This window comes from Bubalus bubalis, chromosome 12 (assembly GCF_019923935.1).
Source record: "Bubalus bubalis isolate 160015118507 breed Murrah chromosome 12, NDDB_SH_1, whole genome shotgun sequence".
NCBI classification, from domain to species: Eukaryota; Metazoa; Chordata; class Mammalia; order Artiodactyla; family Bovidae; genus Bubalus; species Bubalus bubalis.
The window spans coordinates 2237781-2355160 of record NC_059168.1 but is presented as its reverse complement, the minus strand read 5'-3'; the positions used below and the strand labels follow the sequence as shown (position 1 = coordinate 2355160).

Genomic DNA, 117380 nt, shown 5'->3' with positions numbered 1-117380 from the left:
TGGTGTGCAAAACTCAGCTCTGCTGTCTCCAAGAGTGAAAGTCCTGGGGCCCCTCCCCCACCCCTCATGGCCAGAGCCGTGCTGGAGCCATTTCCCCTTTCCTATTTTTCACTCCTCACCCAGATTCTGCTTCCTCAAACTGAATGCCAAACAGCCGTAGTTTAGGTGAGGAATAATAGTGTTGTCAGTTGGCTACCTGTACCAGCAATCTTTCAGCTTAAATTTGCCCAGATCTTCCAGCCTGCAGCCAGCTCATATCATAATGTACATAATGTACTTCCTGATATAAACCACCAAGTCACTGGTGTTCAACATGTAGCTGAAATGGCTCTGAGCAAATGCCTTTTTCTATGTGGAATGAAATTCCTGACCTAAAGACTGAACGAAGAACCAACAATTTCTATCTTCCAGAATTCCCAGACAAAAACATACCACCTTTTATCTTAAAATTAGTATAGTGCTTTTTGCTTTTCAAAACTCTGTAAACCCTACATCTTGATTTATTCCCAAGACTATGCTGGAAGGTGGTAGGATGGGTACTTTCTTTTAGCCTCTGCCACTTACGAGCTATGTTACTGGGAGAAGTTGTATCCTCTTAAAAAAAAAAATGTACTTGGCTGTGGCACTTGGGTTCTTCGTTGTGGCATGCACGATCTTTAGTTGTGGCATGTGAACTCTTAGGCACAGCACGTGGGATCTAGTTGCCTGACAAGGGATCGAACCTAGGCCCCCTGCATTGAGAGCATTGGGTCTTAACCACTGGACCACCAGGAAAGTCCCTGTGTATTCCTTCTGAGTCTCAGCTTCCTCCTAGGTAAGACGAGGGGTTAAAGCACCCACTTCACGGGGTTATAGTGTGAGGATTAAATGAATTACCAGATGTGTCTGGGCCATTGGCAATGCTCAATGAACACTAAGTATTCCCATTACTATAACTGCTGTTGTATCCTGGGTACTAGCCAGATATTGTTTGAGAATAAAACTTAGCTTCCTAAATATCTGGAAGTTTCCCCTTTTATTGTAGAAATATTCCCAGAGCACAACAGCTCTGTTCTTCTCATTACTACTTGTTTTTCCTATACTCTTTTTTACACACTCTGCCACACCCAAGCTTTGCTGACTCTTCCCTTTGTCTTCTGCCCACTCGTAACTTCACATTTTCTTCCTTGTTTCCTCCTAGACTAGAAACCACCCAGTCCTAGATCCACCTTCTTTCTACCTGACAGACATAAGCCTTATGGGGTTTATATATATTGCTTGTAGACATTAAGACCTTTCAATGTGGCTGAATATTTTGGTGTGGGCATCCTGAAAGTATATAACTTAGGTGTTCCTTGAGATTCTGAATTATTCTTTCCTGGCTACTGGCCACGCTGATGGGAAACCACAGGGCAGACTGGCTCAACATACACTGAGAAACACCAGGAGGCCCTGGATGAAAGAAACAGGCTGATCTGCTGTGTGTTAACTGCACCAGATTCCAGTTGATACAGAAAATAGTCTCCTTTATTGACTTGGAAGTAAAACATCAGCAAATTACTTTCTAAACAAAAGCATATAGATGTTTTTAAAACACCAGAATCCCACCAGCAGAGAATCAGCATCACTGCATCTGACCTTGAAAGCAGCACCTGGCCGATACCTACAGACAACGTCAGAACCTAGCAGCTATTGTGCAGCAGTGGGGGCCCTAAATATTGGCTGGCATCAGCATCTGGGACCCTTGTCATTTATTCTTGTGGAAGGGAGGATGTGGATTCTATAACCAAAGCCTCTGTGGCCAGCATCTAACCCCACCCCGAGCTCCCCCCACCCAAGGTCAAGGTAAACGTGGGGCCCGGTTCTCCCGGCAGTGCTGGTGTGTTGGCTAGGAATAGCACTGGTATTTCCAAAACAACCACACCCACAGCTAGAGTCTCACATTTCTTAATGCTCCTCCCCAGGATACCCAGGGTTTTGAAAGACGGGGAAATATACCAATCACATCTCCAGAATCATGGCTTTGTTTGAGCTGATCAGCTTCACAGCCCCTTCCTGTCCAGCCCTGGCAATGGGCCTGGATTGCAATGACCCCGCTTTGCAAACCCAAAAACATAGTTCAAATAATACCTTGTCATCTTTGAAGAGAGAATACAAAGGCATTACCAGACTGAAAAGAAGCATAGCTACATGTGGTAGCTAAACCTTCTTTCCATTTAACAAATAAGTGACTCCCCTCAGAAACAGTAATTGTTCATCTCCAAGCCTCCCAAGAGACTGTCCTCCTTAAGGGTTTTTTGATGTTTCCAGGCCCGAAGTTGGCTATCGGATGTTGGCAATGTCATTAACTTTAGAATACACATCATCTCAATTATGGGACAGGCCATTGTCGACTTAATATTTGTTTGTGAATCAATGCTAATAAGTTATTTGGGTAGCATTGGAGTTTTTCTCAGATGCATAAAACAGCTATATTATATTTCACATAACATGAAGAAAGGGCTAAATGAAGAAAATGGCAAATAAACATCTTCAAATAATGAAGGTCTGAAAACTCTGATCCTAAAATAACGAGAAGCTGCCGTAACAGTATTTGGGATAAAATGGGGTGCTACCAGCTTGGCTGTGAATTGGGCTGAGTTCAGTAAGGAAGCCAGTTTACAAGGTTTGTGTGTGGAGTCATTCACACACACACAGAATAAGCTGGAATAGAGGTATTCTCTGGTTCTTTCACTTCCAGTGTTGCTACACACCCCAACTTCACAGGTCCCCTCCAGATCTCAATTCTTTAGCAGCAAGGCAATCCCATAACATCCATTTCCCTGGGCCTTCTTTGGGTCATGATGAAAGTTAAGTCAGGAGAAGAAAACTTCAAAGACCCACCCTAGATTAGCCCCTGCAGGCTGGACCCCTCCTCATAACCGCTTCATGTATACCTAAGTGTCTTAATCTATCATAACCCCCTCCTGGCAAGGTGAAGGTCACACATACTGCTGATGTGTCTGAGAAATAAAACTCTTTTTGCTGCCTGAGGAATCAGAAATACCGTCTCCCCCTTTTTAATGGCCTGTATACAAGTCAACGTGCCCCGGCCAGCGAGGAACAGGGCAGAGCTTTCACCTGGGCCAGAAGGTTGTGGAACTCTTCCACCGCCTGTGAATGTGCCATGGGGTTTAGCACCAGGTGTTGGAAGAGATTGACGGGCTCAGCATTCCGAAATGTCTTGGGAATCGGGATGGTCAGGGGCAGGAAGGTGTTACCGATGAGGAAGTGATGGAGAGACCTCTGCTGGAGGCCTCGGCCCAGGAACCAGAGGATGTCCTGGAGTCGCTGGGAGAGCATGTCGTGTTGCCAGTCTGTGAGGGGGAGCCGCAGTAACAGGTGCATGAGGGCTGTCTTGAAGTGGTAAGAGGTGAGGATGGGGCGGGACGCTCCCTGGGGTAAACTCTGAAGGTCCCGGAGACTCAAAATGATCTGGAGGCACTTGAGGTGACAGGTGTTCTCGGGAGCAAAACGCCCGACCAGCTTTAGGAACAGGTGCTCACAGGCTGCAAAGGACTCGGGCCAGTCCACACTGGTGACCTGTTCCTGGTCGGGGGCCTGACTCACCAGGTAGACCAAGGTGTCTTCCCGTTGCACCCCCAGGACCAGGCGGATGGAGAGGAAGCGGCCTGAGCGGTAGTCCAGCCTGAGCTTGCAACAGGTGGTGGACGGTGGCAAGCTGAGCTTGAAGTCATACTTGTGGGCCACAAGGGCCCAGGCATTGCCCACCATGTTCCGGAACCATTGTACAGTCTTGTACACGTCCAGGTGGGAGCCGGTGCAGAGCGCCGCCTTGATGGAGCTGTTAGACTTACCCACGAGGGCCGAGTGGTCCCTGTGGTGGTGCACCAGGCACAGCACGTCCCCCAGCAGCTTCTCGCGCTTGCACACGCATCCTGACTCCACCAGCACGCAGCCACAGCGGCGGCCGAGGGCCGGATCCCTCATCTCCAGCACGAACATTGTGCCCTGTGGGGGGATGACGGGCACCAGGATGTCAAACTTCTGGGTCTCATGAAGGGTTCCCCATTTCTCGAAAGCCGCCCCGATGCCCAGGCAGTCCTCCAGCTGTGGGTGAGCCTCCCGGCGGCTGAGCACCCGACAGGCCTCGATGAGGTCATCCACAAAGCTCTCCACAAACTCGCAGGTGCAGGGCAGGTCCCGGGTGACGTTCTGGACGTGGTGTTTGTGGAAGGACTCCAGGGCCTCCCTGGAGGGGAAGTCAGTGAGCCAGTTGTAGGAGGTGATGGGCACCACTCGGACCTCCTCCTCATCGTCGTCGCTGCTGGAATCAAAGGCTGGCTCGTGCTGCATGTTCTGTCGCAGGAGCTCAAAAATGAGAAAAATGCAAAAGAGGCCAGCATTCCACAGATTTCCTAGCATCCAGCCCAGGGGGCCCTCCTGGCCGTCCACCTGGAACGGCCACCCCCTGTCCTTCTTCCCCAGCACTAGCTGGTCACCGGAGGTGTCCCCTCTCCAGAAGTTCTCTGCCTTCTGCTTCTCCTCTGCTGCTCGCTTCCTCTCTTCAAACTCCAGCTCCAACTGGCGCATCTCCTCGCTCATCCGCTTTTCCAGCTGCCGGCTTCTGGCTAGCGTGTCCAAGTCCATCCGGTCACTGACCAGCAAGGGGTGGTGGACAACGTACATCACTGCCAAGAACAGAAGGCTTATCACAGCCATGGAGGCCCCTGCATCTGGAGAAGTAGGAGGGTGGGAGTCAGTGGTGCTCTTCAGGATGCCTCTGCTCTCCAGCGCACACTCCCCGGAGTACCGGAACCCCAAGTCCTGGAGGCCAGCTACTCAAGAGGAACAGAAAGCTCACAGAGCTGGGGCTAGGCAGAGCAAGGGCGGTGAGCCCGGGAGGAGTCTGGGGGGGGAAAGGGGAGCAACCAGATGTGCCACCCAGTCTCAACTGCTTTCCTTCCACATGGTGTGGGTGGTGTTTAAGGTTTCCAGAATGTGGACCACAGAACTGTCTGCGTTCCTGAGGAGGAGGGGGAGGGGGACCCTTGGGCCAGGGTGGCCTCACCCGACTCATCAGTCCACTGTGGGCACCAGGTGTGCCCCGCTGATCCCAGAGGCTCCCTTCCACAGGTCTGCCTGAGCAACACCTTTCCTCCTCTTGCCCCAGGTCAGCCCCAGGCCCGGCTGTAGCACCCCACTTCCTCTGTGACTTCACAATCTTCATTCGGCACACCCTGTGTCATCAGACCACTCAGCCTCTCCTCTTCCCCAGTGCCCGGTAGACCAACCCCCAGTGGGAGCCAAGGAGACACAGCGCCACCAGTCACCTCTCCAGCCCTGCCCTTGTGCTCTCTCAGATCCTTAGGGGGCTGCGGGATGCCCCATTGGTGAGCCAGGCCCAAAGGCAGGCGCAGCTACATCTCTCAGCCCAGGAAACTTCCTGAAGAACCAGAAGCCCCAGGCCTCCTAAGAGCCCACAGTGGTGGATTCCTCTGGCTCTCCATCCACCGCAGTGGCCTAAAGCTTCCTGGATCTTGAATCCACCCCACCTGTTCACAAGCTATAGGCCTTACCGAGATCATGAAGGACTACAACGTGTGGGCCCTGAAGCCAGGTGGTGGGCTCTCCTCCCTTTGGAACTTGTCCTTGCTTAGTCTCACCGCCCTCTCCAGGAGCCCTGTTAACATTTACAAGGTACCTGGGGTCTGGATCAAAGTCGTACACCACCACCCACACCCCTTCCCCGCCCCGGGCCGCCATTCATAACTTCCCCAAATTCCACGCCCAGAGATCTGAACTCTCATCCGTCTATTTTTTCCAAGCCAACTCACGGTTTCTCCAGGGACCCGGGGCCAGGTTACTCACAGTCGGTGTTAGCACGGATACGGTCTTAAAGAGCCCGCGCGGCCTGACGGTCCCCGCCCTCTTCCCCGCGCGGCGGGGGCTCCGGGTTCCTCGCCGAGTCCGCCCGCAGGAGTGGTCCCGCTGCCCTCTCCCGGGGAGCGCATCGTGTTCGCCCGAGTGTCCGATCGCCCGTGGGCCGCAGGCCTCGAGACCCCAGCGTGCCCCGGGCGGCTCCGAGGGCGCCAGCCCGACTAGGCGCTCCCGCCGTCCAGGCTCCGCCCAGCCCCGCCCAGCCCCGCCCACCCAGTGCCTGGCCGCCCAGCGACCTCGCGGCGGGAGTGGGGCCCAGGGATCCTCCTCTCCGTCGAAACCGGAGCTTTGTGTCCGCCGCCTCCGCTCCTCAGGCCCTGCGGAGGGGCTGTGGCCCCAGACTCGCTGCTGAGGGGCACTCACGTCTTGGCCAGTCAGCCTCCCTAAGGTGGCGCTAGGGGGCACTGCAGGGCCGGCTGTCAACTCCACTCAGCGGGGTTCAATGGAGAATATACTTAATGGGAATTTAGAATATGCTTACAGTAAGGATGATGGTGGCATAACCAAGAAAGGTGGGCGGGTCTGGCATTTCCACTTGCGGCTGGCTCTGCGCAAAATGGTAGCTACCAACCTGGGTCCTTGAACTCTAATCAATAGAAATTGATGAGGGCAGATGAGAAATTTATGCAAGGCTGTATTGGGACTTCTGCTGCAGCAGGAGAGAGAAAAGTAACAGGTTCCCTTACTCCTTCCATGGGGGTGGGGGGTAGCGGCGCGGGTGGCGGCAAGCTGGTTCTTTAAATGGATGAGGGCAGGGGCAGGTCCAGGGCTCTGGGGAGAGTGGTGGCCTGGTGGTCTGCCATCCCCTTGGTGGCAGCATGTGCAGGAATCATGCCCAGGACACTGCACTTGCTGGGGAACCTCGGAAGTGGCAGCTGGGTTGTTGGTCTTTTTGTGTCTTGCTGTTTGTAATTTGTCCCAACTGCAACATGCAGGTAGTTATTTTCAGTCGCTTACAGTTTCTTCATATTCTGTTGCCAGAGGAGATGCTGATGCAAGTACTGCAGCAAGGGGTCCCAGCTCCTAGCCTGAGTCAGTACAGCACCTGAGGTTTGTTGTCAACATCCTTAATATGCCTCACTTCCGGCCAACACCCAGACTCGGGTGTCTTTCCACAACTCCTTTCTCTTATCAAAGTAGCTCTCATGAAAGGCCCGGACCTCACCCAAAGACTTGGCTGGAGGCCTTACTCACCACTCACTAGCCACTTGGGAATAAGTATCCTAAATCTACCGGGTAGTTCAGCTGGTGAGATGAGTGGGTGAAAGAGAACTTGACAAAGTGTCAAGACCAGTCGAGCTTATGATTCGCTAAGAAATGCCAATAGAATGCGCATTTTAGAAAGGATCTTGAGGGGCTTTCTGGGTGGTCCAGTGGTTGAGACTCCGCGCTTCCACTGCAGGGGATACAGGTTCAATACCTGGTTGGGGTTAGATCCTGTATGCTTCACAGCGTGGCCAAAATTTTTTTAAAATAAAGAAAAGGATCTTTAGAGACTAAGAAGGAATCTTAGCCTTTCTGTCTTGTGTTGGCTGTCTGAAGAGAAAAGGAAGATTTCATAATCTCTCCATAATTACCAATTGAAATCCTTCTGCTGAAGGATAAATTTCACACCTCCTAGCTAGTGGTTCGGAGAAGGCAATGGCACCCCACTCCAGTACTTTTGCCTAGAAAATCCCATGGACGGAGGAGCCTGGTAGTCTGCAGTCCATGGGGTTGCGAAGAGTCGGACACGACTGAGCAACTTCACTTTCACTTTTCACTTTCACGCACTGGAGAAGGAAATGGCAACCCACTCCAGTGTTCTTGCCTGGAGAATCCCAGGGACGGGGAAGCCTGGCGGGCTGCCGTCTATGGGGTCACACAGAGTCGGACATGACTGAAGCGACTTAGCAGCAGCAGCAGCAGCAGCCAGTGGTTAGGGATGCAGAATGTCCCTATACAGAAGGGATGTCAAACAACTTGGACGGTACTTCCAAAAATACTGACTTATGGTAGAGGGGGAAAGATTCTTCTCACTGGCCATTATTGACGTTCCAAAGTTACTCTTTATAAACTTTCATGATGAAGAATAGACCACAGGCTCCTGCTACTAAGCATCAGTGCAATCAATCAGTGATAATGAAATTATTATTTTAAAACTGATGCCATGACAATGTCAGGGTGAAAAAAAATACATTTCAAAGTGGGCAAAACAATGGGTTTTAAAGTCATGTGTTTAAAGGTGTGTTTTCATGATCAACTAAGGGTTTTTTTTAATAGTTTAATGTATTTTAATAGCAGACTTACAGGAACAGCACAGAAGACAGACAACATGAAAAACATGTACTTGCACGTAGGGCAACTCAGTTAGAAAAGTATAGTGAGTGGTGGAATCTACTATATGATAAAAATGCTACAAACACCACTTAGTTGCAGTCAATAAGAAATTTACTTGTTTTTAAAAAAATCCAAATGCTGGCATTGTCCAGAAAAATTTAACAGGTTTATTTATAATTGTTATAAAGTTGAACTGCTGAAACTTGTTCACTGAAACATTTTGACTTTCATTAATGCTTTATGTCCCCACATTTATATTAAAAATTCACACACAAATGAAAATGGAAAAACTGCCAATACGTGATTTCTGTCCCCTATTTTCCACTTGCAATCATATACTTAGGTACCTTTTGACCCCATGGAAAAAAAAAAAAAATCTAACGTTCAGAACTACCAGTAACAGGAAGAAGATAATTTTTTTTTTTTTGAAGAATGAAATGTTTCCCATCATAGTGGATTCTTAAGCACGTTCTTCACGTATGCGGTGTGCTAGCTGGATGTCTTTTGGCATAATTGTTACACGTTTGGCATGGATAGCACACAGGTTGGTGTCTTCAAAAAGGCCAACCAGATAAGCCTCACTTGCCTCCTGCAAAGCAGCAATAGCTGCACTCTGGAAGCGCAGATCTGTTTTGAAGTCCTGAGCAATTTCCCGCACCAGACGCTGGAAGGGAAGTTTGCAAATCAGAAGTTCAGTGGACTTCTGATAACGTCTAATTTCACGGAGTACCACAGTACCAGGCCTGTACGATGAGGTTTCTTCACCCCTCCCGTAGAGGGCGCACTCTTGCGAGCGGCTTTTGTAGCGGGTTGCTTCCTCGGTGCTTTACCACAGGTCGATTTGCGGGCAGTCCGCTTTGTACGAGCCATGGTATAGAGACCTCCTTACTTACCCCCCTTCTCCTTCGGCTGGAGCTCGGCGAGCTAGAGGCGGCGCTGGCGTTGGAGAGCGACGGCCAGGGTTTGTTTTAAAATAATTGTCAGGTTAGAAGACATTTGTTAATTGATGGTCTGCACAGAAATGAAGTTAGATGTTATACCAAATTAGAGACTCCAAATTAGAGACCTACTAATCCATTTAAGAGCTTCCCTGGTAGCTCAGATGGTAAAGAAGTCCCTGCCAATGCAAGGCATGCATGTTTGATCCCTATTTTTGGGAAGATCCCCTGGAGAAGTGAATAGCAACCCACTCCAGTATTCTTGCCTGGAGAATTCCGTAGATTGCACATCAACAAAAAGCCCTCTAGCGGTGAACACTTCTTGGTCTGATTTCTAGTGATTTTTCTTCTTCAACATGATGAAGTTGATCCAAACCAAGTTGTTCGGACACCTTGTCAGTCACACTACTTGGTGATTGTACACAAATGACACAAGAATAAACTGTAGCAGCAGTTACTCATTTAAAAAATATATAGTAGCTTTCCCCCAAAATAAATTTAATAAATTTATTTTCATCATTAAAAATAAATATGCAGAAAGTACCTAAATAATTTATTCGATTCTGCCTCCTAGCCTGTAAAATCTAAAACTTATTGAAAACTATTATACCGATGAGAACAGTTGCTCAAAGACTTGAAAACATTCGTAGAGAGATCAATAATTAAAAAACAAGGCAAACGATTTTGAGTGGTCTTCCCAGAATTGATGAACCTACAGGTATTATTGATACTGTTCAATTGTTGCTGTTTATTCAAGAAGCCAGAGCAGAGTTTGTAGTTACTGAAGAAGTAGACTTCATGAATATCTTCATGGACCAGCTAGAGGCAAGAATATTTCAAAGTTGAGAAAACACTAATTCAGTACAACATAAAGTAGCATCTGCTAATATGTGTTACATCTGATGGTGGGAAAAATGTTTGTGGAACAGGAAAAGCCTTCGGTGAACAAATTTACAAAACTAGTGAAGAGGTATTTAAAGTCCATGGTTATTCATCCTATTATTCATCAGCAGGTACTTCGTGGAAAATATTTGAATCCATCATGTTTCAGTGATCAACAGTGTCAACGGTGAACTTAGTTTATTCTCATGGACTTAAAAATCATCAGTTCTGCGAATTTTCTTTAGGAATAGAAGCTGAATATACTGACTTGCCCTACCACACAGTAGTTTGCAATTTTTTCAAGATTGGAGCTGAGAGTAACATTTTTCTCTCTGAAACTGTCCTCAACTACTTTGCTCAAACACTGAGTGGCTTTGGAAATTAGTTTTTGCTGCAGACTTGATATTGTTTCGTAGTGAGGTCAACCTAAAATTACAAGGCAAAATGGCATATGTGAAATTTATTCTGTGATAAAGTCATTTCAACAAACTGAATCACAAGTAATAGCAAGCTGCTCAATACACTTCCCATGCTGTCAAAAGATGAAACAAGAAACAGGATGTCCATTCCCACATAAATCTGCAGTAGATATATTTTCTGAATTATTTCTGAACTGCAGTTCCAGCAGTTTGCCAGATAACTGGTGCCAGTGGAAAGAACAGTTCCATATTTCAAAATCCATTTAACTTTGTTTTTAACTTTTAATTGAGGATTTTCCAGGTAATTTCTAATGAGTGATTAATCTGCAGTATAATGACATACTAAAAGTCAAATATTGAGATAAATCTAATTATATAAGAATGCTGCTTCTGCTGCTGCTGCTGCTGCTGCTAAGTCTCTTCAGTCGTGTTTGACTCTGTGTGACCCCATGGACAGCAGCCCACCAGGCTCCTCTGTCCATGGAATTCTCTAGGCAAGAATACTGGAGTGGGTTGCCATTTCCTTCTCCATATAAGAATAAATATGCTCAATTAAAATCATAAGTTATGGATTAATATCAATTAACAATCTTTATCTGTACTGAAAAATATTTTCAAAGAATCACTATGTACAACACAGGGAATATAGCTAATATTTTACAATAACTGTAAATGAAATATTACCTTTAGAACTGTGAATCACTGTGTCATACACCTGAAGCATATAATACTGTACATCAACCACACCTCAACAGAAAAAGAAGCAATATGTAATATTTCATTACAGACCAGCACTTACAGATGAAATTTGCAATCAATTTGGATGATCAGATCAGTTGCTCAGTCATGTCCTACTCTTTGCGACCCCATGAATCACAGCACGCCAGGCCTCCCTGTCTATCACCAACTCCCAGAGTTCACTCACACTCACGTCCATCGAGTCAGTGATGCCATCCAGCCATCTCATCCTCTGTCGTCCCCTTCTCCTCTTGCCCCCAATCCCTCCCAGCATCAGAGTCTTTTCCAATGAGTCAACTCTTCCCATGAGGTGGCCAAATTTGGATGATAGGGAACACTAACTTTGAGCCCCAGCTCACTGACTTGTTTTTTTTTTTTTTTAATTCCATTCTTCCATTCAGTTCAGTCGCTCAGTCATATCTGACTCTTTGCAACCCCATGGACTGCAGCACACCAGGCTTCCCTGTCCATCACCAACTCCTGGAGCTTGCTCAAACTCATGTCCATCGAGTCAGTGATGCTATCTAACTATTTCATCCTCTGTCGTCCCCTTCTCCTCCTGCCTTCAATCTTTCCCAGCATCAGGGTCTTTTCAAATGAGTCAGTTCTTCGCATCAGGTGGCCAAAGTATTGGAGCTTCAACTTCGGCATCAGTCCTTCCCATGAATATTCAGGACTGATTTCCTTTAGGATGGACTTGTTGGATCTCCTTCCAGTCCAAGGGATTCTCAAGAGTCTTCTCCAACACCACAGTTCAAAAGCATCAATTCTTTGGCGCTTAGCCTTCTTCACAGTCCAACTCTCAGATCCATACATGACCACAGGAAAAACCATAGCTTTAACTAGACGGACCTTTGTCGGCAAAGTAATGTCTCTGCTTTTTAATATGCTGTCTAGGTTGGCTTTTCTTCCAAGGAGCAAGCGTCTTTTAATTTCATGGCTGCAGTCACCATCTGCAGTGATTTTGGAATCCAAGAAAATCAAGTCTGTCACTGTTTCCATTGTTTCCCCATCTATTTGCCATGAAGTGATGGGACTGGATGCCATGATCTTAGTTTTTTAAATGTTGAGTTTTAAGTCAGCCTTTTCACTCTCCTCTTTCACTTTCATCAAGAGGCTCTTTAGTTCCTCTTTACTTTCTGCCATAAGGGTGATGTCATCTGCATATCTAAGGTTATTGATATTTCTCCTTGGAATCTTGATACCACCTTATGCTTCATCCAGCTCGGCATTTTGCATGATGTACTCTGCATACAAGTTAAGCAGGGTGACAATATACACCCTTGACATACTCCTTCCTGATTTAGAACCAGTGTGTTGTTCCATGTCCAGTTCTAACTGTTGCTTCTTAACCTGTATACAGGTTTCTCAGGAAGAAGATAAGGTGGTCTGGAATTCCCATCTCTTGAAGAATTTTCCACAGTTTGTTGTGATCCACACAGTCAAAGGCTTTGGTGTAATCAATACAGCAGAAGTAGAGTTTTTTCTGAAACGGTCTTGCTTTTTCTGTGGTCCAACAGATGTTGGCAATTTGATCTCCGATTCCTCTGCTTTTTCTAAATCCAGCTTGAACATCTGGAAGTTCACAGTTCATGTACTGTTGAGTCGTCTCTTAGAGAATTTTGAGCTAGCATGTGTGATGAGTGCAACTGAGTGGTAATTTGAACATTCTTTGGCATTGCCCTTCTTTGGGATTGGAATGAAAACTGACTTTCCAGTCCTGTGGTCACTGCTAAGTTTTCAAAATTTGCTGGCATATTGAGTGCAGCATTTTTACAGCATCATCTTTTAGGATTTGAAATAGCTCAACTAGAATTCCATCACCTCCACTAGCTTTGTTTGTAGTGATGCTTCCTAAGGCCCACTTGACTTCACATTCCAGGATGTCTGGCTCTAGGTGAGTGATCACACCATTGTTGTTATCTGAGTCGTGAAGATCTTTTTCGTACAGTTCTTCTGTGTATTGTTGCCACCTCTTCTTAGTATCTCCTGCTTCTGTTAGGTCCATACCATTTCTGTTCTTTATTGTGCCCATCTTTGCATGAAATGTTCCCTTGGTATCTCTAATTTTCTTGAAGAGATCTCTAGTCTTTCCCATTCTATTGTTTTCCTCTATTTCTTTGCACTGATCACCGAGGAAGGCTTTCTTATCTTTCCTTGCTGTTCTTTGGAACTCTGCATTCAAATGGGTATATCTTTCCTTTTCTCCTTTGCCTTTAGCTTCTCTTCTTTTCTCAGCTATTTCTAAGGCCTCCTCAGACAACCATTTTGCCTTTTTGCATTTCTTTTTCTTGGGGATGGTCTTGATCACTGCTTCCTGCACAATGTTACGAACCTCCATCCATAGTTCTTCAGGTACGCTATCAGATCTAACCCCTTGAATCTATTTGTCACTTCCACTGTATAATCATGGAATAATTCTTCCATTAGTAGACCCATATTACCAAAAAAATTGCACTTGATTATTTTTATTACGAACTTTGTATAAAATTTTGTGGAAATTTATTTTCTCTCTGATTATGTAAGCACTTACATAATATTCTCCATTTTGCCTCTTGGCTACCAACACTAAAACATTTACTATCTGGTCATTTATAGAAAAAGTTAACTCACTTTTGCTTTTAAGCATCAAAATATACACATTTCCCTAGAAATTTTTCAAGTTTTTATCTTTTTGTAAAAATGGTACATGCTTATTATAAAAATATATAGGAAGAATAGAATAAAGAAGCTACCGTCACACCCCCTGACCCAGAGACAAGTGTTAGAGATTTGGGGAGTAACTTCTAGAAGTGATTTTTGCTAATATTTCCAAAAATGTGTCTTTTGGAACACCAGTTGCTCAAGAGGACCCTCAAAAAAGAATGTGTATGTTTCTGGATAATATTTTAACAACTCATAAGTGCAAACCATGATCATTTTGAAAAGCTTAGAAAATATAGAAAAGTTTTAAAAAATCAGTTTTTTTTTTTTTAAATAAGTCCTGAAACTGGTATCAGGGTTCCCAGCGGGATTTGATGGCATCCTCATGCTGGGTAATTGAGAAGAATTTAATAAAGGAACAAAAAGGGTGGGGATTTGGGGAAAGCTGCAAGGGATAACGGGATTCCCAGGTGGCGCTAGTGGTAAAGAACCTGCCTGCCAGTACAGGAAACCTAAGAGACTTGGATTCGATGCCTGGGTCGGGAAGATCCCTGGGAGGAGGGCATGGCAACACACTCAAGTGTTCTTGCCTGGAGAATCCCATGAACAGAAGAGCCTGGCAGGCTACAGTTCATAGGTTCGAACACAGTCATGCACGATTAAAGTGAGCTAGCATGCATGCATGCAAGGGATGGCTATTGTTCCTGAAGCCAGCCCAGCTCTGGGTACGGGTTAGGAGGGTGGGGTGATCTGTTACTAGAACTTGAGAAGGGTAGTTATTTGGAGAAAATCTGATTTTTAAAAAAATGTGGTCTTCAGTTGAGAGGATGAAACTGTACCTCTGGGACCCCATAGGAAAAGAGCTGAGTTCTCTCAAGACTGATTTCTGACTGGCCAAAACCAGTTGGAAGCCAGTGGACAAGGGAGTCTCTGATTTAATCCTTCAGGGCCAGTTCCCCAGGGCACAGAGCAGGGAGAGAAAGGTGAGAGAGGGTGGGCAGGGGAAGACAGAGAAGATGCACGTCACTGCCAAAGGTACCCAAGTTCGTCCCAAACAAGTGCCAGTCTGTGAATTCGCACTGCAACCAGCCACCTCATACAGGCAGATGAAACCACACCCTACACCCTGTAGCTTAAGGTAGAAACAAGATAGAAACAAAATGATGCACCAAGAGCACCAAGCTTATTTTGCAGAGTACCAGCTTCCCAGGTGGCACTAGTGGTAAAGAACCCACCTGCCAACTCAGGTGGATGTAAGAGACCTGGGTTTGATACCTGGGTTGGGAAGATCCCCTGGAGAAGGGCATGGCCACCCACTCCGGTATCCTTGCCTGGAGAATCCCATGGACAGAGTTGCCTGGTGGGCTACGGTCCGTAGGGTCACAAAGAGTTGGACACGACTGAAGTGACTTAGCACACAGAGAAAGCTAAGTAAACAACTTGCTGAGAGCTCCTCCTGACTGAGCATCGTGCAGATGAGTTGAGGGACTAGAGTGACCAATAGTGAACTTTGGCTGCCACAGGCGAAAAATCCACCGTGTGTTACATAGGAACTGCTCCCCGCAAGCTGCACATGCAATCCGTGAAGAGGCTTCAAGGACCTGCATAGAGAACTTTTTTTAAAAGATTTTTGAAAATATGGACCATTTTAAAAGTCTGTATTGAATTTATTACAATATTGTTTCTGTTTTTTATGTTTTGGCTTTTTGGCTATGAGGCACGTGGGATCTGAGCTCCCCGACCAGGGATCCAGCTGTACCCCCTGCATTGGAAGGTGAAATCTTAACCACTCGACCACCAGGGATGTCCCTATAGAGAACTCTTGAAGTTTACATAGAAAGATAAACCTACTTTCCACCAATCATTTGCCAGGCCCCTCCCTTTATAAGTCGCCACTTTCAGAATAAACATCCCAGTCACAAGCCACGGGAGAGACAGATCTGAACTTTGCCTCCCGTCTCCCTGCTTGTTGTTGTTCAGTCACTAAAAGTGTTCAACACTTTGGGACCCCATGGACTACAGAATGCCGTGCTTCCATGTCCTTCACCATCTCCCAGAGTTTGCTGAAACTCATGCCCATTGAGTTGATGATGCTATCTAACCATCTCATCCTCTGTCGCCCTCTTCTTTTGCTTTCAATATTTCCCAGCATTAGGGGCTTTCCCGGTGAGTCAGCTCTTCCCATTAGGTGTCCAAAGTATTGGAGCTTCAGCTTCAGCATCAGTCCTTCCAATGAATATTCAAGGTTGATTTCCTTTAGGATGGACTGGTTTCACTTCCTGCTTGGCTGCCCTGCAATAAAGCCTTTTTCTTTCAGCAAAAAACAAAATTGCCCAAAATGGTATTTGGGCTTTTGTGTGCGGCGGGCAACAAGCCCACTTGCTCTGTTACACAAACACATTTGAATCCACGATGTTTTTTTGCTGTGCTATGCAGTATGTGGGATTTTAGTTCCCTGACCAGGAATTGAAGCCACAGCCCCTAGATCAGAAACACAGAGACTTAACTACTGGACCACCGAGGAAGTCCCTGAATCCATGTTTAAGACCAGATTTGGGTTTACTGCCCTGCTGCTGCTGCCTGGTCACTTCAGTCGTGTCCTGTGGTCTGCAGACTGCCAGGGTCCTCTGTCCATAGGATTCTCTAGGCAAGAATACTAGACTGGGTTGCCATGCACTCCTCCATGGGATCTTCCTGACCCAGGGATCGAACCTGGGTCTTGTACATTGCAGGCAGATTCTTAACCGCTGAGCTACCAGGGAAGCCCACTGTGCTGCTGTTCTTCACTAAAAAGAGTCAGAATTCTTTGGAGGGTGACAGCACAATTTGTCAGGATATCCAAAAAGGTGGGGCAAGGCTAGAACATCTTGCTATCTTTAAAAGTGAGGGAGCCATCAGTAGACGGTCTCAGATGATGTTAGACAAAGTGCCAAGAGGCCACACAAAGACTCCCACAGCTAGAGGAAACAGCAGATTATGCATGAAAAGATAATTATGATCATTGGGATAAGCTCAGCCACAGATCTGTGAAGATTTTTTAAAATGATAAAGTTTTTGTAAAAGGGTCTTGTCATGAACCCATGTATCTGAAATATGTTTACCAAAATTGCTGCTAAGTTGCTTCAGTCGTGTCCGACTCTGTGCGACCCCATAGACGACAGCCCACCAGGCTCCCCTGTCCCTGGGATTCTCCAGGCAAGAACACTGGAGTGGGTTGCCATTTCCTCCTCCAATGCATGAAAGTGAAAAGTGAAAGTGAAGCCGCTCAGTCGTGTCCGACTCTTAGCGGCCCCATGGACTGCAGCCTACCAGACTCCTCTGTCCATGGGATTTTCCAGGCAAGAGTACTGGAGTGGGCTGCCATTGCCTTCTCCGAATTCACTACACAAATCTTATGCTTTGATCATCACACAATACACCTATTAAAAAGATAGAAATATACTGTATATATAAAAAATATAATGTAAATCTATATTAACATGGAAAATAAATCATAAAATATTAAATGGGGTGGTGTGTCTTGGTTGGATGGTGCTCAAAATTAATTTTATAGATGGGAAAACAGTGGAAACAGAGACAGACTTTATTTTGGGGGGCTCCAAAATTACTGCAGATGGTGAATGCAGCCATGAAATTAAAAGACACTTGCTCCTTGGAAGAAAAGTTATGACCAACCTAGACAACAGAGAGACATTACTTTACCGACAAAAGTCCGTCTAGTCAAAGCTATGGTTTTCCCAGTAGTTGTGTATGGATGTGATAGTTGGACTATAAAGAAAGCTGAGCACCGAAGAATTGATGCTTTTGAACTGTGGTGTTGGAGAAGACTCTTGAGAGTCCCTTGGACTGCAAGGAGTTCCAACCAGTCCATCCTAAAGGAGATTAGTCCTGGGTGTTCATTGGAAGGACTGATGCTGAAGCTGAAATTCCAATACTTTGGCCACCTCATGGGAAGAACTGACTCATTGGAAAAGACTCTGATGCTGGGAAAGACTGAAGGCGGGAGCAGAAGGGGACGACAGAGGATGAGATGGCTGGATGGCATCACCCACTGGATGGATTTGAGTTCGAGTAAACTCTGGGAGTTGGTGATGGACAGGGAGGCCTGGTGTGCTGCAGTCCATGGGGCCGCAAAGAGTCGGACATGACTGAGGGACTGAACTGAACTGAAAGAAACAGGTGCTCCCACGCTGGCCTGTGTAACTCTGGGCTTGATTTGTCCGCTTGGTTCCAGAGACTCAGGAAGGGGTTACCTCCTCCAGGTTAGTGTTGGGGGCTCCATGAGCACTCTCCCTTCAGCCCTTCACCGCCAACTGTGGCCCCAGTGGCTCCTGCACCCTCCCAGGAACCATCCCCCCACCTCTACACTCTCTCAGCGGAGTCTGCTCATCAGGACACTGAGGTCACCTCAGGAGAGTATAGGGGCGCACAGTGACTGGGGCGCATGGTTGAGAGAAGCTTGCAGCCCCACCCCCATCCTCCCCGACCCAGGGTGTAGAGTCTGTAAATGAATGTCTGAGACAGTACTTCCCAGAGTTGCACATATGAGCAGAGCACTGTTGCAAGGGGAACATTGTCACTTTCCTGGAATTCCGGCCCACCCCAGCCCCAGCCCACCCATCACCCCCAGCCCAGTATTCTTGCCTGGAGAATTCCGTGGACAGAGGAGCCTGGCGGGCTACAGTCTAAAGGGTCTCAAGAAGTCAGATAAGACGGAGTGCCTAACACTTTGCATGATCCATTCTTCCCCCATGGACGCAGATTGGTGTGGCAGGAGAAAGAGAACAGTACCAAGACTCAGAGCCCTGTCTTGCTGCCTGTTGTCTGAGGCCTGAAAAGTTCTGACCCTCCCAGAGCCCCAGCTTCCTCATGTGATAAACACGATGATAAAACTCCTTTTCTCTTAAGGTTAGTGTGAGTGAAGGAGGAAACAGAACAGGCTGTATCTTGAAAGCAGGACTCCGTCTTGGGCCGGACTGTGGACTTTGAGCTCTATGCCCAGTAACTATGGAAACGACATACCAACTGGAAAACCAGGCCCCTTCAAGGAAGGGCCCCAGGGCTCTCTATCGCCTCAAAGAATACCCTAATTATCTGTGTAACCAAATAGAATCATACATTCTATTATGCTTATTGGGGTATGACCACAAGCCTATTGATAATTGTCCACTGTTAACTACCTAGGCTTAAGGCATATGAATCACGGGTTAACTTTGATTGTATCTTTCTTTTTCCTTTGGTCAGACTAGTTTCAGGGAATCTGGGGAGGTGGGTTTGGCCACATACACCTAGGGTATATAAGGTTTTCATAAAAACTGGTCGGGGTCCTTGACTAAGAGGAGACTCTGCCTTGGCCCCGAAAGTGGAATAAACTGCACTCCACTATCTGCATTGTCCTTCTGAGTGAGTTTGCTTCCCGGAACACGTGGCTACAACATGAGGATTAAATAACCCCATATATTTAGAGCACCTTGCTCAGGGAGTAGCCACCCACCCCTCCTGGGTGTTGTTATCTGTCATCCATATTCACATTACAAAATACGGTACTTAACACAGAAATCTGCACCTTGCTTAGCTGGGTGTGTGTGTGTGTGTGTGTGCGCGCTCGCGCTCAATCCTGTCAGACTCTGTGACTCCACGGATGGCAGCCCGCCAGGCTCCTCTGTCCGTGGAATTTTCCAGGCAATAATACTTGAGTGGGTTGCTATTTCCTTCTCCAGGGGATCTTCCTGACCCAAGGATCAGACCTGAGTCTCTTGCGTCTCCTGCATTGGCAGGTGGATACCTAGAGAAGCCCCACTAAGTTTTGGTGTCACTAATGAAATTCTGGGACTCTTAAGGGCGAAGACTAAAATTAAACTTAATTCTATGCTGGTTTTACAACAGCTGTGTCTTGGAATGAATGAATGGAATAAATGAATGATACATTCATTCATTGTCCCGAGTGTTCCAGCTATGAAGAATAGGAGACTGTTTGGATAGATATCTTTTTGTTTTTATAGGCTTTTTGGAAGTTGGGGATAATTTACAGGAAACATGCCTAGGATCCACACAGAATCCTGACCAGGATGATGTAGAAATTGAGTCTATGGCCAAGAATTAGATAAGCAAATAAACACTTATTTTTTAATTTATTTACTTATCTATTTGGCTGCACTGGATCTTAGGTATGGCTTGTGGGGCATAGTTCCCTGACCAGGGATGAACCCAGGCCTCCTGCATTGGGAGCAAGGAGTCTTAATCACTGAATCACCAGGGAGGTGTCTAAATAAACATTTGGATCTTAAATAAAATACCAGGTTTGGGCTATGGGTGGTACATCAAGGAAACTAAGGCAGAATAATCACGATACAGTAAAACCTTTTTTTTTTCTCAACCAGAAATTTCAAAAAAATCAATTTTTTCAGCAACTGCAAGGTTTTCATCGAACTAACTTCTTGGTATCATGAGCTGGAAGAGTTAGATTGCTCTGGTGACAAACATTTTTCGAAGCTTGCTGTGCAGTCAAAGCCTGTGTGGACAGAGCTGTATGTTGCTGATGCTGCTGAACATGGAGGGAAAGTAAAAATGTGCTGCCTTGTTTCCAATCAGCCCGGAATGCCCTGTAAAGGAGGAGAATCATTAATAGAAGAGCTGCTACTTGTGCATAGAATGCAACTCCTGCTTCACCAGTCTGAATGGCATCTCATCGCACATTGAACAGCAGACTCTTTGCTCTCAGATGTAGCACTTGTACTGCTGGGAGGACAGCAAATAGATGCTGATGATTTAATGGAGATTTCAGAAATATAAGCAGACTCTCCTGATTTCAAGATGCTGAGCACATCTATTGAAATTCTACGCATAATTTCAAGAAGAGCAAACTCAGAAACCATGGTGAATGAGTCACTTCCTGCCTCTCGCCCACCCATGTTCACATGTCAGCTCATAGATGTAGTTCTTATGTGACACCGGATGTCTGCTTGTTCTTTGGTTGAAATGGTCAAATAAGTGAACCCTGGGAAGACACACTGTGATGCAGAAAGTGACCATGCTTTAGCCTGGCGGTATTCAAGGGTTTGGCTGTGAGTGTGAAGAGAGTTCAGCTGAGGGGGTGTCATGACTCAGAAAAGAGTAGTGTTGGGCCATGTTGAGAATATTTTATTTTTTTAACACATCAAGGATAACTTTTATTTAAAAACAGAAATATTTATATGTATGTATATGTTGCAGCCCTTAAGGAAAAATAACAAAGTCCCTTTATTTGAAATTCATTGTAAACAGGTATACAATTTTAAACTATAAATTCATAGTTTTTTTCTTTCTTGTTTAAGTGATGTAAAAACTTTTGTTCTGTTCAAAGGCATCTGTGTCTTGGAATTACAGTGACTTCTCAGTAATTTCTTCACTAGTCTGTCGTTTAGTTCCTGAGTTGTATCTGACTCTTTCTCGACTTCATGGACTGCAGCCTGCCAGGCTCCTCTGTGTGTGGGTTTTCCCAGGCAAGAATACTGGAGTGGGATTGCCATTTCCTTCTCCAGGAAATATTTTAAAATACTTTCTAAAGTTTTAGGTATACAAGCAAGAGATGTAATATACGTTCATTGAAGAAATCTTAGAAAATATTGTTGTTCAGTTGCTCAGTCATTTCTGATTCTTATTCAGTGACACTGATTCTGATTCAGTAACCCCATGGACTGCAGCACGCCAGACCTCCCTGTCCCTCACTCTGTCCTGGAGTTTGCCCAAGTTCATGTCCGTTGCATCAGTGATGCCATCCAGCCATCTCATCCTCTGATGCCCTCTTCTCCTGCCCTCAGTCTTTCCCAGTATTAGGGTCTTTTCCAGTGAGTTCGCATCAGGTGACCAAAATATTGGAGCTTCAGCTTCAGCATCCGTCCCTCCAATGATTATTCAGCGCTTAGAAAATACAGGCAAGCAAAAGGAAGAAAACAAAAGTCACCCGCAACCCTGCTGCCCAAGACAGCTGCTGCCAGCGTCTTGAAGTTGATGTAGGTCTGGAAGATGTTCACACAGAGGCTGATGTGTGGTTAACAGTGCGGACTGTGGGCCCAAGCCCTACTCCTCAGTAATGAGGCATTGATTAAGCTGTTTGGCTACTTTACATCTCAGTTTCCTTATCTGTAAAATGGAGAAAATGATACCACCTTGCTCAAGGTGTTGATAGGGTAGGTGAGTTCATATTTCCAAAGCACTTAGAACAAGTGCTGGCACGTGCCAGCCATATGGTAAAACAACATGCATATTACATAATTTTCTTCTTCTCTTCTTTCTTTAAAACTGAAATAACAGGCACAACTAACCTAAGGTAGAAAAAAAATCAAAGCAGTGATTCCCCCTGGGGACAGACATTGATTAAGAAGGGTATGAGGGAACTTTCTGGTGTAATGAATAATGTTTACACCTGGGGAGGCATGTGACTTGACACAGATATATGAGTTTGTCTAAACTCTGAAAATTCTACACTTTTAAGGTTTATGTATTTCATTATATGTAAATTTTATTTTAGATGAATAAGCACTGGAGGCAAATATTGAATTATTGTTAATGATGTTCATGCTAAAGTATTTAGGGAAGAGTATACTGGTGTGGAGAAGAGGGCAGTAGAGGATAAGATGGCTGGATGGCATCACCGACTCGATGGAAGTGAGTTTGAGTGAACTCCAGGAGTTGGTGATAGAAAGGGAGGCCTGACATGCTACGATTCATGGGGTCGTAAAGAGTCGGACACGACTGAGCGACTGAACTGAACTGAACTGATATTGGTGTGGAGAAGAGGGCAGCAGAGGATGAGATGGTTGGATGGCATCACTGACTCAATGGACATGAATCTGAGCAAACTCTGGGAGACAGTGAAGGACAGGGGAGCTTGGCGTGCTGCAGTCCATGGGGTTGCAAAGAGTTGGACCTGATTTAGTGACTGAACAACAACAATACTGGCGTGTGTAATTTAGTTTGAAATGCATGCATCCAAAAATGAGGTAGATTGATGGATGGATAGAGGGTTGGATAGATGGATAAAAATACAATAAACCAAGTATACTAAAATGTTAATGTTAGAATTGAGGTAGTATTCATCATAAAATTCTTTCAACTTTTGGTATTTTTCACAATAAAAATTTTTATAATAATATATAAAATATGGGGAAAAGAATATATAATACTGTGATACTGTTTAACTTGCTCTTTTTGCTCTAAGATGTATCATGATAGTCCTATATTATTAGTCTTTTCTATAAATATAATCACTATAATATCATATTCTATAGATTAACAAAATTAACTCAACCACTATTACATATTTCAATTAATTCTGAATTCCTTACAAAGCAGTGAGAAGAATTCTTCATGAATGAACTATCATTAATACCCTCAAAGACTTTTGAGAAAACATTTTATCCATAAAACTAGAATAAGACACCCTAAAAAAAATGAGTCCTGGGGAGGCAGGGATAAATTAGGAGTTTGGGATTAACAGATCCACACTAGTATATATAAAACAAATAAAAAGAACCTACTGTATAGCATAGGGAACTATATTCAATATCTTGTAATAACCTATAAAGAATATATATATATGTATATGTGTATATATATGGGGCTTCTCTGGTGGCTCAGTGATCTCAAAATATATTGATTAGAGATCATGCATAAGTAGTAAATTTATAAAGAAAAGCAACCTAGATGCCCATCAGCAGATGAATGGATAAGAAAGCTGTGGTACATATACACAATGGAGTATTACTCAGCCATTAAAAAGAATACATTTGAATCAGTTCTAATGAGTTGGATGAAACTGGAGCCTATTATACAGAGTGAAGTAAGCCAGAAAGAAAAACACCAATACAGTATACTAACGCATATATATGGAATTTAGAAAGATGGTAACAATAACTCTGTGTATGAGACAGCAAAAGAGACACTGATGTATAGATCAGTCTTATGGACTCTGTGGGAGAGGGAGACGGTGGGGAGATTTGGGAGAATGGCATTGAAACATGTATAATATCATGTATGAAACGAGTTGCCAGTCCAGGTTTGATGCACGATACTGGATGCTTGGGGCTGGTGCACTGGGACGACCCAGAGGGAGGGTATGGGGAGGGAGGAGGGAAGAGGGTTCAGGATGGGGAACACAGGTATACCTGTGGCGGACTCATTTCGATATTTGGCAAAACTAATACAATATTGTAAAGTTTAAAAATAAAATAAAAAAAAGAAAAGCAAAAGAATAGCTAACATAAAATTCAGGGAAGTGGTTATTTTCGGTAGGGAGATGGTGGGAGGAACCATTGGAGCCCCCCACGGGGTTTCTGAGGTGCTAGGGTGATGGACACATAGGTGTATGATCTCTTTTCCTGTTTCCTTGGCACGCTGGTCTCAGGCAGCAGTTTGTGTTCCAGGCCTTCCCGAAGCCTGCCCCCAGCTGTGTGTCTGCCTATAAGAAGAGCTTGGTGATCCCCGTCACACGGGCCCAATCGTGGAGGTGCTGTGCCCATGCTTGTTGGCTTGCTAAAAAGCTGGCTGGGGACTGCCCTGGCGGTCCAGTGGTTAGGACTCTGAGCTTCCATTGCAGGGTATGCGGGTTCTATCCCTGGTCAGGGAACTGAGATGCTGCACAGCGAGGTTGAAATAATAATAATAAAAAGCCAGCTGGATACACGGTTGGGAAAACTATGGTGCCTGGGGAAAAAAAGATTAGAACTTGGGACTGCTCTCAACCAGTGGTCTGGGCTGGGGGAGATTAATAGGCAAGAATTGGAGCTGCCAAGTTGAAACCTAAATCAGACTCTAGAGAGAAAAGTGGGCAGGAGTGCAGTGCAGGGTTTTGTTTTGTTTTTTTTTTGCCATAGAAACTGCAGGGGATGGCATGGTCCGGAGTGGGAAGCCTAACGGAGGATCTGCCCAGTATAAGGAGGAGATAAGCTGGTCAAGAAGAGTCTCTCCTCCATCTGTGGCAGGAGCCAGTCCTCAAAATAGCAAATCACCCCCCACCTGGCTTGGGATGGATCCGTCATGGAATCAGTATTGTTCCGAATGCCAAGCCGTGCCTTGACACATGACTGCCTTTGCAGGAGTCTGCATTTACACATAGTTATGATATTATCTCATTTTAAAATGAGCATATGGAAACCTGCAGGCCAGAATGAACTCTCAGTCCCTACAAAGCAGCCACTTGGTGAGCTGGGGCTGTACAGTCAGCCTCACAATGCATTCCGTCACAGCCACCCAACCTACAGCCACGCTGCTAGACACACCAAATGCCGGCAATCCGTTATCTTTGTGAGTGCTAGAATGTGTGGAAGAGCCAACAGCCATTCAGAACCAGGTGCACTGAGGCATTCCCTGACAAACCGGTGATCAGGACTCAGTGTTTTCACTGCAGTGACCCAACTCCAGGATCCCACAAATGGCTCAGGGTGGTGAAAAAAAATAAAGAAAAAACCGAGTCTGCTGTGTCAAAGGGCCATCAGGTTTCATAGGGCCATTTGGGATAAGAAAAGAAGGATATGACAAAGAATGAGACAGTCTTCCTGTGTTTATGTTACAAACTGCCTCCAAATACAGCGTTCCATAGATGCTTTTGAGAAACATTACTTCCTGCACAGTTCCAAGCGCCCAGCAGGCCTATGGAGTAGGTAAAACTACCCCGTTACACAGACAATGCACCTGAGGCCCAGAGTCACTAAGAACTTACCCAAGATTGCACAGCTAGTAAGGGGTGAAGTTTAGATTTGAACCCAGGCAGTCTGACACAAGATTCCATGCTTTAAAAAAAATTTTTTTTTAATTTATTTTTGGCTGCGCCGGTCTCTGCTGCTGTGTGTGGGCTTTAGTTGCAGTGAGCAGGGGGCTTATCTAGTGTTGAGAACAGGCTCTAGGCACCAGGGTCTTCAGCAGTTGCAGCACGCAGGCTCAGTAGTTCGGGCTTGAAGGCTCTAGAGCACAGGCTCAGTAATTGTGATACATGGGCTGAGTTGCCTCCCTGCTAGGATGTGGGATCTTCCGGGACTAGGTATTGAACCTGCGTCCCCTGCATTGCAAGGTGGATTCTTAACCTCTGGGCCACAAGGGAAGCCCAAGACTCCATGCTTTTAATCGCTACAAGTTGCCTCTTGGTTAAAACAAGGGCATTGCCTCTTAAGGTGAAGACTCGGAAGAGAACAAATCTTTCTTAGAAACATACACCAAATGAAAGGGTTAGAAAATCAATTTTGCCTCTACATATCTAAACCATATATTTATATATAATATATATACACATTATATATAAATGTTATGTATAATGTATATACATTATATATAAATATATTACATATATAATGTATATTTATATTTATATATATAAAATCTGTCTGGTTTACTGGTACAGCCCTGGAACCTAGTACAGTGACTGGCACATAGGAGACAATAAATTTTGCTAAATGAAGATGTGAATGAATGAATAAAGTGTGCATTAATGGGTGAATGGGTGTTCTAGGCTGCAGTCCATGGGGTCGCTAGGAGTTAGATACGACTGAGCGACTTCACTTTCACTTTTCACTTTCACGCATTGGAGAAGGAAATGGCAACCCACTCCAGTGTTCTTGCCTGGAGAATCCCAGGGATGGGGGAGCCTGGTGGGCTGCCGTCTATGGGATCGCACAGAGTCGGACACGACTGAAGCGACTTAGCAGCAGCAGCAGCAGGGTGTTCTAGGCAGAGAGGGAGGTATCATTTATTGAGTCTCTTCTCCTTGTAGAAGGGAATCAATAAATAATAAATGTCCTTGGGAATCAATAAATGTCCTTGTAGGACACTGTATTTTCTGGAGTCACTTGATTTAACCTCATTCTAATTCTATAAGGTGTATGTTCAATTCCAGGTCGGGACCCATTTCACCATCCAACATGCAAGTTACCAAAGGGCTTTCGGGTAACCCAGAACTCCTCTTTACCAGCCCCAAGAGTTCAGGGTTCCCTGGACACACCAATCACCTAGTTCCCTGGTGTTTCAATCTCATTTCTAGCATTCCATAATCCCTGCCCATGGTCCCTCCATCAGACACCCTTAGTCTCCTGCTCCACCTCCTGCAATAGCCTCCCAGCCGTACTCCCTGTCTCTGGTCCCCCACCCCGACCCTTCCACTATCCATCCAAGTATCACCTTCCCCATAACTAGCTCTGCGAGGAAAGCCCTCCAGAGCATCTGGAGTGACATGGCCTGGCTTTGAGGCAAGGGAGGCCAGGCAAGTCAGTTATCTTCTCTGGGCCCCAGTTTCTTCCTTGGTATAATGGGGAAAAATCAATATATTTCATAGGACTTTGTGGGAATTAAATGAGATAATGTATGCTAAATGGTACTTTGCAAATGCTTGCCAAATGCATGATAAATAGTATGGTTTCATTTTTGCTTAATCTACATGTTGGTCCTTCTAATCAAACACCTGCTATAAAGTTCCTCCCAAACCAGAAATCTGCTCTGGCTTCCCATTGTCCGCTGCGTGTGGCTAGTTGCTCAGTCGTGTCTGACTCTGTGACTCTTTTGACTGTAGCCCGCCACGCTCCTTTGCTCATGGAATTTTCTGGGTAAGAATACTGGAATGGGATGCCATTTCCTACTCCAGGGGATCTTCCTGACCCAGAGATCAAACCTGCATCTCTTGCATTGGCAGGTGGGTGCTATGCCTCTGAGCCACCTGGGAAGCTCCAAGCATACTGGAGAGGGTTGCCATTTCCTTCTCCAGTGGATCTTGCCAACCCAGGGATTGAATCTATGTCTCTTATGTCTCCTGCATTGGCAAGTGGATTCTTTACCACTATTGCCACCTGGGAAGCCCCACTGTCTCCTAGGAAAAAGCAAAATCTCTTTACAATGGCATTGTTTTTTCAAGAGATTCTAAGTTGTAACAACAACATAAGTCGCTCAGTCATGTCCGACCCCATGGACTATAGCCTGCTAGGCTCCTCTGTCCATGGGGATTCTCCAGGCAAGAATACTGGAGTGGGTAGGTTATCCCTTCTCCAGGGGATGTTCCCAACTCAGTAATCTAACCGGGGTCTCCTGCATTGCAGGGGATTCTTTACTAGAGGAGCTACCAGGGAAGCCCACCCAAATTATGTCACATTGTTGTTCCATTTCTTACATTTGCCCTGCACTCAGCTGAATTCCTCAGTGGCTTAGTAGGTAAAGAATCTGCCTGCAATGCTGGAGACACAGGAGATGCCAGTTCGATCCCTGGGTCAGAAAGATCCCCTGGAGGAGAAAATGACAACCCACTCCAGTATTCTTGCCTGGGAAATCCCATGGACAAAGCCTGCCGAGCTACAGTCCACAGGGTCACAAAGAATCGGACACAACTGAGCAGGCACCCACGCAGCTGAATCGAGCTCTTAACTCTTCTTGGGACTTGCCTCCGTCTTTCTGCCCTTGTGCTGTTGCTTTCTCTGTGTCTCCGTGAAATCCTTCCCACTCCCTGCCTCTACGGAAATCCTGGTGGGCATTTTTACATCACAACGACAAAGCCTCACTCTGACTCCTAAATCAGAAGTGAGCACTGGTTGTCCAGTGCCCCCTTGTGGCACCGACTGCATTCTGCTTTTTATTTGCAGTTCCTCAGGTTTTACTTTTCCTGTAAGACTGGTTCTCAAGGTTTCTAATTGTGTCTCATTTTTCTCTGTGTACCCATAAATGCTCATGGGGTTTAGTGCACATATACACATTTCAGAGGTGACTAAATGAGGTGACAGGTCTTAAGGTGCAGAAATACAGGGCCCAGGGGCCTGAGTAACCCTACGTCTGATTTCAGGCTTAAGAAGTAGTGACTCCTGAAGGTCATCTTGGAAAGAGGCCACACAATGTGACCCACACAAACTGAATGAGGCTAGAGCTGAGCCCAGCTTGCTAACTAATGCCCTCTCAACGGTCTGTGCCTTTCAGAGTGCTTCCAGGTCCTTCAGCGTCCTGGGAATAATTCTGTTTTTAAATGTTTTCAAAAAATCTTTATTTTTCAAATAAATTTAAAATTTATTTTAAATATTTTCAAAAAAAAACTTTCATTCCCTGGTCAGGGAACTAAGATCCCACATGGCACATGTTGTGGCCAAAAAAAAAAAAAAAATGTGCATTAATCACCACAGTTGCATTTTAGAATATTTTTATCACAACAAGAAAATGTGTTCCCATTAGCAGTTTCCCACCATCCATCCTCTCCTTCACCCGACCTGTCTCCCTCACTCCATTCCCACCTCATCGACAACCACTTGTTTATTGGGTTGGCCAAAAAGTTCGTTCAGGAGCCACTCCATGATCCAATATGCAAGTTTCCAAATGGCTGTCTTAGTTGTGGCATGTGGGATCTTTCTTTTTTAGTTGTGGCATTAAAACTCTTAGTGATCCAGTTCCCTGTCCAGGGATCGAACCTGGGCCCACTGCATCAGGAGGGCAGAGTCTTAGCCATTGGACCACCAGGGAAGGCGCTTGTCTGAATTTTAAGGATGACAACATGACACTCACCTAAAGACACAAGGTAGCTCCAAGTCACACAGCTGCTGAGGACCAGACAGTCAGAGGACTGACTGTCCCTGGAGGCCCAGTCAGAGATATCAAAACACAGCCAGGGCTGCAAAGTCCTTGCCCATGGGGGCCAGGCAGCTGACACCAAGGAGTGAGGGATTCAAGAGAAAGAAGACAGGTTCTGTGAGAGACGCATGTGCACCTACTAAGGGTGGCAGCTGCTGCATGTGGGTCCCATGTGGCTGCTATTCTGACTCTTCCCTAGATCCCAGAAATCCACATAGTGCGAACTATTGCAATTTTTAAGTCAGGCACCAATATTGGAGTCAAAATATCTCCATAGGTCCAATTTTGGCCCAGCAGATGGCCATTGAGGATGAATTCCTTAAGCCTCCTTTAATTCATTTTTCAAAAGCAAACAGGCAATTCCTGTCTGGGTACAAGCTCCGCGCTGCCCTGCACACAGTGGGATGGCATCAGGTGTGGGGCAAGCTGAGCAGGTCTACGAAACTAAACGTGATAGCCGCACACTTGAGGCAAGAACTGGAAGGAGCAGGAGACAGTGAGGAGAGGCCCAGAAAAATAACCAAGGGGGAAAAAAAATCTCATCATGGCAAATATCCACCAGGGAAACGAAGAAATGGAGCAGCCTGTGCAGAATGGAGAGGAAGGCCACCCTTTGGGAGGGGGTGAAGGCCACCAGCCAGAAAGAAATCATAGACAGGGACAGGCTTGCAGACTTGCCCCTAATTCCCAGCGTGCGAGCATGCTAAGTCGCGTCCGACTCTTTGTGACCCTATGGACCATAGCCTGCCAGGCTCCTCTGTCCATGGGATTCTCCAGGCAAGAACACTGGAGTGGGTTGCCAGGCTCTCCTCCAGGGGATCTTCCTGACCCAAGGATCAAACCCATGTCCCTTATGTCTCCTGAATTGGCAAGAGGGTTCTTTATCACTAGTGCCATCTGGGCAGCCTGATGGGCCATACCCAATAGGCAGGTCAACAATGGGATGGGTGGAGATGGAGATGATATGGAAGTGTTCATGGAAGAGATGAGAGAAATCAGGAGAAAACTTTGGGAGCTGCAATTCAGGAATTGTCTGCATATCCTTATGGGGGTGCTGTCTAGTCAGCATGACTATCATGATGAATTTTGCCTTATGCCCTGGCTCCTGTCATTTCCATGAGATTATTACTGTGATTCCCACTGTTGTTCTCTTTTTCCTTGCATTTTCCTGATAATGCCTTTACTAATCTGTTTTCTGTGACCCTTATGTAATTTCCATGTGTCAGGTGGGTTTTGTGTTGCCTTGGCACACAATCTAAGTTTCTCTCAACAGTAAAGTTTCACCCATTTGCATGGAAAAATATAAAGTTAATAAAGCAATTGAAAAAAAAAAAAAAAGCAAGCAGGCTGTAAGTAACCATTCAGCTGTTCATCACCATTCCACAGAATTGTTCTTGTTCAGTCTTGAATTGTTCTTATTCAGTCTTGTTCGTGTCTGACTCTTTGTGATCCCAGCATGCCAGGCTTCCCTATCTTTCACTATGTCCCTGAGTTTGTGCAAACTCATGTCCATTGAGTTGGTGATGCCATCCAACCATCTCATCCTGCGTAGTTAACTAACCCTTCTCCTCCTGCCCTCAATCTTTCCCAGCATCAGGGTCTTTTTTACAGACTAGAACTGGTTGACTAGTGGTAGGAGGGCAGAGGTGCCTCTTGCCCCTCTCCGTGGCGGGGGGTGGGGAGTGCTTCATTGTTGGAGAAGAAATTAAGTCACTGTCTTCAACGAGTTGGCCCTGGCGGGCGGGCAGCTACTTTCTTCACTGATGTTCCTGGGGCCTTGGAAAGGGCCCTGCTGCAGAATGTGACAAGCATTTGGGGGCAAAGGGGAGCCGCCTGGGTGCCCAGAACGAGGGTCGCGGAAACATGGGTTCTAGGTGGGGGTAGGTGAGGAACAGAGCTTTGTATCAATTGTTTAATACAGAGGAAAAACCGAAAGGAAGATAACACATACGCACGCACTCGCACACGCACACGCACACACACACGGTTCAGTCTCTTGCAAGGTGCGAGAGTTTCCTCAGCCAGAAATCCGGCTCATTAGCCCCTCCATGCCTCCATAGCTCATAGGACTGTTACCAGAGGAAGAAGGGGTTAGAAAAGCACTTGGGACAGGATAGGGTGCTAAGCAGGCATACATTTCGCTTTGATGTGGGAAGTCTTCGGGAGCCGAAGGCCAGAGCCCAGGGCAGTACGGGCCGTGGTTCCGGAACCATCGTTCGAGGGTACCAGGATTCGCCGGTCCCAAACCGGAGATCACACGCCCGGTCTATTTCCCGACTGCACTTCCGGCGTCCGACCCGGAAGCGGAAGGGAACCCATCGCTCTCCCTCTTTGTCCGCTGCAGTGCGTCTCTCCTGCGTTGTTCCGGCACGGTGGGAGCGGAGGTCGGCGACCGTTCGTAGCGTGTGGTCAGGGGAGCGGAGCTCTGAGACTCTTGAGCAGCCGCGGCCATGGCGGATGTAACCGCCCGTAGCCTGCAGTACGAGTACAAAGCGGTGCGTATGGGCTCGGCGGAGGGCTCTGGGCGGGGGAGTCCGATAGGGAGCTGGAGGCTGAAGAAAGGAGTTTTCAGTCTAAAGGTCTACGCGAGAAGCGCGAAAGCAGAGGAGAAATCAGAACCCGGCGAAGGTGGGGGTACACGGCGATGTGAATAACCCCACTGGTGATTGGGGCTCAGTTCTTAACCGGGATGGGTAAGAGCTCTGTTAAGAGTGTCTGTCCCGGTCCCGTCAGCGCTCTTCCCGCCCCTTCCATGTGTCATCCCCAACGTGCCCGACGCTTCTCCCAGGTGGGAATTATTATGAGCAGTGTTAGAAGCAGTGATTATTATATTGATTTGTTTGCCCTTTGCTCATGCGCGATTATACGATGCGCTTCTCAAGGAAAACATCTTTTTATTCCGACTAGTGATTATCGACACTTGGTCGCTCCGATTCTTTCTTTGTTGTCAGCTGGTATCCCTGTGATATAGGCGTCGAGTCCTGCTTACCTCAGAGCTTCAATAATATTGTGGTCTTTTCAGAACTCGAATCTTGTCCTCCAAGCTGATCGCTCTCTCATTGACCGGACTCGCCGGGATGAACCCACAGGAGAAGTGCTATCCCTGGTTGGGAAGCTGGAGGGTACCCGGATGGGAGATAAGGCTCAACGAACCAAACCACAGATGCAAGAGGAAAGACGAGCTAAGTGAGTATCAAAGGGAAAACATGATTTTTCTTCAGATGCAGAATCCATTTTCCCTTGGTATTTGAGCAGTGGTTTTGCTGAATTGCTTGGTGCAGGATGAGCCATCAGTGGCATTAAGACAACTCAGTGAAGGTAAAAACGTAAGAATTGAGAGATTCTTTGGCCTTAACAAGTGTACCTGAAGTGGGAAACAGCTTTTAGACCCTTTTCCAGCATGTGTATCTCATCCATAGAGAGATCTTAATTTTCTTCATGGTATTATCAAGACTTGGTAAACTCTTGTCACAGTAACTCTTTTCTTCTGTTACTAACTTTCTTCTACTTTTGTTTGCTCTTGCCTGCTTTTTCTTTTGTTGTTATAAACTACCATTCGAGCCTGTTTTGTTTTTGTACCATTCGGTGTTTTGTTTTGCTTTTTAGTTGGTTTTTTTTACTTTGGGGAAGGGTGATATTTTTCCAGACTTTAAAGAATCATTGAACTTTATCTCACGGTTATCCTTCGAACCTGATCATCATCTGTCCCATGATGAAGTTTCAAAAATTCGTAGGTCCAGTTTTGATTAAAGCAGTTATGTTTGAGATGAGTTACATATCATTGGTCCTCCATTTTGCAAGAGTATGACTTCTTTTCCAGGAATCAATGGCAGTAGATTCCTTTGGAGCTTCAGTTGTCTGGCAGAGAAAGGAAGATGTGTCTGAGGGATGAAAACTAGTCAAATCCAATCATATAATGCTGTCATATCAAGTAGAAAGGGTTGTCTTTTTAAATGAACGGGGAGGATGTCTCATAGCATGCAGTGATCTAGTGAGAGGATGACGGGATCCCCTTGCTGTTACTGTGTTCCCACAGAGATACTCCTGCAAGTGACCAAGGCCAAATGGGCATCATTTGCTGAGGCACACATTTGTGGTTTTAAATACTACCTGTGAATCATGAAGCTGAGGAGAGGAGGGTGGGCTTGAGTCTTACATTAACGGGGAAGGTTCTGCCTGTTCAGTGTCATACTGTGTGTTTGTTAGGCGAAGAAAGCGTGATGAGGACCGGCACGACATCAACAAGATGAAGGGCTATACTCTGCTCTCAGAGGGCATCGATGAGATGGTGGGCATCATCTATAAGCCCAAGACCAAGGAGACCCGGGAGACCTATGAAGTGCTGCTCAGTTTCATCCAGGCTGCCCTTGGGGACCAGGTGAGGCAGCCAGAGGGCGAGGCCACATGTTTTTGGAGAGGGAGGAAGTCACAGCTAGGAGGCCCCAGAGGAACCTTGTTTGTGGATTTTTCCTGTGTGGGCCATACCAATATGCAGAAGTGGCTGATGTTTACTTTATGTGAGGTAGCACCTCTTTCAGTCTCGTTGGCTCTGTGACTAGGTGCTATTAATATTCATTTTTTATTTTGCAGGAGAGATGTGAGGCAAAGGATACTTAAGTAACTTTCCCAAGTCATGGAAGTAGTGTTTGGCAGAGCTAGGGTATGAGCCCAGGTAGTCTGTATTCGGAATCTGTGCTCTTAAGATTGTCCGTGATTAGATTAAGGCCCTCTGTGAGTCTCTGAGAGACTCTGGTGAGGTGGTTGCTAGAGGAGGTGAGGAGAAAGAATTACCAAAAGCTCAGCGGGCCAGAGCAAGACTGCCAAGTGCCTCTGTCATCTGGAGGAATGTGGCAGATGGCTGTGCAAGTTCTTTTTTTAAAAAAATTTTTTATTTATTTATATTTTTGCTACATTGTATGGCTTGTGGGATCTTAGTTCCCCAGCCAGGGGTTAAACCCTTTCTCCCTGCAGTGGAAGTGTGGAGTCCCAACCACTCGACCACCAGAAAGTCCCCCTTCTTTTTTGAATGTAATCTTTTTTTGAAACAGAGGGGTCTCCCTTCAATTGTGTGACCCTTGGTGGCATTTTTAAATTAACATGAGTGAAAATAATCAGAACCTGGTATGCAGGCTTTAAGAGACGTATGGCTCTCCACATCCTGTTGTCGTGTAAAGCCCATCAGTGATGTTCTTCATCTTGGTCTCTTCTTTCTAAGTTGTTTTTTTTTTTTTTTTTGCCTCCAGCCACGTGATATTCTTTGTGGGGCAGCAGATGAAGTTCTCGCTGTTTTAAAGAACGAAAAGCTTCGGGACAAGGAAAGGAGAAAGGAGATTGATCTGCTGCTGGGTCAGACAGATGATACCAGATACCATGTGCTAGTAAACTTGGGCAAAAAGATCACAGACTACGGTGGAGACAAGGAGATCCAGAATATGGGTAAGGAGCTCTTGGTGTCCAGACCGTGTTACCTGGCTGCTTGTTGACCCCTCAACATGATCTGCTAGCCTCAGTCATTAAAGCAGCTGAAAGACGCCTTAAAAGGGTCCCATATCCTATTTGCTGTTTTTGGAGGAGTTATGATTGGTGGATACCAGAATCCCTAGATTCCAGCCACCATTTCTTACTCTGAGACCCTTTTATTGTATGGAACGTGGGAGAAAACTTGGCCAGCGCCTGGATGGAGGTGGGGTGCACGTGGTTGAGGAGGCAGAGCGGTTGTGTCCGAAGCTGGCAAGTTGGAGCAAGCCTCATGGTGGCAGCGCAGAAGGCCCTCTTTTGTTGATCATTTGTGAGTCTTTAGACCTTAGGTCTGTCCTGAGGAGAGGCACGTCAGGCAGTTAGGGAGGAAATTAGCTCCCGAGTGCCTCATTTCACTAACTGTTCCTTGTCGTCTTTTTCTAATCCCTCACTGTTTCAGACGACAACATTGATGAGACATATGGTGTGAATGTACAGTTTGAGTCTGATGAGGAGGTAAGTGATAAACAAACCCAGACTAGTCTTTTTTAAATTGTTATGGTGAGGGGACCACTTCTAGTGTAAAGAAGCTACCTGACTTAAGCCAGATAAGTTTTATGGTGTTGTATGGATGTCACATTTGGGCATCAGTAGTATTTTGCTGAGAAATTGTTGTGGTTATCTTTTGATACTGTAAAGCAAATTTTTTTTTTTTTATGTAAAGCAAATTTGAACTTACATTAATTGTATGATAATTGACGATAAACCAAGTGGATCAGCAAGAAGAAAAAAGTACAGTGTATATTTCATTGCGGAATATGCTGTCACGTTTTAGTGCTTTTTCACCTTATTGTGTTAATTTTCTTCTTTTTAGTACTATTGCCAGTTTCAAAAGAATGCACGTTTGCCCAAAAACGCGCCTGTATTTTGTGCATGGTTGTTTGATTAACAGTTGCAGCAGCGACTGAGGTTTACCATCTAACTAGGATTTCTTGAATATAAATAAAAATAGGAACCAGTGGAACACTTGAAAAAAATGTGCAGAGTTGCATTTGAATTCTCAGTGGGCGCGTTTGGCTCCTGATCATTAATGCTGACTTTGCAGTATCATAAACTAGGACAGGAAGAAGGGATTGCACAGGAGAGTCAGAGGAAAGAGCACTGCCTTGGGAGCCAAGAGGGCTGAGTTTTGATCTTGTATCTCAGGGAGGTCATTTTGCTTCAGTGTCTCCATCGATCAGATGAGATGATTGAAACAGAAGACTGCTAAGCCCCCTCGTGCAATAGTTAGTAGGATTTTATGACTTCAAGTAGCAACAAATTGAAAGAACGCTTTGCTGAGAGCATTTATTCAAAGAGTAAATGCTTATTATCAAGGACTTGCTTTTAACATGACCGTGTGCTCAGTACACAGTACAATGTGAGTAAGGACAGTAGTGAGCAGGTGAAGTGTGGTCTGCACACTCCTGGTCACTGCGTGCTTTCCCGTGCGTGCTTCTCTATTATCCGTCCATTAAACGTGCTCTGAAGTGAGGCTGACCCTGCTTCCAGTAAGCTTGGTTTCACCACAGACGCCTTTGCTGTAACCCTGGAGCGCGCTTTTAAGTGAGACACAAAGGGGAGGTTCTTTGGGGATGCCAGGATCAGCTTCAGAAGCGCTGGGCTTGGGGCTCTTTCCACAGGAAGGTGATGAAGACGTGTACGGGGAGGTTCGTGAAGAGGCGTCTGACGACGACATGGAAGGGGATGAGGCCGTGGTGCGCTGCACCCTCTCAGCTAACGTGAGTGCAGGCTCCCCTTGCCCGTTGCAGTGCAGGTGCATTCTGGGTGAAGCACTCTGTCCCGCACCGTGATCCTCTTACTAGTGTTTATTGAGCTACTCTTTTATAGGGTAAGCTGTAATAAATGTGCAGTGTCTTGATTTTCATTAAGATTTCAGTCACTCCCCCCCCCCATGTAAGTGGTTTATTTATTTTAATTGGAAGATACTCGCTTTACAATGTTGTATTCTTTTCTGCTACACAGTAGCATGAATCAGCTATATGTGTACATATGTCCCCTCCCTTGAGCCTTGCTCCCAGCCCGCATCCCGTCCCACCCCCTCTAGGTCATCACAGAGCACAGAGCTGAACTCCCTGTGCTCGACAGCAGCGTCCCACTAGCTGTCTGCTTTACCTGTGTATTGTATGTATGTCGATGCACCCTGCTTCTGAAAGGCATGTGTTGATGAAATCTTGGGTTGGTGTGCTTCTGAATTCAATATAGCAGAGTTCCCCCCCATCCCGTGCTTCCCATCAGAAAGCCCTCAGAAGAGGGTAGGCTGTGAGTAGGCTGCAGAGCTTTGTTGCAGGATGGTGAGAAAGCGCTTGGGGCAGAGGGCAGCAGGGTGAGCCCAGTGCCTGGTTCCTTCGTAGCTTGTGGCCTCAGGGGAACTGATGAGTTCCAAGAAGAAGGATCTGCACCCTCGGGACATTGATGCCTTTTGGCTTCAGCGGCAGCTCAGTCGCTTCTACGATGATGCCATTGTGTCACAGAAGAAGGCAGATGAGGTGTTGGAGATTTTGAAGGTACAGCCAGGATTCCGTTTTTGTGTCCCCTGTAGCTTAGGAGATGGGGCAGTGTGGGAAGCGGGTGGCTGTGGCCTTAATCGTGGTGTTACCTTCTCTCTGCAGACGGCCAGCGACGACCGGGAGTGTGAGAACCAGCTGGTTCTGCTCCTGGGTTTCAACACTTTCGATTTTATCAAGGTGTTGCGGCAGCACAGGATGATGAGTGAGTAGATTGTGGACCCTTCTGTGTGTGTTTCTGTGTGTGAGAGAGAGACATGGAGGTTGTGTTGCTTTCACAGCTCACTTGGTTATTTTTGTTTCTACCCCGAGGTTGAAGGTTGTTTTTGTATCTCATCTTCCCTTTTTTCCTTTTGTTGTTGGCAGTTTTGTACTGTACCTTGCTGGCCAGTGCACAGAGTGAAGCTGAAAAGGAGAGGATCATGGGCAAGATGGAGGCTGACCCAGAGCTGTCCAAGTTCCTCTACCAGCTGCACGAAACGGAGAAGGAGGATCTGATCCGGGTGAGGGCTGGGTTGTTTGTCTCTCCAATTGCTGAGCTAGAGTGTTCGCTTTGGAAAAGAGACACCAGTTAGAAGCTTACAGCATAAAGCCAAATTCCTATTAAGGGAGGCAGTTGAAGAAGTGAAGTGTTTCTCCAGATGCTCTGAGTGTGGTCCTCGGCACAGAGTGGAACCAGCGCCTTCGCGCTGGTGTGGGTGAGGCTGCTGGCCCCCGCTGTCATCACCAGCGCCTGGGCCTTCCTCTTCTCACACAATAAGTCGCGTCTGCTCACAGCACAGGAACACACACGTGTTTACTGAACACAGAACCCACACTCTGCCCCTCAGGGGTAGCCCTTGGTGCTGGGTATTGAATGTTGACTTTTGAGACCTCTAGACTATGTATAGTCCCTTGAAAGTGATTTGATACTGTCATTCTGGTGGTCCCCATGGCAGGTGTCTGAACATAAAGGGCCATCTGTCTGTTTCAGGACTTGTTAGTCAGTAGCTGTGAGTCAAGTTCAGCTAAGGGACTGAAAAGGACAAGAAGCTGGGGTGGTGATGAACTGTTGCTATTGTTTCTGTCTTCCCCACCCCAGGAGGAACGGTCCCGCAGAGAGCGAGTGCGTCAGTCCCGGATGGACACGGACCTGGAAACCATGGATCTGGACCAGGGCGGAGAGGTAGGGACCAGGGTCACGTCCAAGGCCGTGGAGGGTGGAGACTCGTTTGCGCAGCTCGCTCACTTCCTGTGTGTTCTTGTTCTTCACATACTCCCAGGCACTGGCTCCGCGGCAGGTTCTGGACTTGGAGGACCTTGTATTTACCCAGGGGAGCCACTTTATGGCCAACAAACGCTGCCAGCTTCCTGACGGGTCCTTCCGGCGCCAGCGCAAGGGCTACGAAGAGGTGCACGTGCCTGCCCTGAAGCCCAAGCCCTTCGGCTCTGAAGAAGTGAGGGGATTGCTGTTCTCAGTTTTCTGCTCACTTTGCCTCCCTTCTAGTTTGTATTTCAACCCATTCCACGTGGTCTTGTCTTATAGATTTATTCCAGAGGTGGAAGCTGCTGCTGCGTTTCCCATTTTGATTTTGAGCCTAGGGGACAGTATTGGTCTCTCTGGTCTGACTTTCAGAGGAGAGTTACACACAGAGCTTTCCAGGAAGTGTAATCTTGCAAAGCCATGGCCTGCTCAGGGATGTTGCTAACATGATGCACATGGCCTTTCTTTTTTTCTAGCAACTTCTTCCAGTGGAGAAGCTGCCCAAGTATGCCCAGGCTGGCTTTGAGGGCTTCAAAACCCTGAATCGGATCCAGAGTAAGCTCTACCGTGCCGCCCTGGAGACGGATGAAAATCTGCTGCTCTGCGCTCCTACAGTAAGCACTGCCCTACCTGCCTTTTTCTTGTGGAGTGCGGTGTATGTTTTAGGTTCCTCTCCATCCTTACTCCTTAATTCTGTATCCTTTGGCGGAAGAGGTGTTAAATGGTAAGATAAAATTCCCCAGACACACTCTGTTTTGGTGATAAGCCCTTGGAAGTTGGGGCAGTGAGTATACTAGGTACATAGGCCTTCTTGTCCCTATCCCTAGGGTGCCGGGAAGACCAACGTGGCCCTAATGTGTATGCTCCGAGAGATAGGGAAGCACATTAACATGGACGGCACCATCAACGTGGATGACTTCAAGATCATTTACATTGCCCCCATGCGGTCTCTGGTGCAGGAGATGGTGGGCAGTTTTGGAAAGGTAAGAGGGTAGAACTTCCCTCCAGAAGGTGTTGGGTGCAGCTCTCAAAGTCCTGGGGACAGCTCTGGTGCTTCTCTGCTTCTCGCCTTACATTCTCGTTGCATTTCCAGAACACCTCATGTGGTATTTCTTTCTTCCTTCAAAGATGGAGCTTGACCCATATAGAGTGTTTATGAAGTAAGAAAGTCTTGGGTCTATTTTGGGCTTTAACAAGGGTTTACTAATTTTTTTAATCTCCCTTTTAGCCGTTTTCTGCAGTTGGTATCATTTGCATTATTGGAATATTTATGAAGCACTCACATGAGTGCTTGGTAACAGGCCTGATGTTGCTCCAGGTCTGTTTTCTGTAAGCTTCCATTTCCCTCTCTTGTGTGTAGAGCTCCCAGAGAATCTTTATTATTTTACTAATTTTTAGTTTTTGGCCATGCTATGTGGCATGTGGGATTTTAGTTCCCTGACCAGGGTCGAACCTAGTCCCCCTGCAATGGAACCACAGTCTAAACCACGGGTCCACTAGGGAAGTCCAGATTTGTTTTAGAAATAAGCGTTCGTATCACTGATCTCATACACTTGATATTTCTCTGAAGGGCTGATGCCTGCCTCTAACACCCCGCACTCAGACTTCACAGAGACTATGGAGTCTGGCCCCCACCCCACCCCCCAGCATTCTTGCCTGACGTGCCTTTCCTTCACTCAGCGCCTGGCCACATATGGCATCACTGTTGCGGAGCTGACTGGCGACCACCAGCTGTGTAAGGAGGAGATCAGCGCCACCCAGATCATCGTCTGCACCCCCGAGAAGTGGGACATCATTACCCGCAAGGGCGGGGAACGCACCTACACCCAGCTTGTGCGGCTCGTCATCCTGGTGAGCAGGGCACCCTGGTGGGGACGAGGAGGCCGGCCAGCGAGGAGGGCTTGCCGGGCTCTCACGCTGCGTCCTCAGGGCCTGTCCCCCAGTCACTGGCCTTTGTAATGGCGGCTGCTGTCAGCGTTGCTCTTACTGCTAAGTGAGGGTCTGCACTCTCTGGAAGTGGAAACACTTCCCAGGAGGGGCATGGTGTCTGCCGTATCGTTTGTGGCTTTTTATGTCTGAAATATTTTGAAATAAATGTTAACAGACAATTTGGAAAGCTGCTTGCGTATTCCCAGAACTAAAAGGGCTTTATAAGTAATCCCTTCTCAGAGGGAATGAGTAGGAGTCGGGATACGGTGTTCTGAATACTCAGAAGCCCCCAGGGAGGAACGGCAGTCTGAGAGTAGTTTCTTTAGGTTTTCCAGGGAAGCAGAAAGGAGACCTTACATGTTGACTCTCTGGCCTTCAAGAAAGAGTTGGCCAACCCCTGCCTAGAGCCTGCTACTCCAAGTCTTGTTAGAAATACAGAGTCCCTGGCCCCGCTCCCACCTACTGAAGCACAGTCTGCCTTTTAGTAAGGGCTCCGTACGCTTTGAATGCCTGCTGAGCTTTGGGATGCACTGCCTTAGGCTATGTGGGTTTTTTATTTGATCCATCATATTGTTTGCTCTTGGTAAAGATAACTGCCTAGAGGTGAGACTTAATTTGATACAAATTTGGTCTCATCAGAAGCTTCATTTTTAGTAAAGAAATCTATCTTTGAGGTGAGCTAGGAATTCATTTACCCACGTGTCAGATTTCCCTGACCGTAACTCATCGTTCCACTGAACTGGAGCAAAGCAGCTCATGCTCAGCACGTTTGCTGGGATGTTTCACGGTGAATACTGCCTCATCCTTTGAGGGTCCCTGGCTTGGGATCCCTTTTCTTGTCTTCTTCATTTGCAGTAGTAGTTATGTATTTAAAAAACGGGACTGCTCTCAGGAAAGGGGGCCTCATTTCTCTGGTCTCAAAGGTAATTTGCTGCCCTCCCATTCCTTAGGATGAGATCCATCTTCTCCACGATGACAGAGGTCCTGTCCTAGAAGCGTTGGTGGCCAGGGCCATCCGGAACATTGAAATGACCCAGGAGGATGTCCGCCTCATTGGCCTTAGCGCCACCCTCCCCAACTATGAAGATGTGGCTACCTTTCTACGTGTAGATCCTGCCAAGGGCCTCTTCTACTTTGACAACAGGTAAAAGAAGAGACGGGAAGAAGTTTAAGCAGGGTGACCTTCCTGATGTCTTCCTTCTTTGCCAAGGAGCTCTGTTAGATTCGAGTTTCAGAATGGCCCTTGGTTTTGATGTGGTACAAATCCTGAAAGAGGCCTATCACTCCTGGCAGTGAAAAGGACTTTTTATTCAGTGTTTTGTGCCAAAGTCTCATTGATTTGACTGTTCAACTTTTAGCTTCCGCCCAGTGCCTCTAGAACAGACATATGTGGGCATCACGGAGAAGAAAGCCATCAAGCGTTTCCAAATCATGAATGAAATTGTCTATGAGAAAATCATGGAACATGCTGGAAAAAATCAGGTCTGTCATGGTTTCTTGTCACTCCTGACCTCTTTGAATTTTTGACTTACTGATAATTGGGCAGCACTGATAGAGACAAAGAAAGTAACAAAGCAAATCACCAGTACCAGAAATGCAATGGGATAGTACTATAGGACTCGTTACCTTTGCATTTGAAAGGCTGTTAAAGGAATACTGTGAACAGTCCTACACTTACATTTGACAACCTTAAAAGAAGTGAGCTAGTCTCCTAGAAACTACCAGCTAGCAAAACAGCCTTAAAGAAATAGATAAAACATGAAACTGAATCTGTATAAAACGCCCAGAAAAGGAATCCCCATGCACAGATAAGCCGTCTGTCTGTCTAGATCATCAAGGGTTCTTCCATGAGAGATTTGAGTGGCTTACACTAAGAATATTCTAAAAATAAAGATAAAAATGGAAACTTAGTGAACGGGCATCTTGCTGGATAGTGTGATGTAATTTTTTAATTGAACACTGCGTATTTTGTCTCAAAAAGAAGTATAAGGATTTAGAGGAAGGGACAAATCTTGTCTTGGCAAGAAAGACTTGGATGACTTTTATTTCCTGTAAAATGGTGCTAGTTTTCTACTGAGACTTATTTCCTATGTCCGCTTATATAGGCAAGTGCCTGTTACGTGTCTCAACTGTTTAGAATCTCATCAGATACCTGAACACAAATTTTTAATTGAGACTCCTGAATTTTTATCTATGCTATATTTAAACTTGCTATTAAAGACAAAGTGTTAGGAGTTAGTTGGGTTTCCTAGTTACAGGACCCTCATACTTGGTAGGTTTGTTTGCTTAGGGTCTTGAGAGCTCTGTTAGGCTCCAAGCCAGTGTGCGTTCCTACCATCTCCCCTCTTCAAGACCTCAGTTTCTGGCCTGATAACGGTGCAGCCTTGCTTCCTGCTGCCGACTCCCTGGGGCCGGGGGATGGCTCTTGGAGCGGTGTCCCTGGACTGTGGCCGACTGTGGCGTCTCTTCAGGTACTGGTGTTTGTGCACTCCCGGAAGGAGACTGGGAAGACAGCCAGGGCCATCCGGGACATGTGCCTGGAGAAGGACACGCTGGGTCTGTTTCTGAGAGAGGGCTCGGCCTCCACAGAGGTCCTCCGGACAGAAGCTGAGCAGTGCAAGGTGAGGGGGGCAGGCCCGGGTCCCTTGTTCCTCCCTGGTCACTGGCTCCGTCCGCATCAGCTGGGCCGTCCTCCAGCGTTGCCTGCGGTGCTGCTTCACGGGGCAGGGTGTGACTGGCTGTGTCTCTGGACTGGGCGAGGGGCAGTGTCTTGGCTTCCTCTCCGGGAGAGTTCCCTCTGGCAGGCTTGCCTCGTCACCTGTTCTTTCTCTGCTGCCCAGAACCTGGAGCTGAAGGACCTGCTGCCCTATGGCTTTGCTATCCATCACGCGGGCATGACCAGAGTTGACCGGACACTTGTCGAGGATCTCTTCGCTGATAAACACATCCAGGTGAGGGTGGGCAGAGCTCAGGCGGGGAGACTGGAAACGCTGGGCACTGGGCTGCATGCTCATGCCTGGCGCTCTGATGTTTCTGGCCCAGGTGGCCCAGGTCAGAGGGCTATGGTAGGTACAGTCAGTGGAACTTCACACCGCCTCTCTCAGCTCTTCCCATCATACATGAGGGAAGCTGAGGAAGTTTAGGAAAGCGTCTGAGAAGCGCAGCAAAGCCAGGATGTGGGTGACTCCAGATACTGTCACACGAGGCCCCATAAGGTCAGGACTTTGTTCAGTCCTTCTCTCAGGAGAGTGTATTTTTAATTGTCTAGTAACCTTGATTCGGGCTTCCCTGGTGGCTCAGATGGTAAAGAGTCCGCCCACAACGTGGGAGACCTGGGTTCAGTCCCTGGGTTGGGAAGATCCCCTGGAGGAGGGCATGGCAGCCCACTTGAGTATTCTTGCCTGGAGAATCCCATGGACAGAGGAGCCTTGTGGGCTGCAGTTTATGGGGTCACAAAAAATTGGATACGACCGAGTGACCACAACCTTGATTCAGATAGGTCGCATTACTGCCTCTTAAGTGTCTCTAGAGCCTTGAAATGTTGATTCTTGAAGAGATGAGGAACCCAAAGACTCCTTTCCTCTTTATTCTGATGTTTCATTGACAAGTACGGGACCAACCTCTGTCCTGCTAGAAGCCCTGAGGCCAGGTGCTTAGAGAAGTTGAGGATAGGTACCCTTGGTGGCAAGGTCTGTTTTTCTTACTGCCTTGCCTTGGCTCTGTAGGTTTTAGTTTCCACAGCAACCCTGGCTTGGGGTGTGAACCTCCCTGCCCACACCGTCATCATCAAAGGCACCCAGGTGTACAGTCCGGAGAAGGGCCGCTGGACTGAACTAGGAGCGCTGGACATCCTGCAAGTACGGAGCTTCTGAGTTTATTCTTGGTGGGAAAAGCATGCGGTGTATAAGATGCCAGCATAACCCAAAGGTGGCAGGTGGAGGGCGAGGTTCTGTGGTGTAGGAGCCTGGAGTCAGGAACCGGAAGCTCTGAGCCGTGGCCCTCTGGTTGCTGTCTCCTCCCAGATGCTGGGACGAGCGGGCCGGCCGCAGTACGACACCAAGGGCGAAGGCATCCTCATCACCTCGCATGGGGAGCTGCAGTACTACCTGTCGCTGCTCAACCAGCAGCTTCCCATTGAGAGCCAGATGGTGTCCAAGCTGCCCGACATGCTCAACGCCGAGGTCGTGCTGGGGAACGTGCAGAACGCAAAGGTGGGCGGCCTCTGCGCTCAGCGCCCCTGGCCTTTTCCAGAGGGGCCGGGGCACCAGGGGTGCGGTGGTGTGGGCCGTAGGCACTGGGGTCCTCCAGCCCTGAGCGCCACGTCCTCCGTGTGAATGTGCTTTCAGGCGGCTCTGTGACAGTTCCCCCTTGTTGCCAGAATCTCAGTAAGGACTGTGTTCTTAAATAACGGAATATCATGAACATTCATGAGGCAGTGTAAGACATATTTTCATGGTTGGGAATTAATTCTGAAGTCCTCCATGGGAACTTTTCATGTGGACATCAGTTCTGCATGCAGAGACCCATGTTCTGTCTCTGATAGGATGCAGTGAACTGGCTGGGCTACGCCTACCTGTACATCCGAATGCTCCGGTCCCCGACCCTCTATGGCATCTCTCACGATGACCTCAAGGGAGACCCACTGCTGGACCAGCGCCGACTGGATCTGGTTCATACCGCTGCCTTGATGCTGGATAAGAACAACTTGGTCAAGTACGACAAGAAGACGGGCAACTTCCAGGTGAGTGGGCCACGGGAGGGAGGCACAGATCCCCACAAAAGTTGGAGCCCCTGGAGACAGCCTTTCAGACGGCTTTCTTGATTGGAGGCCTGCCTGTCTACTTACCCTTTGCTTGGAAGAGCGGAAAAACAGGCAGTATTGGACTGTGCCCTTTGCACTTAGGAGCTTCTGAAGTGGTGTACAGCCTGGTGGTGCCTCCTTCCTACATCTTGAGCTGTGGTAGCTGATTCTGCTCTCTTTTCTGGGTGGGCATCAGGTCACTGTAGGTCAGCTTATTGGGCCATCATCTTTCTTTAAAAATACATTTATTTGGCGGTGCCAGGTCTTAGCTGCAGCACGCAGGATCTTTGCTCTTCATTGCAGCATGTAGCATCTTTTGAGTTGTGGCATGGGGGATCTTTTAGCTGGAGTATGCAGGATCTAGTTCCCTGACCAGGGATTGAACCTGGTCCCCCTGCATTGGGAGCTCAGTGTCTTAGCCACTGGACCACCAGGGAAATCCCTGTGCCGTCTTTCCTCCCGCACACGAGCCAGGCACTTGTATTGCTGTGAGTTCATTCTGTAGGCATCTCTTGTCCACAGCGAGAGGTTACTGCTTGTTAATGATTGGCCTTGAGTTGAGTCTTCCTTCTTCATAGGTGACAGAACTGGGCCGTATAGCCAGCCACTACTACATCACCAATGACACGGTGCAGACTTACAACCAGCTCCTAAAGCCCACCCTGAGTGAGATCGAGCTCTTCAGAGTCTTCTCGTTGTCTTCAGAGTTCAAGAACATCACTGTGAGAGAGGTGAGTCCACCCAGCACGTGGAAACCGGAAGCTGGTGCTCACCACCGTGTCACCGGGTGGTTCTCTCCTTGATCTCGGGGCTTTTCCTTGACCTGCTTCCTGCTTGTGGCAGGAGGAGAAACTGGAGCTGCAGAAGTTGCTGGAGAGGGTGCCCATCCCCGTCAAGGAGAGCATTGAGGAGCCCAGTGCAAAGGTGAGCCCGGCTCCTCTACTCGGGACAGAGTCAGGTGGTTCTCCTCATCTTCTAAAAGATGAGCCTGGGGCTTGGGCTTGTGCTTGGTAACCTGCTCCCTTCTCCCAGTCTCTGCATCTTTCTCACATCTTCTTTTTGCATAGAATATCAGTTACTCGGTGTCTGTAGATGAAGAGCTTTAGATCTGACCTGGCAAGGAGGCCCGGAGCAGGAATGTTACTCGCCTTGGATGGTTCAGTGATCGCCCTCCTTTTTGCTTTTTGCAGATCAATGTGCTTCTCCAGGCTTTCATCTCGCAGCTGAAGCTGGAGGGCTTTGCGCTGATGGCCGACATGGTCTATGTTACTCAGGTGAGGGTGGGGTAGTACTGCCCGATAGGTTAGGTCCCGTGTGCTGTGCGTGTCTGGTAGAAGGAGGCCGATACCGGCGAGGGAGAAGAATGCTGAGTTGTGCCTCAGCTGGCTTGTTGGCTGCTGTGTGTATGGTGTGGATACTCGGTTTTGCTCATCTTGAGCTCTTGGGAAGGTGAGGCCATTAGAGAGGTCTGGGAGGCTCCACATGTCTGCTTCTCTGCAGAGAAGCACTTCCACTATAACCGCTGGGCTCCTAAATAAACCTAGAAATGGCCAAAGGCTTCATTAGCTACTCTGTCTTTTCCTCAGGGCAAGTCACTAGCACCTTTACACTTGCTGGGATCCTAAATGATAAGTGGGCCAAAAACTGTAAAGTCACACAGAGAACAGTGTGTTAAATGCTGGGCAGTCAGCTCGAGCCCCGTTTCTGTCGTGTCCCCAAGCATCTCTGGGGGACTTGGGTTTTGAGTTGATGTGGCTGATTACATCAGAGCTCAAGGTGATTAAACTGTGTGTAGAGCAGAAGGAATGGCAACCCACTTCAATGTTCTTGCCTGGAGAATCCCAGGGACGGGGGAGCCTGGTGGGCTGCCGTCTCTGGGGTCGCACAGAGTCGGACACAACTGAAGCAACTTACCAGCAGCAGCAGCAGAGCGGCTTCATTAGGTCTGGGGACAGTGGGTACTTAACAGAGGAAATGCTTCCTCTTTCCCCAGTCGGCTGGCCGCTTGATGCGGGCCATCTTTGAAATTGTCCTGAACCGCGGCTGGGCACAGCTTACAGACAAGACCCTGAACCTCTGCAAGATGATCGACAAACGCATGTAAGTCCCCGCGCGCTGGAAGCTGGTCCTGCGTTGGGGTCTGAGGGCCTGGTGGGAAAGCCTTAGAGCACACCCCGATGTGTGATGTGTGCACCAGGGTAGAAGTCGAGACCAAGAAGGTCCCGTTTCCTTCCTGGACAGGTGGCAGTCCATGTGTCCTCTGCGCCAGTTCCGGAAGCTCCCTGAGGAGGTCGTGAAGAAGATTGAGAAGAAGAACTTCCCCTTTGAGCGTCTGTATGACCTGAATCACAATGAGATAGGTGTGTGGGAAGCCATCTTTCCCTCCTCATCTGCACAGCTCAGATGTCTCCCTGTGCCTGCTTCCCTGTTCCTGGCCCCAAGCCCTACGCTCGCGTGTCTTGTCCCATTACTGCTAGGCTCCTTGCCCTTGGTCTCAGAGCTTTGAATCCCCTGGGCCCCACTGAGTGGAGGGAAGAGCCCATGCCTGGAGTGGAACCCGCCCATTTCCCTCAGGGCCGGGTTCGCCAGACGGCCATCAGGCTGGGCTGCAGCTGTGTGCACCCTCGTGTCCTCACAGGCGAGCTCATCCGCATGCCCAAGATGGGGAAGACCATCCACAAGTACGTCCACCTCTTCCCCAAGCTGGAGCTGTCGGTGCATCTACAGCCAATCACGCGCTCCACCCTGAAGGTGGAGCTGACCATCACGCCCGACTTCCAGTGGGACGAGAAGGTCTGGCTGGGAGCGCCAGGGGGCAGGCCTCGGGGCCTGGAGGCGAGAGGGGCGGGAGGGTGAATCCCCCTTGCCCACCTCTCGGCTCATGTTCCCGTCCCTCGTGCTTGGGTGGGCAGGTCCACGGTTCGTCGGAGGCCTTCTGGATTCTTGTGGAAGACGTGGACAGTGAGGTGATCCTTCACCACGAGTACTTCCTGCTCAAGGCTAAGTATGCCCAGGACGAGCACCTCATCACGTTCTTCGTGCCCGTCTTTGAGCCGCTGCCCCCTCAGTACTTCATCCGTGTGGTGTCTGACCGCTGGCTTTGTGAGTGTGCCTGCTCTGTGGGGTCCGTGGGGTCCCCGGGGCCAGGTTCCCCCTGGGGCTCTTAGATGAGATCTGGCCCCTTGTGCTGGGCTGGCCTTAGTTGGGGAGAGTAACAAGCAAGCTGCCTTGGGGTTTCCAGCGTGCTCACAGCCCTTCCCGTTTCTCTCTTGGCAGCTTGTGAGACCCAGCTGCCCGTCTCTTTCCGGCACCTGATCCTGCCAGAGAAGTACCCACCCCCAACCGAGCTGCTAGACCTTCAGCCCTTGCCCGTGTCTGCCCTGAGAAATAGCGCCTTTGAGAGCCTCTACCAGGATAAATTTCCTTTCTTCAACCCCATCCAGACCCAGGGTAGGTGTTTGCGTTTCCAGGCGGGCAGTTCCTCTGGGGACATTTAAAGGTCCCCCGGAGACAGGTAGGTTCTGCAGGAAGAGAGGGAGGGGGCGCCCAGGGGCTTGGCAGGTGTGGGAGCTCAGCGTCAACTGTGGGAGCAGCCAGGGCGTTTTCTGTCCTCAGCCGGCCTTGGTGACTTAGGTTTGCTTCACGTCATTGCACGTCTCCCTGCAGAGGGTTGGTCAAGCAGGTCTTATGGTGCACGGCTGCTTCTCGGGCTTTGGAGATTCCAGTATTGAGCCAGAGTGGGAAGGCTTTGAGGCCGCCTCTGCTTCACTGCTTGAAATGACAGCTGTGTTCCCAGAGCACGCCCCGTGTTCCAGGTTCTCTGGGCTGGGTGCAGCCTGAGTGGTTCCCTCCTCCCACCGGTGCTATGCGTGGTTTCCCTTTGGAGACACTGCTGTCTCGGTCCTGTTCTGTGGGTGAGGAATGGAGGACAAGAGAGGCGCGCCAACGGAGACCCTAGTGAATAGTGGGACTGGGCTTTATCCAGTGTGAGGGCTGGGGTTAGACGTTTAGCTTCACTCTGTATTAGCTGCTGCCCAGAAGGTGTGGGCAGGACTTGGAGGGCCAGAGTAGGGGAGCTGGGCCCCTCTGGTTTGGCACCCTGGTCGCTGAGAAGACCGGCGGAGAAGCGAGGAGGGAGCCCCGGCCTCCTTTGCTCCTGCGTCCTCTGGCAGACCTCCAGGAGCCCTGAGCTCCTTACCGGGGTCTCTCTCCTCGTGCTGGGAGGGGCAGGTGAGAGCGAGAGAAGGCGCAGGCCTGCCTGCAGCGGGGCGCCGTTCCCTCGCCCCTGCTGGCTGCCTCTCTGGACTTGTAGGCAGAGTTTTCCCACATGGCCTCCGTCAAGCCTCCCTCGGGGTCTCACTGCCTCTCTGTCGGTTCTCAGTGTTCAACACCGTGTACAACAGCGATGACAACGTGTTTGTGGGGGCCCCCACGGGCAGCGGGAAGACCATCTGTGCGGAGTTTGCCATCCTGCGGATGCTGCTGCAGAACTCAGAGGGCCGCTGTGTCTACATCACCCCCATGGAGGCCCTCGCCGAACAGGTGCGTCCTGGTTGCGTTTTCCCAGAAGCCGTTCTCATCTCGAGTCCAGATTGAGGTTTTTCAGAGCCCTAAAACTTGCAGAGCCAAGTGGGGCCAGGCTTTACCTGCTGGGGGCCGTTTTCCTCGGTTTGCACTCTAAAGAAAAGCTCTCCTGTCACTTGGTCTAGTCGGTTGAGATCTAAAGGGCGACAGGTCTCTGTGTTCGGCCTCTCAGGTTTTTCTCCAAATGAATGAGTCCTGACGTCTTTCTGCCAGGTGTACATGGACTGGTACGAAAAGTTCCAGGACAGGCTCAGCAAGAAGGTGGTGCTCCTGACGGGGGAGACCAGCACGGACCTGAAGCTCCTGGGCAAAGGCAACATCATCATCAGCACACCCGAGAAGTGGGACATCCTCTCCCGGCGGTGGAAGCAGCGCAAGAACGTGCAGAACATTAACCTCTTTGTGGTGGACGAGGTCCACCTCATCGGGGGCGAGAACGGGGTACGGCTGGCCTCGCCGCACAGAAGCGGGGCTGGGGCCCGCAGTGCAGCCTCGGCCCTGGGCCTTATGTGTAGGCCACAGATGCGGGGCTGCTTCTGCCTGTCCCCTTGTCTCAAAAGGAGGACCTGAGATTTTTTAGTAGGTGTTTTTGAGACCAGCATAGCTTAGTGGAGATTGGCTGGGGAGAGGTGCCCCCAGAGATGGGAGAGCCCTGACCAGAAGGGAGAATTAGGAGATCCTCTTTAGGACGTTGGGCTGCCCACGGAGGCGCACAGGGCTGAGGCCAGAGCACCCAGGCCTGCAATGATCAGTTGCCCCTCTCCGCAGCCCGTCCTGGAGGTCATCTGTTCCCGGATGCGCTACATCTCCTCCCAGATCGAGCGGCCCATCCGCATTGTGGCTCTCAGCTCCTCGCTCTCCAACGCGAAGGACGTGGCCCACTGGCTGGGCTGCAGCGCCACCTCCACCTTCAACTTCCACCCGAACGTGCGCCCCGTGCCCTTGGAGCTGCACATCCAGGTGGGGCCCATGCTTCTGGCTCCCGCGCGGCCCCACCGCCCAGCTTCCCCGGGGTCCTAACCTCCTCTCCCTCCCCGGCCTCAGGGCTTCAACATCAGCCACACGCAGACTCGCCTGCTGTCCATGGCCAAGCCCGTGTACCACGCCATCACCAAGCACTCGCCCAAGAAGCCCGTCATTGTCTTCGTGCCCTCCCGCAAGCAGACGCGCCTCACCGCCATCGACATCCTCACCACGTGCGCAGCCGACATCCAGCGCCAGAGGTGGGCGGCCCGCTGCCGGGTGCCGTGTGTGCGGTGGGGCAGCCGCACCTGGCTGGGTGCTGAGCCAGCACCCCCAGGAGGGGCTTTGGGGGGGTGGCCCTGCTCCGGGCTGAGTCAGCGCTCCTCCCCCCAGGTTCCTGCACTGCACTGAGAAGGACCTGATCCCGTACCTGGAGAAGCTGAGCGACAGCACGCTCAAGGAGACGCTGCTGAACGGAGTCGGCTACCTGCACGAGGGGCTCAGCCCCCTGGAGCGGCGCCTGGTGGAGCAGCTCTTCAGCTCAGGTAGAGAGCAGGCCTTGAGGTGCGGAGTGAGACCCGCTCCAGGTGTCAGCGGGCTGTGGGGTACACTTTCCCGTGTGGGTGATGTTTCTTGGCAGCGGGCACGGCTATCATTTTCATAATACTTCTCATCTTTTATTTGAGCTCAACGTCCTTGAGACGAAGGTGGAACACCCTACTTGGTAGAGGAGAAAGCAGGCAGGCACATTAAGTCCTGCTCTTTTAGAACCTGGGTTTTTAGACCTGGAACTTTGGCCTCTAGACCTAATTTTCCATGGGTACGGACTCAGCAGGGTAGTTGGGCTTTAGAGATGGAGTCCATTCTGTGTGTCTCCCTTGGTGGCTGTGTGTTTTCGTCTCTCGTTGACGTTAGGAGTTTCGTGCAGAGCAGTATTTTGACGGTGCTTGGGGAGCTGCACTGGCAGTGCTCTTGCCAGAATCACTGGTCACTCTGACTCCTGAATCTGCCTGGTTTGGGGCACCTTAGAGCTCAATTTTGCTGCCATGGACTGGCCAGCCTGTGGCTGAGTTGGTGGTAGCATGTTCCAGTCGGCACAGCCTGCCTGTCAGGCAGGAGTGTGAGCCTGACTTTCTCTGGGCTTGGGGGTCTGTTCCAGGGTGACCTCGTTGCCTGCAGGTAGCCCCGCAGCAGAGCAGCAGTGACAGGCAGACCCTCCTGTAGTACCGCCTTAGCCTCTTAGTCCTGAATCCTTGTCTCCGCCCAGCTTTGCACTGAGTTCTGAAGTGTAGAGTAGGGTAAGCCACTGTTTGCCCTGGAGGCAGCAGGTTCTGCCCCCTCGGGGAGCCCTGTGCTCAGTCTGCTCCTCCCCTCTGCCGCTCAGGGGCCATCCAGGTGGTGGTCGCTTCTCGGAGTCTCTGCTGGGGCATGAATGTGGCTGCGCACCTGGTGATCATCATGGACACCCAGTACTACAACGGCAAGATCCACGCGTGAGTCTAGTGTGCTGTGCGTTAATGGGCCCCCCTCTCCTAAGATGAGCGTAAGCTCTGCACATCCAGAAGGTCACTATTGTGAAGAAAAGGTGTTAGGGAAATAAATAGGTGAGATTCCACCTCAGCTAGGGTTTTATTTGTGCAGACTTATTTTTGATGCTTGAACCTGCTTCTAGGTTTGGATTTGAGTGGGGTGGACTTGATGATTCATGAACTGTATGGCTGTGAGGTTTGGGAGCCTGCTTTACATATCAAATGCTTTAATATGGAGTTATCTGGCTATTGCCATTTGGTGGGTTGACTTCCCAGGTGGCACAGTGGTGAAGAATCCACCTGCCAATGCAGGAGACACAGGTTCGATCCTGGGTTGGGAAGATCCCCTGGAAGAGGAAATGTTAGCCCACTCCCGTATTCTTGCCTGGAAAGTTTCATGGACAGAGGGGCCTGGCGGGCTGTAGTCCATGGGGTCGCAAGGAGATAGACATGAGGGAACACACACACACACACATTAGATGGGTTAATACCTTTGGTTCACAGACCCTGAGCAACAAAGTCATGACTCTCACACTTGAAAACTAAACTGATGTATAGATAACCCGTGACGCTAGGGGCTGGGCACACTCGCAGAGGTTTGCTGGGATTTCCTACGTCTCCCTGTGTCTGCATTTTATCCCTCGACCTTCAGGGAGGCAGCGTGCTGAGTTGTCTTTTCCCTCCGTCTCCAGGTACGTGGATTACCCCATCTACGACGTTCTGCAGATGGTGGGCCATGCCAACCGCCCTCTGCAGGATGACGAGGGGCGCTGCGTCATCATGTGCCAGGGCTCCAAGAAGGTCAGCCCCGGCCTCTAGTGCAGGCTTCTGAGCCTGGGTCTCAGAACAGACTCTTTAATCTCTCTCTCCATAGGTGTCTTTACTTACTTTCCTATATTCTCTCTGTCTTTTTTACTTTTCCACATTGCTTTTGTAACAAGCCTTTCTCTGCGTAGAATTTTGTAGCCTTTGATTTTTGCTACTGCTGTTGACTCTGTGTTGAGATCTTAAGCCTCTGGCTGGGTCTGTCTTCCTCATGCCTTGCTCAGCCCGTGGGGCTCGGTGTACCTTCCTCCATGGTAGAAATAACCAGTGATGCCGGGGGAACAGGCATACACACCCAGCTCTGCAGGTCCAGACCCAGCTCGCCTTGTCTGTGCAGCTGCTTTCTTCCGCTTCGCATGAGCCGTGCCTGTTGCCCAGCGGCCCTGTTTGCCCTTGGCCTTTCTTTGTGACTGTACTGTCATTAACATTCTTGCCCATAGGATTTCTTCAAGAAGTTCTTGTATGAGCCTTTGCCGGTGGAGTCTCACCTGGACCACTGTATGCACGACCACTTCAATGCCGAGATCGTCACCAAGACCATCGAGAACAAGCAGGATGCTGTGGACTACCTCACCTGGACCTTCCTGTACCGCCGCATGACGCAGAACCCCAACTACTACAACCTGCAGGGTCGGTGGCGCTGCTGCGCGCAGCATCCTCCGGAGGTTGGCACAGCCCTCGTCCGCTGTCTCCCTGGGGCACCCCTGCTTACCTGTCACCCTCACAGGCATCTCCCATCGTCACCTGTCTGACCACTTGTCGGAGCTCGTGGAGCAGACCCTGAGTGACCTGGAGCAGTCCAAGTGCATCAGCGTCGAGGACGAGATGGACGTGGCGCCCCTGAACCTGGGCATGATCGCCGCCTACTATTACATCAACTACACCACCATTGGTGAGGGCCAGCAGGGCCTGCAGCCACGGGGACGACACGACGAGGCTTCCAGGGCCTCGAGGGACGCGTTGCAGGGTGGAGCTGGGCTAGCCCAGCGGTTAACTCTCTGCTCCTCCTCTGCCTGCTCTGACCCCTCCAATGTCCTTCCTTTCCTCTCTCAGAGCTCTTCAGCATGTCCCTGAACGCCAAGACCAAGGTGCGAGGACTCATCGAGATCATCTCCAACGCGGCCGAGTATGAGAACATCCCCATCCGGCACCACGAGGACAACCTCCTGCGGCAGGTGAGCGCATCTTGGCTTCTGGAGTGCGTCTTCCGAGCCGGGTGAAACTCGGACCCTGTGCCCAGAGCACAGGATCCCACTGGCAGGTCAGGAAAACACCCACTCCCCCGCCCCCGAGCTCCCTCACACACTCCACACACATCTCAAGCCCTACCACCCACAGCCATCGTCTACCCCGCGTGTGGAATGGTTGTGGGCCTGGGGCGGGTGGTGCTTTGGCCCTGAGTGTGGGTCTCAGGCAGGGTCACCCGTTCACCAACCGCTCTTTCTTCCACTTTCCAGCTGGCCCAGAAGGTCCCCCACAAGTTGAATAACCCTAAGTTCAACGACCCGCACGTCAAGACCAACCTGCTTCTGCAGGCCCACCTGTCTCGCATGCAGCTGAGTGCCGAGCTGCAGTCAGATACAGAGGAGATCCTCAGCAAGGTATGGAGGCAGGGCGCCGGGGGCGTGGAGGCCTGAGCGTGGCCTGTGGGGCAGCAGCGCCCAGTCCTGCTTGTGCTCTCCGGTCCCTCTGCAGGCCATCCGGCTCATCCAGGCCTGTGTGGACGTCCTCTCTAGCAACGGGTGGCTCAGCCCCGCCCTGGCGGCCATGGAGCTGGCCCAGATGGCCACCCAAGCCATGTGGTCCAAGGACTCCTACCTGAAACAGCTGCCGCACTTCACCTCCGAGCACATCAAACGTTGCACAGACAAGGTGAGCCGGGCCTGCATCGCAGTGTTGGGTGGCCAAGTCTGGAGGCCGGGTGTCCTGCACTGGGGTTGGTTGTGGGAGGGGAGACGTCTCGTTTGGCTTCTCTGAAGGTGTTACCCAAGAAGGCGCCAGGGAGCCTGACTGTTGTGAGGTGTGTTCTTCGGATGATCTGATAGCATAGGAATAAAAAAGGCCACTCTGTGGAGCCCGTGGACTCTCTCCATTGGCTGGAGTCTGGGCTGAAGTCCCTGGGGAGGGAAGTTTAGAGTACTCAGGGAGTCACCTGGCTGAGGATGAATCACCGGAGCCAGTTTCCTCTGCGGTCGTCTGCTTTCTCCTTCCCTGACCTCTCTGATGCCCGCCCAGGGGGTGGAGAGTGTTTTCGACATCATGGAAATGGAGGACGAAGAGCGCAACGCCTTGCTCCAGCTGTCGGACAGCCAGATTGCGGACGTGGCCCGCTTCTGTAACCGCTACCCCAACATCGAGCTGTCCTACGAGGTGGTGGACAAGGATGCCATCCGCAGGTGAGCCACGCGGGCCGGGTGCGCCGCCCCGGGTCAGCCCCCAGCGGGCACAGCTGTGATGCGCCCCCGGTGTCTCCCCGCAGTGGCGGGCCAGTCGTCGTGCTGGTGCAGCTGGAGCGGGAGGAGGAAGTCACGGGCCCTGTGATCGCGCCTCTCTTCCCGCAGGTATGTGCTGGGACTGGCCTCCTGGGGTCCCCTCGAGGCCCTGCCATTGGCTAGGGTCTGTGCTGCGCGGGCACAGTCGTCAGCGGGGGAGGTCTAGAGCAGTGATGATGTCACAAGGCTGGCGGTTAATTTGGGGGCTGTGAGTGCTTTTTATGGAAGTCTGTAGTTTTTTTGCTTTAAGGCAGTTTAGGTGACTGGCTGCTGAGGGAAGTCCTGGCACGAGGCCTACTTTGGATCCACTCTGCTGGCAGGCTCACCTCATGTTAACATGTTTTTGTCCTCTGACATGTCTGCCTTTTACCTAAAAGGGTCTCTGAGGAACTCAAAGCTGCCAGCCTCAAAGACTAAATGTCTGATAGTGGAGTCTTGATCTAGTGTCAGGCACTAAACAGGAAGGTACTCGGGGGCAAGGAAGTGAGCCAGAACCAACAAATGAGCTCACCTGTCTACTTAAAAATCAAGTTCACATGAGAAACATTAGTTTAAAATCCTGTATGCGATTATCTTTTGGTAGGAAAATTTTGAAAGCCTGCTTTCTGGTTTCCTGCTTTTGTAACTGTTTGCCTGGTGTCGCAGCCATCAGGTTTTACTCAGGCTTTGTCGGGTTTTGGTCACTACAGAAACGTGAAGAGGGCTGGTGGGTGGTGATCGGAGACGCCAAGTCCAACAGTCTCATCTCCATCAAGAGGCTGACCCTGCAGCAGAAGGCCAAGGTGAGTGTGTCTGCTGGCCTCAGCGGGTTGCGAGAGGGGGCAGGTATCTGAGCGGGCCCTGAGTTGTGCCTCCTCTCTCCAGGTGAAACTCGACTTCGTGGCCCCGGCCACCGGCGCCCACAACTACACCCTGTATTTCATGAGTGACGCTTACATGGGGTGTGACCAGGAGTACAAATTCAGCGTGGATGTGAAAGAAGCCGAGACAGACAGTGACTCAGATTGAGTCCAGAGGCATTCACTCTTGCACAGAGGAGAGCTGAACCGGAGTTGGGGGCGTGTGCAGTGTGTGGGACCTCCGTGGTGGAGACCTGGTCCCTCCCCACCCTCCTGCTTTCCCCCGGCTCCCTTGCCGTCCACACCCCGGCTCTAGTGTCTGTAGGTGTCGGGCACAAACGTGTACAGCATTTTGAGGCATGTTCTTTGTAGTTCCTTTTGAGTCACGTGTTCTAATAAAATGACTTGGAGAAACCATGTGTCTTTGCAGTGATTCCAAATTAAGTCTCCTTTCCCCAGTCTTGGGATTGGTTTTTCAGCCCGTGAGCTTGCTTAGAGTGAACGCTACTTCTAGAGGCTGAGGCTGCTCTTCAGTCGGGCTGCACGCGTTCGCCAGCACAGATGGCAGTGTTGGTGCCCTGTCCCGTCAGGACTGTGCCTCTGGGCCCTCCTGTGTCGGCATCGCAGCAGAGCTAACACTGAACATTGGTGGAAACCAACAGGTTAGCGCTCTCTCAAGATCTGCAGTGTCCCCTCCCGTAAGGAGGCAGTGCCAGCTGGGTGCTTAGAGCAGTTGCAAGATTCAGATCTATAAATTTTCTTCTCAGATTCTTGCCTTCTGTTGTTTTCTGGGAATATTGTGTGTGTTAAGTCATGTCTGACTCCTTGTGACCCCATGGACTATAGCTCCAGGCTCCTCTGTCCATGAAATTCTCCAGGCAAGAATACTGGAGTAGGCAGCTATTTTCTCCCCCAACCCAGGGATCAAACCCACATTTCCTGCATTGGCAGGTGTATTCTTTACCACTGAGCCACCTGAAAAGACCCTTTTTAGGAATAAATGTGCATAAAACTGGAAGATGATTCTGATGGGTTAATTTCCCTAGGTTGGCAATTTTCTAGTCTTAGGACCCCTCTACGCTACAAAAAACAACTCCAAACAGCTTTTATTATTTGGGTTATAGCCACTGATGTTTATTTACTAGAGTAAACACATTTTAAAATAACTAAATTAACATTTTATGAAGAACGACTTCAAAAACAAATTCAGGGAGAACAGCATTTTACATTTTTGTAAATCTCTTTCATGACCAGCTTAATAAGACAGTTGGATTCTCACAGCTGTTTCCAAAACCTGTTGTGTGAATTGATGTAAAGCTGACTTCACACAGGTAGGAAGTTGGAAGAAGTTTCTAAATAGGCTTCTCAGATAATAGAGGCTATGAGATACTACGTCACTACACAGGTGGTAGTTTCTTAAAGGCAATGTGGATATGAAACCTTATCAGTGAGTATACGTATCAAGAGCAACACTTGCATTAAAACCCACTTGTCTCTTAGACTTTTAATGAGTCTTGCCCACGAGTGTCTTTGTAACATGCCTTAGTCATTTGGAAAATGCTCATTCACTACATTATGCAAATCTTGCTTTAAAACACTTCATCATAAATGATGTGTTCCTATCACCACCAATCCCCTCAGAAAAGCCTAAGCATCAAGATGTCAAGCTCCTGATGTCAATACGGGTTTTCACAAATTTGAATTTTTGCTGGAAAGCTTGTTTTATCATTGGCAACATGATCAGTTTCCCTTGAAGTGACAGACTCATTCCATTCATTTCCCAGAAAATGTCTCCCAAATAGCCAAGTCTAAACAGTACAGTTTGCTCGTTCTTGCAAGTAGAAATGGTTACGCCATGGACACGGCTGATGGAGCACACAACTGCACAACTGCTTTTCCCCAGGACAGCCTCACCTCTGTGTGCGGCACGGCTGCTGCATGCCTGCTTCCGACAGAATGCGGTATGCTCAAGGGTGGAGATCTAATACAATTTATTTGTATTGGTTCTACTGAGGATGTTTCTCAGTGGAGTTGGCAGTATTTTCACTGAGGGCAAGGCATGGAGACCCGACTGCAGTATCTGGTGCCATCCCCTTGCTTCGGAGGTGCTGACCTCTCTACCTGCCCTGAAGCGCTCTAGGGATTTCTAATGACTGGCAGGCACATCTTGAGAACCACGGCTCTAGCTACTGCCCCAGCTGTCTTCAAAATTTAAGGTCATGATTTCTGTGGTATAAAACTGAACTGAAGGCCATGGCCTTGAGGATGGTCCTCAAGTCAAAACCATCTTGGCCGTGCCTGTCTGAGGACAGCCTGAGACCCCAGCGCTGCCGGCCTGTGCCTGTTTCTCTACCTCTTTTCAGCATTATTTCCCTAAGAGGCTGCTGCTTACCACTCAACCCCACTATGGAAATCTAACATGACAGACCACAGAGTATTTATGTACTGTGGTTCTTTAGAGGGCACATACTGTCCCTTTAGGATTATTTTGCCCCTCACCCAAGGCCCAATTCGGAGAAGGCAATGGCACCCCACTCGAGTACTCTTGCCTGGAAAATCCCATGGATGGAGGAGCCTGGTGGGCTGCAGTCCATGGGGTCACTAAGAGTCGGACACGACTGAGCGACTTCACGCATTGGAGAAGGCAATGGCAACCCACTCCAGTGTTCTTGCCTGGAGAATCCCAGGGACAGTGGAGCCTGATGGGCTGCCGTCTATGGGGTCGCAGAGTCGGACACGACTGAAGCGACTTAGCAGCAGTAGCAAGACCCAATTTTCACCCGCACTATGAATGTATGACCTGTGGCCAGCAGTAACTCGCTGCTAGGGTTCCCGTTCTCTCCATTTCTTCCTCAGCACTCCCCCACTGCCATCACAGCACCTGGCACAGAGGGCATGCAAGGGTTTCTAAGGGAAAGCGGAGGGGTCTCTTATTCTAACAAACCTACATTAAGGAATTAATTTCAGTACTGATTGCATGTCTTAAATGCAAGGATTTACCCAGAAACTGAGAAGACAGGGCCTACTTCAGAGAAGGACTCACCATGAAATTCTTTTAAATTGTGAATGTCCCTATAACATAAAATAGGACTTGGGACTCAGATTATTTGTATAAAGCTTATAGTCTCAGAAAGGGCTGAGCGACATCCCTCCTACATAAAGATATGATGATTATAAATAGTATACTTAACCTCTGCTCTCAAATTGAACACTGCCCTAAAGCAGAATCTGCCTTAAGTACAAGGCACAGATATTCTGCAGCTCTTTACCAGGGGCTCCGTGTCAAAGGAGGGGGAAGAGTGAGTGGTCCGGTGGCCCTGAGCCTCTCCCCAAGTCTGAAAGCAGCAGGGCAAAATAAAGGAAGGTCAAGGATGCTCCTCCTGGTCCTCTCGGGGGCTGGGGAAGTCCGAGGACATTTTCTGGGGAAGCACGATTCTGTCCAAAGCCAAAGTGGCTCAGATGCCTTCAGACGGCTGATACTTCCAGAAGGCCAACTCTCCATCGTCACTGCAGGAGGCCAGAAGCCCCCGTTCCTTGGGGTTCCAGGCCACGCAGTTGACATCCTGGGAGTGGGCCTGAGGCACGTGGGCTGTCAGCGAGAAGGTGGGCTGCTGTGGGTCTGAGCCGGGATCCTCCTCAAATACTCGGATGGCATCATCCCCACAGGCGGTAGCCAGGGCCCCTGTCAGCTGACACCTGGGGGTGGGGGAACAGGTGCGTCGGTGAGCGTGCAGGTGGCTCCTCCCTCCCCCCCGGCAAGTCCGGGGTGAGGGGCTGGTGCTAGTCTCAAACTCGAGGACGCAGCTCTAAGTCTCTTACCCTAGAGCCTCTCTAACAAACGTAGCTGCAAACATCACCCCAAGCTTCAAGTGCTGCCATCTAGGTCTCTTTCCATGTAATTAACCTAAAAAACTACACATAACTCTGAATTGTACTTTTCTCACTTGGCACAAGCAGTTGCCCTGACATGAAGTGTTCCTGACCGTTTTTTTAAACTGATACAACAGGTCACTTAATTTTACCATACTTAGTACATTTTTGCTATTTCCAGATGTTTGACAGTATAAAAAAACTTAGATGCACGCCAACTTTTTCAGTTATTTAGGGTTATTTCCTGAGGACAGATTCTCAGGGCCCGAACTGCTCTCTGACCGACTCTCCTATGTGAACGGTATGGCTTTCCTAGGCTCCCTAAGGTAGAAGCAGTGTTACTAAACCATAAAACCCGAGCCATGAAGCCACAGTTTCAAGAATACATATTTCTGGATGGTTTGATGCTGTGGATGGTATGGAGCTACCCGCAGCCTGGGTCTAAGTCTGTCCCCTGCTCCTGTGAACCCTGGGCCAGCCAGTGCTAAACCAGCATGGAGACAGTCTAGCCTGATCTGATGACATGAGGGTGGCTGCTCTATATCCCCACGTATTCCCAAAGGTGAAAGAGCACCCTGGCTTCTCGAACATCACTAGAATGGGTGGGCAGGGTGGAGGGGAGGAGTGGAGGTCTTACCAAGCGACGTCATAAATGGTCCTGGAGTGGAAGCCTGACAAGGTGCAGACACACTTCCAGCTGGCCTCGGAGCCGCTGCATGCAACCCCTGCGTGACAGACTTCTCTTGAGCCTTGGGCGTATCCATGCCCTGGGCACCTCAGGGGAGAACCTGCCCCGCTGCAGAGGAGACCCTAACTTGCCCTCCCCCATCTGCACCATCTGAGGCCTCATGCTCACTCCTGTCCCCATCCGCCCTGATCTGCCTTAGACACTGCAGCCAGACTGGCATTTTCACACCAGGATTCTGAGAAGGAGACGTCCTGCTCCTCAAAATCCCTTTTGCTACAGACTATGTCTGACAACTTATCCTGCCTTTTTGGAGAAGACTCTTGAGAGTCCTTTGGACAGCAAGGAGATCTAACCAGTCAATCCTAAAGGAAATCAACCCTGAATGCTCATTGGAAAGACTGATGCTGAAGGTGAAGCTCCAATACTTTGGCCACCTGATGCGAAAAACTGACTCACTGGAAAAGACCCTGATGCTGGGAAAGACTGAGGGCAGGAGGAGAAGGGGACAACAAGGGATGAGATGGTTGGATGGCATCACTGACTCAATGGACATGAGTTTCAGCAAGCTCCAGGATATGGTGAAGGACAGGGAAGTCTCACGTGCTACAGTTCATGGAGTTGCAAACAGTCGGACACGACTTAGTGACTAAACAGCATCAGGCACCCAGCCCAACCTACCTTATTTCTCTCCAAACTCCTTATGCCCTATGCTCCATCTACCCTATGCAAATCCCTGTTCCTGGTGTAAACGTAGGCCGCCTTTACTTTCAATGCCTTTGCTCATGTGGTCCTCTTTGCATCTAGAATTTCCTTTTTTTCTTTTGTGGTGATGTCTGGCAACATGTGGGAGCTTAGTTCCCTGACCAGGGATCAAACCAGTACCCCCTGCATTGGAAGCATGGAGTCTTAACCACCAGAAGTCACAGAAGTCTCTTCTTATGTTAAAATGCTACACATTCCTTTCAGTCTGGATGAAACGGCCCCCCTTCCCCAGAGCCTCCCTGGACTCTTCCAGCACTTTCCCTGGAGCCCTCCCATGGCACATCTATGAAGGGCCTAGTTTTCTGTGACTCATCCATGTGTCTCAGCCCCTCCGCAGAGATGGGTCTTCAGTTCCTAGGCTGGGCCCTCACCTTGCTCGTTGCCTGGAAGATACTGGCGCCAGATGCGCACGGTGCGGTCGTCACTGCAGGACGCCAGGCGCTGGCCACTGGGGTCAAAGGCCAAGCTCCACACGGTGGACTCGTGGCCTTCGAGGGTGGCGCAGCACACCCAGTCATCCTCTTCCTCCCGGTAGAGCTTCACTGTGTCGTCGTAGCTGGCGGAGGCCAGCAGCTGTGGGGGAGGCCAAGGACAGCACCGTATGTGTGTGTAGGGCCCGGGAGTGTCTGCGGTTCCAAGACTTCTCCCTCCCGGGACAGGACAGTCCCAGGGATGTGCTTTTATAAAGGGACTCACTGACATCTTCTGGTCAAAGACAGAGATTCCCGGGAAAGCCAGGTTGAGGCTGAAGAGCAGAAGGCGGCTGGGTACAACCCTCCACATCATAGTTACTTCCCACCAAGACACCTGGCTCTTACCTCCTGGCTCGGGTGCCAAACCACATGCTTGACATCCTGTGTGTGGGAGTTGAGGACACTGACACACTCATACTCGTCCTCTTCATCAACTGTGGAGGAGAAGAGAAGGGGCACACAAGCTGAGCGTCAGGGGCACAAGGGTGGGGCGCCGAGACTGGGTGGCAGGCTCCCAAGTGCACCTGGAGGGATCTGGACTCACCTTCCCAGACCCACACACTCTTGTCTCGGCTGCAGGTGGCAAGGAGGTTGCCAGACGGAGCCCAGGCCACTGATTTGACCTCATTTTCATGGCCCTCCAGAGTGGTTACACACTGCGAACAGTGAAGAGGGACTAGAATCAGTGCCAGCTAAGACCCCTGTGGTCCTTGCAAGTCCAGTCCCACTGACCCAGGCCGGCTCAGGTTCCTAAACCAGGAACATCCCTGGTGGTCCGGTGGTTAAGAATCAGCCTGCCAGTGCGATGCACACAGGTTCCAACACTGGTCCCCAGGAAGACTCCACATGCCCTGGAGCAACTAAGCCCGTCCACCACAACTACTGAAGCCCAAGAGCTCTACGCCTTTACTCAGAAACAAGAGAAGCCACCACAAGGAGAGGTCCACGCACCGCAACAAAGAGCAGCCCCCACTTGCCACAACTGGAGAAAGCCCACGTGAAGCAGCGGAGACTCAGCACAGCCAAAAATAAAATAAATATTAGAATAAAAAAAAGTTCCTAAACCAGCCCTGGGAATCAAACAGGCAACAATCCTGGTCCCATCTATTTACCTCAAAGTCATCCTCACTCTTCTTCCAAATGCAAGTGGTGGCATCAAAGCTGGCCGAGGCCAGGTAATTTCCACATGGAGACCAGGCCACCTTCCGCACGGTGCGCTGGTGGCCTTCACAAAGGACAGATTTGCAGATCCAGCTGTCACCTAAAAGCAGAGGACAGGTCAGGCTCTGGAGCTGGGTGCACAGAAGGTGCTGAACACTAGCCATGCCGTTGGGTAACAGGGTCCAGCATCAGAGCCAAACTGGGGGTTGAAGCTCAGTGAGTGTATTGAACAACAGGCTTTAACTGACTCCAATTAAAGTTACAGAAAGCTGGAGGCATCCTTCTGAAATAAATCTGAGGAATCACCCTCCTGATCTAAAATTGTCAAGAGCACCTACATGCGTGTGTGTGTGTATGTGTGCACCCGCCCTAAGTCACTTCAGTCACCTCTGACTCTTTGCGACCCCATGGACCATAGACTGCCAGGCTCCTCTGTCCATGGAATTTTCCAGACAAGAATACTGGAGTGGATAGCCATTCCGACCTCCAGGGGATCTTCCTGACCCAGGGATCCAACTGGCCTCTCTTGCGTTGGCAGTTGCCACCTGGTAAATGCCCTCGGGTTAAATCTAAACTTCTTCAACTGTTGCAAATTACTTTGAAGCCTACTTTCTTCCTTCTCTTCTCATTTTCCTGCCTCAGCAACTATCACAATTTCCCTAACAGTTTCAGTCTCTCTATTGACAATTTAGCTTCTAGTAGTTGCTGACTCCTTCACCGGAAAACCCGTTCTCAAAGTGGCTAAGGTTCAACTCTAAGAAAACCCCTCCATCCTCTCCCTCGGCCCGCGACCCTCGTCCAGGGTCTGCCTGCCCCGCAGGCTGCGTACTCCCCGAGACTGGCACCCACATCAAGCGCAAGGAGACCCCTTGGCGGCAGGGGTCGTGCAGCCGGATCGGGGCTTACCCTCCCTGCCCCAGATGCGGACGCTGCGGTCGCCACCGCACGAGGCCAGCAAGGTTCCCGCGGGGTTCCAGGCCAGGAACCAGCAGCGGGAGTCCGGGTGCGCCAGGATACGGCTAAGCAGCACCAGCGAGTCCTTCATGGCTGCCCGGCGCAGGAGGAGACAAAAATGAGCAGAGCCAACCGCTCCGACTGCGGTTCCCACAGAGCAAACCCCCTTGGGCCCGACTGCCAGGGTCCACCCTGGAAATGAAGCGCCCGCTGCTTCGGCTGCGCTGCCTTCTGGGAGTTGTAGTCGTCCTTTCCCCACCCTACTCCCCCAACCGCGGCCCCACCTCAACGAAAAGCATCGCGGCACGGCCTGGAACTACCAGTCCCGTGAGGCCTTGCGCAGGGAGCCGGCGGCGCGCCCGAGCTGTGTCGCGCGCCGGGAACGGGGCGGGGAGCCGGAGGAGGCGGGGTCAGAGGTGGAGGAAGCCGGAAGTGGATCGGGCCGGGGTCTGTCCGGGCGTTGCGGGTTTGGGCCCTGAGATCTCTCGGGTCGGGGTAACTGAGGAGCCCGTGACCGGGACGGAGCGACGCCATCCCGGCACTGAAGCCTGCTGACTGGTGAGGATCAGGAGTCGTTGAGGGGTGGGTCCTATCTGGGCAGAGATCGCACCGCAGAGCGCAGTTCCCAGATCCTGGGTCCCCGATCCTTGCGGCCCAGCTTGGCCCTCCGCCCCTGGGCACCCTCTGGCCAGGACCCCGAGTCCGGCTCTTTCTTCCACCAGTAACGGATACCTCCGCCCCAGCCCCTCTCCCTACTGTATTCTGCCAAGGTCCAGCGGGCCCCCAGCCCTCTCCGGGTCATCGTCTCGCACCTCCGCAGCTCCACTCCGGGGACCCCGTCCCCGCCCCCCGAACCTCTGCAGCTCTCCAGTCTCTGCTCAGCCCTCGGTCCCACCCCCATCCCCTGGGGTCGGCCCTGACCGCCTTCCTCCAGCCTCACCTGCTACGAACCCAGTACGTTGCTCTCCTCCCCCCGGACAGGCAGGCTCTCTGCGCCCCGCGGAGGTCGGCACCTACCAGCAGCGACCGCGGAGCGACGGCGGGCGTCTCCGGACATGTACGCCCCCGGAGGCGCAGGGCTACCCGGCGGGCGCCGGCGGAGGAGCCCGGGAGGCAGCGCTCTGCCCAAGCAGCCGGAGCGTAGTCTGGCCTCGGCCCTGCCGGGTGCCCTGTCCATCACCGCGCTGTGCACCGCGCTCGCCGAGCCTGCCTGGCTGCACATCCACGGTGGCACCTGTTCCCGCCAAGAGCTGGGGGTCTCCGACGTCCTAGGCTACGTGCACCCGGACCTGCTAAAAGGTGAGGGCGCTGCGCGCCAGCCCTCTTCTTTCTGGGCGCCCGGGCCTCCTCGGCAGGGTGAGGACTGGAGTTGAGATAGCCTGGGGTAGGCACCTGGTTGAAGGAAACAGCCCATTGCTGCCTGATGTTCTTGCCCACCAGGTGGCTCTGTTTGGGGTCCGGCCCCTCATTAATTCTGATGTTATTCAGCCAAGCACCCACTCCTCAACGCCATGGTAATCTGGACTGCTATTTTCGGCTTCTTCTGGGGGAAGGGCGCTGTATATCAGAGAGAAGATAAGGGTGCTAGGCATCACAATTACCTGTCTCCTTCTAAGGAGCCCGAGATACAGGAAGATTTTTTTTTTTTCGGTCGGGGGGGTGGGGTGGGGTGGGGGCGGGGTGGTCAGCTTGAGAAAAGGAACTTTAAAATTTTAAAAGATTTTAAAAGATGTTTGTGAGTTCTGCAGTCTTTGGATTGTTGTTAGAGAAAAAGGGAGTCTATGGTATTTTCAATAACCAGAAGTCAGTTCCATTGCTACCCTCAGTAAAACAATAGGAGTTTGGCTCCTGGAACCCTCACAAGTGTGACGGAATGAGGTAAGTTTGCTTTGTTCATTATGGTGCTTCCTGGCCAGGGAAGCAGAAGAAAGGGGAACCAGACCATCATCTTTACTGGATACAGGGAAGGCCTGTAGCCCATCCTTCCCAGCCCTCCTCTCTGGTAATGAAGGTACAGGCTGTGTGGTGTGGGGGCAGTATTGCACTGCCTGGTTTTTACAGGGAAAATGGTCAGTAGATTGCAAACGGCCCTCATTAACAGCAGAGTTCATTACCCCCAAGGCCTTTTCAACCATTCCTGAAGGTTTTCTCCATGTGCCACTCCTGGCTGTAATTCATTCCAGATGTGTGTTGCCCCATATCTCGGATTCCTGTTCCTGTTAGGTATCTTTAACATTGTCTCTTTAAGGATTCACACTGCCTGGGGTTTGGTGAAAAGGTCAAGTTCTCTTTGAGTGCCTTGGATCATACACCACTTGTGCAGGTCGAGGCTGAAAAGCCCTGTCCTTGCGGCCTAATGTTGTCTTTCTGTGAGAGTTCTCTTGCTGGTTCGCATTTCTCTTGGGTTTTCAAAGCTTTCGGATGATTTTGTAGAGAAAAGGATGGGGGCTTCTGGTTTGTTTTCAGATATCACCGTGATGATAGCTTTCAGTGTGTTGGCTCACTAAGACCTACGGGCTTCCCTGGTGGCTCAGATGGCAAAGAATCCACCTGCAATGCAGGAGACCCAGGTTCGATTCCTGGATGGGGAAGATCCCCTGGAGAAGGAAATGGCAGCCCACTCCAGTATTCCTGCCTGGGAAATACCATGGACAGAGAAGCTCACAGGCTACATTTCCTGGGGTCACAGAGAGACACGATTTAGCAACTAACACTAACACTTAGCCACAGGATGGAGACCACATGCTATGCAGCTTTCTCTGTGGCAAAAAGCCCATCAAGCTTGAGTCAAGTCAGGGTGACTTTTCTGTTAGCACGTCCCCAGAACTTGCTTTGAGGTACAGCTGCCACTTTCCACCGCTTCATCCAGACCTTGGCAGTTGAGCCCCTTGGTAGTCAGTATTTCAAGTGCTTGGTGTCGCATCAAAACTGGGAGTGTACGTGCATGCTCAGTCGTGCCCTACTTTTTGTAACCCCACGGACTGTAGCCTGCCAGGCTCCTCAAGAATACTGGAGTGGGTTGCCATTTCCTTCTCTAGGGAATCTTCCCGACCCAGGGATTGAACCCGAATCTCCTGCATCTTCTCCATTGGCAGGTGGATTCTTTACCACTAGCTTCCTGGAAAGCCCCCAAGCTGAAAGGGAATTCATGATGCCTCTCTATTTCAGATCGTTCCTAGGAAGGCTTGTAAAATTCCTGCGATGGAGGGAGGGGCCCATCTGATTCCATGTCTTCATTCCAAAAGTCCAGGAAACTGTGTCTCAGAGAAGTGAAATGATTTCTGCAGGGGCACACAGCTGGAACAGCAGAGTTGAGTGCACCTCACTTTTAACATCAGTATAAAGTGATGCCGTCTCGTTTATGTTTGCTTTACTTCAGCTGTCGTAAGGAACGACCTCACGATGGTTTATCTCACTTTGGCCTACATCCTTGTCAAAGGCACATCGAAAATAAATGATTGGTTCTGTTCTCCTCTGTTCACACACATATCTACCTTTTCTGAGAAATTATCCAAGCTGGATTTTGTCTTTTATAAGGCAGGTCGCCTTCACCTTTACATGGTGCCTGCCTGTCCATGTGTTTAGGGGTCTCAGCCCACGAATGCTTTCAGCCTGGTTTTCCTTGGTCTCCTCGGCCACTGCAAGCTGGGAGCACTTGGTGTCCCGTAACAAAGTTGACAGTGCGGCCTCATGAGCTGTCACAGAAGGTGGTAAAGAATCTGAAGGTCCCTGATTGCTTCTTCTGCTTGGTGCATGCTTAGTTGCTCAGTCATGTCCGACTCTTTGTGACCCCATGGACTGTAACCCGCCAGGCTCCTCTGTCCATGGGATTCTCCAGTCAAGAATACTGGAGTGGGTTGTCATTTCTTTCTGCAGGGGATCTTCCCAACCCAAGGATCAAACCCAGGTCTCCTGCATTGCAGGTGGATTCTTTACCTTCTGGTCCACCAGGGAAGCCCCCTTCTTCTCTGTACCAGTTGGCTTTTGGGTGCCCGCTGGGCCTTCAGTCGTTTGCTACTCTGTAGGGCTGTGCCAAGCCTCAGGGTCTAGCAGATATCCTAGTGTGGAAGCCTGGCTATTTCCCATCTCAGGAGAGGGCAGAGCTGTGGGGTACAGGCCTCGTGCATGTAGGTGCTTCCAGACGGAGAGCAGACCCTGCCAGGTCTCTGCAGGTGATGGGGAGTGGAGCGGGCCAACAGGCTTTGGCATGATGCCTTCGCGTTTCTTGGCCCCTTGCCTGAGTACCAGGCATCGCGCTAAGCACCCTTCATGCCTGGCTGTAGTGTCACCTAAACGACTTCTTTATTTGGTAGGTAACTATCATCACCCCCGTCACACACACAAACACTCACAGGTCTCGGGCTCAGGCTGGTCTCTTGCTAAGGGCCACCCAGCTGCTCCAAGTGGCACAGACTCCACCCTCACCACTGCGCCTCAGTGCACACTAGACTGTTCCTCTGTCCGAGCTGTCCCGGGCCTCTTACTTCCCCATTCTGGCTGAATTTTTCTCACAAGCCCAGGCAAAACTATGTTTTTTATTCCTCTTCCCCTCTCATTGCTGGGCTGAGTCAAAGCCCATCATCCTCTCTCATTCCGAGAGCCCTGAAGGCTTTTACAAACACCACGGCTTGAAAGATCCTGTTGGGAATTCCTCTGCTCCCCGGGGCTGCCCCCTTCTCACACAGCTCTTCAGCCTGGGCCAGGGGGCCAGAGACGTGCCCAGACCTCTGGTGGCCCCCAACAAGGCAGCCCAGATAACCATTCCTTCTGAGCCTCAAGCCCACTCTGCCCCTCAAGTGCGCCCAGCAAGGGGGCAGCTGGGACCACAGGCTCAGGAAGCATCTCTGGAGAATGAGGGAGTGTAAGATGTGAAGTTGGGGGGATCATGATTGACAGCAAGCCATGGGAAGGTCAAGGGCCTTCTGGGAAGGGCCAGTGTGTCTGAGGGGTGGTGACCAATGCAGCTGGCATTTCCAGATCCTGTAGGGGCGTGTCCTTGGAGGCAGCTTGGCCAGGACCCTTGGGATCTGTGGGACGACCCAGCTGGGCACTGGAGGGCCCTCTTGGAGTCTTGTGTCAGAAGTCTTGTCTGGAAGCTAAAAAGTCAAGAGTAGGGTGCAGCTGTATAGAGTGGGTGGATGAATGCTGGAAGGACTGACTCAAGGACTCCAGTGAGGGGGGAATAGGAGAAGGAACAGAAGGGAACTGGCGAGAAGCCACTAGAAGCTTCCTGCCTGCTGCCTCTCTGGGTCAGGAGGGGATGAGAGCCATGGGCAGGTAGACAGGAAGAGCAGGGGCCTTCCAAACAAATCCAGCCCAGTGACTCACCAATGACCTTGGGCAAAGTCAGGTCTGTGGGATCCTATTACACAGCAGCTGCCTTCTTTCCCGGTGACTGGAGGGGACAGGCAAGCAATGGTTACCGAAGTAAACAGGCCACAGCACAACTGGAGCACAGGGCGCGTTCAGTCTGACCGGGGCGTAGTGGATGCGGCGCTGGTGGGATCTAAATTCAGCTCCACCTGCCATTTCTCTTCACAAATAACAACATACACACAGCATTTGAGGATGGGCTTCTCTTAGGCAGCCCTCTCAACAAAGCAGATATTCATTGCCCTCCCTGCCACACCGATGTCCGGCAGGGGAGGAGAGAAAGGGACATTGAGATCCCGACCCCAGGAGAGCCTGAGCAGGGTTCCAAGCAGGGCTGGGGTAATGCTGCCTGTCTCTGCTGTGTGCTCTGAGACCCTCTGATGAGAGCACCGCGGGGACGTGGGGCAGGCTTCTGGGGTGTCTGTCAGCATCACTCCAAGGGAAGCTCCCATTGGCTTTCCCCCTTGACCCGGAAGGTTTGCTCAGAACTTTAGAGTGGAGAAAAGCATAAAGCAGTCAGGTGGAAACAAAACCTATTTGAACTGTGGGTGCAAAGCCCCTTCTCTGAACCATGTCATCACCCCCGTGGTGCTGATCCTCTAGCCCCCACTGGCTGATGTGCGTGGACGGGGCAGTTCTTGGTGTTGGGAGGAAAGGCATGCCAAGGAAGACACTGCTGTGGCCACCCAGCACAGAGGGAGTGGGGCTGCTCCTTCCTGGCACTTTGGGGTCTGGCTGCCCTCAAGGGCCCCTGTGCAGATGGGGTGGGTGTCATTGCTTCCATTGACAGGTGAGCGGGCAGATGTCAAGGCCAACTTGCTCGAGGTGATGCATGACCTGTGGTGGGACTGAGACTGGGTGCCCAGTTTATATGCCTTCTGCTTTTTTTTTTTAATATTTCTTTGTTTGGCTGCACCAGGCCTTAGTTGCAGCATGCGAGTCTTTTAAGTTGCAGCATGTGGGATCTAGTTCCCTGACCAGGAATTGAACCCAGGCCCTCTGTGGTGGGAGCTCGAAGTCTTAGCCACTGGGCCACCAAGGAAGTCCCCTGCCTTCTGCTTTTAAGAGTCAAGACTCTGGCCTTCCCTGATGGCCCAGTGGAAAAGAATCCACCTGCCAATGCAGGAGACACGGGTTCGATCCCTGATCCAGGAAGATCCCACCTGCCATACGCCACAACTACTGAGCCTGTGCTCTAGAGCCCGGGAGCTGCAACTGCTGAAGCCCAAGGCCTTAGGCCCATGCTCTGCAACACAAGAAGGCACTGCAGTGAGAAAAGCCCAGGCGCCATGAGAGAGTAGCCCCTGCTCGCTGCAAGCAGAGAAAAGCCCGCACACGGCAACGAAGCCCCAGAGCAACCAAAAATAAATAAATAAAAGTACACAGTATATGTATTTTTTTTTAATTAAAAAAAAAAAGAACCAGGCTCTGATGGTTGCTAAAGCTTAGATCACACCCAACAGGTCTGGCCCAATAATTCCCAGGAGGAGCTCCATTTATTGCTTAACAACCCAAACCTTTTTGGCCTAGAAGAGATTTCATGCTTCCAGCTGTTTCCGTAGTGAGCTCAGCAGCCACTGGTGCTGACGGGGCTCTGCCAGCATCCATGGTCCCTTTTGACTTCGCACTCAAATTCAGCTCTTCAGGATTTGATCGATTAGCTCCATCGGGGAAATGTAAAGCAGCTGACTCTGGTGCTTGGTGATGGTGAGCATCACAGTGCAAGGGAGCCTGACACTGGTTCGCAGCCTAGCTCTGTGCTGTGTGTGACCTGCAGGAAGTCACAACCTCCCGGAGCCTGTGATTCCTCATCTGAACCGGATGATGAATCCCCTGGAGTGGAGTGAGGCTTAACTAAGATAACATTTGCCCCACCTGTGTGCACAGGCAGGCATACCTGGAGGGAAACACAAGAAACTGCCAACAAGGTTGTCTCTCAGAGCTTCCCTGGAGGTCCAGGGGTTCAGACGCTGCACTTCCACTGGAGGGGGCTTGGATTCAATCCCTGGTTGGGGAACTAAGATCCCGCATGCCATATGGTGTGGCCAAAATTAAATTAAATAAACAAAAAAAGATGTTTATCTCTTGGGAGGGGCAGCTGAACACACGTGAAAGTCTTCCTTGTGACTGAAATAAGGATATTCTGCAACATAAGGCCCCTGGACGTGTGTAAAGGATCCTGTATGTTGTAAAAGGATGCTAATACAGTGGACATCCTGTAGTCACTATGCCACCAAAGAAAGGATCTCTGAAGCCCTGGGTGTTCCATTTTTCAGTTAAAACTAGTTGTTAAATTAAAACCGAGTAGAAGGCAATGGCACCCCACTCCAGTACTTTGCCTGGAAAATCCCATGGACGGAGGAGCCTGGTAGGCTGCAGTCCATGGGGTCGCTAAGAGTCGGACACGACTGAGCGACTTCACTTTCACTTTTCACTTTCCTGCATTGGAGAAGGAAATGGCAACCCACTCCAGTGTTCTTGCCTGGAGAATCCTAGGGACGGGGGAGCCTGGTGGTTGCCGTCTATGGGGTCACACAGAGTCGGACACGACTGAAGTGACTTAGCAGCAGCAGCAGCACAATTAAAGCATCACTCAGAGGGCCTGGCCATGTTGAGTAATGTGGGAGGAATCTGAACTCAGCCTGCTGCGGAGCAGAGTGTGATGTAAACTCTTCCACCCTGCTGCTCAGAAGTTATTCTTGGAGGCACTAGAAGAATACTTGTGTCCTGCCGGGTCCCTGCTGTGTGCTACGTGGACCCCCAGAACTGTGGCGTAGAGCTTTTAGCAACGTTCACAGTGCAGCCAGGACACAGCCCGTCTCTGGGAGCTTTTGTTTCAGAGAGGCCCTGTGGGCTTCTAGACTTCAGGCCCGCAGGGCCAGAGTAAGTGAAGGCTGGACCTTGTTGCTGGCAGAGCTTAGGCACAGGCAGGCCTCCTGGCAGCAGGCGATCACCCAGGCTGGATGAGTGGGCTCCAAACAGATGGTCAGCTGACAGGAGAGTGACAGATAGCTCTGAGGGCAGCTTGGCAGGTGACCTGAAGCCAGATCAAGGCATATGAATCATGTGGGCTCAGCCAACATCTGCCTGGCGAATTCTGTGCCCGAGGCAGAAGTGTGCGCTGTCACAAAGGCCCAGGGCCCCTGGGTATCTGGTCTGGTTTTTCCGTGGGAGGCCAGGCCTCAGTCCAGGTGACCCCATGAGGCTAGTCAACGTCTGGTGATTCGAGTCAGCTTGCTTGAGCTCAGGTGCCCTCCCCAGCTTTTGGACTCTTCCTTTGGATCCAGTGTTTCCTGGAGTGTAAGGCTCAAGCCGCCTGTGCCGCTTGTGGCAATTCAGAGTCCCAGGCCCTGCTCCAAACCAAGAGCTCAGATCCTCTGCAGCTTGGGCACATGCTCTCAGCCAGCACTCTGCTGTTTCTCTGTGCGCCTGAAAGGGATAACCACCATCCCACAGCCTCTTGGCCTGAGATCCAAACTCAGGAAAGGAGTGGACAGTGTAAATCTCGTCAGCCCTTTTCAAAATTTTCCAAATCCATTTTGGTGATCCATGGTCTAAATAAAAGAAGAACTTGCTGGTGGCTGAATAGGGGAAGTTAAGGCCCATTTTCTACTTTTTATCAAAGCTTAAAATGGTTTCTTTTTGGATCAGCCTTTATCCTGTCTGTGTTTCTAGAACTATGGCAGGTTGCATAGATATCAAAGGGAACTGACAGTGCAGTCTAGATGGAATAAAAAAAAAAATTTTTTTTAAAGAAAGAAGAACGATATTAAAGCCCCAGAAGAACACGTAGGCTGCTCGCCGTGTCTGGTGTGCAGCCGTCACCCTGGGCTCTTTCTCCAGGGCCCTGGGGCCTCCTCACTCTTTGAACGTTGGGTCTCCTGTTTCAGCATCTTCCTTCTTCTCGGTCCCTTCCCTCGTGTTTGCTGGAGCGAGCAGCCCCCAAAGGCTTTGCCCTCATTTTAGAAGGTGTTTGGTGCTGTCAGCTTCTGAACCTTTCGTGCTTTTGTGGCATAAATCTGCTTCTTAGCTTTTCCCATTTCTGGCTTTTACTTCAGCTTATCTCCTGTGTCAAGTCCGTTCTAGTTCTGAGGCCCTTTACTTCCCAGTTTTCAGAATTCTGTTTTGCCCTTCCTCTCTTTGTGCAGGTCTAGGTCTTAAAATTTTTTTTGTTTTAGTAGGATTTGGGGAGGAGCAAAAATAAATAAGGAGGTCCAGTCTACCAGATTTCCTCGTGTATTTAGTTCTTGCTTGTAATTCTATGGTTCTCTAAACTGCTTCAGCTTCTTTTTTATTTATTTACTTATTTTGGCCACACTGTGTGGCATGTGGGATCTTAGTTCCCTAACTAGGGATCAAACCCATGCCCCCTGCAGTGAAAGCACAGAGTCTTAACTGCTAGACAGACAGGGGAGTCCCTTCAGTGTCTTTTTGAGTAAAAAGGGGGACGGAATGACTGGATAGAGAATGGACTCAAATGGGACTCTGGCCCTTGTCCCTTTGGCTGTCTCAGCTCAGAAGTCAAGGGGCTTCTCCTGCCAGCCGGAAGCACACTTTAGCAGAATGGGTTAATGTGTCACATTAATTCTCAGGGTCTTTAAAGATGATTAGAACAGCGTGGCAAGAACAGTTAACCCTTGAACAACAATGGGGTTAGGGATGGTGACCCTCCCAGCAGTTGAAAATCATGTATGATTTATGTAATCTGTGATTCCACATCTCAGATTTAACCAACTCTGATCGTATAGTACTCTTGAGAAACAATCCACATATGAGTGGACCCTCGTATTGTTCAAGGGTCCACTGTCCACTGAAGTGGGGTGCTGCACTTGGACTAGTCCCTAGGGGGAAAGGGGAAGGACTCGAGGCTTGTGGGAGCAGTGACCCAGCAGTCCTGTCTGCTAATAGAGGATCCTCCCCCTTCTCTGCAGACCCCCTGGGTCCTCTCCTAGCTCCCCTGGATTGTGGTGTGGGGAGAACTCCCCCCAGGTGGGGACTTCCTGCCCCAGGGTGTTCCTGGGAGCCCTGAGGATTTGGCTCTTCCCCTGCAGACTTCTGCATGAATCCCCAGACAGTCCTGCTCCTGCGGGTCATCGCCGCCTTCTGCTTCCTGGGCATCCTGTGCAGCCTCTCTGCGTTCCTTCTGGATGTCTTCGGGCCCAAGCATCCCGCCCTGAAGATCACCCGTCGCTATGCCTTCGCCCACATTCTCACGGGTAAGCCTGGGCCGCTCCCAGTACGGGAGCAACTGCCACGGGGCCGGGGCATCCTGTCTGGAGTCGCAAGTGGGGACCGAGGGCTTTCCACACACAGACAGTTCCTGCTGCTTGTTCCAGCTCTGGCCTTTCACAGAGCACTGGGGCGGCGGGGCAGACCCGCTCGGCCGAGCCGGAGGGAGCAAATGTTGTTAGAACTTCTAAGAACTGTTGTCGTTCTCCAAGAATGGGATCTGAAGCTTCTGGGCTCATGGGGCCCAGAAGGAGCCAGAGAGGAAACGCTGTGTTCCCTGGAACGCACGGCCTCAGATTCCTTCTCCTCACCATTCCTGTAGGCCAGGCTGCTCTGCTGGTAAAAGGCTTCTCTTGTCCCTCATGACGGGGCTGCTGTGTTGATTTGACTTGGGTTAGTACTGACTCTGGATACCTATTCCTCTTAGGCATCCAGTGACCTCCAGCAGGCCTAGTAGCCCAATTCCAAATTCTTAGAGGACAGAGAGAATGTGACCGGCCTGGGCAGGGTCAGGCCTCTGTCCCCACCCCTGGCCGTACGAGCTCCCCGGCACAGGGTGTGGGGCAGGCAGGCCCTCTGAGAATGGGGCGTGGGTGGGAGGCTGCAGCCGGTTCAAGCACCCGGGCTGCGGGGCCTGCCAACCCTTCCCTTTCCCCCAGTCCTGCAGTGTGCCACAGCCATCGGCTTCTCCTACTGGGCTTCCGAACTCATCCTGGCCCAGCAGCAGCAACATAAGAAGTACCACGGGTCCCAGGTTTACGTCACCTTTGCTGTTAGCTTCTACCTGGTGGCTGGCGCTGGCGGGGCCTCCATCCTGGCCACGGCAGCCAACCTCCTGCGCCACTACCCCACGGAGGAGGAGGAGCAAGCGCTGGAGCTGCTCTCGGAGATGGAGGAGAACGAGCCCTACCCGGCAGAGTACGAGGTCATCAACCAGTTCCAGCCGCCCCCGGCCTATACACCCTAGTGCCCACTGTGGGCTTTGGTCCTGGGCCGCCCTCCCCACTCTACAGCGCCGCCCCCACCCAGAGGTGCTCCTTTCCCCAGCAGGTCTCACTGGTAGGATCCTGACCACCGCCACCAACCTTCCCCGGGAGAGGCTCTACCTTTGGGGCTATTCCTGGATCCCCACTCTCGAAACCTGGGGTTCACTGATTTTAGATAACACACTCTTTTCCCTCTTGAACCTGCCTCTCCCTCCACGGTCACTAGTCATTACCAACCAGGGACGGTCATACATGTTTCCCCCTTTGTGGGCCTGATCTCTGAGGCTGAGATTTTTCCCTGGGGTGCTGTTAACAGTGGACAGTCCCTGATGGAAGAAGCATCCCTGGAGCCCAAGGGAAAGGGGACCATGCCCCGCAGGCTTGCCTCGTAGCTGTCCCCATGTGTCCCCTAGCGGTAACTCTGGACCGAGCCCCTCTCCCGCCCCTTCTGGGAAAACCCAGCACAGGGCCGCCCGCTCTGTGGATTTCTCTGCACTTTAGTCTTTGGACTGCCCGTCACATGGGTCCTGTTTTTGCGGGAAGAAGGGGTGGCCTCCAGGAAGCAGAGCACATGCCCGCCCCGCCTATCCCTGCTGGTGGCCCGAGACCCGGTGGGGACAGTGGGTCTCCTGAGGCCTGGAAAGGACCAGTGTGAAGAGGGCCGCATCTCCCCAGCCCCATCACCTCTTAAAATGTGAGTGGTTTTAAAAGGGAAAAACAGCCAAGCAACACCACCAATACTCTCTTTTTAAACTAGTGACGAGAACGTCGTCTATTGATCCCATTCCTTCTGGCCCTGCAGTGTTTGGGACCACTGTCCCTTCCAGTCCCTGGCCATTGCTCCCTGAATCTCTCCCGACAGAATGCAGCCCTCCTCCGTCCCCCTCTCCCTCCCTCCCAGTGACCGTGGCTCCTGGGGGCCTTCCTGTGGGACCCAGAGCTGCATCATTGCCCGGCGGTGGGCTGAGGACTGTGGCCTGGCTGGCTGGCCAGCGTGGTGCTCCTCAGGACTGCAGTGCTGAGACATAACCTGGCCTCCAAGTAGAAACAGGGGCTGCGGCAGGGCAGGAAGCCCATCGCCCTCCACATAGGAACCACAACCAGGGGACCCCCGCTGCGTGAGGCGTCAGAGTTGCCTGGTCAAGACGAGCAGACCTGCCTGTGTCCTTCAGCCTCGGCGGGTCCCCTGGACTGACTCGGGGCGGTGGCTTGCTGCACACCCCCTCCCCTTCTTGAATGTACTCTGGTCTCACAGTGCGCTACCAGCTCTTTCTTGCCCGGCCGTCACCAGCTGTCCTGTTTGCCACACATGGCCCTGGATCAGCTGAGTTTTCTGCCCTGAGATCTGGGGCATCAAGTGGGAGAAATCTGAGCGCTTCGGTGTGGATCCAGATGGCCATGCTTCTTGGGAATCAGTGTCCAGGGTTGAGCAGAAAAGCAGGCAAATCTTCGTGTCCTTCACAGGCCATAGACAGAGTAAGACTGGAGAACGGACACCATCGTTGACCTGTGGCTCGAAGGGACTGCCATGTCCCCTGTCCCGTGGCCAGGCTGCCCACAGGTGTCTGGACAGATGTCCGTGTGGACGGTGAAAGCCGTGCCTGTGCCTGAGTGAGCGGCCTCCTGGGGCTCAGTGTGACGCCAGAGCATCCCATGGCGACTCACACTCTTCCGGACTCTTCTCTCAGGCAAGAATGCGTGATACCTGAGCACAGTCATGGAGCTCAAATCAGTCTCATCTTGCTGTAATGTGCAAGTTTGTCTTTGGAGGATTTCCAGGGCGCGGACAGCTCTCTCTTAACCCTGGGGGTCTGAGCTGGCAGACAGGAGACCGGGCACTGAACACGCATGCCAAAGTGACCGGTCATCTCACGAGGACCCACACCCAGGACCCTGTGAGCCGTTCCACGTGGTTCAGAATCCAGTTTTTATTCGCTCCCCAAGCCTCTAGCCTTTCTTTCTCTTTTCCCCTGCCCTCCTGACACTGATAGTTGTCATATAAACTCCCCTGGTTGTGTTTTTTTTTTTTCCTAGAAAAAAAAAATTAAAAAGCAAAACAAAACAAAAAACCAGAAACCACAAATAAGAATGCAGTTGCCAGTGGCTCCCTGTCATTTTTCTGTCCCAGTTTCCGCAATTTGGTTTGTTCCCTGCCTGTGGGAGAAGCAGGAGAAATTGAAGAAGGGAGTTCCCTGGCGGTCCAGTGACTGGGACTCCACACTTCCACTGCAGGTGCACAAGTTCAGTCCCTAGTCAGGAAACTAAGATCCCCTGTGGCATGGCCACACACACACACACAAAACAAATTGAGGAAGTGTGCCATAATTTTTAAAAAGTTAGAAGGAACTTGAACCTGCTTGTTCCATGCGAGGCATCCGCACCTAGACAGTCCTCTAAGCCTGACAACTTTCACCCCGAAGTTCCAAGGCTGGGAACCAAGGATGCCTCCCCCCAGCTCTTGACTTCAGACCCTGAGCTCTTCCCTCTATATCCCGTGAGCTGCAGAAGAGCGTGGCTTCAGAAGTCCAGCCCTTGTGTGCACAGACTTCAGGGCCAGGACTCGCAGAAGAAGATGCACGTTCTTTAGAAGCCATGGGGAATGGTCCCTGACGGTTCCCCACGTTCCCTTTATCCATTCACAGTGTCAGCTGGCACCTGGGCCCCAGTGTGCATCACAGCCACAGAGCTCAGGGCTCCCTGGAAGGAGCAGCCCACTTGGCCTTTTTATTATTATTACTGGGGAGAGTACACATGTCTCTCAGGAGCTGGGAATGTGTTCTTTTCTTCTCTCATTTCATTTCAGACACTTAATGAAAGGTGCTTTGCATAAAAAGCACCATTCAGTCTCCGTGAGTGAAATGTGATGACATTCAGAGGCCGTTTGCCAAAGATTTTACATTCTTAGTCTAGGAGATGGGCTCGTCCGTGGAAAGACAGAAGTAAGTGAGTAATGGACAGCTGGGGAAGTGCCGGGCCCAGAGGGGGGACTGCACGAGGCAGCTTCGTGTGAGAGGCTGGTGGAAGTGGGGTGGGGGGACTGCTGCTGAGGGAAAGCACCAAGGAACAGCTGGTGGCCCGGATGTGGTAAGAGAAGAGGCCAGAAAGGCATGGGGGCCTGTTGCAGGGGCCAGAAGCAGTGGGAAGTCCTGAAAGGATTTTGTGACGAGAAAGAGGGTTTATCTGAATGACTGGTGACTGAAGGAGGGTCAGCCTGGCAAGTGGGAGAATCTGAGAGCATGTGGAGGTGAGGACCCTGAAAGGCAGGGCCCCCGGGGTTGGGAACACAGGAGCCCCAGTTCCTGCTGACCCATCACAGCTAGAAGGCTGTGTGTATGAGGTGAAGGGCAGCAGGGAGAGGACCTTGGGGGCAAGAGGAAGAGGCTGTTGCATCTTGTGGGAGAGCAGTTTACTTAACTAGAGAATCTTTTCAGCTGACATCTTGCCCACAGGTGTCTCAGCCACTAAATGGGTCACAAGCTTCTGTCCCCACCAAGGCCCTCCGACCCAGCTGTCAGGAAGGCAGAAACCTGGCAGGGGGCACTGGATGTCCCTTGAGACTGTAGGCTCAGCCTTGAGACAGGAGAGCTTCATAGAGACAGACACTTAACATGGTCCTTGAGGAATGGGTAGGCTTTCCTGAGAGAACAAGGTAGTCAGTGGAGAGGGACAGGGCTTTTAGGGAACAGCGAGCTGGTGTTCTGAGATACCCATGGAGGGGGTTGGTTAGTGGCTGGACCCAGCCTGTGTGGGTCTGGAATGTTAATCTTATTATCAGAACATGGTTGCGAGATACCGAACCCTTAGCACAGAGCCATCGTAATTAAATGGAATTTGTTGATTCCATAACTGAAAAGTGACTTGGCTGGATGACTACTAGGTGGCTGGTGACTGTGTGTGTGTTAGTCGCGCAGTCGTGTCCGACTCTCTGCAACCCCATAGACTGTGGTCTGCCAGGGATCCCCCAGACAAGAATACTGGAGTGGGTTGCCATTTCCTTCTCCAGGGGATCTTCCCGACCCAGGGATTGAACCTGGGTCTCCTGCACTGCAGGCGGGTTCTTTACTGTCTGAGCCAGCAGGGCTGGTGGTGAGGGGACTCAGACAATGACGGAGGCGTGGTTGCTCTCCATGCCTCTGCTCCGTGCATGGGCTCAGGCAGTCTCCCTCCAACGACAGTGAAGACAGCAGCCGCAGGTGCACACTAACCTCTTGTTGAAAGACCAGGATGAGTCTCTCTTGCCCAGCCGAGATCGTGGCCCTTCCCCTCCACTGTGGCTGAGGGTTTGGAGCTCTGTCCTATGGTCCGGATGGGGATGGTGACATCTGGGATCTTGGGTTCAGCAATGGCAGCGCAGTGTTGGTTGGGATGTATGAGGCCTACACCAGTGAAGAGACCCTTGCTGGCACCGGCCTACACAATGGAGATGAAATGTCTGGACTCGCCCCCGCCCCCTGGCCCCCAGCCCTCCTGGCTGGGACACTGCAACACATGGCCACCGGCCAGCTCTGCTCTCTTCGAACAGGGCTGAGCTTTGAAATCAGGCTGGCCCACACTCAAACAGGCCAACAGCCTGGATCATCCTGGCTCTGTTCTCAGGAATTGTTATTTTTCCTTCTCTCTGATGCTCTGCCCTTTTCTTTCACCTTCATTCCTGGGTCCACCTGGCTTCTGACTTTCCCAACTTTGTTCTTGTTTACTTTAAGCTCAGTGATCTGCTTGAGTAGTGCCTGGCACCCCTGAAGACACACACAGCCTGCGTGCATCCAGCTGTTTGGGGGAACCGCCTACCTCACCCTAGTCCCACCGCTAGTCAGCCCAGTGGGGTGGGAAGGGAGCAGGCTCCAGGGCACAGGCAGGGGGCTGACACCAGAGCTCCTGAAATGCCATTCTGAAGGAATGATGCCTTCTTTGACAGATGTTCAACAGCTAATACCCATGTCTGTATGGTGGGTTTCCATCCCCTAATGTGGGACCTACGTATTTCAGAAAGATGATGAGAAATTGGAGAGAGTCAAGGTAAGCATTCTACATGGATGAAAGACTAGGAGAAAAATAAACAGCTCTAGAGAAAAGGATGCAATAACAATCTGAAACGTGTGAGGAGATAGTTACCAACGAGATGTGTGACCTTTGGGACTTCCTCGGCAGTTCAGTGGTTAAGTCTTTGCCTTCTACTGCAGGGAGCGCAGGTTCCATCCCTGGTCAGGGAACTAAGACTCACATGCCACATCTTGCAGCCAATTAAAAAAAAAAAAAAAAAAAAAAGATGTGGGACCTTAAAAGGGTTTCCCTGGTGGCTCAGACAGTTTAAGAATCTGTTTGCAGTGCTGGAGACCTGGGGTTTGATCCCTAGGTCAGGAAGATCCCCTGAGGAGGGAAAGGCAACCCACGGCAGTATTCTTGCCTGGGGAAGCCCATGGGCAGAGCCTGGTGGGCTACAGTCCAGTCCATGGGGTCGCCGAGTCAGCACTGCCCTCTGGGACTGTTTCCTTATCTGTAAATGAGGAGCAGAACTGAATGACTTTAACGTTCTTGTCATCCTAATCTCCAGCTTCCTCAGAAGGAGGTGCCACCTTCTATATCCACTCTGGGGGAAGCAAGACAGAATGACTTTAAATGTACTTTAAAAAAAGTATGTACATGTAAAAAAAACTTTTGAAAAAAAAAATGTGTACTTGCTGAAAAGTTGCAAGGATGGGACAAGGAATTCCCATATACCTTTCAGCTAGATGTACCAAATGGCAACATTCTTGTCATATTTCATTTTTATTAAGATAAAATTCACACACCTGACCTCCCAGGCAGCACAGTGATAAAGAATCCACCTGCCAGTGCAGGAGATGCAAGAGACATGGGTTCAATCCCTGGGTCGGAGAGATCCCCTGGAGAAGGGGAGGGCAGCCCACGCCAGTACTCTTGCCTGGAGAACCCTATGGACAGAGGAGCCTTGGCAGGCTACAGCCTGTGGAGTCGCAAAGAGTCGGACCCGACTGAAGTGACTGAACGGCAACATAATTCACGTACCGTGAAATGTACCCTTGTGAAGTATAATTCAGTACTTTTTAATATATTCACAAGGTTATGCAATCATCACCACTAATTCCAGAACATTTTTATCACCCCCCAAAGAAACCTGTGGCTATCAGCAGTCACTTCCCATTCCTGTCCCTGCCCCAGCCCTTTACAACCACTAATCTGTTTTCTGTCTCAATGGATTTGCCTGTTCTGGATGTTTAGTGTAAATGGACTGTGTGTCCTTTTGTATCTGGTTGGGAAGATCCCCTAGAGAAGGAAATGGCAACCCACTCCAGTATGCTTGTCTGGAAAATCCCATGGATGGAGGGACCTGGCAGGCTACAGTCCATGGGGTTGCAAAGAGTTGGACACGACTGAGCAACTTCACTCACTGTCTCTATCACTTAGCATAATGCTTTCAAGGCTCATCCATGTTGTAACATATGCCAATCCTTCACTGATTTGTGTGGGGACTATTCCACCATAGTTACATACCGCACTTTGTTTATCCATCAATCAGGCTAGTGACACACGTTTCTGTTTTTTGGCTACTGTAAATAATGCTGCCATGAACATTTCTGTCCAAGCCTTGCTGTGAACATGTTCTCAGTCCTCCTGCGTACATGCCTAAGAGAGGAACTGCTGGGTCATGGTGACTCTCATGCTTAAGACCTTGAGGAACTGCCAGGCTCTTTTCTAAAGTAGCCACACCATTTCATGTTCCTATCAGCAACATACGAGGTTTCTAATGTCTCCACATTCCCGCCAACACTTGTTTTTCCTTCTTCATGTTGAAACCTCTTTTCTGATATTAAGTTGAAAAATGACTCAAAATTCAAATTGGTCATACAAGAAAGGAATTTACTGGCTGAGGACCAGGAAAGTCAAGTAATGCAGTGAATCTGGGGCTCCACGGGTGCTCTCTGGACCACCTCTCTCTCGGCCACACTCATTTCCCAGCCAGGCTTTTCCCTGATGGTGATACAGGGACCGGCTAGCTTCAGGCTTTCCTCCGAGCACCAAGTCCAGCTGAAGACACAGCGAACTTTTCTTTCCTGCCGTTTACAAATGTCTCAGGGTTCACGCTTCAGGACCCAGGGTTCACACTCCTGGCCAGGAGGATTGGATGCCCTGACTGGCTTGGTTGAGGGTCACTCGTCAAGCCCTGATCCTGGGAATAGGATCATATGGATGAAAGGAAGGAGGGGTAGGGAAGGGTGGTTCCATGAAAAGGAAACCAAAGTATTTCACTAAGAGAAGGTGGGATGGAGGCTTAGCAGCTGAGACACGGTGGTTCCCAGAAATGGAGAGGATGCTGAACTGGTGAATCTACATGCTGAACTTTCCCTCCCCTGCAGGGTCAGGCTCCGTTCCCCAGCACCCCTGACGGACCCTTGTCCAAAATCCCCTTGAGCACCCTCATGACATGGCCTTGTCATTGTTTGTTTCCATGTCTGCCTCAAGCTTTTCACTTTATTCATCTTTGTTTCCCCAGCTGATCTCCAGTGTCTTCTCTGAGATCTTCTCAGCTGAGAAGGGAAGGGAAACCCAAGTGATGGAAGGTCATTCTAGAGTTACAACAAAAAAGTGCAGTGGGAATTCAGAGAAGGGCAAGATGATGGGGTCAGGAAAGCTGTACTAAGGTGTCTCTGCGGGTCTAAGAAATAAAGGAGTGGCCAACAGAGGCCAAAATATCTCCTTTATTACTGGTAGAGAGGCTGAGTTGAAGGATATGGTTTTAGGTTTGTTCGCTAAGTGGGCTGTTACTACAGATCCCATAATGAGGCTGACTAACCCACTCAGTCGCGGTGACAGGAGACCGAGAGAAAGCCTGCCTGGCCCTTGAGCTCTAGAGGGTAGAGCCTACATCAGCAAGAGCAGCGGGGTGCTGTACCATGCAGGCAGCTCACTGCCAAGACCAAGGAGGGGTGGGGCTGCCCGATGCATGGCCAGTGCCCCTCTTTACCCCACACCTCCACCAGAGCGGGCAGCTTTACAGACTTTGAAAACTTGTCATTATTTTTTTGGCTATGCTGTGCAGCGTGTGGGATCTTAGTTCCCTGCTGCTAAGCTACTTCAGTTGTGTCCGACTCTGTGAAACCCCATAGATGGCAGCCCACCAGGCTCCCCCATCCCTGGGATTCTCCAGGCAAGAATACTGGAGCGGGTTGCCATTTTCCTTCTCCAGTGCATGAAAGTGAAAAGTCAAAGTGAAGTCGCTCAGTCATGTCCGACTCTTAGTGACCTCATGGACTGCAGCCTACCAGGCTCCTCCGTCCATGGGATTTTCCAGGCAAGAGTACTGGAGTGGGGTGACATTTCCTTCTCCAATGCATGAAAGTGAAAAGTGAAAGAAGTCGCTAAGTCGTGTCCGACCCTCAGCAACCCCATGGACTGCAGCCTACCAGGCTCCTCCGTCCATGGGATTTTCCAGGCAAGAGTACTGGAGTGGGGTGCCATTGCCTTCTCCACTTAGTTCCCTGACTAGGGATCAAACTCACCCCCCTGCATTGGAAGCTCGGAGTCTTAACCACTGGACTGCCAGGGAAGTCCTCAGAATTGAAAGTAAAAAAGGGGTAGAGACAGGACAGGAGTATGACCCCTAGTGGAGTTCCTTGCACATGGAAGGAAACAGGTAAGGTTTCCTAAGGTGGAAATGGCCTTACGGAAGGTGGTATTTAAGATGGTCTACTGGGTTCCAAGCAGGAGGCACTGAAGAGGCTTCAGGCCAACACTCTTAGCTGCAGTTTCTTTCTTTCACATATATTTCTTTGGTTGCACCAGGCCCTCGTTGCAGCACGCAGGATCTTTAACTGTGGCATGCAGACTCGCAGTTGCAGCATGTGGGCTCTAGTTCCTGACCAGGGATCAAACCCTGGGCCCCCTGCACTGGGAGGGGGCAATCTTAGCCACTGGACCACCAGGGAAGTTAAGATGCAGTTTCTAGTCACCTCTCTGTCTCATGGTGCTAAATGACTGCTCTCCTGCTTGCCTTCCGGCTGGGCTACTCGGGTCTTGACTTGCTTGCACAGTTGTGCATCTCTGGTCCTATCCCAGCCCTACACTGCAATGAGCAGTCCATTCCCAGGTGCAGCGGCCCCTGTAGTTGGGTTTCTTCCCGCTGTGAACTGGGCCAGGCTGAAGATGAGGGCAACCTGAGCTGAGCCAGAAACGCACTGGTTGCTAGGAGGGAAGGCGGCAGTAGGAGTCATGTGCCACTTCACGCCCTGGGCTCCAGGCCCTCCACTGTCCAGCTGGGAAAAGGGGAGCAATTCTTGCCTCCACAAGGCAGGGAGGGCTTGCTCCAAAGGCAGCCTTCCTGGAGGTTGCCTGAACATGGTGCTCATCAAGGATTTTGATGTGCTTCTGGGACGAGTTGATCTGAGATGTCTTTGGTCTTGCAGTTCCATGTGCAGCCCCATCTTGACGACACAAAGAGATGCTTTCATGCACTGCTTTTAGGTTATGAATTAGGGGGAAATTGCCTGCTCTGAAAAGATTTCACATACTGATGAATAAGTGGGTGAATACTGTAAACACTTCCCATTCTAAATAATAGATGAATAGAGCTTTGGGTTGCGTATCATTTTGAAGGGAAAGAAGGTAATTACTGCTATCTTTTGGCCTGACAGTTGGAGCCCAGGGGTTGCATCAGATTCAAGCAGATTAATTTCCAAGTTCTTGGGGGTAAGGGACTAAAGCATAGGCATCAAAGCTAACCCTCGGAACTTCCCTGGTGGTCCAGTGGCTAAGACTCTGAATTCCCAATGCAGGGGGCCCGGGCTCCATGCCTAGTCAGGGAACTAGATCCTATATGATACAATTAAGAGATCCTGCATGCTGCCATGAAGACCCATGATCCTGCATGCTGCAACTGAGACCCGGCACAGCCAAAAAAAAAGAAAAGCTAACTCTAGATATGCAGATGATACCACTCTAATGGCAGAAAGCGAAGAGGAACTAAGAGCCTCTTGATGAGGGTGAAAGAGGACAGTGAAAAATCTGGCTTAAAACTCAACATTCAAAAAACTAAGATCATGGCATCTGGTCCCATCACTGCATGGCAAACAGATGAGGGAAAAGTGACAGATTTTATTTTCTTGGGCTCCAAAATCACTGCAGAGAGTGACTGCAGCCATGAAATTAAAAGATGCTTGCTCCTTGGAAGAAAAGCTATGACAAATCTGGACAGCATAGTAAAAAGCAGAGACATCACTTTGGGACAAAGGTCCTTCTAGTCAAAGTTATGGTTTTTCCAGTAGTCATGTACAGATATGAGAGTTGGACCATAAAGAAGGCTGCGTGCCGAAGAAGTGATGCTTTCCAATTGTGCTGGAGAAGACTCTTGAGAGTCCCTTGGACAGCAAGGAGATCAAACCAGTCTATCCTAAAGGAAATAAACCCTGAATATTCATTGGAAGGACTGATGCTGAAGCTGAAGCTCCAATCCTTTGACCACCTGATGCGAAGAGCTGACTCATTTGAAAAGACCCTGATGCTGGGAAAGATTGAGGGCAGGAGGAGAAGGGGACGACAAAGGATGAGATGGTTGGATGGCATCACCGACTCAATGGACATGAGTTTGGGTAAACTCCAGGAGTTGGTGATGGACAGGGAGGCCTGGTGTGCTGCAGTTCATAGGGTCGCAAAGAGTCAGACACGACTTAGTGATTGAACAACAACAACCCTAATTCACTTAGAGTGGGTCCGTTTAACTTTCAGGAATGCCTATCCTCAGGTGTAATGCCTAAAAACTAAATTCTACACATACCATCACTAAGCCAATGAATAGGTGCTTTCTGTCTCTCTGCCACATCCTGAAATTAGGATGATGCCCAGTTTAGGACCTGAAACCTGCAGGCCCTAAGGAAGCACAGAACAGGGGGTAAGGGTGTGTGCTAAGGGACACCACGGAAGGACTGCTGGATGGGCGTTTCAGTGCCCCAACCAGGCAGAGAGAGGGCCCATGACCTAACTCCCCATACTAGCTCTCAGGACGTCAGTGCATGGTGCATGCTCAGTCGTCTGACTCTTTTGTGACCCCACGGACTGTAGCCCACCAGGCTCCTCTGCCCACGGGATTTCCCAGCAAGAATACTGGTGTGGGTTGCTATCACCTTCTCTAGGGGATATTCCTGACCTAGGGATTGAACCCGCATCTCCTGCGTCTCCTGCATTGGCAGGCAGATTCTTTTACCACTTAGCCACCTAGGAAGCCCGCTCTCTGGAGAGGTGTACTCTATTGAGCTCCATGACAGAGCCTGATTCAGGCAGGGTTCCCTGGGCAGCAGGCTTCGAGACAGAGACTAGCATGTGGATTGGGAGTTTCACACCTACGGAGGAAGGTGAGGAAGCAGCTTTTGTCAGGTGGAGAAGGTGGACTCTAACAAGGGCCTTAGCTGACCACAGAGTTCTGAAGCTGGGATCACCTTTTTTTTTTTTTTTTTTCCATTTTTGGCCACACCCACAGCTTGTAGGATCTTAGTTCCTTGACCCAGGGATCAAACCTGTGACCCCTGCAATAGAAGTGCGGATTCTTAACCACTGGACCTCCAGGGAAGTCCTGGGATGGCTTTTTGAGTTGTCCTGAGTTGGGGTGAGGGGCCCAGGCCTTTAGATTCCAGCTTCAGCCAGTCATTTGATGTATGCTATCCCCAGGGTGGAGGGTGTGACTTTGGGTGAAGTTCTCCTTTCACTTGAGGGGAATTCCTGGAGAGGGCTGATAACTGGGGGCTAGAAGCCAGCCCCTTCTCAGCAGCAAGCCGCAGAAGACCTTCCCCCTGAAGGGCAACCCGGGTCACGCGTCCTCGTGTCTGCTGCTCCTCACGCCTCTCAGGCCCACTTTGTGTAAGTTCTGGGAGCAGAAACGGATGGTTAATGGGACAAACCACAGCCCCCACCCCTGCAGCTGGGCTTGAGGCCCCAACTAATACTCATCATCTCCCTCCCCTACTACCCATTTTCTGTTCTCACTGGTGGGAAGCACCTCTGCTGAGCTCCTGGCCACCATGCCCTTTCTAGGTCACGGCTGCTGCACTTGCCTATTTAGCATTGCTGTCAGGATGGAGACTGCTGCTTCTTGCCTGCTGGTCCTTTGGCTCAAAGTGCCTGGTGCCAACTGTGAATGAGTTCCATGGGACTTTTGCTGTATCTCCTGATGGAAATACTTCCTCTTTGGGAAACAGGACCTCAAAATCCTCAAAGTTCAGAGTTCTGGTGACATAAATACCCGAGTGGAATAATGGGACTAATGGGAAATGGAGCCACTCTTGCTTCGACCCCTTGGTTCCTGAACCTCTCTATCCTTCCTGTTGGGACGCAGAGCCATGCTGACTGCCAGAGTGCAAGCTGTGTCCTGGAAGGTGCTGCTCCGTCCTTAGTTTGCAGCATCTCTGTGCTGGCACCCAGCTGTGCCCTCACAGGCTGCTCCTCTCTGTTCAGGCTGGTGCCTTTTGGGTGTGCAGAATGCGGTAGGCCAGTGGGCTCCATGGGCACGTGTCACTGTCACATACCTCCTTGGCTGTGCAGTGGGCCCTTTGGTCTTGATTTGATGATATGTGGGACCCTGTGACAACGTGTCAGACACTCAGTAAACACTCAAGATAGCGGTGCTGGCTGAGACCTGGCAGGCAAAAAAGGCCAACCGTACCCAGAACACAGCAACTCCAATCAAAATCAATCACTGCCCGTTCCCAGGATGGAAGTTATCTATTGTAGTCAACTTGGCATCAAGCGGCTGACTGTGTTCTATGAGGAATACTGATTCTAGGGGCTCGGCATTGATTTCGTTGCTGGTAGACTGGATGTTCAGCAATGGCAGGAACTTTATCAGCCTTTTTGAATGGAAGCCCATGTTCTTGGGTCCACATGTTGCTCCCATCCCTGCCACTGTGGCTACTCCATTCATTGCCAGTACGAGGTGGTCACAGCATCTGGCTGATATCGATTGGTGAGTCACTCTTTCTATTTGGTTATTTACTGCCTTTTGCACAGTAGGTGCCCTCTGCTGGGCATCTGCTCACTTCTTGTCCAAACACATAATCCATCCACATGCCTGTATCCAGCACCTCCTTGTCCTTGGTCTTCTTTCTCCTTCTGGGCTCCTGTGCAACCAGCCAAGCCACGCTAGTACCATCAGTTCAGTTCAGTCGCTCGGTCCTGTCCGACTCTTTGCAACCCCATGGACTACACAGCAGGCCAGGCTTCCCTGTCCTTCACCAACTCCCAGAGCTTACTCAAACTCATGTCCGTTGAGTTGGTGATGCCATCCAACCATCTCATCCTCTGTTGTCCCGTTCTCCTGTCTTCAATCTTTTCCAGCTTCAGGATCTTTTCCAACGAGTCAGTTCTTCACATCAGGTGGCCAAAGTACTGGAGCTTCAGCTTCAACATCAGTCCTTCCAATGAATATTTAGGGCTGATTTCCTTTAGGATCGACTGGTTTGATCTCCTTGCAGTACAAGGGATTCTCAAGAGTCTTCTCCAACACCACAGTTCAAAAGCATCAATTCTTCGGTTCTCAGCTTTCTTTATAGTCTGGCTCTCACATCTATACATGACTACTGGAAAAACCATAGCTTTGACTAGACAGACCTCCATTGGCAAAGCAATGTCTCTGCTTTTTAATATGCTGTCTAGGTTGGTCATAGCTTTTCTTCCAAGGAGCGTCTTTTAATTTCATGGCTGCAGTCACCCTCTGCAGTGATTTTGGAGCCCAAGAAAATAAAGTCTGTCACTGTTTCCATTGTTTCCCCATCTATTTGCTATGATCTTCATTTTATGAATGTTGAATTTTAAGCCAGCTTTTTCACTCTCCTCTTTCACTTTCATTAAGAGGCTCTTTAGTTCCTCTTTGCTTTCTGACATGAGGGTGGTGTCATCTGCATAGCTGAGGTTATTGCTAGTGCCTTAAGTCCATATATATTCCAACCTTGCCTACATTTCTGTTTACAGCAAGTGTGAGAGGAATTTTTCCCTTGGTACCATCTTTCAAGATCACCCTAGGGTGGGGCTGTAGTGCAGCTGCGGTTCTTTTTCAGCTTGCACCCACACACCACTTTGACCTATAAGCAAATCAAGCTTTTTTTTTTTTTTTTTGCCACATCAAGTGGCATGTGGAACTTCCTGGACCAGGGATCAAACCTGCACTCCCTGCAGTGGAAGCATAGAGTCTTAACCCCTGTACTACCAGAGAAGTCCAAGCTTTGCTTTTTTTCCTCCTTGGTCAGATGGTCATAAAGAGACTCCACCTTCTGTGCAGCCATAGGCAGGGCTGAGGGAGAGGCATCAATGCGTATCAGGAAAGAGAATGTGTAGGTGAAAGGATGCTCACGTCCCATATCAGGCGAGTCCTTGGGATGGCCGCCAAGGGTGGGTTTTTGGCTTCATGCAGGCAAGAATTCAAGATCAAGTCATAGTAAAGTGAAAGCAGGTTTATTCAGGGAGATACTCCATAGACAAGAGGGTGGGCCACCTCAGGTGAGAGGCCCTGAAATATGGAGGGGCGGTTTATGGGCTGGGTAATTTCATAGGCTAATGAGGTGGGAGGATTATTCCTACTATTTCTGGAGAGGGGCCCCAGAATTGGGTCACCACCCACTTTCTGGTCTTTTGTGCTGGGCCTTGGAGCTGTCATGGCATGGGTGTGTCATTTAGCTGATGTATTAGGAGCGTATACTGAGGCTCAAGTGGAAGTCGACTTGTCTGCTGTGTTGGATCTAGTCAGTTCTAACCAGTTTATGTTGTGTCCTCAACGGCTATGCCACTCTTTGGAAGGCTGTACCCTGCGTCTTCCTGTTTTCAGTGCATAAATGCTAGGTGACACGGATGTCCAGGTCATCTGTTTGTGTGGCTTACTGTGCCCCTGGCCTCTCATCCCAATTCTGGATGCACCACTTACTATGGATTATTATGCCTACTCAGCTTTATGTTTTGGTGGGTCTAATAGGCAGAACCTAACTTATATAAGACAAGCTAATAATTAAGAATTTTGGATCAAGTCAAAATTATACAAAGGGAATACATTTTTTCAATGTTGTTTTGGGAATACACAAGCAAAACAAAGTTTGTTGATGGACTGGAAGAGAGGTTAGGCTAGAGAGTACTGTTAGGGTCTGAACAACAAAGTGGTAGAGAAGATGGTAGAGAAGAAATGGATTTTGAAACTTCTGAAGCTGAATGGATAGGTAGGAACAGCAATGGAGACAGCAAGCATGTTCATGTCGTCCTTTTGATGCCAAAATCTTGGCTCTCTGTGCACCAAGACCAAACAGAAATACAGAGAAAGAGTTATGGGGAGGAGAAGGAAAAAGTGGCTTTATTGCTTTGCCAGGCAAAGGGGGAACACAGTAGGCTAGCCCTTCAAGAACTGTGCTCCCCTCCCTGGTAAACAGGGAGAGCTTATACAGTCAGGCAGGGTATGTGATCTGGATCCAACCGTAACCCATCCTTCTGGGAAGTTTCAAAAAGGGCGAGGTTGTTGACAAAATTAGGGTCTGTGCTAGGAAAGATTGAAGGCAAAAGGAGAAGAGGGTGGCAGAGAAAGATGGTCAGACAGCATCCCTGACTCATTGGGCATGAATTTGGGCAAACTCGGGGAGATAGTGAAGGACAGGGAAGCCTGACACGGTGCAGTCCACATGGGGTTATAAAGAGTCGGACTTAGCAACTGAACACAACACAAGGTCGTAGGTGGTCCAGTCTGCTAATCTTGGTGAATCTCTCTGGTCCCTTTAATTTTGCCCCAGGTCCTTTTGTGACTGCTCCTCCCTTGATTAGCAAGTCTTTTGCCCTTTGGGCTTCCCTGGTGGCTCAGACAGTAAAGCATCTGCCTGCAATGCGGGAGACCTGGGTTCGATTCCTGGGTCGGGAAGATCCCCTGAAGAAGGAAATGGCAATCCACTCCAGCACTCTTGCCTGGAAAATCTCATGGATGGAGGAGCCTGATAGGCTACAGTCCGTGGGGTCGCAAAGAGTCGGACACGACTGAGCGACTTCACTTCACTTGCCCTTTGGAACTCAGAGAAGGTCCTGGAAGCTGAAGGCCAAAAAAGCCTACTCACCCGGGAGCCCCACAGGGTCCAGCCTGGCATCACTTTCAAAAACAAACCACAGCTGTAAAAGGAAGGAGAGGGGTGGTGTCTGAAAAAAGGAAGAGTTCAGGTCTCCGTCTTCACAGTGAACGCGACAGTGTTTATGTACTGGGCAGAAAGAGGCAACAAAGGAGGGAAAATGGCTGGATCGGAGCGGCGCAGCTGGCGTAGCTGAGAACTCATTTTGGTAAACAGAAAACAGGAAAAAAAACAAAACAAAAAAGAACAAAAGCAGAAGCCCTAAGCTCCTTTAAATCAAAGAAAGCTGGAGAGAAGGAAAATCCAACCTTTCCCCTTTGTTGGACTGCTTCTGTGCTTGCCCAGCTTCCAAACGGAAGAGCACGGAGTCAGCAACAGAGACATCATTGGTTTAATGGATGGGGGAGCTTACACGTCTGAAGCAAGGTTCTGAAGCGACACCCCACCCTGTGAAGTGCAGGGCAGGCAGGACATGGTGGCAGGCTTGGCTGTCGCAGGGAAGGGGAGATGGCCAGTTGTAGGGGAACTGATTTCAGGTGGGCTCATTAGTTACCAGGGAAAACAGCAAAGGGACATGCCCTTCACCACCCCTTTGATAAGCTATCACTAGCTGGGGCCTGGGAGTACCTAGGAGGTATGTAGCAAGGTCACTCATGTGAGTAGGGTGTAGGTGAAGCAGGTACAGGTCTCGCAGAGCATGCACAGAGAGGTGAACCACCATCCTGAGTGGCCTGACCATACACCCTCATATCCGCTTCCAGCTATCCTACCACCAGTGAGAAAAGCTTGGCTCCGCAAAGCATCAAATACCATTTTCTATTATATACCCATTTCTCCTTATTTCAACAGAAAATAAACATCAGTAACAAGTCCCAGAGTCAAAGCAGACAGTCTGGATAGATCTAAATTTCAGCTCCCAGTAAAGCAATTTTTTTCTTTTTGGAGAAATATCTTTTATTAAGACCAGATAAAACTGCTCATGTAGGTACATTAAGTGTGAAATTCCTAAATGCGCTCACTGCCTTCGAATGAGCAGTCTCTTACATGAAGACTTCCTTTTACAGTACTGTAACATATAAGCTTAATATAAGTTTAAAAAATAAAACAATTTCGTGTAGGTTTTCCTACTGGACATCCAGCCCTTTCGTTTTAACGAGGTTGTGCAGAGAATAGTCATTAAATACTCTTCAAGATCATTTAGCCAGGCTGTTCTTGGGTAGTGCCAAGTAGGTTTTAGGAAACTTCTCACGCTGTCACCTTCGGGTCAAAGACAGAAGGACAGCTACTAAGCGACCAGGGCCATCTGCCCCAGGTAACTCCATTCTGCTGCCCTTTTACGAAAGGGCTACCGCATTTCCACATTGAGGTGGGTCACCTGCCCAAGCAGCTCTCTTGACAGTGTCCTAGGCTCTAAGGATGTCCCGCTGGCCCGCTCTCGGTCGAGGTGTCGCAGAGAGAGGGTCGGTGCTCAGGGGTCTTGGCTCGTACAGCGCTTCCGGGAAAGCTAGCGGGGAGGCCGAGGAAGGCTTGGCAGGGTCTCCATCCACCAAAGGCGTCTACGCCCTCCCGCCCCCAGTCCCCAATCTGGATATCCCCAGCGCCTCGCGGACGCAAAGCCAAGATCCCACCCTCACCCTCGGCTCAAATTAGAGGCGACGATCGCAAGCCTCTTAAAACAATCGAGAGGGCACTGAGCCGGGTTCTAAGGCACCTGGCCACCGACCCTAGCGGGGCGGGGTCGGGCGGCCGGAAGATGGCGGTGGCGGCGGGGTCCGCCGGGCACTCTCCAAGCCGCCCTTGACTAGTTCTCGCCGCCGCGCCACCTACCTTGCTAGCGAGGGTTCCAGGCTCGCTGCGCGAGGGGGCAGTGACGAGCACCTGGCGCCACCAATCAGAACCCGGAGTCCCGGCCGCGCCCAATCAGGGCCGGGAGGCGGAGACTGGGGGGGGTATAGGGTGCAAGTTGGCAGCGCATGTGGTGGACGCGGAACGCTCGGGAATCTCTGCGCTAGCTTCGCCGCTTTTCGCGCGCTCTGTACCCCGGCCCCTGGCGCCGGCCTGAGGAGGCCGAAGAGGCAGGCGGCCGAAAGGGCCGTTGGCCCTCCGGCGTTGCGGCCGGAACCGCGGAGAGCCTGCTGCAGTGGTCGCAGGCCCACCGCCGCGGCCGGTGCCTCGACCGACTCTCTTAAAGGAGACTTCTCAGCGGTTGCTGCAGAGGGAGATGAAGGACCTGTTAGACCGTGAGGCGACTTCGGGGCCGGCCAACTAGGAGGACTTGGCGAGAGGGCGCCCGCACCCTCCCGGCCTTGTTCCTTTGGCGCCGTGAGCGAGGTGTCACTCTCCTCCGGGCGCGCGGCGTGTGCACGCGGCCCCGGCGGGGCGATCGGGCGGCATGTTTCCGCGCAGGCCGCCGACCGGCCTGGCTGCCTGGCTGGTGGGCGCGGCGGCGGCGGCCGGGCGCGCGGGCGCGCGGGGCGGGGGCCTGCTCGCCCTGCTGGCCAATCAGTGCCGCTTCGTGACGGGCCTGCGCGTGCGGCGCGCTCAGCAGATCGCGCAGCTCTACGGCCGCCTGTACTCGGAGAGCTCGCGCCGCGTCCTCCTCGGTCGCCTGTGGCGCCGGCTGCGCGGGCGCCCGGGCCATGCCTCTGCCTTGATGGCGGCGCTCGCCGGCGTGTTCGTGTGGGACGAGGAGAGGATCCGGGAGGAGGAGTTGCAGAGGTGGGCTTGGTGACGAGGTCGTGCTTCCTCTCTGGGGTGGGGGGAGGGTCGGAGCGGTGGGGCTGGGAGGTGGAAACCTTAAAACCTGGGGCCGGCCTTGGTGATCGCTGTCTCCCGTTGACCGGGTGGTACTGGAAGTGACGATGCAAGTAGTTTGATCAGGTTGTAGCAAACCCACGTTTCTACGTTGCCTCTGCGGGTTAACTTGATTTGTTGAATTAGAAATAACTGCAGGTGTAGGCTAGTGGAGAGGGGGACTTTGGGGGAGCGTGCCACTATAGAAATAACGTTTTGGGGACTTCCCTGGTGGTCCAATGATTAAGAAGAATGCGTTTCTAATGCAGGAGGCTTAGGTTCCATCCCTGGTCAGGGAACTAAAATCTCATATGCCGCAGGGTGCGGCCAATTTTTTTTTTTTTTTTTTTTTGACTAATTAAAAAAAATAACGTGGGAAGTTGGTATTGAAGACATGTAAGCTATTGCTCATGTCATCATTCTTTCAGGACGATGCAAAGGCTGCCCAGGTGGCACAGTGGTAAAGGGTCCGCCTACCAATGCAGGAGACATGGGTTCGATCCCTGGTTGGGGAAGATCCCCTGGAGGAATGGCAACCCACTCCAGTATTCTTGCCTGGAAAATTCCATGGATAGAGGGGCCTGGGGTCGCAGAGATTAGGACTGCTGAGCAAGCACGAACGCATAGAAGGTCCAAAAACCAAACAGATTTTAAAATGGACCTGAGGGTGTAGATACGCAATTTACAAAGTTACATTGTTCCAAATGGGATTTCGTGAGATATGCCAGGAGAGCCCTTTTGTCATTGTGACTCATGGCAGGATTATGAGACTGGAGATTTTGCCCTCCGGGGACAAACCAGTAGCCCACACATTTTAACCTGGAAGAATTAGGTCGGTTTTTCTTGCTACTTCCACTAGAACTCCGAGAGTTTCACTAGGCTCTGTAATCACGTTGTCATCATCAAAAACTTCTGTGAGAAGTATAGTACCATTAGTTGAATTTGCTCATCTGTGGTTCTAAACTGAGCCCTTACAGTTTTCATGTAATATGAGGAAACCTTGCTTTGGGTCTTGCTTTACAGTGTCGCTGTATTTTTTTTTTTTTTTTTTTTAAACAAAAAAAATGTGTGTCTCTCCACATATTCTGCCCCCGAACTCTGAAACTGATTTCAAGAACCTCGGATAGTCCCCCTACCTCACATAAATTCCAATACAAGTCTGTTTTGGTCATTTCTTCTGTTATTTCACACTTTTGGTTAGGTGAAAGTGGAAATATTTCAGTAAAGTTAATACTGTGATCTCTCTGGAAGTGTAGGACCCAGATGCCAGGCAACATTGTGAGTTGTCGGTAAATGCAAAGTGTATCTTTAGAGCTGGTAATACTTTTCCTAGCAGTAAGAAGGACTGTTTTACAAATGCACTTTAAACTCATAACCATGAACAACCTTACTCAAAAACGTTAAGGTATCAAAGCATGAGAGGTGGTCTGCCTAGTTTCTGTTAGTGTTTTGGGGTATTTTGTTCTCAGGTGTGAGAAATATGGGAAGGTAACTTTTTAGTTGTAAAATTACCAGTCGACTGTTTGAATTTGCATTCTGTTTTTTGATGATGATGGAATACCCATGTTCCACAGTCATGAAGTTTGAGGGGAAAATTCCTAGTTGGATTTGGTTTGGGAAAGAGAAAGACCAGGAAAGGGCCTCTGGGTGCCCTGTTGGGAATCGGAGTTGAGTAGTGTTGAGGCCCGGGTGATAGATTTCATACTTTTTCGTCATGTATTTTTATTGATGATATGTTCTAGAACCTCTCTGTTCAGTAGGTCTCCCGTTTCCAGGAGCTGGAGGGGGAAAATAGAATAAGAAATAGATGTGGTAAACATTTGAGTCCATAGTCAACTATCTGCCGTGGGAGAAAGAAATCAGACAGTTGAAGCACTTGATTCTAATCCAGCTCCTAAAGAGATATTGTTCTGTATTAACCCACTTGGGGTTAATACAGAAGCTTAGACAAAGGCCAGTAAGAGCACTTAAGGTGCCCTTTTTGACCCTCTCCAGCCTTGTTGTTCCAGTAAAGGCCCTCATTTGACTCTCCATGTCCAGTTCATGCTTGAGTTCAGTCATATACTTAAAATTTGATCAAGTCCATTTTGAGGATTTTTAGAAATGTTACCTTGATCGGGGGGCAGGTGATACGCTGTCAGCTGTATGTAGGTTGTACGGTGATTTCAAAGGTCTTTGTTCTCCTAGCTGGTCCTGTTTGTATTTTATTATTAATTAATTAATTCTGGTCGCACTGTGTGCGTCTTGCTGGGTCTTAGTTTCCTGGCTGGGGATCCAATGGCAACGAAAGCAAGGGATCTTAACTACTGGACTACTAGGGAATTGCCAATATTTTATTGAATAAGGTATTCTGGGTACAGGTTAGCCTTTTTAGGTTTGGTGGTTTTTTATGTATATTTTAAACTTTTATATTGGTGTGTAGCCAATTAACAATGTTGTGGTAGTTTCAGGTGAACAGCAAAGGGACTCAGACATACATGTACATGTATCCATTCTCCCCCCAGACTCCCTTCCCATCCAGGCTTAGGCTTGGTGCTTTATTTTGTTTGCTTTACAGGATGCAGTGCTGAGGTTAGAAGATCTTAGATTCTGTTGGCACTGGTTGGATGATTTTGGGTAGCTTCCAGAATGAGCATAGTGCCTGTGCCTCGGGACATGTGCATTTCTTTCATTGTTTGTGGAAGAAGAGCGTGATTGTCCCATGGCCCCGAAATCACAGCCTTTGGGTCTTCTGTGCCATTTCTGTACCAGCTTGTCCTGGTACACACTCATCCTGATATGGCTGTTGTCACACAGTGATGGGCTGTAAGGCTCCCTTTTTGAATGTGAACATCTTAAATAGGAACTCATTAATTGAGAATCAGCACGAACATTTGAGGAAAGAAGTAAATTGTACTCATTGATGGTCCAGGTATAGAAATCAGGGATTTTAATGCTTAGTCTAGCTTTCTTACCTGATTGACTTTAATTAAATGACCAGACAAAATAACTTCTAACCACTGTTTTTGGTGCTGACTGGCATTCTGTGAGCGCAGGGCAAATCTTATGGAAAAATACTAATAGTAATTTTTTTTTTATTATTATTTTGGAACATTAAAAAAATTATAGGAACAAAAAGGAAGTTAAGAAATATGAAAGACTAGCGGAAAATGTTCCATTAATTTCCCTCCTCTTTTTAAAAAAAACTTACAATTCATTGCTCTCGAAATTTGAATAAATATGTACCAATAAAGTTGCATGAAGAAAATTGGCCATTTTCCTATTTCAGCCTTCAAACTTTTCACTGTGCTATTAATTAGATAAATGATCAACAAAAAGTCCTTTTGGCTTAAAGGGACCCCCTCCCCCCCCCCCCGTCACTTAACGATGTTTTTACTCTCATACATTCTTAGATAATCAGAACTATGTAATAAAAACTAAGGTTTTTTTTTTTTTTGTTTTTTTTTTCCTGAGATTGTCTTCATTATTTGATGGTTAACCAGTTGGCTCAGAATTGCAAGGAGCTGTTGATGTCTCATTTTTGGGTATGTCCCATGACAGTTGTTCTTCAAGGTCTTTAACTTTGATATTAATTGGGAATTTGAGGAGGGGATCATTGAAACAAAGCAGTGTTACTTTGGTAAATTACTCATTACAGGAATGGCTTCATTTGAGTCATTTTGGGGCCTTATATTAAGCTCTACACTTAGGGTAGGATTCCCCTAGATGAGCCTAATATGATAATACTTTCTGTTTTCATGATTTTATGCCTTCAATTTCCATAGCTTTCCATACAGCCTTTCTTAAATGTTGAGATGACTTTAGTTTTGAAGAAAGGAAAGCATTGACTGTCTTTCTTTGATCCTCTTACTAATCTGGTTCTGCTGCTATTTTGGGTTTAATCTCTTTTGTCCTTCTTTCTCCCTTGTTACTTAAGTCTCTCAGATAACAAGGTGTAGGCAACCATCCCCTCCAGATAAGATTTGACACAGCAGAATAATGGGATACATAGTGAGAGGTTTTTTTTTCTTCACACAAATAATAGTGACCGAGCTGATGATGTCTGTCATGTCAGCATTTAGAAATTGAGACCCTTCTGGATTCTTAAACCTGGGACAGTGCTCATTGGCATTTTCATGAGGCAGTCTCCTTCTGGCATTCATACTGTGCTGTACAAAGAGTGAGCGTCAGGCCTTCACTGGGCATTGCTATCCCCCGAAGGCACTCAGTCTCACCTAGTGACCTTTATTCTTAAGAGGCTGATTAAGCAGTGGGTCAGAAACTCTGTACCACTTTGAGTCTTAGAAGGCTGTTAAAAATATTGCCTATAGTCATATAGTTTAATTTTCTTAAAACCATATTACTATATAATTTTATGAGCCTCTGATGTATTTTTCTCAAGACGTTCCTGCCCCTCTTCATTATGTGGTAAGGACATTGAGGAGTCCAGCTTAATTTTTTTTGAACGGTGCTTTACTAGTCCTCAGCAGGCCATGACTGGTTTGTGTGATGCCTGCATTGTTCTCACAGCCAAAGCTAGCTGTGTCTTTACTTTTGCTTTCTCCTCTGCAAGACCTATTGCCCACTCTAAATTTCCTTCCCTATTTCTCTATGGTTTTTGCAATGGTAGCAGTCAATCCTGTTTTGCAATGTTTAATTCACACTGAAACTTTTAAAAGGTTAAACATTTTTCATCAGACCATCAATATAAATTGACTGGCTAGGGTTATCAGTTGCAAACAGAGAAACTGATACTGGTTAACTTTCTTCAAAAAGGGTGTAATCAGAAAGGTGTTAGGACACACACAGCATTGAAGGCCGGGGAGAGCCCAGGTTGGCTGGGAGGACAGCCAGGGCAGCTACAGGAATGCTCTGCTTCGGGCAGTGTTGCTGGTTTAGTTTACCCAGATCTGTTGCATTTTTCCCTCCAGATAAGTGAGGAAATCTGAAAGGTCCTGTGCCTCGGGTTATTTCCTCTACCAGAAGTCTCTGATTAACTGTGATCATTCGATCACTGCTAGGGCGCAAGACGGGGACTGGGCTATATCTCACCTATTTGGGGGTTCTCCTCAATAGGAAAAGATTTCAGGTGGTCAAAACACAAATGTCCTCGTACATAAATACTTTCATTGAAGTTCAAAGTTTAAAAATCAGAGAATTGGAATAGACCTTCAAGAAATAATGTGCTCATGTTACAGGTGGAACTGGAGTGCCTTTGAGGTAAAATGACTTGTAATCACAGCTCAAGTTGGCAGAGCTGGGACTAGAACCCAGATCTCTGCGCTATCCTTTGGATGGCTCTAAACTTTTAATCGGGGGTTACTGGTATGATTTTGAATTTTGGACTTCTAAACTAGTATTAATGTAATCTTTTAATAAGAATTTGAATTATTGAGGCCTACCCCCATATTTATTTTACTCAGTTTATTCTGCGAACACTTACTGAGCATGTAATGTTTACCAGGTACTTGCTAGGAGCCATTTTAGTAAGGAGGATAGGCATAAAGGTAGATTAATTATAATATAGTGCAGTATGTTTCTGTATAGGAATAAAAGTAAATGTGTATGGTTAACCCTTTCTTGGAGTTAACCTTGAACTTTATGTTTTTTTTTTAATTTATATTTTTATTTATTGACTGCACTGTGTCTCGGTTACAGCACATGGGATCTTTAGTTGTGCCATACGAACTCTTATATGTGGGACCTAGTTCCCTGACCAGGGATTGAACCGTGTCCCTTGGCATTGGGAGCACAGAGACTTAGCCGCTGCACCACCAGGCAAATCCCTTTGTGCAGTTTCTGAAGGTTAAAGAGGAGTAAGAAAGGGCATTTCAAACAGAACATATCAGTAGGTGTTATCTTCAGTCTTGAACTGTAAAAGCGACAGAGTCAGCCAGCAGTCTTGCTTTGCTAACTCCTCTTTAAAGATTAAAGGGAAAATCGTGTTTTTTTTTTTTTTTTTTAATGGTGCTGGGACAACTGGAGATGCATTTGTAAAATAGTGAATTTATACCCCATACCTCACACTGTACACAAAAATTAAAATGGGTCAAAGACCTAAGTGTAAACTAAAACTTGTAGAAGAAAATATAGGCATAAGTTCTTACGATACTGGGTTAGGCGGTGGTTTCTTAGCTAGAACACCAAAAACATGAACGGTCAAAGGAAAAATAGATTAATTTGACTTCATCAAAATTGAAAACTTCTGTACAGCAAAAGTTACTATCAAGAAAGTGGGAAGACGGCCCACAGTTTCAGCGAAAATATTTGTAAATATTTAACAGGAGACTTTCGTTCAGAATATATGAAGAACTTTTAAAAGTTGACAGTAAAGACAACCCAATTTAAAACAAAGATTTCAATACATCTTTTCTCCAAAGAAGATATACAAATAGCTCATAAGCACATAAAAATATGCTTAACATCATTAGTCATTATACCCGCTAGGATTGCTGGAATCAAAAAAGTTAGTTTCCCAGACCCAGTAAATCTACTGCTAGGAATTTACCAAAGAAACTGAAAGCTTTCATCTGTATACAAGTTGTATGCAGATATCTGTAGCAATATTATGCATGATAGCCAAAAAGTAGGAAACCCCTGCATGTCCATCACCTGATGAATGGGTAAACAAAGTGTGATACATCCATATGATGTATCCGTACAGTGGATTATTATTCAGCCGTAAAAGCAATACACCAGAGCATGAGTGAAATTGTGTATTTTACTAAGTGAAAAGAGCCAGACCCAAGAGGCCATATTTTATAAGATTTCATTTATATGAATTGTCCAGAGAGGCAAACTCATGGAGACAGAAGTAGGTTAGTAGTTGTCAGGGGCTATAGAAAGTAACTGCTGTGGGTAAAGATTTCTTTGGGGGTTGGTGACAATGTTCTGGAATTGGTGGTGATGGTTGTACAACCTTGGGACTAGACTAAAAAGCACTGATTTGTATATAGTAAAAGTATAAATTTTTATAGCAAGTAAATTATCTCTCTTTAAAATAAAGGAGGAAAAATACGTGAGTACTCTTACAATATGATAGGAAGACAACCGAATTAAAAAATGGGCAAACAATATCAAATGACATTTCATAGGCATAAAATGTGAGGGCTAATTGTATGGCTAGTATTAAGCACTTTACATGTAAATTTAATTTTTATAATCAACCTTTGAAGTAGGTACTGTTATCATCCCCAATTTACAGGTTAAGAAATAGGGATTGTTAAGTAATTTAATATTCTCATTGATGAATGTTAGACTGGGATTCAGACTCAGGAACTCATATTTTTATTCCCTACACTTTATACTGTTTTAAACCCACACCGCTCTGTGTAAGTCTTTGTGTGCCCAGTTCATTTTTCAGGGCTGACTCCAACCACCCCACCATGCCTGTTGTTTTTCTCCTCTCCAGATCCATTGATGAGATGAAACGGTTGGAGGAAATGTCAGGTATATTTCGGAGCTCTGGAGTTGAGCGCCACCCCCCAGAACCAAAATCCCAGACAGAAGGGGTTGAAGATTCAGGAGGCACAGAGCAGCCATGGGAGATGGTGATGGATAAGAAACACTTCAAGCTGTGGCGGCGTCCCATTTCAGGCACCCACCTTTACCAGTACCGAGGTGAGTCCCGCCCGGCTGCTGGGGGTGTGTTTCGCCCCGGCAGGTGCATGGCACTCTGTTCTCTTACACTCTCCATTGTGGTTTTGTTCTGGGAGCACTGCCCTGCTGTGCTGTTGTTTTTCCTACCTGATGATAAGGGATCACGGCATCCGGTCCCATCACTTCATGGCAAATAGATGGGGAAACAGTGGACACAGTGGCTGACTTTATTTTTCTGGGCTCCAAAATCACTGCAGATGGTGACTGCAGCCATGAATTTAAAAGACGCTTGCTCCTTGGAAGGAAAGTTATGACCAACCTAGACAGCATATTAAAAAGCAGAGACATTACTTTGCCAACAAAGGTCCGTCTAGTCAAGGCTATGGTTTTTCCAGTGGTCATGTATGAATGTGAGGGTTGGACTATAAAGAAGGCTGAGCACCGAAGAATTGATGCTTTTGAACTGTGGTGTTGGAGAAGACTCTTGAGAGTCCCTTGGACTGCAAGGAGATCCAACCAGTTTATCCTAAAGGAGATCAGTCCTGGGTGTTCATTGGAGGGACTGATGTTGAAGCTGAGACTCCAGTACTTTGGCCACCTGATGCGAAGAGCTGACTCATTTGAAAAGACCCTGATGCTGGGAAAGATTGAGGGCAGAAGGAGAAGGGGACGACAGAGGATGAGATGGTTGGATGGCATCACCAACTCGATGTACATGGGTTCAGGTGGGCTCCGGGAGTTGGTGATGGACAGGGAGGCCTGGCGTGCTGCAGTTCATGGGGTTGCAAAGAGTCAGACACGACTGAGCGACTGAACTGATGACAAGAGTCTCCTTGTCTTTGTTATACTCTGCTATAGGTTGTCTCTGTCATACTTTGCTGCCCCAGTGTGACTTCTGTTTCTGAATCTGCCTTTAAGATCTGTACGTCAGTACTCTGCAGTTCAAATGCAGTTAAGTGATAGGAACAGAGTGGGAGATGAGTGTGGCAAACATTGCTTATCCTTTGTTCTAGTGTTTGGAACCTACACGGACGTGACACCGCGGCAGTTCTTCAATGTTCAGGTGAGTACGTTTCTCCTCCCAGATCAGGAGCTGCTAAGCCTAGAAGTCCTCTTGCCATCATTCAAATGAGTGATTTCTTTGACTTACAAGATGTTGGCTTCAGTCCATCCATCTCTCTGCGCCTCATGTCACGTCAGCTAGCCTCTGGGTGAGCCTTTGACTTACAGTTTGCCTTCTGGGGATGAGGCCAGTTCTGCTCTTTTTAAGACTGTTGGGAAGATCAAATAGAGGAAGGATTTGAGTGCTTTAATATATTTTATAAGACTTTATAATTTTTCCCCCTAAACAGTTTGAGGGTAAGTTACATGCCCTTTGTTCCAAAACCCTTCAGTGTGTATTTCCTAAAAAACTGGACATATTCTCCTAACTAGCCATGGTACCATTATCAAAGTCAGCAAATGTAACTGATGCAACCCTGATAGAATCTTTGTATTCCAGTTTTGCCTGTTTGTTGGCTTAGCGATGTCCTTCCCCTACAGTATACAGATGTAGTCAGGACTTAGCAATCTGGAACTTGTCCACAGTAAAGGTGTTATAAAGATAAGAGTATGTGTTCAAAGACTCTGTTCCTCCTTGCGGGGAAATACAGAAAAGGGGAGCTGGGATCACCTAGAGTTCTACAAAAATTGTTTTTTCCTTCCTGGAGTTCTCATGTTTTACTGGACTTTGAGTAACTAGTTTGGTGATTATAACACCCACTGCTAACACACAAGTGCACGCTTTCCCCTAAGCACTGAATTCTGTCAATCTGTATTGAATTTTTGTTGATTTGAATGTGTATGATATGTGTCTTTCTTTGAGATTCCTTAGTTCTTAGTGATGTTAGAAATTTTTAAAATAAAGCAACTTGTGTGAGGTGTCTGCCCGTACTTTTGGACTTTTTGTCTGTTTAAAACTTTTTGGAATTATTTCACCCTTAGAAATTTCTATCACTGTCTACTGTATTTTCTCTAGACATGTCTATGACAATATTTTTTTCTTACACTTGTGGGTTTTTTTTTTTTTTTTTTTTAAGATTCACTTTCAAAGTAAAGGGATTGGCCTACAGGAAGGGATTTTATTAAAGGACTCATCTGTAGTAACACAGCTGTGTCTTTGACACTTGGGCACTCTCCTTAGGTCACATCACTGTTTCAGAAGGCTCTTGGGTAAGAGGCCCACTCCTCTGGAGAAGTCTTCTGTAGCTTCGTTCTGGATTTCTTGGGTCTTCATGGTCTTTGCTCTTTCTATAGCTGGATACAGAATATAGGAAAAAGTGGGATGCCCTGGTGATCAAGCTGGAAGTGATCGAGAGGGATGTGGTCAGTGGCTCTGAGGTTCTTCACTGGGTGACTCATTTTCCCGTAAGTATTGTACCTCTGGTTTTGCTTTGATCACGTCCACATGAGACAGAGCCCTGATCCTCCCACCCCTGCTCTTCTTTAGTACCCGATGTACTCACGGGATTATGTGTACGTTCGGCGGTACAGCGTGGATGAGGAAAACAACGTGATGGTGTTGGTGTCACGGTACGCATGCTGAGCGGCTTGGCCTTCATTCACACGTGTCTGGTGGGAGTCTGCTTGTCTTGTGAGTGAAGCCAGGGCGCCGTGCGTCCCAGCGAGAATGTGACTGTCTCAGAGGGTTGAAGGAATGCAAACCTTTCATCAGAATAATCCTTCAGTTCCTTAATGGTGATAATTAAAGAGACACCGAGTTAACTCACTCTGCTTTTAGAAGTTAGTGTGTATTCATTCATGACTTTTCTGATGTAGTCATTTAAAAGTTTAGAGGCTGCCTTCACTCCGTAACTCCAGCTCCGGTGGCCCTGCGTGTAGAGACAGTCCTCAGTTTCTCTTGCTTCTTTCCTTGCCAGTGCTGTGGAGCACCCGAGTGTGCCAGAGTCTCCGGAATTCGTCAGGGTCCGATCATATGAGTCCCAAATGGTTATCCGTCCACACAAGTCATTTGATGAGGTGAGTTGTATGTCATCCGAGATGTGATGGTTTAGCGCTTTATGAATTTTCTCAAGGATCGCCTTTTGTCTGAACTAGGGGGGGCATGCTGGTTCTCCAGCTTGGCTGGCATCGAATCCACTGGAGCCTGCTTAAATAGTGCTGGGCTGTGGCCTGAGAATTTGCATGTCTTAAGCTCCCAGGGGAGGCTGGTGCTACTGGCCTGGGACCCACACTTCAGGACCCCACCTGAAGTGGTGTACCTGGAAGACCCTTGAGACAAAGCAGTGATGACCCCTTGGCTCCTGTTACCTGAGGGGCGGTGATGAGAACACGCTGGCCCTGACTCATACAGGCTTGTTGGCAGTGTTCTTAGGAGCCAGATCGAGCTACTGTTCCCATCAGAATTTCCCCACAGTGGGCAGAACACGTAACACATTTCAGGTCTCCTGTTACCTTATCGGTGCTATCTGCTTCCTTGAACATTTTATGACCTTTCTTTGCAAAGAATATTTTCTTCAACTTAGTGTGGTGTTTTAGTTTTGATGTTTTAGCCAAACCTCTGTTGAGCGTACATACTGATTGTGGTGGTTGCTGTTTTTAGTCCTGTTCACTTTGAAATCACTGTTTCTCCCCATCACCTGTGTTTTAGAGCTGTATGACTGTTCTCTTAGCCGAGCTTTTGTTTTTGCAAGTTGTTTTATTTACACCACCTATATAATGGGACTCTTCTAAGCATGACAGAAACTGTGGTTTGCCTCAGTGGTGGTTTTCGGGGAGCTCTATGTTGACGTTTGTACCGTTATAGAGCGATGGTTTTTTTTTTTTGCACGTGGGATCTTCACCACCAGGGATCGAACCCCTGCATTGGAAGCTCAGAGTCCTAACCAGTGGACCACTGGTGACGTCCCAGAGAGCAGTGTTCTTCAAACTATGAGTTGCTACCAGCTTGTGGAAGACAGACTTAATTAGTGCTAGAAAAGGAATAAACAGAAACCAAATGTAAGCATATTTTATGATACTTTTGTTTGATTACATACGTACAAGTACATGTGAGAGAGAGGCTGAGAAAGAAAGGACTTGTTGGCCATGTAGAAAGTATTGTTCCAGTGTGTTGTAAGTTAGTACAGGTAAACATGTTTCAAAGTCCTTGCATTAGAAGCAAGAATGTTGCGATTGCCTGGGCAGGCTGGGCCTGTGGGAGTTGGAGTTGTGCCTCCTGCTTTTCTTTGATGTTGCTTCTGAAGTTTGAACCTTGTCCACGTATTTCCTATTTGGGGGAAAAAAGTGACTCGAGTCCCAGCATTACTGCCTTTGGAAACCCTGACCATGAGATAGCTAAGGCAGAGTTGGGCCACCAGCGGACTGTGTTGTACCAGGAAATAGCTTCTTTCAGCTGAGGTGGGGGAACAGTATGAATTGTAAGTATTATAGCACATTGTGGCAAGCTCTTAGGAGAAAGGTAAGACTTGAGTTGGTTCTTGTAAAAAAGCAGCCTCTAGGTGGAGGAAAACAGGAAGGACCCTGGAGGTAGAAGACCTGATTCCGTGATTCAGCTGCAGACAAAGGAAGGAGGGAACCTTGGGTGTTGAGAGACTCAGGGCTTGGAAAGGAAGGCAGAGTCTGGGGAGGAGTGGTGATTACCTTGACCGTGTACAGAAGATGCCTGAAAGCCAGGCAGCTGAGTTTGGATTTGCCAGATGGGACGTAGATCCTGAGCCAGGGTGTGGTGTTCTGTTTTATTGTGGCTGTGCTGCCGGATTACAGGACCTCAGTTCCCTGACTGGGGTTGAACCCAGGCCACGACAGTGAAAGCCTGGAATGCTCGCTGCCAGGCCATCGTGGAACTCCCCAGTTTCCCTTTTTATTATGGAAAATTTGAGATGTAGACGAAAGATGGAGAAGTAGAGAAAGTAACATGTGTGGACTCTGTCCTCCCTTGACTCCGGCAGTGATCACCCTCTTGGCCAGACTTGTTTTATCTGCACTCTTTCTGGTCACTTTCCCACAACCCTGATTTTTTTGAAGCAGATTCTGGTTTTGCTGTAGAAGAACCGAAGAATTCCTCTATACATATTTTAGTATTTATCTCAAAAAGAAGAGAGATTTTTTGAAAACATAATATCGTGTTCCCTAATATCTAATATCTGTAGTGTTTAAGCTTTCCTGATCATCCATGAATTTTTTTCTATTTATTTGATTCTGATTTCAGGTGAGATCCAGATATTGAAATGTGTTCACACTGTAGCTTTGCATCTATATCTTGAGTTCTCCCTCCTTTTTTCCCCCTTGGAATTGTATTTATTGAAGAAGCAGTTTCTTTGTTCTGGATTTTGCTGGTTATGTTCTCACAGTGTCATCTAACGTGTTTTTCCGTCCCTTGTGTTCCCTATATGTGGGTACTTAGAGGCTTGACCAGATTTAGGTTATTTGCTTGGAGCAAGACTGCTTTATTAAGAGGTATATAATGTCTGATACTGCCTTTTTATACGGTTCATGGGCTGCTCTCGGCAAGTACACTGGCGTGTCCTGCCGTTCCCTCCTCCAGTGGATCACATTTTGTTGGAACTCTCCACTATGAACCGACGGTCTTGCGTGGCCCTGCATGGCATGGCTCATAGCTTCATGGAGTTAGCAAGCCCCTTTGCCACGACAAGGCTCTGATCCCTTTCTTTGTGAATTTGGAGGTGATTGATGAATATTACTCAGCTCAACTATTTTATTAGAAGTTACAAAATACTATTTGTATGAACTCTTCTTTCTTCGCTTATTTCCATTTATTAGATGACATACTTGAAAGTCGCTCAGTCATGTCCAACTCTTAGCAACCGTGTGGCCTATACAGTCCATGGAATTCTCCAGGCCAAAAGACTGGAATGGGTAGCCGTTCCTTTCTCCAGGGGATCTTCCCAACCCAGAGATCGAATGCAGGTTTCCTGCATTGCAGGTGGATTCTTGACCAGCTGAGCCACCAGGGAAGCCAGTACTTGAAAGTTTATACATGGACTATTTGATTTCCTATAGTTCACAGAGGAAAGGGAAATAAGAAAGATGCTGATTTGTTTCCTTCATTTACTAGTTTTTAAAATGTTGAATTAGTTCTTTCAACAAGCAATCCTCCAAAGGTTAAAGTTTTTATTTTTTTAAAGAAATGATGGGACTTACCTGGTGGTAAGTCTCATTGGAAGACTCATACTTCCAATACAGGAGGCCTGGATTCAATCCCGCATGCTGTGTGGTACGGCCAAAAGAAAAAAGACATGCTATTAGAAACTCAAAAATTTAAGCATATCTGGTTTGTTTTACAGTCACTTTTATCTAGGATCCTCTTATTGACCAGAGTCCTTTTGACTTAACCTCAGAAACTCTCCTGTCTTCTGGTGCTACATTTCAGGTTCACCTTCTATAATTTTAGGTGTGAATCTGAAAATGAGCATTTCTTCTAGGAGCCTTAATACCACCCTTTGGCGTCTAGAAGTTCTCATATTTCTGGGCCTGTTCATTCTTAAGAGTAATTTAGCTTACATCCCTGTTCTTTCTTCCCATTTAATTCCTTCTTCCTGACGGCAGTTGTTTTCAGTTTTGACTTTTTTCAGTATAGGCAGTACTGTATGAAAACCCAGGACTTTGACTTCTCAGTCCAAGTGTTTTATGGGAAGGATCATTTCAAGTTTTTTGTACGTGTTAGCTCATGTCTCCTGGCGAGCCTTTGTGGCGTCACTGTTCCCGCTGTGCAGGCTTCACGTCTCCTTTACTTCTGTGGTGTTAAGTCTGTATGTCTGTTACAGCACCTGTCTGTCCTATTAATTGGAAGCTCCTGAGGGCAAGGACTAGCATGTTCTTATTTCCCATATAGTGCCTAGCACAGTCCCCAGACACATAGCAGACATTCAGAGAGCTGTTGAGTAGATGAATAAAGGACTCAACATTTCACCCAGGGAGTGAAGAAGGTGGGCTTTGGTGGAAAGGCGTGCGAGTCACAGTGCTGCTGTCTACAGCTGTGGCCAGTCTGCTTTGAAAAGTGCAGACCTGGGGCCTCCGTGGCAGTCCATTGGTTAAGATCTTGCCTTCCAGTGTAGGGGGTTTGGGTTTGATCCCTGATTGTAGAGCTAAGATCCTGTAGCCAAAAACCCAGAACATAAAATAGAAACAATAACAAATTCAATAAGGAGTTTTTAAAAGTGGTTCTCTGTTACCCTTTGGGTGGAGCATATTTGCTTCAGACCTCTCCAGGGATCGGGACCCCTGTAAATCTCTTTAATCTTTGTCTTCAGTGTACCAGTGAGAGGGCTGAGTCAGCGAGAGTGGGTGCCTGGGCCTGTGGTCAGGATTCTGGGTTCATCTTGGCTCTGGTTGAATATGTGGGTGAGCTCGAGCAAAGCCCTTCACCTTTTTGTGCTCAGTTTCCTCATCTGTAAAATGGGGATTAGCAGCGTCTACATTATAGGATTGTTGTGAGGAGCTGAGGCAGTTCCTGACACATAGTTGTAAGCGCCCTGTAAATGTTTGATGCTAGTGTTAATAGTGATAGTGGTAAGAGTTAGTATCATTTCAATAACGATTAAAATATTTAAACATGGTGGGGTATGTGTTGAGGTCCACCCCCACATTCTAAGATTGACTAGAAAGACGCATAGGACCCAGCTGACAAGGTACTCGCAGCTAAGATTTATCACAGTGATGGGAGGATGCACAGCTGGATCAAAAGGGGGAGATGCAGGCGGGTCTGGAGGAATCCCTGCGGGCTTCCCGTACTCCCTGTCCCGTGAGGGCTCTTGGAACACATCCTGTCCCAGCCACAGAAAAGCAGCAACACGTGTGATGATTCTGCCTGGAGAAGCCCAGTGTCTGTACTGGGGGCTGGTCACACAGGCACCCTCTGCCTAGCACGTCCTACAGTCCCAGACCCCAGGGGGAGAGCGGGGGCTCAGCAGGAAGCACATTGTTTGCCCAGAGGAGGCGCAGGGCGCCCTGGAGCACTCAACTGTTGACCGGGGTCAGGCAGGCACCAAGTTCCCGGACACCACTGGGCTGGCCTCACTAGGTAGTAACCTCTCAGGTCTTCAGCGTTAACTCTCTTCTGCTCAGGGTTAAAAAGATGCCACTCTCCACCCCAGAGTCCGATCGTGGTTATTCTGTGGCACTGGGTACGGAGGCTGTGAGGGGTAATTTGGGTACCTTCATCTTTGCTGTTTTTCTTTTCCAGAACGGCTTTGACTACTTGCTGACATATAGTGACAACCCCCAGACCGTGTTTCCTCGCTACTGTGTTAGTTGGATGGTTTCCAGTGGTGAGTGGGTGCTTGTGCACGGGGCCGGGTACTTGGGCTGAACGTTTTATTTTTCTCTAGCTTCTCAGTGGCTTCAGGGAGGTTAACACTTGTTTCATGGGAGGCCTTCCGAGTTCATTATTGAATACTGTCTTGAAGGCAGTGAAGCCTCCGGCTGCAGTTTGGAGGGATGAGCATTCTGGTCCCAAAACGAAGCCTATGCCCAGAGGTGAATCGAAGAATGTTTGCTTAATACACACTGTGTACATTAACGCATTTACAAACTTTCTTAGATCGTGTCGGAAGCCTTAAAACATGTGGTTATAGGACAGTCCACTGGGGAAAGGGGCCACCACCCTTCTTAACAAAGGCAACAGCACATCACTGCTGTGATTGACTGCATTTTTCCTGGCCAATCTCTTCCCTTAGAAACAGCTTCATGAGATTGTCTCTCTTGTCCTCTGTAAGCGGTGTTTTACCCTTCAGAGGGGAATGGAGAGGAGGTTAGGTGTTTCTACTCTTTGACATTTTTCAGCAAAATTGGCTGTGCCACTGATAAGTGATATTTGAATCACATAAAAGAGAGCCTTTGGGGAGTTAGGAGGTCCTGGGTGGTTTTCACTCCCTATAAGTCTGTTGTCTGTCCGTGAGGCTGTGATCTCTATACGGAGGCATTGACTTCCTGCCTGGAAAGAAACAGGCCCTGCTAATTTTGAGCCTGGTGGCTCAGCGGTAGAGAATCCACCTGCTGATGCAGGAGACTCAGGTTTGATCCTTGGGTCTGGAAGATCCCCTAGAGAAGGAAATGGGGAAACGGTAACTCACTCCAATGTTCTTGCGTGGAAATCCCATGGACAGACTTACAGTCCATGGGGTCGCAAATAGTCGGACACGACTGAGTAAGTAAAACAGTGAAACATAGTGAGCCTGCTGGCTGGCGTGCCCGCCCACCCAGGTTGCCCTCTCTCCCGACAGGCATGCCAGATTTCCTGGAGAAGCTGCACACGGCTACTCTGAAAGCCAAGAACATGGAGATCAGAGTGAAGGACTATGTCTCATCTCAGCCTTTGGAAGTGGGGAGCGAGGCCAAAGCCGCCACCCCATCTTCTGAGCGCAAGAGCGAGGGCAGCTGTGGGCCTGCCCGCATCGAGTACGCTTGACAGGCCCTGGGGGAAGCGGGGCCAGGCGGGTTCCAGCCCTGTCTCCGCGTCGCCACGCCCTCCGCTGCAGAACAGGGTGGGGTCTGCTGTGGCCACCACCGCAGGCTGATTCAGTACTGCTCTCAGAGCCCTGCTGCTCAGTGTCGGAACCGGAAGAGGAGGCATCCGAAGGCCCTGGGCACGTTCTCGGGCCAAGCGTTTTGAAACTGGTGTTTGCTGGAGCTCCTCTGGAACCAGCCTCGCCTCAGGCCAGAGGGGACAGCATCCTTTGCTTTCTCTGCCCACATTCCGTTCTCAGCCTCGGTTCTGCAGCACTTTGGGTGGGTTTCCTTCGGCTCTGAAGGTCCAGCTGGACCACGTGGACGGTTGCTCTCCAATGAGGGGTCATGGCCGGGGGCACTCTTGGTCACAGTCCTGGTGTTGAGGGGGTGTGAACTGTTGCTTGGCAGCGTAAGTGCCTTGTCCTCACCTTCCCGTCTCTAGGGACATAGTTTGTACCAAGAAATGTCAGTCTCCGCCTCCTGTTGCCGTTCCCCACGCAAAGCCGTTTCCCTGAGTCAGCCAGTTCTTCGGTACTCATGTGCTGTGTCCATCTGGGCCACTGCCTCCCCGTAGCCCATTTACCAAGAACTGGGAAACTAACGCTGTCAGACAGTAACTCTATCATCAGTGTTTTTGATAGCATCAGTGGAGATGCTCAAAACATTATCCAGTTTAGCTTTGTGTGTTGTGTTTTTTTTAACTTTTGTGTTAAAAAACGGGGTGGAATTAGGGAATGGAATAGGATTTTTTTTCCATAGTCTGGACTGTATAGACAGCACCATTTTGATTCAGGCATTATTATCACACTTTGGGTTTGATTTGATGCCCGCAAATTGGCCATCTTGGAAGGCTGAAGGCAGAGGGGTGGGGGTCGGGCACCTCCCTGGAAGCTCTCAGAGCTGCAGACAAGCTGTGTGAGCAGACAGATGCAGTCGGTCCCAAATGCTCATATAAGGGGGAGGTGACTCATGTGACCCTGTGAAAAACTTTTCGTCGTCTTCTGAGCTAAAATTAAGGCAAACCACACTGTTCAGATAAAGTCACAATCAGATGGGATCGGCCTGGCCTGGCTAACGGGGCTTATGGTCATGCTGCACTCTGACTGGGAGCATAGGGACAGGCTTCAGGGCTTCAGATCCTTCTCCTCCCCCTTATTTCTTAGAATATGAATGACGAGATCTTCCCCACCCGCACTTGCTACCCTTTTGTGTTGCTGAAAGAGGAGCAAAAGCTGAGATTAAGCCCCTTAACCTTTTTACGGCCTAAGTTTTGTGCCAAAGAAATGCCTGCCCCACTCTTTGACGTCTTGCAGTCTCTGCGTCGTTGGCAGACCAGAGGCGTGCCTCAGACAGTCCCGCTTCTCTTCATCGGTTGTGTCTCCCTCCTCTTCCCCAGGGATGAGTCCCTGGGTTGCATTGGAGCTGAGCGCCTGTGACTGTTGGGACGGGTGGTATGGGCGAGTGCCCTGAGTACACTCGAGCAGAGGAGCTGTGCGTTGCTCGTGTGCTTTTTGGCAATTTGACTCTGCACTTGGTGTTGGTCTGTATAGTTACTTACGTCATTGTAATGATTTCACTCCTGACTGTGACGTTTTTACCAAATGCGTGAATAAATAAGGATTGGTATGAAGGAATGTGTCTTTGGACGTACATTGTCAAGGAAGTCTTGCATACTGGGCTTATTACTTCTTCCTCATCAAAAAGCGTGTTCCCGCCAGCAGAGTTGGCACATGAAAGCAGCAAGATTTGGTCTTTGCTGGCGGTGACTGACACACCACCCACCACCTTGCCTACAGACTATAAGGCCTTTCCAGGTGACCAGATTGGCGATTGAAAACAAACCACCCATTTCCACTTCCTTGTCTGGATGCACTGATAACCCACACCCGTTGCTTTAAAAGGATGGGCTTGGCGGGAGCAGCGTTAGAAGAGTGGCAGGGCCTCTGGCCTGGGTTTGGAGCTGGAGAGGGGGTGAGCCCCAAAACCCAGGGCGTGGCAGGAAGTGAGGTCACACAGGCGGTTCAGCTGGGGTGCAGGTTGGTGCCGGATCCATTGAAGACTCCGAGCTCACAGTGTGTTCTGAGTGTATGTGTGATGTTTCCTGTGGGAGACACGAGGTGAACACATGCACACCCAAGACTGTGGCAGCTCCTCCACATTGCTGGGAAGTCCTCTCAGCTAGCAGGCCTCCTGTTCAAGGTCGTGGACTGTGGGCACACGTGGCTCTGCGTAACCCCTCACTGGGGAGCTGGGAAGTCCTCTCAGCTAGCAGACCTCCTGTTCAAGGTCGTGGACTGTGGGCACACGTGGCTCTGCGTAACCCCTCACTGGGGAGCTGGGAAGTCCTCTCAGCTAGCAGACCTCCTGTTCAAGGTCGTGGACTGTGGGCACACGTGGCTCTGCGTAACCCCTCACTGGGGAGCTGGGAAGTCCTCAGCTAGCAGGCCTCCTGTTCGAGGTCGTGGACTGTGGGCACACGTGGCTCTGCGTAACCCCTCACTGGGGAGCTGGGAAGTCCTCAGCTAGCAGGCCTCCTGTTCAAGGTCGTGGACCGTGGGCACACGTGGCTCTGCGTAACCCCTCACTGGGGAGCTGGGAAGTCCTCTCAGCTAGCAGGCCTCCTGTTCGAGGTCGTGGACTGTGGGCACACGTGGCTCTGCGTAACCCCTCACTGGGGAGCTGGGTGCCGGCCTTCGCCCTGCTTGGCACCCTGGCCGCTGTCCAGGCTACGCGTGAACACGTGCATGGAGAAGCGGTTGGGTTCCTAACAGAGCAGCGTTTGTGCTGCCAGACAGCTCCAGCTTTCAGGAAGTTCTTTACATTGACGCCAGGTGGGCCTCATCCTGTCTACTGAAGGGTCAAGCCCTGAGCCTGAAGCGACACTGGAAAACTCTCCCGTGGAAGAACCCTTCATTTTCTTGAAGGCCGTGCTCATGTGACAGCTTTTCCCAGGCTTTATGTCACCAGCAACTTTTAAAAATCCTCCAACTTTTTGAGTACTTCTCTGGCGGTCCAGTGGTGAAGACTCTGCCTTCCAATGCAGGGCATGTGGATTTGATGCCTGGTGGGGAGCTAAGATCCCCCATGCCTTGTAACCAAAAAACGTGAAACAGAGGCAGAAGCAGTTTTGTAACCATTCAACAGAGACTTTGAAAATGGTCCACATCAAAAAAATGTTTTAAAAAATTCAACTTTTTATTTTGAACAATTCTATACATACAGAAAAGTTGAAAGAGTACTAATAACACCTGGTATACCCTTCCCCTGCCTTTGCTGGCTGTTATCCTGTTGTCGTGTGTGCTTTATCTTTGCTGTATACACTGCTATGACTGGACTGTGTCCTCAAATGTGTATGCATGCTGGGGCCCTAACCCTCAATGTGACCGAGATAGGTCTTTGGGAAGTGATTAGATGAGGTCTTGAGGGTGGGCCCCCATGATGGGATTAGTGCCCTTTATACTAATTGCTGCCGAAGTTGATCTCCCTCTCCACCACACGAGGAACATGAAAAGCCAGAGCACTCTAACCAGGGACAGAATAGACCAGCATCTCAACCTTGGTTGCTGAGCCTCCAGAGTTGTGAGAAATCTGTTGTTTAAGTCACTCTTGTCTGTGGCATTTCATTATAGTGGCCTGATTAGACTAATATACTTTTTCATGACCATCTGAAAGTAAATTGCAAACATATTTCATTAAATATTTGACCATGGTTTTTTTTTTTTTTTGGCCTTGCTGTACAGCATGCCGTATCTTAGTTCCTGACCAGGGATCGAACCTGTGTCCCATGCAGTGGAAGCATGGAGTCCTAGCCACTGGACTGCCTGGGAAGTGCCTGAGCATGCCCTTTTTTTTTTTTTTTTTTAAATAAAGATACTCTGTGTAAACTACACTGCAAATAGCATACAGATAAGCTGTTGTACATAATATCTAATAGCTCATATTAAAACTTCCTTGGTTGCTCCCTAAATGACTAGCAACCCATCCCCCAAATTAATATCCTGTTAAGTGTATGTTGCATTTGTGTCCGTTGTCAAGAGCAGCCAAGTAAGTTGGCAGCCTGCCGTTTGTAATGTAGCTTCACAGGTGCTTAAGATAATTTAGTGCCTGCCTGTCCCGTGCTCATTCATGTCCAACTTTTTGTGACCCTGTGGACTGTAGACCCCCCAGGCTCCTCTGTCCTGGAAAATTTTCCAGGCAAGAATACTGGAGAGGATTGCCATTTCCTCCTCCAGGGGATCTTCCCGACCCAGGGACTGAACCCGTGTCTCGTGTGTCTTCCGCACTGGCAGGCGGGTTCTTGACCACTGCGCCACCGGGGAAATCCCTAGGGAAATGTAGTTTTCGACCTGGGAGCTCGCACAGCTGGCCCCAGCCCGGGCTGCTCAGCCCAGCACCCCAGGTGCTGACAGCGGAGCCTGTCCCGCAACCTAGAGGCTGCAACAGGCGGCAGCCCCCTCGCTCGGCACACGGCTCACATAAGCTGGAGTGCCGTTAATGTGTTGCCTGCCTCGTCACACTGCTGGCTTCTGTTGTGCTTGGGATAGCACAGTCACGGAGCATCTGCTGTGCCCAGCACTCGGCTTCATGCTTGCGTGCGAGATCTCTCAAAATCCTACCTGCGACAGCTCTGCGAGGATGTAGCTCTCCCTGTGTTATAAGCAGGAAATGGCACCAGAGGTTAAGTAATTTTCCTACTCAAACTCACAGGAAGTGACAGTCGAGCCAGGGTGTGGACCTAATTTTGACCCTACAAAGACTCCTGGCAAATGGCTTCAAGCTGGGCCAGTTTCTCATAGGTGGCATGTTCGAATCCTTACCAGGGCTGCTGACTTACCTTTGAACCTGGATTGTGGGCTTTCTTTTCATCCCCCGTGTTCAATTTTATGTGGTTTTAGTCTTGCCTTACTGCCTAGCTCCATTATCCAGTTACCAGCTGTTTGATGGTGCTCTTTCTATGAGTATTAGAAGCAGTAAATATAATTTCTCCTCTGAAAATTTCAGGATGTGCACCACTAGCATGACACATGGATTAATATGAAGAGCTGGGGCAGTTTTCTTGGGGTCCTTGTAGCATTTTCTAAAAATGTTTACTCACAAAGAAACTAGTCTCTGAACACAGCATAGTAGGACGGGAGTTTGGAAATTCTTTTTAAAATGAAAACATCCTTCAGAAAACGTGAGAACTCTGATTTCTAACAAATAACCTTGAGAAGTATCTTTAACTATAGGGACTTCCTGGTGGTCCAGTGGTTGAGAATCCACCAGCCAGTGCGGGGGACACAGGTTTGATCCCTGGTTGGGGAAGATCGCAC

The 117380-nt window shown here is 49.2% G+C and overlaps 5 protein-coding genes, 1 non-coding gene and 2 pseudogenes across 8 annotated transcripts; 4 read left to right on the top strand and 4 right to left on the bottom strand.

Annotated features, from left to right (window-relative positions):
• Positions 1-1488: 1488 nt before the first annotated feature.
• On the bottom strand, positions 1489-6118 carry ITPRIPL1 (ITPRIP like 1). 3 transcript variants are annotated; one of them, XM_045162184.1, is made up of 3 exons: positions 5851-6118; positions 5559-5662; positions 1489-4715 (listed from the first exon to the last, which is right to left on the bottom strand). In XM_045162184.1, exon 3 carries the CDS (start codon positions 4699-4701, stop codon positions 3058-3060), a length of 1644 nt encoding a protein of 547 aa, XP_045018119.1. In that variant the 5' UTR covers positions 4702-4715; positions 5559-5662; positions 5851-6118; the 3' UTR covers positions 1489-3057. The 3 variants fall into 3 exon arrangements, with proteins under 3 accessions (XP_045018119.1, XP_045018120.1, XP_045018121.1); XM_045162185.1 differs by lacking the exon at positions 5559-5662; XM_045162186.1 differs by lacking the exons at positions 5559-5662; positions 5851-6118 and adding an exon at positions 5051-5548.
• A 2548-nt stretch (positions 6119-8666) lies between these two features.
• On the bottom strand, positions 8667-9193 carry LOC123464751 (annotated as a pseudogene).
• A 20045-nt stretch (positions 9194-29238) lies between these two features.
• Positions 29239-29311, bottom strand: TRNAR-CCU. The gene has a single exon. It is a non-coding gene; the product is annotated as a tRNA-Arg (tRNA).
• Positions 29312-29963: 652 nt separating this feature from the next.
• On the top strand, positions 29964-30539 carry LOC123464795 (annotated as a pseudogene).
• A 1174-nt stretch (positions 30540-31713) lies between these two features.
• Positions 31714-57065, top strand: SNRNP200 (small nuclear ribonucleoprotein U5 subunit 200). Its single transcript, XM_045162183.1, has 45 exons — positions 31714-31914; positions 32442-32605; positions 33626-33797; positions 34663-34855; positions 35337-35392; positions 36559-36657; positions 37291-37443; positions 37549-37648; positions 37810-37946; positions 38525-38608; positions 38706-38879; positions 39163-39300; positions 39514-39669; positions 40367-40537; positions 41566-41759; positions 41974-42097; positions 43087-43236; positions 43456-43566; positions 44341-44472; positions 44638-44826; positions 45159-45356; positions 45995-46147; positions 46260-46340; positions 46607-46690; positions 47410-47516; positions 47658-47776; positions 48055-48209; positions 48329-48518; positions 48693-48866; positions 49798-49958; positions 50214-50441; positions 50769-50960; positions 51045-51223; positions 51357-51508; positions 52348-52456; positions 53185-53293; positions 53758-53947; positions 54045-54209; positions 54371-54492; positions 54775-54918; positions 55013-55189; positions 55553-55713; positions 55797-55878; positions 56499-56591; positions 56674-57065. The coding sequence occupies exons 1-45, from the start codon at positions 31870-31872 to the stop codon at positions 56815-56817; spliced, it is 6411 nt and encodes a 2136-aa protein (XP_045018118.1). The 5' UTR covers positions 31714-31869; the 3' UTR covers positions 56818-57065.
• Positions 57066-59416: 2351 nt separating this feature from the next.
• CIAO1 (cytosolic iron-sulfur assembly component 1) lies at positions 59417-64804 on the bottom strand. Its single transcript, XM_006059856.3, has 7 exons — positions 64509-64804; positions 63554-63702; positions 62986-63097; positions 62787-62875; positions 62340-62541; positions 61156-61243; positions 59417-60344 (listed from the first exon to the last, which is right to left on the bottom strand). The coding sequence occupies exons 1-7, from the start codon at positions 64645-64647 to the stop codon at positions 60104-60106; spliced, it is 1020 nt and encodes a 339-aa protein (XP_006059918.1). The 5' UTR covers positions 64648-64804; the 3' UTR covers positions 59417-60103.
• Positions 64805-64956: 152 nt separating this feature from the next.
• TMEM127 (transmembrane protein 127) lies at positions 64957-78237 on the top strand. Its single transcript, XM_006059855.4, has 4 exons — positions 64957-65114; positions 65538-65855; positions 74981-75145; positions 75818-78237. The coding sequence occupies exons 2-4, from the start codon at positions 65612-65614 to the stop codon at positions 76123-76125; spliced, it is 717 nt and encodes a 238-aa protein (XP_006059917.1). The 5' UTR covers positions 64957-65114; positions 65538-65611; the 3' UTR covers positions 76126-78237.
• Positions 78238-94200: 15963 nt separating this feature from the next.
• STARD7 (StAR related lipid transfer domain containing 7) lies at positions 94201-113698 on the top strand. Its single transcript, XM_006059854.4, has 8 exons — positions 94201-94947; positions 102413-102621; positions 103614-103663; positions 104896-105006; positions 105089-105171; positions 105519-105618; positions 110804-110888; positions 111843-113698. The coding sequence occupies exons 1-8, from the start codon at positions 94622-94624 to the stop codon at positions 112025-112027; spliced, it is 1149 nt and encodes a 382-aa protein (XP_006059916.1). The 5' UTR covers positions 94201-94621; the 3' UTR covers positions 112028-113698.
• The last annotated feature ends 3682 nt before the right edge of the window (positions 113699-117380 follow it).

Coding starts and splice junctions, on each gene's coding strand:
- ITPRIPL1 (XM_045162184.1), bottom strand. CDS start 4,701: ATGGCTGTGATAAGCCTTCTGTTCTTGGCAGTGATGTACGTTGTCCAC.
- SNRNP200 (XM_045162183.1), top strand. CDS start 31,870: ATGGCGGATGTAACCGCCCGTAGCCTGCAGTACGAGTACAAAGCG. Junction 51,224..51,356: donor GCCGACATCCAGCGCCAGAG/GTGGGCGGCCCG, acceptor TCCTCCCCCCAG/GTTCCTGCACTGCACTGAGA. Junction 55,879..56,498: donor TCGCGCCTCTCTTCCCGCAG/GTATGTGCTGGG, acceptor TGGTCACTACAG/AAACGTGAAGAGGGCTGGTG.
- CIAO1 (XM_006059856.3), bottom strand. CDS start 64,647: ATGAAGGACTCGCTGGTGCTGCTTAGCCGTATCCTGGCGCACCCGGAC. Junction 62,876..62,985: donor GAGTGTGTGGGTCTGGGAAG/GTGAGTCCAGAT, acceptor TCTCCTCCACAG/TTGATGAAGAGGACGAGTAT. Junction 61,244..62,339: donor TCTTCCAGGCAACGAGCAAG/GTGAGGGCCCAG, acceptor TCTGTCACGCAG/GGGTTGCATGCAGCGGCTCC.
- TMEM127 (XM_006059855.4), top strand. CDS start 65,612: ATGTACGCCCCCGGAGGCGCAGGGCTACCCGGCGGGCGCCGGCGGAGG. Junction 65,856..74,980: donor GCACCCGGACCTGCTAAAAG/GTGAGGGCGCTG, acceptor CTTCCCCTGCAG/ACTTCTGCATGAATCCCCAG. Junction 75,146..75,817: donor CTTCGCCCACATTCTCACGG/GTAAGCCTGGGC, acceptor CCTTTCCCCCAG/TCCTGCAGTGTGCCACAGCC.
- STARD7 (XM_006059854.4), top strand. CDS start 94,622: ATGTTTCCGCGCAGGCCGCCGACCGGCCTGGCTGCCTGGCTGGTGGGC. Junction 103,664..104,895: donor GGCAGTTCTTCAATGTTCAG/GTGAGTACGTTT, acceptor CTCTTTCTATAG/CTGGATACAGAATATAGGAA. Junction 105,007..105,088: donor ACTGGGTGACTCATTTTCCC/GTAAGTATTGTA, acceptor GCTCTTCTTTAG/TACCCGATGTACTCACGGGA.